At 30.5% G+C, this 144,179-nt stretch overlaps 5 protein-coding genes, 1 long non-coding RNA gene and 1 pseudogene across 7 annotated transcripts; 3 read left to right on the top strand and 4 right to left on the bottom strand.

Annotated features, from left to right (window-relative positions):
* Window positions 1-29,218: 29,218 nt before the first annotated feature.
* On the top strand, window positions 29,219-31,542 carry LOC136972170 (uncharacterized; the record flags this gene model as incomplete). The annotated part of the gene is made up of 4 exons (XM_067266728.1): window positions 29,219-29,258; window positions 30,749-30,916; window positions 31,113-31,281; window positions 31,376-31,542. Coding segments are annotated over exons 1-4 (516 nt in total), but the record flags the coding sequence as incomplete, so codon positions are not given.
* Window positions 31,543-35,379: 3,837 nt separating this feature from the next.
* On the bottom strand, window positions 35,380-37,324 carry LOC136972161 (kelch-like protein 10 pseudogene; annotated as a pseudogene).
* A 3,190-nt stretch (window positions 37,325-40,514) lies between these two features.
* LOC136972162 (alcohol dehydrogenase class-3 chain L-like) lies at window positions 40,515-58,357 on the bottom strand. The gene is made up of 12 exons (XM_067266721.1): window positions 58,271-58,357; window positions 57,912-57,940; window positions 44,673-44,774; window positions 43,670-43,811; window positions 43,490-43,577; window positions 43,254-43,380; window positions 42,708-42,924; window positions 42,501-42,631; window positions 42,298-42,427; window positions 42,095-42,233; window positions 41,940-42,015; window positions 40,515-40,817 (listed from the first exon to the last, which is right to left on the bottom strand). Exons 2-11 carry the CDS (start codon window positions 57,930-57,932, stop codon window positions 41,979-41,981), a joined length of 1,134 nt encoding a protein of 377 aa, XP_067122822.1. The 5' UTR covers window positions 57,933-57,940; window positions 58,271-58,357; the 3' UTR covers window positions 40,515-40,817; window positions 41,940-41,978.
* Window positions 55,283-55,768, top strand: LOC136972179 (uncharacterized). The gene is made up of 2 exons (XR_010880294.1): window positions 55,283-55,521; window positions 55,593-55,768. It is a non-coding gene; the product is annotated as an uncharacterized lncRNA (long non-coding RNA).
* A 3,084-nt stretch (window positions 58,358-61,441) lies between the features above and the next one.
* LOC136972178 (alcohol dehydrogenase class-3 chain L-like) lies at window positions 61,442-66,031 on the bottom strand. 2 transcript variants are annotated; one of them, XM_067266737.1, is made up of 12 exons: window positions 65,935-66,031; window positions 65,592-65,664; window positions 63,722-63,823; window positions 63,374-63,515; window positions 62,938-63,025; window positions 62,697-62,823; window positions 62,410-62,626; window positions 62,204-62,337; window positions 62,007-62,139; window positions 61,791-61,929; window positions 61,655-61,711; window positions 61,442-61,592 (listed from the first exon to the last, which is right to left on the bottom strand). In XM_067266737.1, the coding sequence occupies exons 2-11, from the start codon at window positions 65,610-65,612 to the stop codon at window positions 61,675-61,677; spliced, it is 1,140 nt and encodes a 379-aa protein (XP_067122838.1). In that variant the 5' UTR covers window positions 65,613-65,664; window positions 65,935-66,031; the 3' UTR covers window positions 61,442-61,592; window positions 61,655-61,674. The 2 variants fall into 2 exon arrangements, with proteins under 2 accessions (XP_067122838.1, XP_067122836.1); XM_067266735.1 differs by having other exon boundaries at window positions 61,442-61,711.
* Window positions 66,032-70,164: 4,133 nt separating this feature from the next.
* LOC136972177 (TNF receptor-associated factor 2-like) lies at window positions 70,165-95,906 on the bottom strand. Its single transcript, XM_067266734.1, has 7 exons — window positions 95,702-95,906; window positions 90,294-90,356; window positions 87,272-87,367; window positions 84,439-84,522; window positions 79,259-79,345; window positions 75,871-76,143; window positions 70,165-71,276 (listed from the first exon to the last, which is right to left on the bottom strand). The coding sequence occupies exons 1-7, from the start codon at window positions 95,840-95,842 to the stop codon at window positions 71,043-71,045; spliced, it is 978 nt and encodes a 325-aa protein (XP_067122835.1). The 5' UTR covers window positions 95,843-95,906; the 3' UTR covers window positions 70,165-71,042.
* Window positions 95,907-112,839: 16,933 nt separating this feature from the next.
* Window positions 112,840-113,289, top strand: LOC136972169 (basic helix-loop-helix transcription factor amos-like). The gene has a single exon (XM_067266727.1). It carries the CDS (start codon window positions 112,840-112,842, stop codon window positions 113,287-113,289), a length of 450 nt encoding a protein of 149 aa, XP_067122828.1.
* Window positions 113,290-144,179: the final 30,890 nt, after the last annotated feature.

Genomic DNA, 144,179 nt, shown 5'->3' with positions numbered 1-144,179 from the left:
TCCGGTAGATATATAAAAGTCCTTGTCTATACACCTGGCACACCTGTCAACAGAGTTTCACAGTCAGTGGAAGGCTAGTCCAAGCCTGATCATAATCAGGCTACTGCTGAAGTTTGTTGACAGAAAGACACACCTAGGTTGACTCACAGTCTCAAACTACTTCAGTTTATGTAATACTGTGTAGACAGTACTGCATTAAAAAAAATGGATAGGAATTGATATAATCCTATGTGGCAAACACTGCATAAAGAAATTGGACAGGAACTTGTCTTTAGCATTCTTGACTGCTTTAATTTCACAGATTGCTTCAGTCTCCTCAGAGTAATACAGTAGTGCTCAGCATTAATTGTATGGCTTTTTGAGAAGCTCAATGAGGAGTGATCCTAGAAACAACATGTGAAAGAAATGCTGCACCTTCAGTGGAGTAGTGTATCAGATAATTTGAAGATACCCATCCATGTGTATTTTGTTCATCAATAAGATGATGTAACATCCACTGAGCAAAAATTTTGTAATAGTGGTTACTGGAACTGCTTGATGACTATGTGAACAGATCCGTTACTGATATTCAGCTCTGTTGCAATCACTATACTTTAAATGACAACTGGTATTACCATAAATCCACCACAGGTGGCTGAGATGGTCTCAAATCACATGACATTCAAGACATCTCACTTATTGGTTCAATGAATGGTGAGGTCTATTCCTAACAAGGATGTTATCCAGCATGGAATGCTGTCAAATTAGCCCAGATATTCCATTTTTAATTGAAGGCTCCTTATAGCTGAATTTGACAAACACTTCAAATAATATCACAATGAATCATTCCATCAGTGAAGTTTGATGAAGACAAACATGATAGTCTAAAGATGTTTCTTGTAGTTTGATACTAGATCATTGATTACTTTATTCAAAATCATAATGCTGATGTATATCTAAATATTATCTATCTATCAGATCTTGTAAATACAAAATTCTTAGTAAAAATGTTCATGTCACGATGAATTATTTTGAGAATATTTGCATCCAAAAAATGTACTGGTCAGTCCAGAAAACTTAATCTCTCTAAGAATTTAAATTATTAAGTGTGTGAAGGTTATTTATTTTATTTATTTTAGTTACATTAGAAAAAGTCTGATTGAGACTAAAGATTTCCAGCTCTGCATAACAATAAAACCCATTAAGAAATCCTAAAAACAAGGCTAAAATAATCGGTTTTGAAAGACAAATGGTAAAAATTTTATAAAATACATATAAAAACTGAAATGTATTTGACATAATGTAGGCTAAAATTTGTAATTCTTGTTCCTATGTTTTCAATAAATAAAGATAATTTATGTAGATCAGCAAATATCACGAAATAAACATATAATTTTAATAATATAAATACATGTAGATAATGTTTTACGATAACATCTAGAGGAAAATAAAGCATATTTCTTTAAAATATTGTCACTAAAAGTTAACAAGCTTCTGTAAAAAATTACTTTTGGATATTCTATTGTGACAAACAAGATATTTTTCCTCCATCTTTTTTAAATAAACACGATTAATTAAACTTTTCAATTATAAATTATATTCATGGATACTTATATACACGCAATACTTATATCTTTAGAACAGTTAATTTCTGATTCATTTACTAATGAGATGATGATGAGAAATATTCATAATTAACTTTGATAACAATCATCTCAAGATAATTTAGATTATTTAATTAGTATTAAATTATAGGTTGACTCTAATTATGATAGTGAAAACTGTAAAATCACCAAGTACAGTTAAAAGAGAAAATATATTCTGTAGCTTGTTTGCTTATTAAATTTGAATACTAATTGAATCACCACTAGCATTAATGAGAAATCATCAGTCCTGTATTTAGGAATAAATCATTGAAGGGCTAGAGATAAGTTGTAATTGGTAATTTTCCCTTTTCCAGACAGCATTAGGTGCATTAAGTAAAAATACTGTATTTGGAAACTGCTGACTAAGCTGAGAAAGCTTTTGGCCATCTTATAGAACCTGTAGCTAAGGCTGTGGAAATCATAAAATTGTTAATCATAATAATTTAAAATTTATAATTCAATTTATCAACATAAAAAAAGATGTAACTTAAATTTACCTTGTCCATTGAGAAAAATAGTTCCACCAATCATAAGAATGTAATGTAGATTAAATTGTTTTGTTTTATTTTTTTCCCACGCAATACCATCTCGATGTCCAAGAACCCAGTAAATGCATAGACCTAATGCTCCACATAGTAAAACTTCGGCTACAAACATTAACACCACAAATCCGAGACGTACTATCCACGATACTTCCATATTATTTGAATCATGTTTTCTGTAAAATGGTTTTAAAAAGTTTGTTAAATAAATTAGATAAAACAATTGATTAAACTAATAGTTCTATTAAAAAAGAATATGATTATAATTGAATAAGAATAATGATCAAGGAGGCAAACTGGTTACTTGCCCTCCCTAGACTCAAGTAAAAACTTTCACAAATTGTAATCTTTAAAGTGATTGATATATGCAACCTTACACCCTCAATCATGACTGTATTCTATAAGCTACTTGTGGAGAAAACCCCCAAAAAATTAAATTATTTATCTCCAAGCTTTGCCCATCCTGGAAAATTGTCTGATGCCCTTAATTATAACATATTTATTGAATTAATAGTTCAAAATATACTGTATATTAGCACAAGAACCTGAATTTAATACAAGATTTCAAATATTTTCCATTCAAACAGGATTTTTAAAAAGAATATTTAAAGAACATTAATAAATTTAAACATATGCAAACTTAATAATAATTTTCAAAAATACAACAACAATGAAAACATTTTATTTACTCCTGTAAAACAGGAAAACATTAGTAACGTAGGTGAATTTTATGAGTAGGAATCATCATTCAAAATATTTTTCTCATCGTTCTAGAATTTATGGGCTGAGTTTTACGTAAAGCACATTTTTCAGTGATTAGTTCATAACATTCTTCTGCATTAAAAATGAATATGTAAATTTTTTTTTCTTATATACCGTCACTTATTTCAACGATCATCATTGGAAGCAGTGGCGAATCTTGACAAGGGAGACATTCTTACGGTAGGATACTCAGATAATTTTCTTATTAAAAACGTATTTTTAAAATACTGTGGTTACAACTAAACGATTTGCAGATATTTTGTTATTTCATTTGCATTCAACAAGGTCGACGTTGGAATTTAGGACGTCAGAGATGGTAAGTAGTTTCCAAGGTCAACAAGCTTAATCCTTTCTTGTTTTTGTTTTTCTCCTTAGTTGATGTATTACCAATAATGAAGAATGAAAATAAATAAATAAATATATATATATATATGATCTCACACAATAGGAATATTACACACTTATCTACATTATACGCATTTACTTCTGTGATTTAGTCATTAAGATTGCTTAAATATCATGCTAACTGCAAAATTCAACCTATCATGGGCCTCAAGTTCTCGTGAATTGATCCAGTCAAAAAATATTATTAGAAATTCTTGTTATTAAGTCAAATAAGCTACTTGTATTAATTACAAGCTTCAAACTTCACTCTTCTTATAAAAAGTAATATAATCTATGTATTTAATATTTGTCTGTGTACAGAAATATTTTCTATTATAAGAATGGATGTATTTTAAGAAGTTAATTAAAAATACAAACTAAATTCAAATTATTTTTTTAAAAAGTCACTACACATAGAGCCTATTATACAGTCTTTTCTATGATAAAACATGCAAATTTGCTTCCATCCGGCTATAGTTTCCCACGTTACGCCCTTTTTTCCCATCTTTTGACAGAAATTATTGAAGTTTAAAACTTAAATACAGGCATTGTCAACGTTTTGAGTTCTTTTGAAGTAAAGAAAATGCATTTTTTTTTTACCAATTATATTTATTAAACAAATAAAAAATTGTTTATAAAGAAAGCAAATTTGCGACCTTTAAGCTTATTTCATAATCATGAACTTTGTCTAGTCTTATACGAATTAGATAAAAATTTATTATTTAAATTTTAAGTCTTGTCTTAATTTAGAAGAATTTGTTATAATTATAATATACAAGAAAGAAGGGTTAATGTTACCCTAGGTATACAAAATGGCGGCTCGTCTCTGACTCCAGCACGTTTTCTAAACCTAACCTATTCTAATAAATTTATCATAATTATTAGAATAGGTTAGGTTTAGAAAACGTGCGTCCCCACTGTTTCCTCGCTTCCGTATGCTGGAGTCAGAGACGAGCCGCCATTTTGTATACCTAGGGTAACATTAACCGAAAGGGGTATAGTTATTTTATAAAAGTTTCAATTAATTTAATGTATGTATAATGTAAATATAACTATTTGTTTCATCAGTAAAACTTTGAACAGCAAAATACATTAATTTTTTTATTTATAAATTAAAACAAAATAAACATTTCTCCGAATTAAATGATCATTACAAGTTTTAAAACACGAATATTTTGATAGAGTAATTCTAATCCAACGTTTCGACAGATAATTTTATCTGATTATGTTTCATAAATATTTATGCTTATCACGTTGAAAACAAATGTAAAATTAACGAATAAAATATACTGTATTTTCGTTTTATATCAATCGGTATTGTATAATAGTGAATTAATATCGTCTTTCAAGGTTATAAATAATCTTATTAGTCAACCCTATCCATTTACAATGGCTCTTTATTTGAAGGATTTAAAAAGAATCTCGACAATAGGAAAAGAAATATTAATTTTAAAAATTTGATTACGTTTCCTATTCATTACTTATTTAATTATACATTAAGTAAATTGTTTCACTTGCGGATAATTTTTTAATTTCATGCTTTAGAGGACTAACTAGTATTTTCTCTCGATTATTAAATTAATTAATCTAAATTGACGAAAACTTAAACCAGAATAAATTTTACGATTGTTTAATTTTAACGACCCAAACTAGGACATCGCGATACAATTGAAGCGGAGCCCGCCGATGCTGTCTTAATTTTTAACCATGCCAAGTAGCTTCAATGAACTGCCAAATTATTGGGATATAAGCTTGGAACCGCTATTAAAGCAGCCCGGGTAGACAAATCAAGAATACTACACAACAACAGAAGAAGTACTGCAACGCATCTCGAAAACGAACTACAGGTGAAAAAACACCTAACATCCGTCTTCTCTTAAATGCATTAAAGACGATTCCACCCACATCAATTGAATGGGAAAGGGCATTCTCGGTAGCAGGACTTTTCACTACTAAAATAAGAACCAGATTGAGTGATCAGAGTATTGACCATCTCTGCTTTTTAAAATGACCACGAAGATTTTTACATGTTTGGACTTGTTTACTGAATGTATTTTCTATGTATAGATGTTATGTTAATGCTTGTGTGTGTGTCATGATTTTGTTTACCCTGTTTGAAGATTAATAACTCTTGTGCTTTCAAAAATTTCTGAAATTTTGCAGAAGATTTTGTGTATTAGAAAGATTCATGCTATTAAATTTTGGTGGTTGAAGGTCGATGGGGTGGGGAGATAAAGGATGCTGGAGTGTCGTATCTCGCGTAAGATAGGACTTAATAATGATTTTACTCGTTATTAGCATTTAAAGTTTTTTTATAAAACCCATCCCTACCCTCAAAATTAAGCTTTTTGCCGTTTTATAATAATTAAAAATGTAAACAATTTTTTAAGAATGATTTATCGTAACAGATAGCGTCACTAGAATTTTAAACGTCGGGAAAGTTAAGCGATTGGTTGTTGGATTTTTTTACATTTAAATGGACCGACATTACATTTCTGGATTCCTCGTCTCAATTAATGGTAAATGGCAAAGTTTTATCAAAATCGATCCATTAAATTTTGAGAACGAACTCGACTTTCGTACTTCGGGGTTATTTCTATGTATGAGGCATTGATGCTATTAAATTTTGATAATTAAAGAAGGGTAAGAATGTGAAGGGATTAAATTTCCCTGTTAAAAATAATATATTTAACAAAATTACTCCTTTCAAGCTTTCGTCGTTATTTAAATTTTATATCGTAGTAGCCTATTACTGAAAATGATCGGACTTACTTCCTGGTCCCCATAATCTCCCGTTCGAGTGCCTGGAAAGTCGAGCAAACCTTTGTCAGTTTTTTCTTTTAGTGACTGGGACTAAATTGTTTTTTGTCAAGACTTTTATCTTAGCCGAAACAAATTATTCTCAGAATTAAAAGTAATTACTGAAGATTCCAGTCAACCATGCTTCCAAAAATACTACTGTAGGATGATCGCGGTGTAGACAAAAGATTAGAAATACAGAGGGGTATAGTAGTATTGTCAGAAGCTGAAGAAACAAGGACTTCTATTGTTTCCTTCTTTTATAATGAACAAACATAAGGAGTGGTTTCTTTGTTATGAAAAAATATTTGACACGATTCAACGGATTAAAATAGAAAACTTTGAGGTTAAGATAATATTTATTATACCACAAAATAATTCCGGTACAATGAAAAAAGTCATAATGAATTTTTTATAATTTTTAATCGAGAAAGTCAACACACTTTTCTTTTGTATAATAACATATAATCAATCATAATTGAAAGTGGTACAGACTAACCTTGCTTTAATAATTACGTAATATATTAAACGCTCCATTTTTTATGAACGGAAATTACAATGGCCCTCTTTATATATTTTTTTATTGTCCATTAACTTTTGATTCGTTGCTGATCCATATAAAAAATAATAGTATAACAAGTTTAATTGCATTCATATTCATATAAACAAAACATTTAAAGTAGTCAACAGCATAACATTCTCTTTTTACACTAAAATTTTTAATTATTTCTTCAAAAAAATCAGTTTCAGAAAGTGATCCAGACACACAAGCTTCAGTCTCAATAATACCACATCACAACGAAATTTACGGTAAATATCAAATTTTTGGATGCATCCAGTGGAAAAAAAAAAAATATATATATATATATATATATGCTCTCCATCTCAAATTATTAGTGGCTTGTCCCTGTACATCATACTTTCCTTTTATAAGTAAAGGTACTGTGTAAATAGTAGATAAGTGAATAGTGTATTATTGGGCTGTAATTTTTTCAAATTGCAGCCCAATAATATACTATTTACTTATTTGAATCGTTTCATAATATTACAGAAATCATTTAATAAATTTTATTACCAAAATATTATGATATGAAGGTCAAAGCAGTCAGTAACTGATTTGTAAATAAATTTATGCACCATAAGATAAAATATTTATACATTGAATTTATTATAGTATTAAGTCTTTTCAATGCATGTTACTATTTATAAAATCTTACATTAAATTACAATAATAATTAACCTAATCAAAGACATTTATATCTAACTGTAAAGTGCGGTAATATAAACGTTTAAAACATAAACAAAATTCTTAATTCTGTTAACTTACAATCAACATATTCGTGCTTTACAACAGTTTAAGCCAGGATAAACTTGTAATGAGGATGTGAATTTACTTTAATTCACGAGACAAATTGTTTTTATATTTAAAAATTTTAGAAAAATCTAACCGATGGTATGGCGTAGTGATTAATATGAAATACGTAGACATTAACTAATATTATATATATATATATAAAGGTAAATATTATAGCTGAAAATTATTACATTAAATTTAATAATAAAATAAATTTTCCAAGGTTGATTATATTGCTCCATTTAATCTAGTTGCAGATATCAAAACAACTACAGAAGTAAAATCAGGTTTTGTAAACGTCCTTTCGAAATTGTAATTTATAAAAATTTAAACAATAAATTATATTTTTTAAATGATGCTAATTTACATGTATTTTATACTTTTGCATATATTAATTTTGAAACATGTTACATAAAACATTTTCAAATTTAGACTGATGCAATACAATTAAGGATATGTATGTATTTTTAAAAACACACTGTACTTTAACTCCAATTCATTATAAGAGCTAAACAAAATTGTTTAGGATCTTGAAAAGATTCACGATAAGGATAAACTTTAACACAGCAATAAATTTTTATGCAGTTTTAAAGTTAACACAACTATAAAATTGAAGTTTTATTTGTCCTCGACATTGACTTTTAACAGTTGGTTAAATTCTAAGCAAAGTAAATTCATTAGTATAATGTAAATATTCGGCTTTTAAAATTTTTATTGTACAGTATAATACACGACAAAAGAAAAAGGAATTTCGGATTTTAGTAGTTCACATTGCGTTATATTTTCTTTCTATTATAAAAATTGAGATATTTAGGTATTGAATATTGCTTAAGACATTTTTAAGATAAATTTGGAAAATAGGTTTATTTCAACTAATTTAAAAAAAATGCCGCAAGAAATTTTTATACTGATTTTTAACCTATATATACTGAAATTACCAGATAATGTATTTCTTAAAAATATTGTTAAAATTTGGTTTTGGGGTTAATTGTTACAATTCACAAACTATCGTAAACATAATTTACAGTACTTGGAATTTTTTGCGCTTTATTTCTTTTATGTACTTTGTGCTATATTTTACAGGAAATAGCTTTATGATAATCCAAATTAACGTTTTAATATTTATCTTAGTATATTATTTATGTTTTCGGAGAATTAGTCACTGTTTCGTATTAATATTGTTACTTATCATGATAAGAAAGTGTAACTTTTGTGTGATTAAGCTATACGTTTGAACCCAAAGTTGCACTCTCTGCTCTTTTATCCTGTGATAGCATTTAAATACATTTATTATTTGTTAATATATGTAATTAAAATAAATATTTAAAGAAAAACAATATATGTACAATTATTTGTAATTCTATCCTTATTTGAATTGTCTGTTAACAATAGATAAGCAAATAGTATTATAATAAAGTGTTATTACGTATATAATTGTATTTCTATATGAAAAAAATATTAAAGGTTCTAACTACAGTTATTATAATTCTTTTTTTTAATGTAGATTATTCGTTTGTACCCAGAATCTGAGCTTGATTTGTTTTTTCCTTAAAATATCTGAACTCGATCGTTGTCGAATGTCATCGGGTAAGTCATTTAATCAGAAGTGACCCATTTCTTTTTTTTATTCTATTTTATATTTTAAGTGATTTGGCCTGCTGTGGTTTATCTTTCCAATATATAATAATTTTAGGTTATACTCACGATCTATGTTTAGAATCTCAGCTAAATTGGCGAGTAAAAACCATCATTAACATAACATATCGAACTAATCATATAAGGAAAGAGACTGACATTCAGAAGCAAACCAGATGGATGGTAAATCTTAGAAAATAGTAAATATATCATGCTTCATAATAATTGATGCAACAAAGTGGTATTCTTTTCTTTATTTACTCTCATTTTTGCAATGCATCAGAATTAAAAATAATATTTACTGTGTTCTTAGTTTAGACAGAAAAATTTTAATACTTTTATTAAACTTAATTATATTTTTAAAAAATATATAAGTCTTTAGGTTATAAATATGCCAAAAGTAGGTTTTAAATCGCTTTCATTAATTTATTAAAACAATTTTTAATAGTAAATTTATTGTAGTCAAGTTATAAATCAAAATAGATAACAAAGTGTAAAAAAAAATAATAATAATTAAATTATAAAATTACCCATTTATGAAATTATTAAATTTTATATAATCTAGTTAAAAACTTGATTTTCCAATTAAAAAAAATTCAATATTTAACCACAACTAGAGCAAAACATATTCAAATCTAGTTAATCCAGATTTCTGAAGCATGTATATTTCCCTAAATTTTCCATATTATTGAACATTATTCTTTTCCCTATAATCTTAGCATTATTATTAACTTATAAAATATTCAAACAACAACGTTGTTTATATTCGAAACTTCAACAACAATCACGCTTAAGAAAAAAAAAATGGTTCAATGAGAACAACAACCGCAAAAAGGTTAAAAAAAACTTAACGAGTAAGGCACGAAGACGATTTTAATTTAAAATAATATAGGATATAGGCTACTTCTGCTGTTATTTTATGTTTTAATTTTATACGGTCCATCTATTTTTAATTTTTTTTAAACACGTAACTAATAATAGAGTTAAGAGAAATAAATCGATGTAAGAAAAATATTGATTTTTTAAATAAATCTGTTTTAATTAAGTCCTGTTAAAAACATGATTTAACATTCAGAGTTAATTAGTATAGATGATATTCTACGTTTATAGTGTGTCAAAACAAACAAGGAAACAGGTCTGCAGGTCTTTCAAGGTCTTTTTTAATGAACAGGAAGATGTCGTGTATATAATATACATATAAGAACACTAGGATGTCACCTTGAAAATATGACTTTTGATTCTATCACATGACAGAAATGGTATTTGTAAAATGTAAATGGCCTGTAATATAAAATTTTCTTGTTTTAAAAACCCATAGTTAACATCATATTTGTTCTGCTAATGTGACTTTTATGAATTTTGGATATAAAAAAAATACACCTTCAAATTACTAGCAAGTAGTTTGTTTTTTAACTCAAAATTATATCTTTGTTTATAAAATATTTTATAACCATGACACTTACTTGTACATATAGTTTTAAAGGTTTATTATTCTTAGGTCTAAAAATATCTCAAGTAGGTTTATTTTAATGTTCTGTTTTAAATTTTACTATATGGTTACATTAACCATCATATTTTATGGGTCAACAAGTACACATTTTACAGTTTTCATGTTCGTTTTGTCCACCTTGTCCACCATATCAACATATTTTTCGTGTCTATTGCTATGATTTGTATTAATAATCGATTAAACTCTCATTAAACAATAAAAAGATATTATACAGGAAACATTAAAAAAAACATAACTATTTAACAATGTAAAATTATTAATCAATGTATCGAACTAAAACAAACCGTTTCTCAACATTAACCATGCTGAAAGCTTATCCCACATAACGAGCAAAGCAAATGAGATTTTGGAATTTGTATCGTGTTTCACGTGGGAAGATTTTTACAGTTGGATTATTTTAATTAATACAAAAAAAAATGACAAAAATTCATAATGCATACGCGTACTTTAATAATACTCATTCTCGCAATAACACTTTTAATATTGAACTTCAATAGCTTAATCTAAATGACGTGTCGGTTTGGATTGAAAACACGATACCATAGAAATAAACGTATTAATCTTCAGTGTAACACAGCAAGGAATACACTTATATTTTAATATTGTTTATATCTACTTTCAACAGAACAAAACAGCACAAATAATGTCTTCACTAAAATAAATCTTGCACTACTGAAAGAATAAAACAAATGTTAATCTTTAAAGTGAAGTTTGTCATCTAAGGAGATTAAATTACATTTAATGACCCCACTGTTTGGGTTCTTGTTTTAGACACTTTTTTTTTTCATTTATTTTTATTTAGCTAACAGCTCCCAGAAGTATTATAATACACGCTTTCAGAGATTTAAAACAATATTAAAAATATTGGTGAGTCATGTGTTAGTCCTTGGTTTGTTGTAATTCAAGGTTAGATAGTTTATTTAATTGTTTTTTTCTTTTCTTTTTCTTTTGTACGTTCGTTAATTTTAATTTTTAGATAGATGATTGATAAGTTGAAATTATAAGTGGATGAGTTAAATAGCGCTTTCTTGGGAGCATTAAGATCCATTATTTAGATCATTGACGCATAAGCAACCAAGCAGATTCGATGATAACTTCAATAATCATCCAGGCTTCTTATTTTTTTAGTGTTTAAAAATAGTTTTTCGTATTTATTTATTTATTTATATAGTTTTTTTAAATTATAAAATTAACATCTGTAGCTAGTATTAAAAGATTACTAAATTTTATATTAGAAAGACCTCCTGTAAAATCATAAATATAATAAACAATATTAATAAAAGTAACATTTTTCTATAGGAAGACATGCATTGTTTTAAAGAAAATAATATAAAAATGGGTTGGTATGGTTATAATGTTGGGATAATGCTGACATCACAATCTATTTGAAAAAGTAGATTAATAGAGAGATTATAAATACAGTATATCTCATAACAAAATATAGTTTATATATTATTTTTACTTAGTTCCAAAGTACAGTGTCAAATGTAATAAACTAATATACGATTCTGTATATATTATTTAAGTCAATATAAAAATATATATAATAAATTTCATTAAATGTCTGCTGGAACACGATAAAATTCGTACAAGGTACTGTATATATAATAAGTGAAATAAATTAAAATTGAAGAGAAAATTGTCAGAAGATTTCAATGTTATTTGACTCATTCTATATTATTGTTTAGGCTAAATCTAAAATTACATAAAAACTTTTTGAGTGTAAAGTTTGATTAATCTTACAACACAACGAAACTAAATAAGGGGCTTACATCATTACATTTTATAGTTTTTCACTTGAAATTAAAGAAAAAAAAACAAAAAATAGACAAATTTAAAATTCAAATTTTAATTACGAGAAGCAATTTGCATTTTAAATAAATGATAAATAAAATACCAGCACGTTACTGGAAATTAAAATGTAATGTAAAAGAAACACGATTCCTATCGACCTATGTTATCAAAATAAATAAGAATAAAACACGAATTATATTCACCAGATAGCACTGCATCATTTCAAATCAGGAAATCAAGTTGTGTTAGGAAAGAGAATTATGAAATCAAGAATAATGTCGATATTATCGAGAAAATTGCTGAAAAATCGGCTTAAATTATAGTTTAAAAATGTTCTATATGTTCCGGTAGAACGCCATTTTAGTTGAATGACCAAGGCGGGAATTCGGATACATTCAGATATACTACAACACCGAAAGATATATTTATATTTTTGCAAACGTGTTATATTTTCTTCAACTAATCGACAATAATTTCTCATGCACCCATCATTGAGGACCGATCGTCTACTTCCGCTGCAGTAATGGGGGATGAGATCATTAAATCGTGGGACGAACATACACTACTCTAATGGACACCCACGCCAAAGATCTGGTTTCCTGTGAATCAGAACTGTCGTGTGAAACTACTATGTTTACGTAGAAGATAAAAACAAATTACACTAGAAAATAAATTTTACCACTCTGAAATTAAGTATTCAACTCACCTAAACATTCTTCTACGCGGCATTTTTCAATACATTCTACACTATATAGGATACGAAAATAATATTTATATAAATACCATCTAATGACTAATCTCCTATAGTTAAGGAAAACTTGAAACAGTTTAGTCAGGAAATGGTTCCTCTTTAAAATTTCCTTGAAATTATTTTAACGGATGCATAAAATAGTTCCTTTATACAGTATATATAGGTCTATAGATGGATGATTTCACCCGTTACTAAAAATATAGAATGTTTTAGTGGATAAAGTATATTATAGAGTAATTAATAATAATAATAATAATAATAAAGATCATTATACAAATATGTTATCGTGTATGAAGAGAAAAATATCCTTGATACTTGTCATTATCAAGCTTTGTGTTGTGGAAAGAAATTGATAAGAGTGATTTTCTATGCTTCCAGATAAAAACAGAGCAATAGACACTTGTAATTTTCCAGTCTTATTTACTATTTTTTACACTATATACTTTAGAAAGTATACAATTTTTTATCATAAAAAGTCAAAATATCAATGTTATTTAAATTCTATATATTCGACGAGATAAATATGTATTTAAACATATTATATACTATTTTTTTTCTAAAATAATGATAATAAACAAAGATTAAAAGCCATTAAATTACACTAAAAAAATGATTTCGGTTATCTTTCATATATGTTAATTTTCTTTGCAACAAAGCTGTTATTACAGGTTTGTAAATGACGTTAAGAGGAAATTGTTGTTAGTGCTGTTCCCTACTTGGTACTTACTAGATGACAAGGACTGCTTTTAATCTTTCTCTACGACCCGCCTTTAATTCCGTCCTTGGCCGCTAGGTGGAGTTGCTATTTTCGAACACAATCCTTGTGTTTCATAAACAGTCATTCCTTTCAATAGTTAATGGAATTTCTGCTTTTTTTATATATATATAATTGTGCATAAAATAGAGTGGGCGATTTAAAACAAAAAAAAAAAAACTAATTCATCTTCTTTGCCTTGAAATAATGAATGATAATATTACAATCTCGTATATTTAATTTCTTGCAAGACGTTAACATTAATAATAAAAATATTACGGAATGCTATTATTAAATTAAGTTAAAATTTCGTAATAAGAAAAACATTACAGTGAACAATGCTGTAATATATGATTAGATTAAATGAAGTAAAATAATTTATAGATTTTTACAACTACTTATATACAAACATACACACGTATTCATACGAGAATTTTCAAAATATTCCTAATTTTTCTATTTTCATTTACACGAAAACCCGGAAGATATTAGATCAACGTATCAACTGCTACTGGCATGTTCAACGTCAACCTCTTTACGTCTATATTTAATGATGGTTAGAATTGTTTGTTGTTTCAAGTGATTCTTGAAGAAAAACATACGTTGGCAAAATATATATATATATTTTTTAATAGAAAAAAATAAATAAATAAATGTTTTTATGACGAGTAGTTTGACTAGTTACTACATCGACCCGTTCATACATTATAAAACTCGGGTCGCCTGTTTAGAACGAGGTCACGTCTTTACGACAAAGAAGAAGATTTTAGCATTCTTAAATCATCATTTTACACAAATTACACAATTGAAAGTATTATGAAATAATAACTTTTTTTTTTTTTCCTTTAAGATTCAGTAAAACAGCACGGGTTTAAAATAAATGTAGAATTTAATCTTGAAATCTCTATTTTGGCACATTTCGAAATCTCTAAATAGGCTAAGTATCTTTGTCAAATAGAAGCACGACTTTTACCATTGAAGAGATTCCTAGAAATTGAATTCATGATGATGATTCATATAATTATAAATTATTGTTATTAATTGGAAAATAAATGACGTTGTGCGGGTAAAATATGTCAAGGAACAGACAACCTTTTTTGTTTTTTTTATTCTAAAGTCAACTAGAAGACAAAAATTAACTGGTTAAATTCCGGAAGTTCAAAGTTGTTCACCTTGCGCATGAGTAGAAGGTCGATGATGGAGACGAATTTTCGGATATCACATGACAGCCGTTAATATTTTTATCATCAGAGGAGTTAGAGTTTAAAAATTCTCGGTTTAGTTAAACCGTATCTGATGAAGATAAAAAATCATTTCGGTTAAATAAAGAGAAATAATTACGTAGTCCTGGAAAGGTCATACCTAAAAAACTGACTAGATTGGTTATATTGAAACACATCCAAAAAAGAATATATTAAAAATAAATCCGGTATGAATAAAGTTACGAATGAATAGCGTAGATAAATGTAAAGGTAAAAAATATATATATATTGTTTAAAATTTGCGTAGAATTTCGTTTTATTATCGAAGTAAACCTGCAACAATAAGTAATAAACGAATTAACTAAATAAAACCCAAGAGAAGAATGCCAAACTGGTACTTCGCTGTCGCGTCTACAGAACACACAGGTTATCATTAAGGGCGTGTAGAATAAGCTATCTTTACCTTAACTCTCCCTTTTTAACTTAAACATTCACCCTTTAAAAAGCTTATAATACATCTACATTTCAATCTATTGGGTTAATCAAGCGAATCAAAATGTAAAAATTAAAATATTCTTAAAAATTATCTGCCATTGTTCTAAGAAAAAGAAGAGGAAAAAATAAACCACCATCACTTACTTCGAAGCCATGACGCTGGAATTCACCGTCAATTCTCCCGAATAACGCTTTTTCACGAGGGTCGACGTGATTTTTACTTAAGAAGTAACAACAAATCCACTTTAAAAAACACGCCCAATAAACTCCAAACGCAAACTTCCAATAGTTTGACGCGCGCAAATGTAACTTGTCAAGTGGAGTGTATAAACAACACTCTACTGACTGACGTCACGTGAGGCAGTTATGCTTCTCATTGGTTGACCGCACAAAATTATTATGAACAAGAGCAACAAGATTGTAAAAGCGGGGAAACGAGTAAGATAAAACTGGATCCACAACTTTATTCTCTTAGTAAATCCTCTATAATGACGTTTAAGATGATCTTAAGGATGAAAAAACCAAGATTAAACAGAGCTTATATATTTACGCATCGTAACTACTTCGTGAAATAAATACTCGGTTTTATTTTAAAATATTGTTTATTATTCTATTGTTAATTTTAAAATTATATAATTTTTAGTAGATACGTTAAATGCCCCTACAAGTAGGCTATCCGTAAGGACAGTAGTTCCATCCGCTGTAATCAGATCAACGCATTTGTCCTTTCTACGTTCCAAATACATCGGTACCAGGTTCGGAGTGTTAAATAACATATCACAAGTGCTACAACCTCTAGTTTTGATCAAATTAAGGAGAAATACAAATGAACTGCATGTGCACATCTGATATTCTAACACCTTTCCTACTTTAAATACTTGCATTTTACTTTTTTAAGTGTCTTCCTCGTGTACAGTTTAAACCTGTATTATTCAAATTCCTCTTTAAAATTTATGATCATTTGTTTCAATTCTTTATTATTTAATATTAACTAAAATTTTAATTATATTTTTGAATCGATTCGTTTTAAAATTTAAGCAAGTTGATTACTCTAAATTCCATTTATATTGTAATTATTTAATACAAAATATTCCTCCAAATTTTACCTCTTATTTTTTATTTGAGGTTGTATTTATTTAAATAATTTCGTCGCTTATATTGAACTTTTTGAAGCTTACAAAACTTTAATTTGTATTTAATATAAGCATTTTTATAAGGATATAATTATAAAATTTAATATACAAACTCTATATTATAATTGTTTTATAAGAAATTATCAATATAATAATTTAGTAAATATACAAGAGAAATAGGATAAGACAATTTTCCAAATATATATATATATATAATGCTGAAGTTTCATTAACATGTCAGTTAGGCACGAGCATATTCTCCTATTTAAAATAGGCACGAGCATATTCTCCCATTTAAGCCTGTAGCCAGGTGAGAAAAAAAACTAAGTCCTCTATTATCTAAAGAACAATTCTAAGTAACAGACCAGAACGTTTTCCTGTTCCGGAGGTTAGTGGTACAAACATATAAATTGGAATTTGATAACAAGAAAGTGTGGGTCATGGAATAAATATTAGTGAGTTTTATTATTAAAATTGATATTTTTTGTAAACATTTTTTAAAAATAGAATAAATAATAATAATTGAAATTAAACACTATTCAAAATTTAAATAATAATAAAAAATACACTATAATAAAAATAGCAAAAAGTAATTATTTTCAGTATAATTATAACTACAGTATTAATAAATAAATAAAAAAAGACACGGTTGAATTTAATAACTTATTTATGCCTTGTTGCATAATGTTTTGCCTTGCTGTTGCATTTGTTTATATAATTATCTTATAAGCAATATTACTGGAAAATGTGTAAAAGTTCTGTTGAGTCATTCATTTAGTTTAAAATTCTACACCATGTAATTACAGAATTATAAAGTATTAATTAACTTTTTTAACCTTTTCATTATTATTAAGATATTAACACGATTGTTTCTATAAAGAATAGGTATTTAAAAAATGTAATTTTTTCATATGTAAAGTTTTTAAAATTCATTTTATGTAGATCTAATCAATGTATTTTAGAGTCGTAAAAATATTCACTTAGTAACTCTATAAGTATAGATGAAATAGCGCGTGAAGGAAAGAAAATATAGGCCTATATATAATAAAAAAAACTATACATATATATATTAAAGAGCCATATTATTTTTCTCTAAGGTGGACCCTATCGTATTATTGATTAATACGGTGTTCTATTATTAAAATCTTTAAAGATAATGAGACACGAATAATAAAATACTGCAAATAATAACAAATAAAACGAAACAAACTGAGGCTAAATGATGTTTAAATAGATTATATACATAGAAAGTATTTTATTTCAACCCCATTCTTAAGCTCTGAAATGATCTGTGTTTTCTATTTTCAGGAAACTGCTTAATATCATTGCCTTAAAGAACAAAAAAATCTATATATTCGATGTGTAAAAACTTAGAGAAAGATAAAGCCAAGAGGCAAATTCCTGTAACCAATCCTGTCCAAACCGGTTTTGCTTGATCAAGTGAACAACTCCATTATAATCAGATCATTTTTAAAGATGTTTCCACCAAATATTATCTTTTTAAGACTATGACTAGTACGATTTAAATAATGTTTAAATGAAAACGTAATACGAAACGTTTAATATTATACATTTTTAATTGAATCCATTTACTGTAATATTATACGTGATAAGATTTTAATCACATTTTTGCTACACTTTCGAAAAGTAGCTTTTGAATTCCTGCTTTTATTAATTTCAATAATGAAAATGTTTATCATTAATTATAATTTATTCTATTTTTATTTAGAAAATTATCGCTACAAGGAATTGAAATTGAAAAATTTTGTGAGATAAGATTATATAAATTATTAAAAAACACGAAAATTTGATATCCTCGGGAAAGAAACTTCCTTATTCCATTATAGAGATGAGTGTTTTTCCTGAAATGACTCATAAGCAACAATTAAAGGAAGAGAGTATATAAACACATAAATATCTTTGATATAACACAACTATTCTTTTGATGTAAACCCTACGAAGTTCATGAAATGAATACTGTCAATGTAATGTACTGTACAAATTGAGAATAAATTATTATCGCGTAAATTAACACTGTGAATATGAATATCGTGTTGACTGAAAAGATATAATAGTAAACTGTGTACTACAGAAAGAAAAGAATTTTTTAATTCATTTTACAAGGCCATTAATATTAAGAAACCTCTTTATGTTGTAGTTCCTTCCTGACGAAGAGAAGGAACTGTACTTAATATTTTAAATCGTGTCTTGCTGATTCTTAATTATGTAAACGGAATTTCTAAAGAATTATATTTCCTGAAAATAATGCGATTATTTTATCACATTTACTGTATAATTATAGACTGTATTCAGCGGCGTAACTAGGTTTCGCAGAATCATGAAATGCGGGATCCCTGGAAGTCTGAGGGCACCATTCTACTTCGGATGCTTTTAAAAATTTAGCCTATATATTATCAAATTAAGGCTATTTTTTATGTGCTTTATTGGATCTGAATATCCTTATACCTCTTAATTTAACACTTTGATGCTCTCTACATTAGTAATGTATAAAATAACAAATTATTAATATATCTTCATTTATTTAAAAAAAAAACAAGGAAAATTTCAATTTAGATTGGCTTCTCTACAAAATATTTATTGTATTTATTTGTAGTATTTTTTTATTTTTACATTCAAATACACCAGGTGTTTTTATTTTATATTTCTACATTCCAAAGTGACTTTAGTATGCTGTTTAGTCTGAAGCATAATATATGTATGAGTTTGTTTAGTCTTCTGCACAACTGTTTAATTTGTGTAAAGTTTTTTTTTTTATAATTTTTCCCCTTCTTTTAAGAGATAAAGAATGTTCTAATTCTAAACTCAAATGCTATTTGTTTCCGATTTAATGTAATTATTTTCCGTCGATTTCAAAGTCCTTCGCGCGTTAAAAACACTTTAAAATATCCCGGCTGTTATATGTAACAGAGGGAAAGTATGACAATCAGTCAAAAAATGACCTCCCCCCTTAGAATTTTACATTTTTGAACTTAGGACACCTTGAAACGTCTAGAAATACAAAAGCGTTCGGGTGTGTTTGGATGTTAGTGTATATGTGTGCGGGGGGAGCACGATTTTGTTTACCCTCTTTGAAGTTTAATAACTCTTGTGCATTTTGTCGAAAATTTCTCAAATTTTGCGGGGAGGTTTGTATATTACGGGGATTGATGCTGTTAAATTTTGGTAATTAAAGGTCGAGGGGGTGAAGAGAGACGGGGGTGTGTGTATCTCCAGTAGAGTCGGATTTAAGGACGATTTTACTCGTTATTAGCATTTACAATTTTTATAACACCCATCCATACTTTCAAAATTAAGCTTTTTGTCAATTTATAATAGTTAAAAATATTAAAAATTTTTTTAAAGTAAAATATCATAACAGATGGCGCCACCAAATGTTTCCGGGAACGTTAAGCAACTCACTGCTGGATTTTTTAATTTTTAAATTATTCTTTAAAATTATATCCTATAATATTCTAAAGTTTATGATTAGGCTAATGCTTCTTTATTATTATGTATACAATATTATCCCAGATATGTATATATAAAATATTTTTGTTTCGTTTATTGTGTAAACATTTTTAAACTTTTGAAATATTACATTATATTTAGTCATGCAAATTAATCATAATTCGCTTACGTTAATATATTGTTGAATATTATTATGTTGTAATGTAAATTAGGAAAATTTGCGGTTTTAAATCATAATACAGTATATGCAATAAAAATGAATAACTTTTCCGGCAAAAAACATCTAAAATTGCGCCATCTGTTATGATATTTTATTTTAAAAAACCTTTTTATATTATTAATATTATAAAATGGCAGAAAGCTTAATTTTGAGAATAGAAATGAGTTTCAGAAAAATTTTTAAGTGCTACGCCCCACTCGAGATATCATGTATGACCCCCTTCAATCTCCCCAATTGCTCGACCTTTAAGCACCAAAATTTAGTAGCATCAATGCTCCTAATACACAAACCTCCCTACAAAATTTCGGGAATTTTCGACTAAAAGCACAGGAGTTATTAAGCTTCAAATAGGATGAACAAAATCGTGTTATACATCCGTACATAGAGGAAAAATTTCCAAATGTTTTGCCTTTCTTGACGTTTCGAGGTCCCCTGAGTCTAAAAAATGCAAAAAAGAAATTTGGGGGTCATGTTTTGACTAGGGATTGCAATTGCTGGATCCAGCACTTGGTCTGATAATTTTCGTATTGTATACCGACGTAATCCCACTGTTTTCAAACTTTTAAGAAACGATAAAAAGAAAGAGGATCGGAATTCAACAACGGGTGCCTTTCAATATTCAATATTCGGTGCCTTTACACAACCAACGTTTCAATTCCAAGCTTGTTTATGTGGGTGCAACGATGCGCAGTTTAAAACAAAGGCTCAAGAGCACAAATATACAATCAGTAAGAACCTTGACAACACTGCGCTGGCATCATACGCAAGACAGAAGGATGTTAACGTCCAATGGGATCAAGCGGCAATTTTAAAAACGACGACGAATAGGCAAACGGTCAAACATCTTGAGAGATTGGAAATCCGCAAGGCGCACATGACAACTGGTTGTATAAACCATAGAGATGCGGACTCATTGTCTACCATGTGGAGATCCTTCTACATTAATTAATGTTATTAACGGGCAATGCCGGTTTCGTTGGATCTTATATACAGGGTGTTTTTTTTTAAACTGACGGTACTCAGAGACATCTGTACAGAAATCTAACAGCCGGACTGTCGCCAAATTTGGGAGAGTAACTAAGGACGACATGGGAAAGAGGTTCCGCGAAGAAAAAGTAGTACCCAAATTTGCCGGTAGGGGTGGATTTGGCGCTGTTGTAGCAAAACAGCTAAGAATCTGCATAAAATCCAGCTGCAATTAACAAACACACGAATGAATAATCAGACAGAGGTTTCAGTGTAATAACGAAAGTTTAATTAATCAGCAAATAACCTTCTGCCTTCTTCGACGTGATCACCGTCCTGCTGGACAACTCATTGCATCCCGAACACCGTGTTCTCTATGGCCGAACGTAACATGTCCGCAGGAATGTTCATCGCAGTTCGAGAAATGTTGTCCTTCAAAGTCATCGAGTTTGGGACACTACCAAGATAGACCTTGGACTTTAACTAACCCCATAGGAAAAAGTAACACGGGGTTAGATCCGGGGAGCGAGGCGGCCATGCAAGTAGAAAAAAGCGACCGATGACCCTTTCTTCGGTGAAGTGCTGGTAGCTTTTTCGCTACAACAGCGCTAAATCCTCCTCTACCGGCGAATTTAGGTACTACTTTTTTTCTTCGCGGAATCTCTTTTCCATGTCATCCTTAGTCCCTCTCCCAAATTTGGCGACAAGTCCGGCTGTTAGATTGCTCTACAGATGTTTCTGAGTACCGTCAGTTTAAAAAAAAACACCCTGTATATATTTTTTCCTCTATTTATTTTGTTTATATATCTATATTTTGTCCGTTTGGGCGTTTTCCGTTAATTTTTATATTTATTCCGAACACATTTTATGTTCTATATTTAATGTTCTATTCTTTTTGTAACCGAGGAAGATCGTTAAAAACGATTGAAAACGTTATTATTTTATTAAATTTTGCTGGATTGATAAAGATGTAGTTTATTTAACTTATTCTACTTCCAGTACATAGTTTTATATACCTATAAATAACTACAGACTAATATGTAGAGCCTATATATGAAAACTGGTAAGACTGATAGCCACTTAGCCACTGATTATCCGTCCTTACATTATTATAATATATTAATATAAATTAATTGGTAGAATTACCTTTGTTATTATTTAACTTAACACTTTATTGCACCAAAAATACATCCGCGCCGGATCCAGCTGGAATGATTTCAATCCAGCAAAAATCCAGCTGGATTCAAAACACTGCTGGATTGCAATCCCTAGTTTTGACCGATCGCCATACGTGGAATATTTATTTTTCATCATATATTAGTTTAAATAGAACATACACTTATAAAATGATTGTCGATGCATATTAATATTATATACTGTATATATACAGGATTATATAAAGGGGATTGAGAGGATATGTCTCACCGGGCCCCCAAAACGGAGTAAAATTTTAAAAAATAAACAGAATGAAAATATAATATATAAATATTTGTTTATGATTTTTGTCTATTGACAAAAGAATTCTCTTGCTTTCCTTATATCGGGCCTCGAAAGGATTTGTGTATATACTACATTTATGTGCGTAGACAATTGATAAAGTATAATGTTTAATTCTTTTTAAGATCATGGAACACGCAATTTCCAACTAAACTGTTTAAAAAATATTTCTATCGAAACAAAATTAAACTAATAATAATAATAATAATAATAATAATAAACTAAGAGCAAATCCTAGCGATTTTTTGACTGTAGAGAACGTCGGTTAGTTTTTATGACGAACGACTTCCTCTTTCTTTTCCTTTCTCCCCCAATATTTTCTTAACTTCGTGCCGAACATTCCTCAGGGTGAATCGCACAAATCATGGACAGTGTGGGAGTTCTGAATCCTTCTTCATTTAGACTTTAGACACTACTCGCAACCAGAGAAAGTCTCTTAATTATATTATTGCCTTTCAGTAATACTGTAATATAATTTTAGATGTGCAAGTTAGCTTATACATAAAAGATGATTTGAAAGTGTTAATTCCATTTCAGACGATTTATAACTAATTCAAAAAAAAAAAAAAAAGCTTTTTTACGTTGTATCCCTTAAAGCTAATTATAAATCTTTGTCTCCGACTATACAGCAACAAAATTTATTACTTAAACTTTTTATTTTCAACGAAATTTCCGACGCCATCTCCCCAGTTTCTTTAGTCCCAACCGTCATTTTCCTGTAAAAAATTTAAACGTATTGCTACCATCGTCTTTTATTACGGTACGGTTACGTTCCTAAGCAGTGGTATTCTTCACAGATGGTAGCAGTTCCAAAGAAGGAACCTCATAATTACCGGTCGGTGTCAAATTCTGCTACTATGTTAAAAATATTCGAAATTTTCGTCTTTATAAGTGTATATATATAATCATGTTATACCCAAATTACATCTGATTTTGCAATACGGTGTTCCGCATACTTTCGCTGCTACTAACGTATTATGTAACAATGAGAAATAATTAAACATTTTGAAAACAAATAATCCATTTGTATAATGTGTTTAGATATTTAAAAAGGTTTTCACGCTATTATTTCATCTTTAAACTCTTGTATAGGCCTACAGTACATTTCCAGCCACATCGAATAACGCGCCAGGATATTCGATGCCGAAATAAGGTAAGTTGGGGAAGAATAGCAACTTAATTTCATATTATAACTGTATAACGCCCATATAAATGTGTGTACAAAACAGTCAAGAAGGTATTTTTATAACCTTTAATTACAATACCAGATAATAGTTTTGACAAAAGAAAAAAAAAGCAAAAAGGGTCAAAATGCCATATTCTCGCAACAACGAGGTAATATGGCCACACAGAAAAATGTTGATGGCTAGTGCCATATTAGTTGATATTGTTTTTGAAAGGGTAACTAACAACTGACTATGCCTAATTGTGAGAGTACGTAATAACTAATGATTAATGGTAAGTAGTAAATAATTTTTATGAATTGTCTTCTGTACGATCTTCACAAAAAAAAAGATCAGATGGCTTGCATATCTCACGAATTTAATGCAGTCACTGTACACAAGGGCGGATCTACGTAGGGACTAATAAAACTTAAGCCCTGGACCGCCAAGTGTTAAGAAAGAATTAGAGAATACAGAGAGAGAGAAGAGAACGATGATTGTAGATGCTCAAAAAGTTACTGGCAAACATTACCAAAAAAAAAAAAAAATTGCAGGCAGAGAAGAAATTGGACCAACACAAAGAAATAACAAAGAAATAAAAGAACACTAAGAACACTACAAATGTGACTGAAGAAGAATGTCAATAAAGAATGTGGCATTCGAAATTGATTTCATCAAGTAGAAGCTAGTGAGACAAAAGTTTTTACTGATGATTTTTTAATTAAATATTTTAGTCAATTAATCATTTTATAATTTTTGTATAGTATCCTGATACACTGGAAGATTAGTAGGAATTTACAGATCGATGGACAAGGATTCTTTGTATGGATGAATAGGGTCCTAGGGATAGCTTTGTATATACAGAGCCAAGCTGTTTCTAGTATCCAGTTCACACAAAGTTTAAACTTGAAAGTAAAAAAAAGGGACGGTGGAACTTAATGAAAGGACAAGGTCCATTCATACGTGTCATGAATATCAACTCTGGCCAGGGCCCATCAGTGATCGTGTGGATAACTGGTAGTTGGGCGCTAGTTCTCACCTGACCAACTGGCCTGCCATGCGAAGTTTTCATGGTTTACAGGCCATTTTCCTATAGAAAATCTTTCCAAGGAACATTTCCTCCTTGGTAGATCGCCATGTATTGCGTTGCATTCTTCTATTAAATCCAATCCGATCCAATCTAATGCTAGCCAACTGCGCTCTTATTCAGTCAGTCGCTAATATCTGTGATGGTGGCAGGTGACTGCCATGATTTTATAATATGTTATTGCAAACATTTCAGAGAATATGTTGACAACATGCAGACAGGACACGTCACAACTTTGCTGTTGACTCCGTTAAGGCTGCTAAATTTGCCAATACCATGGTTCTTTGAAGAGACCCAAATTTGAAGGTCTCTTCAAAGAACCATGTAAAATGGACTATTAGAAGTGCAACATAAATGTCACTAATGGAATTCTAGTAAGAACATTCATACAGCTTGTATCTTCATAAGATCACGTCGATTTTTGAGGTTAAAAGACTGTTGGACCCCGAAATGCGTGGTTATAATCACGTCACGTTTTATCCACGTGTATTAATTGCACATCAATTGAATCAAATCAACAATACAAATTAAAAGTTAAAATCAATGAAATACGTAAGTTGTTACAATAGAGCATTTCAAGTAAATCAATGAAAAAAAATTTATTGGTGCTATTTGGGAAAATATTCATTAGAGATGATTTATTATTAAATATTTGTGTTTATATTTATCCGGTTAATTGGAGTTTACCATCTTGGCACCAAGGGTTACCCCTTGGTGCCAAGATGGCGGCGCTTCCGGTAACCTCCAATCCGGGTGTCGTGAGGTAATAGCGATAGAGGGAGCTATCATTTAATTTACTGACGTAATACGTAATGACGTTTAACAGAACTAAATAAAATTTAAAAATAATATTAAATATTAATTTTTCTTTAAATTTCGTTACTTTTTCAAATTCAATGTCTCTAACATTGGATCTCGTGTGCGACAGTTTATAATTGTATAATTTTAATACAAACACTAAATATTTAAAATATAACATTCGAAAATTATATAATTTACTGTCAGTTTTATTACTAACATTTTTTACAAACAGTATCGTAAAGATATATCGTAACTGTAATAATATATAACATAATCCATGTTAAACCGATAATGTTTCGATTGAGATTGGTAGAACGTGGAACGTTCGTCGCATCACAAAATTCGCATTCAAAAAAGGAAATATGCACTAAAAAAATCAGTTATTGCGCCATATGTCACATATTGGAAAATGCGATAAGAGTAGGAATAGCATTACATTTCACATTGATTTAATGCGGCCATAGAGATTTTTAAAAAGGATAACGTGTTATGTTCATACGTTCAACCGCTATATAGAAATATACTTCGAGAATCACTATTTTTACATAAATAAAACTATAATACGACAAAAAAAAGCTTCCCCAGAGAATTTTAAAGTAGTTATTTCGTGTTTCTGTTTGTAATTTATTACTTTTTATTCCACTTTATCGATGACATATTTCTGGAAGCGAAATAAACGTGTCATGGATTTATAAACAGAAGACCACGATGAACTTTCTCATATCTAGAGATTAACTCATATTTTCATTCCGTGCTTGGGTTCACATCTTTCCAAGTGAAAGAAATGAATCCATGTTTCATCTAGCGTAACCGTTATAAAAACAAAATCATTTTCTGACATCAGTGCGGTGTTTTTTCATTATTCTTTCAATTCCTTATTAAATATTGTTTTTCAACAACTACAATTTATATTTATAATTAAAAAGATTTTTTAATCACTATATATATATATTACTTTGGGGGCGTGATCTGCCTGCGGGGTGTTGGTGACTTTTCTGCTGAGCTGTTATGGCGACGTTAGGCATGGAAGTTTTACAGTATAATATGAAGTGTAGAACTGAAATGAGAAGTTTAAATGTTTCATTAACTCGAATACTAATTATTATTTTGCTAATAATTGCTGGTGTAGAGTTAAATCCCGGTCCTCTTCCTCGATCTCCTCCGTTACCAAGTCAAGAAGTTATGCAAAAAAGGGGACGAGGAAGACCACGTAAAGAGCAGACAACAGATATCGAAGAAAATATTCAGACAACCGAAATGTCAGAAAAGGAATACTTGATTGAGGAACATTCCAAGAACACTGCTGATATCTCGAGGTATGCTACGATCAAATACTTTTTTGAATCGGCAGAGGATCTTCTAGCACCAAGCACCGCAGAACCGGAATATTCACTAAAATCAGTCTACGAATTGATCCAAGACAAATTTGATCGTCTGAACCTCGAAATCCGTTCCATGAGAGCCGAAATCAACAATATGAACAAAGAAAATTTAAAGATCAAGGAAGAGATGAAAGAGATGTGCCAAAAAATACGTATTTCTGGCATATTGTCAAATATAAACACATTAAACTTATAGGAGAAGATATATATTGAAAAAAATGTCATAACAACTTCTCAGAAATTATACATTTTTATTAACGATGTTATTTAATCCTTAGATACAAGCATTGATAGATCTATTAACTATTTTGAAATACTTTCTGTAAAAAATAAAAATTTTGTTTACAAGGATATTTAAACTTAATGATGTAAGGAACTTGTATTCATTTACTGAACTTAAATCAAGGAAAAATTAAGGAAATTTTTCTTCAGGCAAAGTTATATTCATCAAAATTACTTTGCTGGCCTGAAAGTATATGTATATATAATATACAGTAGATGTACTGTATGTACGTAGAAGAAAGAAACATTTAATATTTTCACAACTAACAATACACACATATGCAAATATGATAATTTGTTTTGTATTACATATGAATATCTCATATATATATATAATTTTTCTTCAGTTAATTGCTTTTAATAAAAAACAGATAGGTTAAGTGTTTTTACACGAAACAGGAGATGTAGTAAATATATGTTTACACGTTTCAAATGCTTTAGTTGAATCAAATTTTCAGCTGTAAATTCGTAAGGCTGACAATAACAATATAATATATTATAGTTTAAGTAGAAAGTTCAATATATATTACGCATTTTATGAATGGCTGAATAAGTAAGAGTGACAGAATGGGGTACATAAGGCGAACCGGTTTTTACTTTCTTTCAGATGACATCTCCGACTGTGTCGACCTTAAACTGTATAAAAACTGGCCAGCGTGCGTGTCGTCGCCTCCGAAAAAGTATTTTTTTCCTCTCTCGCAATTCGTCTTTTTTACACGAACACATATGGAAACGTTAAAAGTAAATATTAATACTTCCAAACAAACAAAAAAGACAATGGTATTGGTATATTATAACTAACTACTGCAGATCTGCAGCGAGTGTCATTTTTATTCGTATTGAGGACGACGACATTCTTTTAATATGACATCGTTAGCGAGCTAGACCTATTTAATTTTTTTAAAGGTCTCAATTATCAATTACCCCCACTATTTATCCCTGATTGATTGCTCACTTATCATAATTTTGATATATTATATAAGATATAATTGGAACATTTTACGAAATGGATCGTAATGAATCGAGTCTAGTCTTAATTTTTAAATTTAAAATGAAAATAAAAATTTAATCAAATAAAAAAACACATTTTTTTAACACTACTTTTAGCACATTTTAATGATAGGTAATACAGATTATTATTCTCCGTGTCTTTTGTCATCAAATTACTAACTTAGATTTGATAACGCAAATACAGTACTATTGTTATATGTTTTCAGTAAAAGACTGTTCGATATCGTTATTGATAAATATAAACTTCGCCCTCTTTTTTGTAGATTTATATAATATATCATTGCAACAGTATTACATAATAAATCAAACTTTGAAGTTATTTTAAGAGCTAAAAATAATTCTTTAACTCTTTCCTATCACTTAAATTATCTTCGTGTTTACTAAAAGCCATTAAAAGTATTAAAATACATTTATTTTATTTGTAAGAAGAAAAAATATTGACAACTGAATCATAAAAGAAATTTATAATTTAGATCCAGTTTTAATTCAATTTTAACTTCTTGCTTAAATTAAACTAAAAGTAAAAAAATATATATAAAATGTATGACATCATGAGTAAATATAAATACCATTTGCGGTTTTGTTGATTAAAACGATGTCATAATTTAGATTAATATCGTTAATAACTGATGATGTTTAAGGTAAGTCTAATTTTTTTTTCCTTCTTTAAAATTGTAAATTAATCATGAGAACAGAGTGAATACCACACATTAAAAATATAATTTAAAAAAAAAAACAATTTCAATTGTAAAATTTTATTTAATAATTTTATACAGGCCTATTATATTAATATAATCAATACATACACATAGTAAAATTCTAGATTTTATGTTTTAGTAATGTAAATTTTTAAAAACAATACCCACAGTTTGTATTTATTTTATTACTTAACGCTCTAAGGTAAAAATAAACTAAGGTTAGAAGTTACAAGAAAGCAGTAGTGCATTATATTGCAGAGAACAGTTGTTAGGGTATGGTCGTATTGTTTCATTGAGGTAATAATAGAAACTCATCTCGGTATATATTTAGTATTTACCTAGAATAAACATTTTTAATACTTTACACTTCAAATCGACGGTATTTTTTTTTTATGTTTAAAACATTCACTTATAATCCTATATTTTTTTAAAAATTTAGTATACACCGCTTCCTAAATCCTTTAACCTAACTAATATCAAGTCATAAAACTTTTGTTCAAAGTATTACAAGTATAATTATAAAGTACATACAGTATGTATTAGTTTAATTAAATGCACATTATAATATTATATATAAATGTTCAACATTCGTTTAATGAATTCTTGTAATAATAAAGTGTTTACATTTTTTATCAATCAAGAAAATTTTGGGCTATTGCTTTATTGTTGTATTATTATTGTATTGTTAAAATTTAAAGCGTATTTCCTTAAATTTTTTCTTAAATAGCGTATTAAAATTTATAATAATATTTTATAAATCATCTAAATAAAAGTAAATATAATAATAATAAATAAAATGACTGTAAGGAGAAGTATATAAGTATTATATTGTGTTTTCATTTTTGCTAGTGTAATAAACTAAATATACTTATTATATTTTATACAATAGATATGTTATATATAAGAAATAAAACGTTATACAGTATCTAAATGTAGCAATATATGTGTAAAAAGTTGATATATTGTAACATATAATAACCACAGAATAGTTAAAATGAAAGTACATAAATTATTATTTATTATTTATATAGCTATTTACAAATAATTGTACACTTGTAAGATACAAATAATTATAAATTCATAGAAGGATCTAGAGGCACTTCCGAGGTATTAAGAAACCATTTAGGTAAATCTATATTTGTGTTTACTCATTATTTAAAAATGAATTTGAAAGTTAAATATAACTATATTAAATGAATAGGTATTTAGAATAAATCTTAAACTTATGTAGATTTTAATACATAGATAAATTCATTATATGGCATTATATTCATACAGTACTTCTATTTATTGTGTAAAATATCTTTAATTAAATCTTATTTCTGTACTGTACATAAGTATAGCTATATGTAAATGAACAAAACTTCTTTTGATATTTGTTTACCGTGTAAAACACGCATAAAATCAAGTATATTTTAGTATTTAATTTGCAGATGTCTAGAAAAATATCTTTGATTGAAGATTTTATTTTTCCGAAACTGGAAGACGAAAGTTTTGGTCATGCATTAGAATGGGAAAATAGAAATGAAGGAACATTCGTAATGTTTTGGCCTCATAAATCGAGAAGAAAATGGAAGGAAACAGATTTCGTTGTTTTCGCGGTAAGATCAGTATTTATTATTAATTAAAATGATTTTAAAAGTGTCGTTTACAAATAATTTAATAATTATTTTAATTAAAATAAATCTATAAAATAAATTAAAATATAAAGGTTTTTTCCCCCCAACTTTTAACTTTTATCGCCATCTGTAGTTCTAAAAAATAACTATTTCATTTTTAATTCCCTTTTTATTATAGGAATGGGATAGAAAGAAAGGTAATTATAAACCAAAAAAGCAAGGATATTGGACTAATGCTAAAGGAAGACTTCGTTCTGCATTTTGTAGACTATCAAACAAAATAGAATTTTTAGGCAAAGTTTCTAAGTCTATGCCATATAGACGATATCGTCTTAAAAATATCGACGGTAAGAGAGATCAGATAGCTATTGTTCCTATTGATGTTTAATTAATTACTGTACTGTAAATGTTAATATAGCATTAAAATCGTAATATTTTCAGATTTAATCAGTTTATCAGACAATAGATCACAATTACCGACAACAATGGTTTCAGGTTACGAAAGTTTTTTACCAACAGAAGAAAACTTCAATCTCTCGTGTATTAACAATCCCCCCGCTTTGAACGGGATGAGTAATGAATTCGGTAATTTAAATAACAACGAGAATAACACTCCCGATTATCACCAACATACAGAATACAATTTAGATCCTTTTACGTTAAATTTCGTAAGTGTGTAATTTTATTCAAATGTTAAATTAAATTCGGTCCACCTAATAAAGTAATGAAAACTAATTTTAACAGGTTACGGATCATATCTCTTCTGAAGGTATGTATCGCTTTCTTAGATTTTTCTCTTAAGAACACGGAACGATGCGGACTACAACTATTAGTAAAGTTCGTAATTAATTATTTTCTTTTGCATTTTAATAGACAAATGGTTGATGAAACTATACAAATGCATGAATTGGAAAATTATCAGTTTGCTTGCAAATGTAAGCAATATAATTATTACATAAGCTATTTTTATTTTAAATAGTGAACAATTTTATATTGCGCTATTTCAATGAATAGAGAATTCAGCATAGAAAACAAGTAGGCCTAATGTTTATTACTTTTCTTGTCTGCAGCATTACTTACTTCTATCAATTTATTATTTTTCATTATACAGTTAAAGAAACAAAGTAAAAGATGCTACAGTATTAGTTTTACTAAATTATTCAATAAGAAAATATAATTTTAATATATTATTATTTAAATAATTTAAGATGATTGAGGTAAAAACCTGGCCATTTAAGTGTTTGACGATCAATATGAAAACGGTTTAAACAGCGCTATTAGGCTGTCGGGACATGACAGAAAGTTCGTACAATGCATTAACTTCTACCAGCATATCATTATAAAATGTATGTTAAACTTAGATGATGGCCAGCTTTCCTACCCCAATCACTTTATATTTTTATATATGTAGGCTATATAAAATTTTAAAATAGAATTATTCTACAATTACGATAATAATATTAATATTTTATATTTTCTCAAGCTTTCAATTCTCAGTCATTGAACAACAGAGACGATTTAACATCGTATCACAACGAAAACCCCACGATGAACACATTATCTTCCATCATCCATCATGAAGTTTTGCAACCTTCTGCATCCTCCGAATATCTACGAGAAGAAACCGATGATTTCATATTACTTTACTGATGAAGATGCCAACAAATAGCATAATTTTCTTAATTGTGTATAAAACTTTCAATTGTACAAATTCATTTTTTCTCAGGTAAAACTCTGTATATATAATGTAAACAATTAAAATATCATATTTATGTAAAAATGTAAAATACTTTATTTAAATCAAATTGTTTTAAATATGGAAATTGTTACTGTAAAAAAAGTACATTGACATTTAAAAATTTGCATTAAAATTTTTTAAAATAAGAATATTTTCAGGATAATTAATTATTTTGATTGATATTTTTGATTAATTTATTTAAATTATAAAATCCACTCTATTCAAAATTTTGTTATCAGATTATTAAACGAAGACAATTTATTGTTTTGATTTTACTAACGAGTCCTTAAAGTGTGTTAAATTAATTGTTTAATGAATTATTTTTTGAATATTAACTATAAACGATTAGCAACAATTATAAAATTATCGTCGTCAACAAAGACATTTTACAGTATTATCAATATTTAATACATTACAGGGTGAGTCAAAAGTTGCTTGCATCCTTCTCATCGTAACGTAATCTAATCAGCACGTAACATAACTGTTGTCGTGGGGCTGTCCATAAATTATATCCACATTTTTCTTGAAATTTTTACACACACTCTCTCTCTCTCCTTGTCTCCGTTTGTTCAAGTTTCCGTAAACCCCTTCCCTCTTCAGACAAAACTTTCCTTCTCCAACAAGACTCAACCCCATTAAAACTTTTATCACTTTATAAATGATAGATACCACAAGTAGAAACGGAACATACAAGAAATTTAAAAATAAATATAATAAAATGCGTAAACTGTATGAAATGTAATGAAATAAAACAGACGTCTACTGAAGCTTAACTGTGTCCCCTTTCCATTGTCCTTTTTCCTTCCAGTCTGGAGGACATTTATGCACAGACCTACTGTATGAGTAAACTTTCAGATATAAAATTCACCAAGATAATATAGCATAATATGAATTAATTCACGATAAAGTAAATACAGAAAATGCTGGTAAATAGCACGTATCCGGTGAGAACCTCACAGGTTGCCAGATAAGTTTTATCGAAAAGTAAAGCAGATTCTTCTACATGTAGCTCAGATTATTCTTAAAGTGGCCAAAAAAGTAGTAAATCGCTCAAATCTAGTAGCGTAGAGCCCTATAAATATCACAAATCTGCTACTTGTAGTCCAATCTTGCAATTTCAAAACCCAGCTGTATTTTATGAGTTAAGACAATAAAGGGTAGTCCGTGGGTAGGAGGACACCTGAAAATGTGTTACTATAAAAGTAAAGCCATGTTGACCAGATTAGAGTTGTTCTTGGTCTATTGTTCTCTTATAGCGTGTAGGACCTTCGATCTAAACGAATTCCTTAACATGTAAATCTCTATAATCCCTGCCAGAACAAAAGTACAGTTAGGAACTAGTGGGATTTTGAACTATCCGAGTTCGCATTTTAAAATATATTTTTATTGTAATTAGGGAAAATATGGCCCGAAAAGCATCACAGTATAAAAATGAGTGAATGAAAGATCATGATTTTCTAAACAGGCGCTAATTTCATTACTGTATAATAAGTCTATCATTACGGGAGGATAATAATAGCCGTAAACGGCTGGACATGAAGCAAATAACTTACAAGAAACAGTTACTAAACATTGCAGTAAATCTTTTTGCATAGAAAATAATTAATGTGGCGTGTGGTTGCCTTCTAATCGCACACATGCTGCACAGCGATTGCTCATGCTGAGTAATGTTTATCAGTTCTACGTGAGCAAAGTCCATTCTTGAACAAGAGCTTCTTAAATTTCTGCTGTGTTCTTGGTGGTAGCTGATGAGATGCAATTCGTGTTCATGGAGCGATTTAGGTCTGAAGATCTTGCCATCCATTCATGCGACAAATGTATTTACTGTAAAGAAAGTCACTGATGAGTGCAGACTTATGTATGTGAATATTTTCATCCATCAGAATTAAATCTGCACCCATGACACTCCAAAAAAATCTTACAAGGGATTCCAAAACCTCATTTCTGCATCTTCTTGTAGCAATGGTGCCTCTTACATAAACGTGGAACTCAGTGTTGTTATTAAACATATTGCCGTTTTACACCAAGATACATACAATCATTCTCAAACTGGTCTCTTTTTACGTTGTTCCTATTTTTAATGGCGTTTAAATTCATTCCGCCGACTATTTTGATTATACTGTATTTAATTTATAGACATTATTTTTTAAAACAACCAAATCAAAAATGATGGTTTATGTTTATTAAGCTATAAGGCAATGCAACTCATGGGTGATCTGCCAAGCAAAGGTGTTTTCCACGAGAACTGTCTAAGCGAAATTGGCTCTTTTTGGATACAAGATATGTAAGAGAAAACCCGAAAAACGTCACGTGGCCAACTCGTGATCAGGCACGAATCCGTAAATAACTCCCTGTGTTCAGTTGTTTTATTCACTCGGCCATTGGTGGTCGAGTGAATCACCAGAATTGTACATTTATATATCCATGTAATAATAGTAATCATTAAGCAAATAAAAACCTTCTCATAACTCTTTGGATTAAAAATGTCCAAATTTTACAGACATTTTTAATCCAAAGAATATTCAAATTTCAAATTTGGGCGATACCTTCTTCTATGAATTAAAGTATTGACGTATCAATATTGAAATAAAAAGTCGTCAAACATGCGGTTTATACGTTTATTTAGTCTGATAAAGTAGATGAAAATTGCATATAAAACGAACATTTTAAATATTTTTCTTCCTAAACAGAAGGACTTAAACGTTATTTATGCGAGAATTTAGATAATTTTATTCATCTCCAAAACAAAACCTTACTGGAAGATATTTTGTCAATTTTTTCACTAGTCGTTTTTTTTATTTGTTCACTAATCTAGTTCTGTTTCCATTTCTCTCAATTCTAGAAGTCTTTGTCTTTTCTCTTCTAGCAGTTTTTCTCGATGTTTATGGATATAATCAGTGATATTAGGTATCTGATTTATTCTGCAAGCAGCTAATGCCGAACGAAAAATGTTCATGTCTGTTGCTTCGAACCACTGATTAGTTGCTTCGCTGTAACACTCGACTCGACATATGATACTCTCTCCGTTATATCCCCCGATGGCAAATATCATATCGTCGATAACTTCTACAGCAAAGTTACTTCGTGATGTTGCCATATCGGGTACTTCTGACCATGTATCGTTACGAGGATTGTACTTCTCGACAGTTTTTAATCTTTCCAAGCCATTGAATCCACCCAGAGTATAAACGCAATCGTTGAAAGCGATGCAAGATACACCACTTCTTCGGCTGCTCATATTTGAAATTAGAGTCCATTGATTAGCCAGCGGGTCGTAACGTTCGGCCGAATCAAGGCACTGTTGCCCTGTAAAACCACCGATAATATAAATGAAACCGCCTAAAGTTGTGGCATCGGCATCGCTTCGTTGCATGTGCATTGGTGCCATCATCGTCCACTGATTTGTTCTACGATCGTATCTCTCGGTGGTATTGTGACGATGCATCCCGTTATATCCACCCATAGCGTATACAAGATTGTCCAGTACAGCTACACTCACATAGCATCGTTTGCAATGCATCGGAGCAATCTCTTTCCATTGTTTTTTGATAGTATCTAAACAGCGGCATCCGCTGTAATGATTCGTTCCGTCAAATCCACCAATTATATAGATATTATGATCTATTACTGCACATCTGTGATAAGCTCTTGGACCAGCAGGATCAACTTCATTCATCTTCACCCATCTATCTGCTCTGCTATCGTATGTCTCGATGTAATCGGTTGGAGAACCGGAACTCCATCCTCCTATAGCAAAAATTATTTCGTGAGGTATTCGAGGCAGAGCCAAGTCAGGGGTTAGAATTTCTTCGGATCTCTGGCTCAAGGTTTCTAATTCGTTTAGAAATTTTAATGTTTCCATTATGAGAGGACGACAATCTTTGTTTTCTGTGACGTATGGATGTGTTCTCACAGTTCTCATGAAAAAATCAGAATCGAGAAGCCCTAGACGAATGCATTTCAATAAATCAGGCATATGTTTCTTCCTCTCTTGTGGATTTATGTCTATCCATCGCAATGCCGTATCCCAAACTAATTCTTCTTCTTTAACGTTTAATTCTTCACAATTCAAGACGTTTACCAGTTCATCGGTTGTCATTTCCATCAATTCTTCATTCTGACTTGAGACTTCAACGTAATTTTTCATTAAATACTGATGAGCCGATCTTTCTAAGGTGATATTTCTATAATATTTTCCTACATTTTTAATAGAAATGCAATTTTTAGCGTCTAAATGATGAATCATATAGGAACAACATTCATCCATTAATTCTGAAAACAAATACTCATCAGCGGCAACAAAAATTTTTCGAACATTTTCTGCATTCAGTTCGATTTTTCCACAATAAAGATAATCTATGATGTGTTGAAGGGTTTCTTTGTCGATGTCTTCTAATGGAACTTCTTCTCTTTTATTTCCGTCCGTTGTATTGATGAATAATATTTCAAAAAAGTAGGAATTAGCAGCCATGATGCATTTATGAACTGGAAACTTTTCTCCTTCTGTCTTAAGGATTACGTCACAAAATATGCCCGAATCTTTCATTTTTTTCATAATATTTAATGAATTTTGGCTAAACGATCTTCCTACTTTTGAAGACATTTTCCCTTCAACTTTTCTTAATTCTTCTGGTGTCAATTGTTTTGAATAAATAATAAGTTCATTATTGTTGTGATAATTGTAAATATGCAACAATTTCTTTTGCCAACTTGTTAATTCATTTTTGTTTAACGTTGAAAAATGTTTCCTTTTTATTTATAAACTTCAGGAAAATGTGGACTTTTTTGGACTTTATTGTTAAGGGAAAAGTATGATGTACAGGGGCAAGCCACTAATAATTTGAGATGGAGAGCATATATTTTAAATTAAATAAATTTTAAAATATGATTAAAAATTAAAGCCGGGCATTGTGACGATGTCACAATAAAATAACTGCTCGTTCATATTAGAAACCAGTTTTGTTCTATATGCAATGCAAAGAAATTCTTGATCTGTGCAAAAAGCTATATTTTCTACGAAAGATGTGAAAACCAATACTGTGAGTGATGACAGAAATGTTCTTCTGTAATAAACTGGTTTCTATTGAATTTGCAAATTAATTAAATTTACAAATCTACAACAAAATTCAAGTGTGGATTAAGTCTAAGCTGTACGAATTTATATATATATAAATGAGAATGTTTGTTTGTTCTCTATACACTCCTAGGCCGTTCGACTAATTGATACGAAGCTTTGCAGTTACGTTTACATTCTTTCAATTTAGATAATGGCGTACATTCCACACAAAATATCTATTGAATTTCTGTAAATTAATTAATTTCCATCAGCTGTACAGTACAATACATTTGATTTGCAGATTTACACGTAGCGCCATCTTTCCATCTATTGGCCAAACATTAATCAAAATAATAAACTAAATATAATTCTTACAAAGATATAATTTTTAAATATATATATATTACACTCACTTAATTATTGCGACAATAATATAGCGCGATTGGCGAAAATGCGCCACTACACCGACTGTAGTATATAGCACTTGCCATTCAGATTTTTTCATTTCTGAACGGGACTTTTTTAATTAATTCTAATAAGTGCTCTCCAGTAGACGAGTGCATAAAACCATCGAACTCTGGTAGTCAGTTTGTCGTGGGTTCGTGCATTGTTGTGGGTTAGGCACGAACAGTTTTTCGGGTTTTCTTCACGTTAGTAACAGCCAAATAGGATCCAGATTTACATAAAAGTTTTTCCGGAATCCTTTGGGCAGATCGCTCACCTACTAACCTAATAAACCAAACTAATTCCAACGATCGATTATTTATTGTGACATCGTATACTACTGCCGAGCTGCAATTTTTCGTCACAATGTTCTCAATTCTTTTAGTGGTGCCATACCCTCTACGTCATACTTTTCCTCTTAGCAATAGAGTCGTGTCGGTCATCTAACATCGTTGAGGGGGAAGTTCGAATTGAAGTAACGTGACTTCCGGTCCAAACCGGAAGTTTGTATATCTTGACCTCCTACCAAAGCTTTCCATATTTGGATCGATTTTCATCTAACTCCGTTCTCGAAATTAATGAAGGACAGACAGTCAGAGGGAGGACAGTAGAAATTTACAGGTCTACAATTTTTTTTCAAATTGCAGCCCAATGATTTTTCTGTAAACTCGATATTTACGAGAATATACATCTGTACTTTCCACGTAGTTTATACAATTTGTTGCAAAAATATAAACACTTTTTTATCACATCAAAGCTTTACTACTTTTGGTCGAATTACTTAAACCCCTTTCCGCAACACTCCCTTCTTCCTATGGGATTAGCGGTAGAGTGGCATTCGAATATGAAAATTTCATAATACGAGATTTCCGGCCAGCACAAAACATGTTTTAAGTGGTTTTCGAGGGTGCCGAGTTTAAATATTTGGTCCACTTTTCGCCAAATTTTGTTCACCCTGCTTGAAGCTTAATAACTCCTGTGTTTTTTGTCGAAAATTTCTGAAATTTTGCAGGTTGGATTGTTTATTAGGGGGTCGATGCTATTAAATTCTAGTGATTAAAGGTGGAGGGAGTGGGGAGAAAAAGGCTCTTTGCTGCATTTGACTTTGAGATTTCTGGTTTAAATATATAAAAGAATTTTATTATAAATGTACAGTAAAGGAATATTTTGTCACTGTCTTTTCTTTGGCTTTTGTTTCATTATTTTATCAAATTTCATTAAGGTATATTTTTGTTTAAACATATGCTATTTAAAATAATAATAATAACATTAGGAATTTCAATGCTAGCTTTATTATATTCTATTAAAAATATATTAACAAAATTAAAAGTGACTAGATATATCTACAGTATATTAATATACTAGTAGTAATGCAAGATGTAGAAAAATTATAAATTTAATCTAATTTATATTTGGATTTAGTAATGTGATTAACATTACAAAGGTTTAAAAGACAGTGGCAAGTATCATAAATTAAATAAGTTTATACACATATTTTCAGTTTATTACTGTAGTGAAGTTTTAATAACAAAGAGTAGTTTTAGATAAATCTTGATGTTCTAATCTCTCGTCTCCAGCTGTGTTTGTTTTCGCAGGTGTGTTTCCCTCTCACCCTTCTCTATTTTCTCGTATTACATTCCTGCGAAACGTACCGACTGAGGACTAATTAGCGTGTAGCCGTACTCAAAGACATTCCGTTTGGTTTGGTTTTGGTCAAATAAAAGACATTATTATATTCTTTACTTTTTAAGAACAAATAATGAATATAAAGACTTGATCATAGTGAATATAACTATTTTAAAAATAAATTGGACTGTAAAACAAATACTTGTGAGTAAATACTTATTTAAAAAACTATAAACCGTGGACTTAACACGCATCACATCCTTTTTTCTCTCCGGTTTCATCCATGAATCTTCCTAACCGCGATGTCTCATGTAAAAATTCTTGGAATTATCACGTTTACAGAAGGTTACAACCACTCTATATCAAATTTCTTAGCTCCTTCTCCCGGTTTAACAGCACTACATCCCTGCATTTTATTTTTTTTCTTGGCTTATCTAACGTTTCTTCATTTTGTTTTCTGCCACAGCTGCTGAGAGACCACATTTATTTGGCATAGTATCGATTTCCTTCATGTCAAATTCCATTTCTTCAATCTCGATATATATAATGTAAGCATTTAAAAGGTAAAAATAATTTTAGAGATTTATTAATTAAATAAAAATAATATATTAATAGTAAATTATGTAAATAATGTAAAGTGTGAATCTTGATTAAAACTGATATCTGAAAAACCAATATTAAAAATATTTTTCTGGAAAGTTATACAAAAACAAAAATACAATAATTATTGTTTTTATTCATTTTTAAACATTACAAAGTTGTAATTTCTTAATAAAATGATTATTACAAAATTTTACCGTTATAATTACCATTTTTTCATGGTAAAAAAAGAGAAACAAAACATTATTTTAACTTATTCCATATAATCTATTTGTTAATTCATGTTTTAAACATTTTAAAGATATTCTCTTATTCTTAGTAGACCTATTACATTACTTATATTTATTCTGAAATACTTATGAATAAAGGATACATCGTATAAAAGTATTATGAAATCTGTTCATATTTGACTTGTTATTCTGTTAAATTAAAAAAAAAAATGTTATAAATATAAAAGTATAGTTAGATTTTTTAATTTGATATACAGTAATTAAAAATACATTTTTTAAAATTTTTAAATCTTATTAATTATATGTCCAAAAAATTTAGCACAATCGTCTAATCTATAAATAGTTCAAATACAGTCTAAGATACAGAATCTGAAGAGACCGAGAAATCCGATACAGTCCCGTTGAGCAGTATTACGGTTTGGAGTGGCATTACGCTTAATGGTCATTGGGCTCCACGTTTCTGCAAAGGGTACAATTACTGCAAGAAATTATAAAGATGAGGTTTTGGAATCCCACGTAAGACTTTTCCGGGGTGCAGATTTCATTTTAATAGACTTTAATGTGTAAATACATAAGGATTCACTCGTCAATGATTCTCTTGACAGGGAAGATATTCATCACATGGAATAGACAGCAAGATCATCGGTCCTGAACCCCATAGAATAGCGATTCCCTACCAGGGTACGCAAAAAAATTAATAATGGTGGATGTACTATAAGAATATTCGGATTGTGACGTCGCCAAAGGCTCAGGCCTTTGGCGACGTCACAATCCGAATATTCTTATGTTGTAATTGTACAGCACTATATAGTTGACCAAGGCTCCACTGTTTGACGAACACGTAAAATAAAACTTAAGAAAATGGGCTGTCAAGGGGGCACGAAAATCGAAAAATGTTGAGAACCGCTGCCGTAGAACATGTGTGGGATGTCTAGGAAGACGAGTTGCATCTAGTCAACTTCCACCAAGAACCATGCAGAAACTAAAAATGCTCTTGTTTAAGAATAGATTTTGCTCTCACAGAACTGATAAACCTTGTAAACCAGCATGAGCAATCGCTGCGTAGCCTGTATGCGGGCAGAAGGCAATCACAGGCTGTATTAACCGTTTTGAATGCAAAAATATTTGCTACAATGTTTAGTACTTTTTGTTTTTTTAATTGAAAACCAAAAATTGTTGTTAAAAATGTTTTACTGACATTTTAAGATTCACGCTGTTCTGATCACTAGTTCTTGGGATACAGACCAAATTAATTAATTATTACGCTTACTTTTTGGACATGAATGTATATTTTCGTATGTTTATACGTACATTATCATAAACGTATATCCAGAATTGTAAATATCTTAGTTACTTCTCATGTTTCATAAGAACGATAGTTCTCAATCTGAAATTAAAATCAGCTATTTAAATTTTCATAATTCGAATAATAATTATAAATAGTAAAATTATATGAAATGACATACGATTCTCCAGTTTTCAACAAGTCAAATCCTTTATTAATGTCATCTAAAGAAATCACGTGCGTAATCAGATCATCTGTAGGAAGTTTTCCTTCCAAATACTCATCCACCATTTTTGGTATGTCAGTCAGACCTTTACTGCCTGAAGAAACATATATATAAATAAAAACTTTTAAAATTTTGAATGTAATATATGCATTATTTACCTCCACAATACGTGCCGACTACAGTTCTTCCCATCAGTAAATCCATTGTAGGAAGACTCACTTCTTCCGGAACTAAACCGATCACAATTAGCTTTCCAGTTCCCATTCGAGTAGCCATAAGGGCAGTTTTCTAAAATGTATGATAAAAATTTTAAAAAATATATTTCATTAGAGAAATTTTCAATCAATGAAAATTATCTCACCGCAACAGCTTTACTTCCAACAGCTACGAATGCATAATCAAGTCCTCCATTTGTCATCTCCATAAGCACAAGTTCGATTGGTTTATCAAAATCTTTTGGATTTATACATTTCGTGCATCCAATTTTTTTAGCTGAAATAATGTTTTTTTTAAAAAAAAAAATATTTTAATATTCTTCAAGAAAAAAATTATCCGAGAAAGTTATTACCTAGTTGAAATTTATCTGGATTAATATCTACTCCAATAATTTCTTTCGCTTCTTGATACAAGCATCCCATAATAACTGACATTCCAACTCCGCCAAGGCCCCATATTGCACACGTAGATCCTTTTTTAACTTTAGCACAATGTACAGCTGCTCCAAATCCAGTTGGTACACAACAACCAAATATAGGTATTTTATCTAAGGGTGCCTTAGAATTTATCTATAATTGAAATAAAAATAAATATTTAAACAAGTGCCTTTTTTTTTTTTTTTTTTTTAACTCTTTCCGCCCTGTGGCACCAAGAGGGCCTCTTTTAGTAGGCCCATTATGGGTTCGGCCAGGCCCACAATGGGGCGACCGGGTGGTGAGGGACGGGGCCCGACATATCCGAACGGACCACCCCCCGAAAAATTCCTGGGGATTATTCGACCCGTTCGGATTCGATCCCGGGTCCCCCAGAGCGGTAGGCTGCCACCTTTACCGCATCCGGCCATCCGGCCATCAAACAAGTGCCTAATTAAGTTTTAACTACTACGTCAAATACTAACCTTCGTCAAATTCCTTTCATGGAAAATACTGTATTCCGAAAAAGTACCAAGATTTACCACTTGAGATAAAAGAACACCTTTACATTTTATTGATTTTGGGTCATTTGATAAATTTCCTTTTTCATTTCTAAAAAAATTTTTTAATTACTGATAGATATGTTGTATATACAGTGTATATATATATATTTATTTATTTATTTATTTATTTAACGTAATTTTCATTAAATTAAGCATACACAATTTTGGCACAAAGATTTGTATCGGGATTTTTGCAAAGATCGCATTGTTGACATTGTGGTATGAACAGAGGGATAACATGATCTCCTATAATAAAATATTTATTATTTTTGTTCAATAATTTTTTATTTTAAATTTGAAAAATATTTAATCTAAGAATTATTATTTTTAATTGTCACCGGGTCGTATTGATTTCACTTCTGCTCCAACACTTTCTACTATTCCGGCTGCTTCATGACCCAAAAGAACAGGAAAGTATTCTTTGGGATTAAATCCATTAAGGATACTTTCATCTGAATGGCAAACACCAGTAGATATTATCTATAATGGATTAAAAAATAATAATGTATGGTTTATATATACTTCAAACAATATAATAAACTAGCAGATATGCCCGAGCAATGCCGGGCCTAAGTAATGATAGCGAAGATTAAGATTATTAAGTTATAGTCACAAAAGAAAGAGAGTAATTTCATCAACGAACTAAGTATTTCGAAAGAAAGGTCGAATTTGAAAATCGAATATGTTCTAACATATTACTCTTTTTCTTCTTTTTCCTCCAGAGCCCGTAAATCTTGCACATCGCTTTCTCTTGTTCTCCATTGTTACTTAACACTTTGGTACTTAAATTTGGTACCCTGTGTACCAAATTTCAACTTTCAACTCCTAACCGTTTGGGATCTTAACATTTCCATTGTTACGTAACACTTCTATTGTTGACCCTTCCATTGTTACTTAACACTTACATTGTTGATGGAAGTGTTAAGACAATCCTGCCCCTCTCCCCTGTGGGGAGGAATTTCGAAAAATCCCTTCTTAGCGTGCGTTCTTATGACGTACCCTAACTGTGTACCAAATTTCAACTTTCAACTCCTAACCGTTTGGGCGATCTTAATCATTTCCATTGTTACGTAACACTTCTATTGTTGACCCTTCCATTGTTACTTAACACTTACATTGTTGATGGAAGTGTTAAGACAATCTTGCCCCTCTCCCCTGTGGGGAGGAATTTCGAAAAATCCCTTCTTAGCGTGCGTTCTTATGACGTACCCTAACTGTGTACCAAATTTCAACTTTCAACCCCTAACCGTTTGGGCGCTGCGCTGATTATTATTATTATTATCAACTCGTCTCGATTATATATATAGATATCTAAATTAAAATTTATATATTAATGCTTACTTTCACACGAACTTCGTCTTTCTCTGGAACAGCAACTTCTATTGTCTCAATAGATAGAGGCTTATTCGCTGACCATGCTACAGCAGCCTTACATTTAATTGACTAAAACAATATGAAATTTATATTTGGTAACATTTTATAATAAATTATTATTTGAGATAATAAAAATTCACTGAATTAAAATCTATATACAAGGTGTCCCAAAAGTTTACATGCATACAAAGGTAAAATGTAACTTTATTCACAAAGCATTAAAATGTCAACGAAACATATGGTGATCTGCCAATGGGGTAACTTCTAGCAGGAATTCCTGTGTGGAAACTGGATTCTGTTTAGGTGTTAGACACATGAAGGAAATCCAGAACACTGCATGGTGGCCAGCCCATTGGTCAGACACAAACCAATGGCCAACTACCAGCGTTCAATGGTTTTATTTATTCGGCCACTGATGGGCTTGATTTGTGTCACTGTATGGAGACTTTTCTGACACCCTGTATATAAATGAGGATGTTTGTTTGTTTGTTTGCTTGTTTGCTATACACTCCAGACCGTTCGGCCAATTGCTACAAAACAAAGCAGACTTCTAAAATAGATAATGTCGTGCATTCCACCCCAAAATATCGATTGGATTTTCGTAAATCAATCAATTAATTTCTATCTACCGCTCATTTCACGCAGCGCCATCTATTGGCAACAAATTTAAGAAAATAATAAACTAAATATAATTCTTACAGAAAAGGAAATAATTTTAAAAATACATATATTATACAATATCATTACTGAGACATGTAGTATATAGCACTTGCCTGCGTGGAATCCAAAATGTTACCCTGTGGAAAGTATTTAATTTTCCATATCTAACAACTAGGGGTTTTCGTTTCTAAATGGTAGTCTAATTACATAATATAATATAAGGATACCGGCCAGAATAAAATATGTTTTAAGTAATTTTCTAGGGTGCCGAGTTTAAGTTCGATTGATGGCAGATCATCATTTGATATTCGGCTGTGAATGACACAGTTTCTTAGTGTTAACGTTATGAAAAAATATGTGTTAAAAAATTTAAGATATCACATTTTCAATTGATGTTTACGTGACCAATGAAATTGTGCCATTTCGTACCATCCCAGTATAGCAACAGACGTGACAATGGTAAGCTGAAATAACTAAACTCTTTATATGGTTTTGGTTTTAATGTTTGTTATAGTAGAGTTGTCCCTTGATAGTCCGACGTTTTGTAATCCGACATGCTCAGTAGTCCGACGCACTTCCCGTCAAGGTCACCGTAGTCCCGTCTTCAAAGTGTGAGCACAGTATGTACACAGTATGTACAGTACATATTTACATATGTACATAATAAATCTACCTACGTTGTAGCAATTAGTTATAATGTTTATAAATTATTGTACGTATGTATCAGTGGCGTGCCGTGACATTTGATGACAGGGAAGCTGCATTTCTGTAAGAAACCGACTTCCAGAGGCAATCAGTTAATTGCGCGTCAGTGATGGTCTAGGGCAGGAGTGGCCAACTTTTGTGCACATAAGATCTACTTTTTATCGTAAAAATGTGTCGCGATCGACTTGTTGTCATAGGCATAGTCTAAGTGGGGAGGGGGAAGTGTGAAATACATACTATGTTTATACACTGTTTCAGTAAGAAGTGCTTATGAGTTGAAAATATATCTCGACTCATCGAAGTGCACTCACTGCTTATGAGTCGAGTCATAACTGCGTGCATACAGTTGCGTTCGGTTACAAATATAATACATTAAGTCAAGACATCGCTAGCGATCGACCAAAATTGGCTTGGCGATCGATCGGTCGATCGCGATCGACATGTTGGCCACCCCTGGTCTAGGGCAGGGATGAGCAACCTGCGGTCCTCGGGTTGCATTCATATATTTTGCGGCCCGCGACGCATAAAATGTGAATAAATATGTCAATTTCCCAGCTTAAGACAGTTCTCGATGAACAAAACCAGCTGCCATGATGCAAGTATGATGAAATATACGATAAGCACGAAGATCTTTAACGAGTTAGCAATACTGAAATACGAGCGAGATTTGTGCGCAGATAATTTCTTACCACACTAAATTTAACAGAAAAATTCACCAGAAAACGATTATTGATGCTAATGTGTGAAATTCCATTTAATCCATGCAAGATGTGTGATTACCAGAGCCCCTTCGGCCGCCAATTTAAAGTATTTTAATCTTTAAAATTGGCGTTTCCACTTCCCGGGACGAGGACCCATGGGTTGGATTTGTGGGAAGCGAGTGTTCGGGTTGTTTCATTGCGTCGAATTACATACACAGAACGAGGTGCTTGACGTGTAAGTGCGTGAGTGCGAGAATTCGAGTAAAGGTTAAACGGTGTATATCTTCGTGTACAGTGATGTTATGTCCGTGTGTGTGTGTGTGTGTGTGTGATCGAAGAACATCTTCGGCATGTCTAAAAACAGAAAAACAGTAAATTACGTACGAGAATAAGATGTGTTGAAAATGAAACGAAAGAGTTCTTACCATCGGAGACTTCGGAAAATATTCACTTGTACGATAAATGGCCACTTCGTCCTCTTCGTGGTAAAGTTGGGGAGGGAGATACTTCTCCCTCCCAAATGTTCCTATAAAACACAAAGACAGTGAGAAAAAAAGAAGTTCATTCATTTATTATCTAAGGTCAACATTATTACCTGTATCAGCTAGTCTTTCTTCCCGAACGGTGTCATGAGGAGAGCGAAGGACCTGACCTAACCTAACCAGAAGCTCAATCCTCGTAACAGCTGTTTGGGAAGAAAGGTCGGTCAAATGTCGCGTCCGGTGAGTAAACGTGTCACGTCCGGGAAAAGGTGTCGAGTCCGGGAGAAAAGTGTCGAATCCGGTCAGAATGTCGCATCCGGGAGCAAAAGACGAGCTGGGGAAAATCGAAGAGGATCACCGCCTAGGCCAAGGGAAACGCAGCCACCCGCAGCAACAAAACCGCGGTCCCTCGACTTCGGCGGCGCTCTCCTCCGATTCTTCCCCGTTCCGACTTCCGAAAGACGATGGCGACGACGTCGCGAGCGTGGACGAAGAGGCAGGCATCGCGAAAATACAAGTAACAACGAAACCCAAAAAGAGGAGTCGGAGCTGCTGTCACTTCGTACGTCTTCCACAACAAGGCCTGTGGCTGGCTGATCCCTGACGACCTTGGCCAAGCGGAATGGACTCAGAACTCTCCCGCCTCCGGGAGAGTGCCACGCCACACGCACTGGGGGAAGGTCGTCACCACCCGCTGCCTCTCGCTCGACGGTCTCCAACGACGCCGAACATTCGGCAGAGAACAAGTCCACCATCGGATCCTCGAACGTCTCATCGGAGCCGTCCGAGGAACCCCCTCCCTCCGGCGCCACCGCATTCTTCCGTCGGAACCTCCGGCGAAACCACTCCATCTTCATTCTGAAAAAAAAAAAGAAAGTTTGCAATTAGTCGATTAAAGCAAAAGCTTAAATCAATGTCTAAATTCTTCCGAGAAAAGCAAAATGCTCACCGCAGCTGCCTTTTTAAATCTAAAAGATTCGAATCCGACCATCGAACGACGTGCCGAGATGTCTTCTGGGACCGATTAACGCAGAAAAAGTCCAAGATTATACTCACGACGAATCGGAATTCGGATAGTTCGCGTTAGATCCTACCGGAAATTGCTAGAACGTTCCAACTGTATTTGTAGTAGAGACGACCGACCCGGAACGAAGAAACTCTCTTACGTGTAATTTGTATTTGTACGACAGTAAATTAAAGACACGCCGCACGTAGCCACGAGGAAAAGGCACTCGAGCCCAAGTCGTAACAAGTGTTTCCTTCTAGAGCAATTTACCCTAACGTGTACGCCACATAAACGCGACGACGGCATTTAAAAGAGTTTCGTGCAAAGAAATTGCCAACGAGTCGACCAAAACACAAGACAAACGTACGAAGAAGCGAAACGTGCCCACAGCCCAACTCGACATTCGGGACACGAACGTTCAAGTGGCCCGAAGAATTGGCAGAGGGTTACGTAAGTGTGGAAGATCGACTGCACTCAGAAAAGACTACCTTGTGGAAAGACCCAAAAGCCTAAGGTAAAGAATTCTTTGTGTCCATCCTGTATAGATAAGTGTTAAGTGTATTAGTATTAGTGCAGACAATTTAATTCTGGCAAAATAAGCCATTGAAAAGCGTTGTAACTAATACATAAATTGCACGGAGAAGTCGGAGATCAAAGGGCGAAATTTTTGACCTGTCCAAGGAACATCCGATGCTTCAGAATACGGTCTCCGTCCATCAATGTTACCAGAGTATATTTTAGTTAAAATTCGTATTTAAAGTTAGCATTAAATAATTTTTAATTCAATTTCTATAAATAATCCTTATTCTTTGACCGTGTTAATAAAATATAAATGAATTAATTACGAAAAAAAACCAATGAGCAAATACTTAATCCGTTTTCGGCGCTTCGGTCGCTTTCCAATGTGGCGGCTTGTTTAAAAGTCCTAATTCACAAGCGACGGCAGATTTAAACGCAAATACGCCGGCCGATGCCGTCTCCGTAAGTTGGATTAAACGAAACGAAAATAAAATCTTACAGCTAGCTAAATTCTAATTAAAATCTTACTTTGTGTACTGTCGGCGTCCAAAAGTCTTCTTAAAACCACTTCGGGTAGCAAAAACACTGAGAAAAGGCAAAAAACACACCGAAAACAGGAGCAAAGAGCGCACAAGTCCGTCCGGCAAGCGAAAAACGTGCAAAGTGACGCAAAATCGTGTTGCAACAATACGCGTTTCCATAGAAACATAGAAACCGCAATTGTTGCCGTTTCTATGGAGATTAGAAAGCGCTTAACGAATTCGAATGCGATTGACGTAATGGATTCTTTTTCAATTTTAAGGCTAAATATCTGGAATTATTACGTTTCAATCCCCCGAGTGACGACCGGATTGGGATCGAGACACTCCCTACCGGGGCCGCCTTCCGTTTCCATTCTCCACAAGGGATTAGAAGCAAGATTTTCTATAATCGAACGTCATCTTTACCTCGCCACCCCCAAAACTAGAACAAATCATTCCTCTCGTTCGTCCAGTATTCTCCGATCGACTGACAGCGCTATTGTTACTAAATTTCCTAATATTTCGTTTGTCCAACGCCATTTTAAAAGCACATAGGGAAGAACATATAAAATTAACACGAAATAAACTTGAAAATCTTTTTAAAAATATCATAGATCTTCCAATAAACTAATTCGAGCTTAAATTAATCCTTAAATTCTTCCGAGAAAAGCAAAATGCTCACCGCAGCTGCTTTTTAAATCTAAAAGATTCGAATCCGAAGCGCAAACGGACGACCATCGAACGATGTCTTCTGGGACCGATTCTCCAAGTAATATTAAATAAATTCTTACGTCTAGGGTCAATATGGACTAAGACTTACCTCAAAAATCTTTCAGTCTTCTCCGCAAAAGTCCGCAAACCGCAAAAAAACCAACGCAATCCAAGAGCACAAGAAAAGCACGTCCGACCACAACCAGAAACACAATCGAACTGCGAATCGTCATGCGTGACGTTTTTCGAACAAACGTTAAAAGACGCGTCAACAATGTTCGAATTACGTAAAAATTCGAATTTAAAAAATCAATTTTATTTTTTTTAATTAATTTATATATTTTTTTTCTTTTTAAATTTTGCTTCAATCATTTTCTTGTGTTCGGAATTTGATAAATAAATTATTTTCTGCATTTACATAGTGCAGAATGTCCAACGTGGAGATCTTTTTCAATTCTACGTCTGGAGGCTCGACCGTCTCCGAAAATCGCCCGAAATTCGTTTGAATAAACATCTTTTTTGTTCATTTTCGGCCATGGCGTGAAATAAATCAAATTCTTAGGATTTCGCCCAATATTATTTCGCTTTTCGGAAAGATTCCTCGGTCGCCGGCGGGGTTGCGGGTTTCGCGTATTAATGCAACATCAAACTGGATAAAGTTAATACAGTGGTGCCTCGTATAACGTTCGCCTCGAGCAACGGACTGGCTGCGAACAACGGACTTTCCGGCATAATTGGTGACTGCTCCATGGGTGCGTTCTTTAATGCGTCTCCGCTACTACGGGAGTGCGCTGCTGTTTGTAGGCATTTAGAAACGACGGTGAAAGAAAGAAAGATGGTGGCGCTCGCAATATCGATAGTATCGTGATAGAGGAATCTATAATTCTAAAATATGAGCTTTAAAAGGCAAAAGAAGGGTCCCAATTGTAAAATTTAACCATAAAATGGATTATTTGTTGAAAGAGCATTCAAAATAGCCTCGAAAAAAAATTCATAAAGACACTTACATCACCGCGCTTTCACAATTTCTAAATTCTCATTCTCATTTCTAATTCATAAAGACACTTACATCACTCGCGCTTTCACAATTTCTAAATTCTCATTCATAAAACCACGTAATGGACCCGGAAACGAAACTATCTGAGCCATGGAGGACGCCATGTTGCTTTCCACCGTAAACTACTGCTACGAGCGACCGTTTTTGCCGTTCGACGGCGCGCACTCCCACCGGAATTTAGGAACGCGTTCCGCAGGAATTTTTAAACGGATGTCGCTCGCGCAGAGTTACGCGGAGGAATAAAAGAACACACTCCATGTTCATTTTTTATGATACAGTACGGTTATTTTATGCTGCGGAACGAATTAGATGTTTTAACATGTATTTCTATGGGAAAATGCGTTTCGTATAACGGACGTTTCACTTAACGGACGTGCACCTGGAACGGATTAAGTACGTTATATGAAGCACCACTGTATTAAAAATACCGAAAAACCTTTATAATACGGCCAAACGAAAATGAAGTCCTGCACAGAGGATTTTTTTTTAAAAGCCAGAAATTCGAGGAGAAAGAATGGTGGCTTGTCCCTGGCTCAATTTGTTTATTCTCTTGTGGCTGTCGGCCATAATAATATACTTATATTTGTTAATTTTAGTTAGTCTTAGTCTTTCCTTTGTTTCTTTGTCTTCTCCTTTCCTAAACTTTCAAAGACCGTTATCGCCTTGGGGTGGAATGAGCGGTTCTAAGAATCGGAACACGGAACAATAGAAGGTGCAGCCGGGTGGATAGCGCCCGAATATAGATCACTTTTGGACGAGACACGAGGGAGATCAGACGTGTGAGGAGCTCGAAAAGAAGTTGGTCGAGATAGAAGAAGTTCGAGGCCGTCCATACAGGGACCGAGTAAGAGAACGTAAGTCTCAAATAACGATATAGAGGAGAGAATCCGAAAGACGGAAGTCGATAACAGAACCGAGACCATCCCCAAAGTGCGTATCGTCCTGAAAATAGAAAAATCCCGGGTGAAGACACTTTTTTCAATTCTCATTTCTTCCCACTTTCCTATCCCCTCATTTTTCTTTTAGTATTAAGTTAGATTTAAGTTAGGTTAGTTACGCGTTTTTCCCCAAAATTTTATTGTCGCGCGATCGGGGAACGGTCACTTCGTGCCTTGTTTGGTACCAGGAGTTTTGTGAAAGCCTCGCCGAATCTAAGGGTTTTATGTAACCAGTTGGGATTCCTGATAAAACTTATTTGTACAAAGTGAAATAAAGGGACTTTGAACGTCTGTATATTTGTTGTAAAGTCTTTCTGTACTTTCGTTCGCGGACCGTACGGTACCACTTGTATGTACTGTACACCACACTCTGTGTCGGATCGTCGCGCATGACGATTCGCAGTTCGATTGTGTTTCTGGTTGTGGTCGGACGTGCTTTTCTTGTGCTCTTGGATTGCGTTGGTTTTTTTGCGGTTTGCGGACTTTTGCGGAGAAGACTGAAGATTTTTGAGGTAAGTCTTAGTCCATATTGACCTTAGACGTAAGAATTTATTTAATATTACTTGGAGAATCGGTCCCAGAAGACATCGTTCGATGGTCGTCCGTTTGCGCTTCGGATTCGAATCTTTTAGATTTAAAAAGCAGCTGCGGTGAGCATTTTGCTTTTCTCGGAAGAATTTAAGGATTAATTTAAGCTCGAATTAGTTTATTGGAAGATTTATGATATTTTTAAAAAGATTTTCAAGTTTATTTCGTGTTAATTTTATATGTTCTTCCCTATGTGCTTTTAAAATGGCGTTGGACAAACGAAATATTAGGAAATTTAGTAACAATAGCGCTGTCAGTCGATCGGAGAATACTGGACGAACGAGAGGAATGATTTGTTCTAGTTTTGGGGGTGGCGAGGTAAAGATGACGTTCGATTATAGAAAATCTTGCTTCTAATCCCTTGTGGAGAATGGAAACGGAAGGCGGCCCCGGTAGGGAGTGTCTCGATCCCAATCCGGTCGTCACTCGGGGGATTGAAACGTAATAATTCCAGATATTTAGCCTTAAAATTGAAAAAGAATCCATTACGTCAATCGCATTCGAATTCGTTAAGCGCTTTCTAATCTCCATAGAAACGGCAACAATTGCGGTTTCTATGTTTCTATGGAAACGCGTATTGTTGCAACACGATTTTGCGTCACTTTGCACGTTTTTCGCTTGCCGGACGGACGTGTGCGCTCTTTGCTCCTGTTTTCGGTGTGTTTTTTGCCTTTTCTCAGTGTTTTTTGCTACCCGAAGTGGTTTTAAGAAGACTTTTGGACGCCGACAGTACACAAAGTAAGATTTTAATTAGAATTTAGCTAGCTGTAAGATTTTATTTTCGTTTCGTTTAATCCAACTTACGGAGACGGCATCGGCCGGCGTATTTGCGTTTAAATCTGCCGTCGCTTGTGAATTAGGACTTTTAAACAAGCCGCCACATTGGAAAGCGACCGAAGCGCCGAAAACGGATTAAGTATTTGCTCATTGGTTTTTTTTCGTAATTAATTCATTTATATTTTATTAACACGGTCAAAGAATAAGGATTATTTATAGAAATTGAATTAAAAATTATTTAATGCTAACTTTAAATACGAATTTTAACTAAAATATACTCTGGTAACATTGATGGACGGAGACCGTATTCTGAAGCATGGGATGTTCCTTGGACAGGTCAAAAATTTCGCCCTTTGATCTCCGACTTCTCCGTGCAATTTATGTATTAGTTACAACGCTTTTCAATGGCTTATTTTGCCAGAATTAAATTGTCTGCACTAATACTAATACACTTAACACTTATCTATACAGGATGGACACAAAGAATTCTTTACCTTAGGCTGTTTGGGTCTTTCCACAAGGTAGTCTTTTCTGAGTGCAGTCGATCTTCCACACTTACGTAACCCTCTGCCAATTCTTCGGGCCACTTGAACGTTCGTGTCCCGAATGTCGAGTTGGGCTGTGGGCACGTTTCGCTTCTTCGTACGTTTGTCTTGTGTTTTGGTCGACTCGTTGGCAATTTCTTTGCACGAAACTCTTTTAAATGCCGTCGTCGCGTTTATGTGGCGTACACGTTAGGGTAAATTGCTCTAGAAGGAAACACTTGTTACGACTTGGGCTCGAGTGCCTTTTCCTCGTGGCTACGTGCGGCGTGTCTTTAATTTACTGTCGTACAAATACAAATTACACGTAAGAGAGTTTCTTCGTTCCGGGTCGGTCGTCTCTACTACAAATACAGTTGGAACGTTCTAGCAATTTCCGGTAGGATCTAACGCGAACTATCCGAATTCCGATTCGTCGTGAGTATAATCTTGGACTTTTTCTGCGTTAATCGGTCCCAGAAGACATCTCGGCACGTCGTTCGATGGTCGGATTCGAATCTTTTAGATTTAAAAAGGCAGCTGCGGTGAGCATTTTGCTTTTCTCGGAAGAATTTAGACATTAATTTAAGCTTTTGTTTTAATCGACTAATTGCAAACTTCTTTTTTTTTCAGAATGAAGATGTTGGAGTGGTTTCGCCGGAGGTTCCGACGGAAGAATGCGGTGGCGCCGGAGGGAGGGGGTTCCTCGGACGGCTCCGATGAGACGTTCGAGGATCCGGTGGTGGACTTGGTCTCTGCCGAATGTTCGGTGTCGTTGGAGACCGTCGAGCGAGAGGCAGCGGGTGGTGACGACCTTCCCCCAGTGCGTGTGGCGTGGCACTCTCCCGGAGGCGGGAGAGTTCTGAGTCCATTCCACTTGGCCAAGGTCGTCAGGGATCAGCCAGCCACAGGCCTTGTTGTGGAAGACGTACGAAGTGACAGCAGCTCCGACTCCTCTTTTTGGGTTTCGTTGTTACTTGTATTTTCGCGATGCCTGCCTCTTCGTCCACGCTCGCGACGTCGTCGCCATCGTCTTTCGGAAGTCGGAACGGGGAAGAATCGGAGGAGAGCGCCGCCGAAGTCGAGGGACCGCGGTTTTGTTGCTGCGGGTGGCTGCGTTTCCCTTGGCCTAGGCGGTGATCCTCTTCGATTTTCCCCAGCTCGTCCTTTGCACCCGGATGCGACATTCTGACCGGATTCGACACTTTTCTCCCGGACTCGACACCTTTTCCCGGACGTGACCCACGGATTTGTCTCCCGAACGTGACACTCGATAGACGACAACGGATTTGACTCCCGATTGTGACCACCCGGACGTGACACGTTTACTCACCGGACGTGACATTTGACCGACCTTTCTTCCCAAACAGCTGTTACGAGGATTGAGCTTCCGGTTAGGTTAGGTCAGGTCCTTCGCTCTCCTCATGACACTGTTCGGGAAGAAAGACTAGCTGATACAGGTAATAATGTTGACCTTAGATAATAAATGAATGAACTTCTTCTTTTCTCACTGTCTTTGTGTTTTGTAGGAACATTTGGGAGGGAGATACTTCTCCCTCCCCAACTTTACCACGAAGAGGACGAAGTGGCCATTTATCGTACAAGTGAATATTTTCCGAAGTCTCCGATGGTAAGAACTCTTTCGTTTCATTTTCAACACATCTTATTCTCGTACGTAATTTACTGTTTTTCTGTTTTTAGACATGCCGAAGATGTTCTTCGATCACACGACACACACACACACACGGACATAACATCACTGTACACGAAGATATACACCGTTTAACCTTTACTCGAATTCTCGCACTCACGCACTTACACGTCAAGCGCCTCGTTCTGTGTATGTAATTCGACACAATGAAACAACCCGAACACTCGCTTCCCACAAATCCAACCCCTGGGTCCTCGTCCCGGGAAGTGGAAACGCCAATTTTAAAGATTAAAGTACTTTAAATTGGCGGCCGAAGGGGCTCTGGTAATCACACTTCTTGCATGGATTAAATGGAATTTCACACATTAGCATAAATAATCGTTTTGTGATGAATTTTTCTGTTAAATTTAGTGTGGTAAGAAATTATCTGCGCACAAATCTCGCTCGTATTTCAGTATTGCTAACTCGTTAAAGATCTTCGTGCTTATCGTATATTTCATCATACAAGCATCATGGCAGCTGGTTTTGTTCATCGAGAACTGTCTTAAGCTGGAAAATTGATATATTTATTCACATTTTATGCGTCGCGGGCCGCAAAATATATGAATGCGGCCCGAGGACCGCAGGTTGCTCATCCCTGCCCTAGACCATCACTGACGCGCAATTAACTGATTGCCTCTAGAAGTCGGCTTTTTACAGCAACGCAGCTTCCCTGCCATCAAATGTCACGGCACGCCACTGAATCTTATCATTTATTTCACATGTAGTATAGAAATTTGTAATAAGATACATAATGCAATTATAATAAAATATCAATTTTAATTAATTGAAACTACGTTAAAATATGAAAATTTATATTTTAGAAAATTCGGTGGAAGCGGCGCTTCCACCGCTTCCAATGATGGCACGCCACTGGTATGTATTATTTATGCTTATACATACTGTATGTACATTTATTGGCTTCCATATTTCTTTTAATAAACATGTTTTAGTTAACCGAAATGGGTTTCATTTCCATATTCACTTATGCAGCATTTTACTCATAACATGTAGGAAATTTATAGGCTACTGCTAGCTAAACAATGCCAAATATGTCATCACTTTCGGTAATCCGACACCCCTTTGGTCCCATACCTGTCGGATTATCAAGGGACTACTGTATATGATTTATGTAACTACAAAGGTTATCTTGCGTAAGGGTTTATCACACCGAATGACCAATCTAACACATTTTAAAAATTCTTTCTCTACTGTAAGATACACAATTTAAAGATTTTTAAAATAAATTCGCTCAGGAATTGATTATTAATAAATTCTATTAAAAATTTTATTAAAAATATTAGCGTAATTCAGCATTTATGTAATTGTTTTTCTGAAATATCGATGAGTGTAGTAATCAGTATCATAAATTACGATGCAATTTCTAAAATACAGTTTGAAATATGGAATATGACAGCCGTTATGACCAACAAAAAAAATATGACACTTAAATATATCATTTCATAAATCATAATATAAAATCTATACTAGTCATAAAAGCGAGTATTGTATATCTTTTGTATAAAATATAGAAAGCAAAATTTATTTCAAATACATTTAATTTATATGAAAAAACCGTAACGATCAGTCTGTTTGTATGTTAATTGTGTCTCAGAAATGCCTGATCATATTTTAACCAAAATTCATATTTTAAATCTGTCGATTCAGGAGGAGGTTTATACACATTATATAAATTAAACTGTAACGGATTTTCCACTGTTTCTTAGTCTCTCTGTTGATGGCGACATATTAATCAACAGCTTTCCGTCAAGCGATTATCTATAACAGGGCTTCCTAGAGTCCAACAAATATCTCAATCCGCTACTTGTCGCCTAAAACCCAGCCGTATTTTATAAAATAAGAGAAAAAAGAGTAGACCGCGAATAATGTGACACCCGAAAATGTGTTACTGTAAAAGCAAAGCCATATTGGTCTATTGTTCTCTTATAACATTGAGGCATTTCGATATAAATAAACCACTACAAAAGTACAATTAGGAACTAACGGGATTTCGAACTATCCGAGTTACAATTAACGAGGATTTCTTGTGTATCGCTTATTTATTTTATTAAAAAAAATTATTATTTAAAAAAACAAGCTTTAAAGTCATTGTGTATATACGAAATTGTTAACAAAAACTTAATAAGAATGTAATCAAGAACTCATCTTGTTAAATAAATTAAAATTAAAGATGGTGAGGTTTTATGCAATATTTACCAATAGCGTATATCAAAAGGTCACTCAACTTTGTTATCTAGTACAAAGTTCACATTTGAAAAATGTGTGCGCTAAATTCTACTGTTATATAGTTTATAAGATTTTTGCTTTACCTTTCCTTGAGTGGGGAACATCGTTTCGACTATAATAAAAATACATATTGATCATATATCTAAATTACAACTTCATACAAAATTATATATTTATCTTAAACACAAAAAAACATTTAAAAAAATTAATTATATAAATAAATATCTGAATCAGTTTTGTCACAGTTTGTAGAGTTAAATGTAATCTGTCATAAATACAGTTTTAGATTAATTAGTTTTATTTCAAAGATAAAGTCGTGCAACTATTCTATAAACACAGTTTGTAGTATGGTTGCATAATTAATAATAAGCATATAATTAGACCCGTATGTCCATGCATTTATAGTTATTACTTAAAGTTAACAAAGCAGTTAAACACTTACTGGTTTCCTTGGATAATTGCTAAAAATGTAAAAGTACTAACGGATAACAAATGCTAGTTTGTTACACTAATGTTGCGCTACTTGTTTCCTGTTAATATAATAGCGATTATCTATTTTTCCTGTTAATATAACAGGAAACAAGTTACTCAACATTACAGTATTTAAAATGTTACGTAATTGAATGTAACACTTTAACATATTAAAAATATATATATAAAATATAAAACATAAATAATACATTAAATTTTTATATAACTATAAAAGTTTTTATTTTATATATATTTAAATTTAATCATTTAATAGCCAAATTCTAGCCCGATCATTCAGGCGATCGTTGGGTGTTTCTATATATCTAGGGAAAATTTGCAAAACTAGGGAATTTTAAAGAGTAAAGGGGAAAATAAATGGTTTAAAACATCCAAGTCTAGGCAATTTTATATTAAAAAAACTATTTGACTGAACAAAAAAGTAAAACTGGGAATTTGTAAATTGCAACAGTACTAAAACCGAGTCGGGTCGGTTAGATTATGTTTTATTTCTCTGAAATCATATAATGTCATACATTGAGTGTCGTTGATGTACTGATCGAATTCGATATATTGTGTACTTTATATTAATGAAGCCTGTGGAAGGCTGTACGGTATCTGACTTGTGAGAGTACTGTTTCACTATGTCAAGCTCTCTGTACGCATTTTTCCCATTTCCATCATCTAATTCATCATAATAGCGAGGTTGAGGCCGAAATTTTTAAACCCGAACACGTGTTACGTCGGACGTTCAGCGCCGCCTTTCAAGTCTGTTAGTTAATTGTCAATTTGTTCGTGTTTTAAAGTAAAGGAGAACCATTGTACTTTGCTTGTAAATATTGTTTCATACGCTCATAAAATACAGAATAAAATAATTAGTTATTCATGATGCTAATTTATTATTGGTCATACACACGAGATTAGTCAGAATTATTGGGGAATAGTCGAAAGTTGTTATACATATTTTTAAACACAGACTTTCTCTATGGGATTTAGCTGAGGTGAATATGGATGCTTCAACTATATTTGTTCTTCTCTAAGATAATTAGTCACTAGTTTTTTTTTTTTTTCATTAATGATGAAGTTCAATGTTTAAATTACAATTCTTTGACATTTGTGACTTTAGAAATATAAATGATTCTCGGTTTCTTTTGTCGTTTAGTGTCTTTCCTTTTTTTAAAGGAAATTGATAATTTAGAGATATACCGTATGTAACTAAACGTTTACTCAAAGTTGATAATAATAAGCTAGAAGCTTCGAAGTGGTACCCACAAGATTTTTACCACAAGTTATTCTGGTTAACATTTCGAATAAAAACCATTTGTTTCGATGCAATTTTATCCTCATAAGCACGAAATTAAACGATAAAAATATCTCCCGTGAACTTTGACCTATAGACCTGGAAGTTACATTGATTCCACTACACAATCTACCAAATAATCGGTTGAACACAAATATGATGTTGACACTAAAAAACACAAAAGTGTCCTGACAATGTATGCCTCTGATAATGATGTGCATGCCCACTTTGACAAAGCCACCATTATCAAATGATTTAAACAATACCACCATATGAAGACAAACCCTCGAGATATTTAAATCTGAAAAATAAGTTATTACATTAATTTCAAGTATGAAAAACAGTTATTGTATGACTGGCAATCTGTATATGAACAACAGGGACAGAATATCTGAACATTAAGAATATTTTATAGTTGTAAAGACCTTATTACATGTATTCTGGCCAGAAATAAATATACGCACTATGTTCTTACTTCATCTTTATTAAACCTTATATAGCTGAGAAATTCGCCAAAAGCGAAAATTTTCGGCTCCACTTATAACGGTAAAATCCCCGAAGTACAGACTCAACATTGCCATTGTTATTATAAAATAATTTCACGAGAAAGAGCAAGATGATTGCTATCATAGCTGATAGAAATAACATTCAGTCGTGGCCACTTTCATATTTAGAATTTGGAGGAAACAAGTGCGCATATACAAAGGAAACCGCTTTTTTCGTTACTTTCAGCGCCAAAAGTGCTATAACAATGAGTTTTGGTATTGATTTTTTTATTTTACAGAATGTTTTCTGTAAAAAGTGTCCTGAAACGTCACCATACCACACATTTGGTTGCATTTGGAGTGCTAAAGATCTCGCTACACAGCGTTAAATAGGAGTAATATAATTACAATTACTCGGTATATTACGTGAGATAATTTATTTGCATGATGGCATGCTCACTCTTGCTCTGCATCTTCATTTACAATGATTAAAAACGAAAATCATCAAAACGATATTTCTTTATAATTGTTTTTTTTATTTTTCTCGGCTGTTAAGTACACATAACAAGAGAAAGTATTGGAATTGTGTCAACTTTGACCTTCCGAGGTTTTTGCAAATTTCCGCGTTTTTAGACCTTCTCAACCCAAAAAAGTAAAAGAAAAACAAAAAAGGTATATAAGGAGCATACTATTAAATTTTGACGGTTAAAGGTCAAAATTTAATAGTGGGGATCACGTGTAGTATCTCGAGAGAAATCGATGTTAATAAAAATTTTAATCGTTATTAACATTCACATTTTTTTTTTTTTTTATAAAACACCCCTCTACTCTCAAATTAAGTGTTTTGCCATTTTTATGATAATTATTAATATAAAAAAAATTTATGATAAAATCTCATAACAGATGGCACCACACGTATTTATTATTAGTATGATTAATAAAAAAGTTATTATTTTAAAATAAAATCTCTTAATAGCCGGGAAAGTTACGCAACTCGTTGCTGGTGTTATTCTTTCAATAATTGTTTCACGTTTGAATAAAGAAACTTCAGTAAAAATATTTTTGGCTGTATAATCGGATTTAGGGTTTAAAACGAATCTTTTTAAAGTTTTAATCTAAATAGAAAATGTATCATAATTTCTTAATTGAACAAAAAACAAAATAAGTTATAAATTTGGTTAATATTATGAATCATTAGTAAATTTGTGTTTGAATAGAATATATTTACAGAATAATAAAAATTTTTTTTTCAACGGCGTTGATTGTTATATATATAATTAAAAAGATTTTTACAATAAAAATGTCTTTTTGAGATAAACTACTCAATCTAAAAGGATTAAAGCACTACAACACGATAAAATTTTCTTTATTACCGGTATTTTATTAACATTGATAAACAATTTCAGTACATTTTTATAAAATATCTTCTTGATTTTTTAATATTTAAAACAAATCTATAGGCTCATATGTATAGAATCTTGTTAATTCCTTGAATCTTGATAATAAAACGTGTATTTCACAATATAAACTTTACTAATAAACTATAAAAGCTAAGCGTGTGAATGATAAACAGCTTTTTTAGATGAACTGAAATCAACTCTGGTGTTTCAAGATAACTACAGTTTTCAGACTGAAATAAATGTGATTTATAAATACACGTATATAAAATATGTTGAAGAAAATATTCGATGATTTTCCTATCTACTTACGATTTTCCCGTTCTCATAAGTTCAAAACCGGTATTGATGTCATCCAAATTAATGACATTAGTTATTAGGTCATCCGAAGGAAGTTTACCATTCATATAATCATCTACCATTTTGGGAACATCAGTTAAACCTCTCGTATCTACAATGAAAATGAATTGAATAATCAAAAACTAATTTCAATGGGTCTTTTTTGTACGCTTAGTTTTAGTGACTTACTGCCAAAATTTGTTCCCATAACAGTTCTTCCCATTAGTAAACCGAGTGCATCGACACAAACTTCTCCTCCGTGAATTAAACCAATTACGATTACTTTGCCAATTCCCATGCGAGTCGATAATAAGGCAGATTTCTTTAAATAGTCAAAGTTATTAAGCAATATAAACAAACATAAAATTTTTAAATTAAATACTAACCACAGCATCTTTAATTCCAACAGCAATGAAAGCGTAATCAACGCCTTTTCCTCCAGTCATTTCAGTAAGAACTTTTTCGATGGGTTTATCGTGATCCTTTGGATTTATGCAATTTGTGCATCCTAATTTTTTAGCTATAAATATAAAAAGTATTATTTTATATCTTTTTAGCGCTGAAATACAAGAATACGTAGTTAATATTTTACCTAATTTGAATTTATCCACGTTTATATCCACTCCAATTATCTGTTTTGCTCCTTGATAATGACATCCCATAACAACGGACATTCCGACTCCACCCAGACCCCAAATAGCGCAGATGGATCCTTTTCGGACTTTAGCACAATATACTGCTGCTCCATATCCGGTAGGAATGCAACAGCCCAATAATGCCATTTTATCCAATGGAGCTTTCGGATTAATCTGTAAAAATGTAATAAAATTTTTGAGAAAATTATCATTACAAAATTGTTTTGTTAATAGTTCATCGAACCTTTGTCAGCTGCATTTCTTCGACTACTGTAAATTCAGAAAAAGTGCCGAGATTCATCAATTGTGACAACAATTTTCCTTTGCACGAAAGAGATTTGGGATCATTCTCCATTCTTCCTGACTCATTTCTGAGATTAAAAAGATACACGAAAAAAAGGTGTGTTTTAATAATTAATACATTTAATTATAACCAATAAAAATTGAAATAAAGATTCAATTTTATAATAAATTATGTCACTTACACAACTTTTTCGCAAAGATTTGTATCTGGATTTTTACAGAGATCACATTGTTGGCATTGTGGCAAAAATAAAGGAATCACGTGATCCCCTGTAATAATTTATTTCATTTATATAATTATAAAAATATTTTTAATTACGGTATTTATTACATTCAATTTTCGTTTCTTTTGAAAATCTTCGCCTCGGATAATCGAGGTTCTACTGTATTTGTTATTTTGAATAGGCTATATCGAAGGCATTATTAAAAAGAAGATTTACGAATTAAGTTTCAGAAAATTAAAATTTTATCCCGAATATTTTGGGTCTCGTCTCTCACCATCCGCCTACCCGCATTATGGGCCTGGCCGAACCCGTGGAAAAGGGTTCTCTTAGAGCGGAAACAGCCGAAAATAAAGAAAAAAAAACATAAAAATGTAATTTAAAAGATTTACATTACCTGGCTTAAAATATTTTACATTTTTTCCAACACTCTCCACTATTCCGGCAGCTTCGTGACCTAAAACGAGTGGAAATCTTTGATTGGGATCGAATCCTTGAAGAAAACTTGCATCTGTATTGCATACTCCTGTTGAAATAACCTGTTGAGAAATCGTATTTAAAATATGTTTATAGCCTAATACATAGTTGCTAATACTATTATATGTATACTAATACCTATTTATTATGTATAGATGTATATAATAACATAAAAGTCTAGTTTTTGATTATAGTACTACAATTTTACGTTTAAAACCATTCGTTATTAGCTAATAGTAGAATAATAATAAATTTATTATTAACTTACTTTTATGCGAACTTCCGTATTTTCTGGAGGAGCAACTTCCACTATTTCAATAGAAAGTGGTTCTCCTTTAGACCATGCAACTGCAGCTTTACATTTGATAGGCTAAATATAAGAAAAAAAATATTTAATATTATTTCTTGCAATCGAAATTAATAATTAATTATTTAATTACAGCCATTCCTCGCTTAACGACCTAGTTACCTTGCTACAATTAGGTCGTTAAGAGAACTGGTCGATAAACAGGAGCTAAAATTGATGTACTGTACCAAACACATTAAAATATTAATCTATGAATGATCTTTAATCATCGAATCTTTCAAATGGTGCCGGGAAAGTTGCGTAACTTTCCCGGCTTTTATGAGATTTTATTTTAAAAATAACATTTGTATTATTAATGAAAATAAATAAGACTGTATGTGGCGCCATTTGTTATGAGATTTTGTTATAAAAATCTTTTGCTAATTTATAATAATTTAAAAAATATAAAGATTTAATTTTGAGGGCAGGGATGGGTTTTATAAAACACTGCAAGTGCTAACAAGTAAAAATCTTTATTAAGTCCGACTCTGGTGAGATATGACACGTGACCACCCTCTATCTCTCCATTCCCTTGAGCTTTCACAACCAAAATTTAGTAGCATTAATGCTCCTTACATACAAGCTACCGTGCCAAATTTCGTTACTTTATCTTCACCCTGTCTTGAGATATTAAGCGAAATAGACGCCAACACACGTATATACACACACACACACACACACGTGGAATTTTTTTGCCTTTTTTTTTTTACTTTTTGGGTTCATGTGGTCTGAAAACATGATTTGCAAAACACTCGAAGAGTCAAATTTGACACGATTCCCATACTTTTCCTTCTTATGTATACATAACAGCAGGGATTTACTGTCCCGGTTGTTACGTTTACATAAAAAGAGAAAGTAAATCCCGGTAAAAGCCAAAATGGTCCCGCTTTACTTCGGGCCTCATACCAAGTTTTCGACATCTCTGCAACGAAACCGTGCAGATTTTTTTCTAAATAACAATTCCAGTTATATTTATACACAAATATAATTATTAATTTCAAAAAAAATGTCTAAGATAACTTCAGAGTATCATTATCAAATTTGTAACTAAAACTTTTAATATTTTAACAGATTATGACCCATTTATAATCAAATAAATGTTAACTTCATAACTCTCGTTTTATATACAATTATAAACATTAACTGGGACAATTTATACATATTTATATCGAAATTTGAAAGCTTCAAGAATGCAAAAAAATTAAAAGTATACACGTAAATTAAAATGGATGTATGTTATATTACTTTTATTCACTTCAAAATGGTATGTTGAATAATACTTACTAATACTTTATAAAATGTATTTTATTCGGAAACTGTAAATAATAGATTCATCTTTTAAAAACATTCTGGACACCTGCCATAAAACGGAATTTCCTGGTATAAATTTATCCTTGAAAAAATTTTTCATTTTCTATACAGTATCTTACTAAATGTATTTTATAACTAATCACAATTAATTTATTAAAAAATGTTAATGACTTTAACACATTTACGAAGGTTTGTATGAAGGAAGATAAACAATTCTAATGCTATCAAAATTCAAATATAAATAATTGTTTTAATATCTATTCACCCAGCGAAATTACTTACAATTGACGTGACTAATGACAATTAAACCCAACTATTAGATAAGATGAAGCCTCAATAAGTTTAATAATATCAAAACATTTATATAACTTTATTTTTAATAGCAAAATATTTCCTGGTAAAAAAAAATATACAAAAAAATATTATACAATAATTTCCCTTCAATTTTAAATTTAAATATAATAATAAGAAAACACATTACCTTGCCTTGAGTCGAAAACATGTTGAATGACGAACAAAAATATTTAAAAAGACAGGTTTAACTCGCATTAAATCTAATTTAAAAAGAATAAATTCAAATAAATAGGCCCTATATATATATATATTTAATTATTTATTAAATATTTTATGAAGCATTGTCTAAATAGAGTTAAAGTATAAGGAAAATTTAACATAACATCACGCGATTGTATATATATAAACGGGGGAAAAAAAGGCGTTTTGTTTAATAATACAGTTTAATAAAGAAAGAAAAGATTCTAGTAAAATTTTAAAGCAATTTACTAATTCTAAATTAATATACTAAAAATGAAAATCATACTTACAAAAATGCGACGAGTTGTTTAGATCGTTAGTCGAACGATTGTGTTTTGCATTTTATAAAACCTTGAAAAAAAGCCTTGAGTACGATGAATACAGTACGGTATTATGCGGTATAACTAGAAGTTGTCACTATTATATAAGAATAATTCACGTAGCGAGTGTTTAATTAAAAGTTCAAACGTTCTTCTATTTTTATTTTATTGAAAGTTATTATCGAAAATACTTATTTAATTTAATAGTTAACGATAATTATATCTGATGTTTAATAGATTATGTTGCTAGTTTTATTGCTAGTTTATTGTCGTTTGGAAATTTTTAAAAATGTTTTATTACGTGTGCTTTTTTCATCTATGATATAACAACAGACAGAAATGAAATTTGATCCATCTACTACAGTAGACCCCCCTATAACACGGTCGATACGTTCCGTGTTATATGAACCCGTGTTATGGGAGGTCTACTGTATTGATACTTCTTAATAAGTAGATTATGGCTAACTATTTTTATTTTGAATAAGACTCCATCCTTTACACTTTAAAATATTTTCTAAACTTAACATATGTATAATTAATTTCGTGAATTTTTAACATGCAAAATAGTAATACTATTATTATATTATATTAAGTATAACCTCTATTTTATATTATATTATGTAATAAATTTTGTAGACAATGATTTAAACTTTCAACGCTCTCTTCATTGTACTGTATGTAAATAGACTTATATAATCATGAATAAACATATATACATAATTAATTAAACATTCCTATATCTATTTATGTTTAACAATGTTATTAAATACTATTCAAAATATTTCTCTTCTCGAGAATTTATATAATCGTGTCTGAATTGACTACTGTATTTTATTTATTTTTCTTTAACGTCAACTATATCAGCGAACATCACTGGCAATGCCGTGTACTTTGTGGAAAGAGCAAAAAGTGGTAAAAGCAACTCTTTTTACACAATTCGGTTAATGTTATCTATGGTTCCAAAATGGCGGCTCGTCTCTGATTCCAGCAAATAGAAGAAAGGAAACAGTGGAGACGCACGTTCTAACTTAACCTAACCTATTCTAATAATTTTGTTGGTAATAATTATGGTAATTATTACCAACAAAATTATTAGAATAGGTTAGGTTAGAACGTGTGTCCCCACTGTTTCCTTTCTTCTATTTGCTGGAATCAGAGGCGAGCCGCCATTTTGGAACCATAGGTAACATTAACCTACAATTCTTTTCAAAATAATAGCATAATTAAATTACTTAAAATTAGTACAAAAATTTCAATTTTTTACGATACTGGATTAAAAATCATTAAATCAAACACACGGTTTCGTAAAACTTTTATGACATTAAAAATAAAATTTTACCTTTATTGCAAAATTTGCAAGCACTTCACTTTCATCCAACTAACTTTTAGCTTGGAATGTATATATTGTGAGATATAAAATATATACAATTAAAGCGTTGTTGCTACAACAGTCGCTTTTTAAACATAACAATAAACAAATAATTATAAAACAGCTTGTTGTTGCTGAAGCAACCTTCAAGAGATTAATATATTACAGAATAACCTTTAGCTAGGAATAGACTAGAATTTAGAATATATACAAATGTTTAAACCAGGAGTTACCAACGTAGTCATTAGTTACCCTTAGAGGATCAATTGATTCTTTTAATATATGGAGATCAATAAATAACTAGGAACCTTTTTTTTGGAGTTCGGTGGAGAAATTTATATATTAATTTTTGGTTTATGTTTGTTAACTTTTGTATTTCGCTTACTATATTATATTTATTTATATCGAATTATTTTTAATAAGAACTTTATAACTGAGTAGACTGTATTTATTTGCTTTTATTTTAACGTATTGTCTGTATTTATTAAAAAATGATTACAAGTAATATGACGAAAAGAATTAATAATTTATTTTTATTATGTCTGAACAAGGAGATCGACAATCAAAAACGGTTTTTTAAAAAAAGGAGAAAAACGATTTGAATCATCGTTACTATGTCAACAATCGTTTTTTAACATAACAATTAATAAACATATTTTAACGTTTTTGCTATTCATGAGATTAATCAAAAATAATAATTAGTATTTATTATAACATCGTCACAATGTTCTCAATTTTTTGGTGTCTTGCCCTTGTACGTCATACTTTTTCTGTTAGCAATAGAGTGTTGCCATTCATCTAACTCCGTTCAGGGAAAATTTTTGAATTGAAATAACGTGACTTCCGGTTTGTTTGCATCGGAAGTTCGTATATACAGTAGACCCCCTTATAACACGGTAGATACGTTGTGTGTTGTACAAGTCACTTAAATACATGAGCCAATCACAGCCCGGCACTTGTGCAGTTTAAAAGCTACGGCTGTTTGAAAGGTTTTCTTCCGTAAAATTAATCGATTCTAGACTAATTTGACTCAACATTTCCAAATCACGTATAACTTTTTAGAAATAATCCATATAAACTATGATATAAACAAAAAATTGTAGGATTACTTACCGAGTGTGCACCGTTCGACGATGCCATTGCTTAAGCTTGTTTTCGTCGCGGAGCGGCTCGTCGAACGGCGGGCGCGTGTTTCCCGATAAGTTATTTTTCTGCGAAAAATTCGCTGAACTTTGGAAACATCATTAATATAAATATAATTTTTATGGCCGTTGAATAATAAATGTTTTTAGTAGGTCTGCTGCTCGTTTAAACTCAACGGTTTGTACAATGTCCGCTATTGGTTCAGATTCGACCAATCCTGTCGCGACACGAGTCGGCGATGACGTTTTACCGTGTTATACGAGTCTTTTAGCGCGTTATACGAATCTGTGTTATATGAACCCGTGTTATAGGGGGGTCTACTGTAGTTAATTTGAGCCTCGTGTCCTAAGCTTTCCATCTGGTCTCTAACTAACTCCGATCCCGAGATTAAGGAAGAACAGACAACAGAGGGAATTAATAAGTCTACAATTGTTTTTCAAATTGCAGCTCAAATACTGAGTGTTTTAAAGTTAAATTATAACAAAGCTAGAAAAGACTGCTTTTGGAAATGTCATTAGGCAGTTGATTTCCACCCCCAGAACATAAACCCAAAAGCAGCTTAAAAATTACAAAAAAGACAATGGAAAAACACGAACAAAGCAATAACACGATACATATACAGTATATATAGCAAAAAAATATAAATAAAACGACATACAGATAATATACATTCATTAAAAAATCATATTAAAAAACATATATTCGACAGTATGCTAAACGAACTCACTCCATTCACAAGAATCGGGTTTTGGGGTTAAAGTCAATGACGTTATCTACCGAAATAACGTTCAAGGAAGTCTTAGAAACTTTGATAAAATTTCAAAACAACTATATTGATTACAAATAAAAAGTTTATATTTAAGCTTTGTTACAATTTCCTTATTACAAAAGTTTCAAAAAAATAATTTATTTTTATTACAGTGGAGCATTATGTCACATTATATAATAACTAATGCAAATTTTATGCAATGGCAAGACAATAAAAATGTATATTTTGTACATAAAATTACTTAAATTAAGATCACAGCTATATCAATAAGAGGAATGTTATAATATAAACAGCCAGCCAGCCAGAGAGCCGAGGCAATTAAGGCACCCTGAAGGACCAGGTAACGAATTCGCGTGAGTTGAAAACACCCAAGAGTTTTTCAGGGTGGTCTTTACACCTTATGAGATACAAGCAGGCCAGAAGATAGATGAGAATTTGGCCAAAAATTATTGTGCTTTTAAGTTCGGTCAATCGCCACCAGGTTTGCTTTTAAATTATTATTTCTCGGTGGAAGATGATAAGCAGGAATGGTTTTTTTCTTTTTTACATAAACTGTATATTGCAATGTGCCTTTTTGCAAATCTAGATAGATAAAAAAGGTAATATCTCATTTTATTACTTTCCTGTAAGTAATATACTCATTTTATTACTTCCATTTTCTCTTAAGTTATTAACTTAAGAGAAAATGGACTGTAACCAATCTATTTTCTTTTCATTCATTCCACATCATGTTTATCATTATTAAGGGACATGATATTAAATGAGGAACAAAAGCCATGCTCTGAGGAATTTTATAAATTTAAAAAAAAAAAAAAAAGCTCTGAAAACCATTGAAGGTTATGCCCTTCGACGGTTCTCAGAGCCTTTATTTTTGAATTTATAAAATTGAAACCTATCTATTGATAATTCTTCGAAAATGCAGAAGCATTATCACCATAGTTGATGCTAGTTTTAAAAATGAGCATTTAGAAGTGATCTTAGTGGCAACAAATTGAACTACTGTGCGTCCTAATTCGTTGTATAATTTCTGGACCTGTCTATATCTCGTAGGTTACGGGTGGTCTGTCCCAGAAGGTGGGGTCCATCCCCTCACCACCCAGCTGCCCCATTGTATGCCTGACTGAACCCACAAAGTGTTTGGAAAATAAAGCTCTCTGTTTAGTGCCCATAGGGCAAAGAAGTATTGTACAATAATAATTATTACACTTTTTAACTACATTGTAATTATATAGAAAAAAGCATATTTACATTACTAGAAAATGCGCTTACTCGTATTGTTCAATTTATATTACAATTTTTAGATACAGATTTCATCCTCGTTAGGTCGAAATTCAGGGAAGAAAATATTCGCCACTTCAAATTACCGAAGTCGCCCAAAAGTAGTGACCTAGAGTCCTACAAATATCTCAATCTACTACTTGCTGCCCAATCTCGCAATCCCAAAACCCAGCTGTATTTTATGAAATAAGAGAAAAAAAAGAGTAGACCGTGGGTAATGTGATGCCCGAAAATCTGTTACTGTAAAAGCAGATTAAAGTTGTTCTTGGTCTATTGTTCTCTTACAACGTGGAGGCATTTCGATCTAAATGAACCAGTAAATGTACACGTATCACAGTTCGGATAAAATTTTCATTTCGAATTTTGAATTACCCGTATTTCAAACTAACTGAATTCCTTAACATGTAAATCTTTATATCCCCGGCCAGGACAAAAGTACAGTTACAAACTAATGGGATTTGGAACTATCCGAATTCGAATTAACGAGGATTTCGTGGATTACAAAAATAATGTATAAACTTATAGATTATTATACAAATTTAGTATTCCTTTGAGAAAAAAATATTTCATATCATATAGCATAACAAATAATGTTAAAGTATCATTAACTAAGTAAGATTTCGTTAAATCTGACTGATGAATAAACTCTGGAAATGAGATAACTTCTTTATTTCCTGGTTGCTGAATGCAGCAAGAAAAAGTTTTAAGATAATTTTGATTTTTTCCAGATGCATCTAATATACCAATCATACCCTGTAAGAATACAAAATTTTATAATAATTATTTTATGAATAATTTACCGAAGATTTATTAAATCATCAAAAATATATATCTTAGTTTATTAATAATAAATATATTATTAATTTATTTATTTATATACCATAGGAGATATAGCACATTCATTTTTATTTATTTTTTATTTTTTTATTTAAGCATTCTGGTACAAAGACCCTGATGCGGGGATAGAACAAAACAAAGTATACATAATCTTATAAAATAACAAAACATATTTCACAGATATATTCATCAATTGTAATAACATTAATAATTTAAAATGATAATTGCAAAATTTATAAACTAAATCCAAATCAGAAAATAAAACTTAAAGAACTACTTGGGAGAACTATCCGAAAGAAATTAACAACCAACAGAACTAAAACTTACCTAAAAAAAGAAAAAAACAGCAATTCAAACCAATTATTCAAAAGAAAATCGGATAGTCTCCCAAGCAGTCCAAGCAGCCACAGATTAAATAGTAGGCAGACCACGCCCCAAAACGTAATTTACATAAATAAGCACAGCTTTCGCTTTAAGCCTAAAAAAACAATGAAAAAGAAATCGAAAATCAAATATACAATAAACATTATGAAATAATCAATTTAACCCTCTTTATGAAAATAAATACCTTAAAGAATAAATCAAAATCAGAAATAACTTTTTTAAACTGATTAAATGAAAAATTGGGAACCCCAAAAGTCTCCTCACGTAATTTTGACAAAAGAGAACAAACAGCAATAATATGAAATGCATCCAATGGTAAGTCCGCCACACCACATATGCAAATGTCCCTTCTGTAATTACATAAAAAACTTAATGAATTACATCTTATTTGCATTAATACGGCCATAACATTAGAAGAAAAATTACTATTATAAATAGAACAATCAAAAAAAGGTTTATTCAAACTCTTATACCATTCACAATAAGAACTTAATAATATGCCATGATTCAACTTCAAAATATAATTATCAAAATTATTTAACTTTAGTAAATAAACACTATTAAAATCTTGTAACAGATTATCAAAATCGATTCCGTTCCTTGAACAACTAGCCCACCAATACTTCGACAAAGGCAACTGAACATGTTTCACAACATAACGCAAACAAATCTTACTAAGGCGTTCTTCATTTAAACTCAACGTTCTAAAAATCCAATTAACAGATTTGTTCAGGATCAAACAAGACAAAGGAATCAATGAACATTCCATAGACACTAGATAACTAGGAGTACACCTTGGAAGCCCGTACATTCTCTTAACAAAAGTAGTTAATACCGTATCCAAACTCTCCGCCTGAAACCCCCACACCTCCGAAGCATAAAGGAGAGATGAGCCCACCACGGCATTAAATAACCTTAACCGATCCTTCAAATTACACAACTTAGCAGACTGACACATATGAATAACTTTGTCCATTTTTATCTCAGCATTAACTTGACAAGACCTCACATGAGTATTAAAATAACCATTACTTTTAAAAATTACACCTAAATACTTATATTGAGATACAACCGAAATTGGAACACCTCGAAACCACCATTTGTCAGCCTTAGAAGCCTTACCACCATTTCGAAAGACCACAATTTTTGATTTAGCAAGATTCAATTGTAAACTATTATCGCTTAAATAATTATCCAGAAGGTCAATCGACCTCTGTAATGACCTCGGAGAATCCGCCACAATTACCACATCATCCGCATACGCTAATACTTTAACAGACACACCACCGACAACTATACCATCTCCGCCGGAATCATCAATACAATTTAATAAATCATTTAAAAATAAACTAAAAAGAATAGGGCTTAAGATACAACCCTGTTTAATACCCTTATCAGAAAAGAAAGGTGAGAACAAAAATTCCTCCATTTAATCCTAACATTCGAACCACTATATCACTCTGCCAATAAAGATACAAACTTAAAGCTTAATCCAAACTTTAATAATTTCCTCCATAATAAATCCCTATCAACAGAATCAAATGCTGATGCTAAATCTATAAAAAAAAGCATAAACCTTACGCCGTTTCCTACTTAGTGTCTTAGAGATAACAGTATACAGAATAAAAATATTATCAACAGTAGAGTAACCTGCACGGAAACCAGCCTGACTCTCTGACAGAATATCTCTCATATTCAACCAACTTATTAACCTGTAATACAAAACTCTACAAAAAATCTTAGAAACGCAGCACAACAACGAAATACCTCTGTAATTAGTAAGCACCGACCTTGAGCCACCCTTAGGCACCGGAACCAATAAAGAACTCTTCCATTCATCTGGAATAACACCAGTTCTCAGAACCTTATTAAAATTATCTAATAAACAGAGAAAAGCACTATCAATTTTCCAAAATTCAGTAGGAATACCATCTATTCCAGGAGCACCACCAACAGTCGACTTACTTAAAACGACTCTAAGTTCCTCCTCCGAGATGTAAGAATCCAATATTTCGTTTGACCAAGTCACACAATCATTAAAAACCACTAAATCAACATCATATGGACTTTCAGAGCCATAAAGGGAGAAAAAATAACTAAACCAATCAAATAAACTAATATTAACCTTAGCATAATTTCCCCTTGCTTTACATAAATTCCAAAATAATCTATTATTTTTATAAAAATTTTTAACATTTTGTAACCTTTTACAAAATTCTTTCTTCTTTGCTAAACATAATTTTTTTACCAAACTTCGGTATAACACAACATTCATTTTTATTTAAATAATTTTGATTAAGAAAACACTTTGGTAAAATTTGGTTCATTTTGAATATTTAGTTAAAGCTAAGTATATTTATATATATGTATAAGTAATATTTAGTTAGTTCTAAAGCTATCTTATTCAGGAGTAACAGTCGTAGAACAGCAGTTCTCAATTGGTGTAGAACAATTTTTAATACATCTACAATCAGGTGTCATATTTAAAAAACAACAAAGATAATTATTAAATAATACTTCCATAAAAATAATAATTAATGCTTTTGAAAAGTTATCTTAAAATAATCTTAATTTGTCAGTTATAAACATCATAAATGTCCTACTTTTATCTGATAGCAATAAGCGGCAGACTGATCACAATAATAGACAAAATTTTACACAGGAATTAAATAATTGGTTTTGAAAAACTGGTTTTGATTACATTAAGTGGCTGATAACATAAACCAGTGATTACAATAAGTGACGACTACTGTATATCCTAAAACTTTAATTTTTTTGACTGATTAACTACTGATGTAAGGCATAAGCACATTAAGATTTTGACAGACAATAATTTTAGGAAAGACTGACTTGTAATGTGATCAATCAGACTGAAGGAAAAGAAATACTTTCACTCATACTAGTAAACAGGACAATCACAAGAGGAGTAAAGATAGGGATTTTCCCCCACCTCCACTCCCCTCGCAATCCAGAGAAGACTTGAAAACTCAAATGGTTCCTACCTTATAAAATTAATGTTAATTTTACTAACAGAAAATAAAATTTTTAAGACTCTTTTTAATAAAACATTCTATGTACAGTAGACCCCCCTATAACAGGGAACATATCTACCGTGTGTAGATATGTTCCGTGTTATACGAATCCATGTTGTACGAGTCACTTAAATACACGAGCCAATCACAGCCCGGCACGTGTGCAGTTTAAGGGCTACGGCTGTTTGAAAGGTTTTCTTCCGTAAAATTAATCGATTCTAGACTAATTTGACTCAACATTTCCAAATCACGTATAACTTTTTAGAAATAATCCATATAAACTATGATATAAACAAAAAATTGTAGGATTACTTACCGAGTGTGCACCGTTCGACGATGCCATTGCTTAAGATTGTTTTCGCCGCGGAGCGGCTCGTCAAACGGCGGGCGCGTGTTTCCCGATAAGTTATTTTTCTATGAAAAATTCACTAAACTTTGGAATCATCATTAATATAAATATAATTTTTATGACCGTTAAATAATAAATGGTTTTTTAGTAGGTCTGCTGCTCGTTTAAACTCAACGGTTTGTACAATATCCACTATTGGTCCAGATTCGACCAATCCTGTCGCGACACGAGTCGGCGATGATGTTTTACAGTGTTATACGAGTCTCTTTTAGCGTGTTATACGAACACTATCACAATTTTTTTGCAGTGTTATACAAATCCGTGTTATAGGGGGGGTCTACTGTATTTTCAGAAAGCACTGACAAAAGTAGCCCGCTAAGGAGGAAAAGGAACCCACTCTACCCTAGGCCTTATACAAGCTCTCAGCAGCCCTGCTACTAAAGTATGGAATAAGATTGGAATAAAATTCAAATTTCCTATAGTAGACTGACATCTTACTTCATGGCTATCTAACTAAATAATATTTTACTAAAAAATAATTTTGATTATTAATATATTTTACAAAAAATTAATGTATGTTAATTATCTGATTTTTATGTTCTAAGTAAATGTCAAAATAAAAAATTAAACGGACTGAATCAAATATCTGAAATTAACAGAGTATTTTAAAGCTATAATTCAATTAAAATACTATATAATTTGGCATTAATTATAGCAATGGATCCACAACATACTTTAAACTTACCATTAAATTGCAGGGCCAATATAACTTCTTGTCATTAGGGCCAGTAACCAGGTAAAGTTGAATGAAAAGATGAGTGCCCCAACTAAATTTTACATCACCATTAAGATTTGCTTCTAATGAAAACATATATCCATTTTCACCAAGAGAAAATTCTTTACTAAAAACTGTGTAGTGACCTCCTATCCTTGTAGCTTTTATCTTGCTGTATTTATTAATAGGCCAATAAAGAATGCCAATGTTTTCTTTAAGTAAATTGTTGTTAGGACTATTAGCCTTAAAATAAAAATATTTGGAAATTTAAGTTATAAATGAGGAAAAACTTTCAAATTATATAATTAATAAATATAACATAAATAAAATAAATAAATAATAATTTTATTCTTTATTAATTATATACTTGTTAGGCCACCAAATAACCACCTGATTACATCAGGCTAATTTTCTGCAATTATATTTAATTAATTTATTTAAGTAATTAATTAAATATAATCATGGAAAATTAGCTTGATGTAATCCTGTGGTTGTTTGGCTTTACAAATTTATCAGGTTTTGTAATGTTTGTTTATGTATTTTACTTGTTACTTTTATTTTTTAAAAATTGCAACTATAAATGTGACAAATTATATTAGAATTATCTGATGTAGACAATAAAATCTGTGTAAACCAGAAGCGCCCAGTACAAAACATTTTCTCAGTTTGGCAGGTTTCCATTTTGAACAGTATTTTTTAACATAGAAAAATTGCTCCATTTTAAAGAATTATTTCTGTTTAGATAGGTTTCCCTATTATTCAAATTCCATTTTGTACATATTTTACTGTAATATTAATATAATATTCATAATATGATTTCTTATAAGTGCATTTATTATGGATGTGTAAGTATGTTCACACATACATACATGAATGTACTGTACTAGCTGAATGTAATGACTTACTAATGATTTCACTAATGAGAGTAAAAGTCATTAAAAAAGTTAGTTTGGAAGAACTTTATTTATGGATCTGTTCATTCTAAAACTAAAAAAGATTAAACCACATAAAAAATTGGAAAAAGGTGAATTCCAACAGTGTCTCTTTATCAACCCAAACTGTTCATAACTAATTACATGATCCATCCTTGAGAGTTAGGTGATCTTGGCAAGGACCAAAGCTCACCCAACAGCATCATGCAGACCAGTATAGACAGGCAGTATGTCAACAATTATAGACCTTATAACAATGGCACAATTTGCTGTTCTTCAATGAAGTGAGAATTTGCCTGGCACCTGATGACAATAGAAGACACATGAAGCAGTACCCTGGTTGTATTGCATATTGTTAACAGTGCTTTTATCATGTTCAGTTTGGTAGTGATTCAATCTTGTTATGGAATGATAGTGCTCTTTGTTAACATAGCCACTTTCTAAACAAATAACTACATTAGTTGTTTAGAAAGTCCAAATCAATTGAATGAAATGGCCTGCACTCTCCCCAGACATGAAACTCATTCAGCATGCTTGGGAAAGTCTCAAATGAGCCATAAGATGTCATAAACCATAAGCAGACAAACACCAAGACCTCCTACAGATTACTGTTACTGAATAGGACAATATGAACCAGAATGATCTCAATGGACTGACTGATCTGCCTGGAGAGTTGCAGCATTGAAAACTCCAGGGGTGGCAAGACAGGGTATTGAGACTACCATAAACTACCATCCATAAACAATGTAGACATTAGTTTAAAATTTAAACTATATTTAAACAAGTGGAACAAACATTTAAAGTTTAAATGCCATTGTTCCTAGACAATGCTTTTACTTATTACATACTTTTGGTTTTTGTGACAATAAAGTATGTATTTTCATTACATGAGAGTCTTATTTTATAATAGAATGTCATGTTCAAAATACCTCTTCACTCATTTCCAGAATTGGAGTTATACAAAACTTTTAAATGAGTATTATGGATCTTTAGTCATAGTATTACACATAATAAAATTAATATACAATCATTATTATTGTTATAGTTCAGACTTTTATGTATTCCACTGTTTTGAATCTATTATTTATGCTTGTAATATCTATCAATATAATTTATCAATTCTAATATCAATTTATTGATAAATATTTTTCCATAGTTTTTTTATTTTGCAGTATGAAATTTACTGTACTGATCAAAAATGTTTCAAAATACAATTTTATGATAATTTGAAGAAGAAAGTAAAACCATAAAAATTACTGTCTAATATACAGTTTTTTTACAAATGCATTTACATAATAATAGTTAATTTAAAAAACTGATGTAAAAACATAAAATGCAGGTTTAAAGAAATTATAATTAATAAGATGCTAAACTTAGCAGATATGCAGATTTAATACTCTGCTTACTATACAGATGTATTGCCATTTATGCTAACTACAACTTCCATTTGTTCTTTGCTTCCATACTAATTTATGAGATATAATCATACAGGTCACTCGTTATTTTTCACTACTTTAATCCAGATTATATTAGCCAAATTCATTTAAGGTTCCATCATTTGATTAATTTGAAGAAATATTAAAATTTTGTATTGAAATAAGTAATTATATATAAAAATACTGTAATCATTAATTTATAATGTAAAATCTGAATTGACATCTAAGCTATTGGATAGTGACATGATGCAACTATTATAATGGTAGAGTTGTCTATACGACTGCCCAGACATCAATCTGTATGATTTCAATCTCTAGACATTCTTGACAAAGATGTGGACCTCTAAGACATTGTAAATAACAAATATCATGTTGATCATGCAACCAATTAATGATAGATTCCCAGATTTTGTGATTTATCCTCTATATAGTTTGTACTCATTATGTCAACAAATCATCTGTCATATAAAAAAAAACAAATATGCACCATCCTGTACTTCTTACAATTGATAAAGGTAAATATTTCATTTCAAGACTGAAAAATCAAAATCAATAAAAAAAAATCCTCTCTCAATCATTCTGGGTTTTAATTTTTCAACTTATTCTTATTTAAACTGTATATTAATTTTTGATTATTTTAAAATTTTTTTATTGCCGACCCTTTCTCTGTTCTCCCATTTTAACGATAATATATTCTCACCAAATAAACCTTATAAACATTTACTGCTAAATAAAAACAATTGTTGAATCAAATAGCAATCCAGACAATATCTGAAATAATAAAATCTTTATAAATCTATTAAATTCAAAAATTACTTAACAAGTTTATTGTAATATTGTTGAACTGTTTCCTAGAAACATTGTTAGATTATTATTATTTATTGGAAGAAAAATATATCAAATAAAGAGATATTAATAATGAATGAATTAACATTAATTTAATATATAAGTAATTAAGCTAAAATGAATAATAAAGTTTAATTAATATACCATTGCATTAATTTCCTTCTGATAATTTGTTATTTCTTGGAAATGACTGTTTCTTTTCTCATATTCATTAAAAGCTGATTCCACTTCCTGTAATATTAAAGGAAAAAAAATCAATATGATTATAATTTTATTAATAATAATAACAACTCTCCCGTGGTCACCACCTGGTCGTGGTGGGAGAGCCCAGTAATTTTACTGATCCATAGGGCAATGCAGGCTGGAAGCACAAGCTCCTGGTAGGGACAACCATGCCAGTAAGGTCTATGGAGAGAAATGAAGCTAAGAGTGACCACACCCACAATCTGAGGAGATATTTATCAAGGTAGTAACCAGATCTAAGTATGAGACCAGCTCAAATGTTGCCCGGGTTAACGAGATCTGCGTTCGTGAATTAGGCAGAGGCTCACGTTCAAAAAATATGCCACAGTCTCCTTTGGTTACTGGTGGCAAAAGCAGCACCAGCCCAAGCATGGCTACTGCAATGCCCTCAACAGATGTGAGAAACCCACCTAGCCTTGGTGTTTCTGTGGCAATGCATCCACAGACCACAAAGGCTGGAAAACCATGCTAACGAATGAAATGGACAATAGAAATGAACAAGTTTATCATCTGTATTTACTACACCATCACAAAACTTGAAACAAACATGACATAATACAGACAACCACACCATAGATTCATACAACTATATCCTCACCTCACTGTCACCAAACAGAGTTGTTGATCAAAAAAGAACAATTATACGCAACAACCTTATCCCACAAACAACACTTAAACTTATCAAACATCAAATACATCAAAAGACAGAAATGTTTAACATTAATGAAGATCATGTAACCTGTCAGGATAATCCAGCAACAAGCATTGATAATAACACACATACAACAACTACCACTAATGATACTACAGACACTTCCTCATCCATCACTGATAACATAGATATAGATTTAGTTAATACACTCTCACTTATATTTCAGGAAACACTCACTAAATATACAGGTACAGATCCCACACAAAGACCACGAATACCAAAAATCAACACGTCAAAGGTAGTAGGAAAAATGTATGTACTTCAATTGAATAGAAATACATACATCACTCTACAGAAAGCCATTATATTGAATACATGTCACATTGTTAGGAAATTCCAGAATACAGACACTGACATCGACACACTTATTTTATTTTAGTTTTGTTTTGGTTGCTATGCCTTGATTCTGGTCCAGCATAGTACACAGCCACCGGTGTTAACCTAGTATATCTCACTAAACCCAATATAACAATAATAAGAAGAAGAATATAATGTATATTTTCTGAAATTAAATTTAAAATTATCCTTAAAAAATTTTAAAAAATGACTGATTTAATAAACCTTAAATAAATTTATACTTTTGAAATATAATAGCATATATCAACAGAATATTACAGAAAAAGCTGAAATCATACTATATATTAAGGAAAGTTTTGAAATTATAAAAAGTCAAATTAATATCAACAAAAATTTAGGCATAAAGATAAAAAAAATTGGTTAAAATACTGTAAAGTTATATAAGTAAGTTAATTATATTCAATTAGAAATTTTAAACATAATTCTATATCCAAAAATTGTAAACATTAAAAATCATATACTAACATGTAAATCAGAGGATCGGTAAAAAGAAAATTTAATCTTGAAAGCTTAGTAAAGATTAAAACACAAATATAAAAAGAATATCTTATTGTATTAAAAAATGAAGAAAAAAATTTTATAATTTTTAAGTTTAATTTTTAATTTTTATAGAAATGAGATTAAGGAAAAAACCCAGTAGAAACCAGTAGTGATGGCAAATGTTCAGTACTGTTTAATATACTAAGTTGTGATAATTTTAATGGTGAATATATGCATGTTTTAAAAGTGTGTATAATAGTTTGTACCACTACACTAAATGTCTGTAAGATAAAGACAAATTTGTAATATAATTGATATATGTTCAAATTCTATTCTGCAGCTGACAGATCAGGGCATACGCCAAAATGCATATCAGCATCTAAGATATTGCAGAATAATGTGTGATGTAAAAAAAAGCATAGTGTCTACCTGTGCACTTAGTTATGTAGTAAACTTAAAGACTAACAAATAGTATATATATATATATATATTTTTTTTAATAAATGGCCAAGGCAGTTTAGGTATCAGCCTAATGTTCTGGAGACTCAATCATATTGCACAAAAGATAGATAATGTTACCAGATTGCAATCAATCTATTCTATATATATAAAATACTTAGTTCAAAATTGTAACAACACTTTTTCCATTTAAAAAAAACTTAAGTGCTGGTAATTGAGGAATTATCAATTTTTGAACAAATTGAATAAAGTGAGGGGGGGTTGGCCCAATGGGAAAGCAAGGAGGTTTGACCAAGAGAAGAACAAAGAGATTGGAGGTGAGTTGGACTACCTGTCCACCCTGTGAGAGGTAGAGGAAACTAAAGAGGCTCTAAAGGGAGCATAGTAAGTGGGAATTGACCCTGCAACTGGAGTGAGGTGACAAAATATCTGTTATGAATAGTCTATATTAAGAACAAGTGAGCCAAATCAATGGGGTGAGCAAGCAAAGCAAACCACAACCATGAAATTGGAATGTTTTTTTTGTGGGATGTTAAAAAAATCATAATGTTTGACCAATTTGAAAAAAAAATTGTTTTTTGTTTTGGAATCTGAAGGATGTTTTACGTTCAATATTGATGGAAAAAAATCTGGAAAAAAGTTTTGTATGTTTTGAATAAAAACTATTTTCCAAATAATTTGAGTGTAGAGGTGTATTTCAAAATGGATCTGAACTAATTTACATTACAGATTTCTCATTCAGAATAAGACAGATAAGAAAATACACATATTGTTGAAATTTCAAGTTTATTCTAGATGAAATGTATAGAAACCCAAAATTATTGTTGTTTTTTAGCCTGTCAAACCAAGTTTTAGTACTTCCATAATTTATATCAATGTAAACGATAATATCCAGTTTTAAAAATATCTTTAGCATTAGAACTAATTTCATCAAAGCACTTCTAAATACAGATAACTCTTGATAAATGTGGTTAATTGGTTCTGTAAGTATACCACATGTATTGAAACCATGCAAACTCATATCAAAGTTAACAATCAATGGAAAATAAATTAATTTGTAAATTAGATCATTAGTCCTCTGCAATTGTAATTTTTACATTTTAAATTTCAAAAAAAAAGGATATTTATCAAAAATTCTTTAATTAATTAAAAAAGGAAAACAAAAAGAGTACTTTTTTTTTAACATATAGTAGAGCATCGTTTATCCAAATCAATTGGGGACTGGGGTTGTTCTGATAACTGATTTTTCGAATAACCGATTATGTACAAAAAATATATTAACCTATCCGATGTTGAAATTTTTCTCCGTCGCGTGTCGCTTCATGTTGGAGCAAATTTCGATATTATTTCTGTGTTCTGTCCAATCACAGTAGAGGATTTTTCTTACGTAAACAGGAAAGTTAGGGGTAAAATCTGGGGAAACAAAGCCTCCGATGGCGTCGAACTTGGCAGATGACAGGGCTGATAACAACTGTTAGGTTTCTGTTTTAACGGAAAGGGGGAACAGTTTCCTCCTTTTCACAAAAATCAATTCTTCCATTTAATAAATTCTTCAATTTCTCAGATATTAACAATCTTCAGATAGTACAAATAATTCTACATACAACAACATAAAACAAAGGGATGTTTCTTAAAGTAAACACTTGGTAAAATTAGAGTTAACATGGTGAGGGGGGTAGATTGAAGGGTGAGTAAGTTCAGTTATCATCAACAAGGAAGTTTTAGACGGAAACATCTTTCTTTCACAAAATGTTAAAACTAACAGAAAAATAATATATTATTTCTTTAAGTAAAAATTACATTATTAAATGAATCTTTTTATATATAATTACAATTTAATAAATCCTATTCTCACAAAACTATCAGATTATTATTTTGTCATAGTTACTAATTCAATTACTTTTAATATATTTATTATCATAAATCAAACAGAATCAATAATAATCATGTACTCCAAACCAATTAGTGTGTAAATAAAGAAAACCAAACAAAAATGAACATTTTTGAACTTCCGAGTTCTTCATCAAATTTCGTAATGATTCCCCAATGGTTCTTCATAACAGCTTTTGGAATAAAATTCAAACAAGAGTTCAAATATAAGTTCAAAAAATTATTAAAACAACATCGTGCATGCACAGAGTCACCCTACCGGGACTGAAATGGCTAAACCATGTTGTCAATCAACTTTTGCCAGGCCATTGACAAAACCAATTCCTCTTTATAATTTATGCATGTAGATGTAAAATTGGATTTAAAAGTGTGCACAGCCTCCAACCATCTGAGATGTTCCATGGGGGACCCGGCCCAGTTAAAGTCTGCTACGATGTCCAGATCTACTGCATAAGTAGAGGGCCATGACATATATTGGCCAGATGGTCTTGCAATTCTATCCGCACAGAGCGCTTAGTTGACCCTACGTATATCAGGTCTCAATTGTATCTGTTGTCCCTAACAGGGGCACTATATGTGCTGGGAAATCTGTTCAGGTTGAGAGGGTCCTTCCCATTACATAGCATGTCAAAAATAGTCAGACACCTCCTGTAAGCGAGACATACCCGGTGTTTCCTGGCAACTTCGGTGCATAAGGATCTTAAGTAAGGGTTAAAGGTGATAGTGAAAGGAATGTTATCAGTGAATGCACTCAGGTGTGTCCTGAGTGCATTCACTGATAACATTCTATCAGGCCGTGCATAATGTTGCAATAACCACGAGTGGCAGCTACATGCTCTATAAATGCTAATTTGGCATCAAGAGCCTGGGGATTAGAAGAATGTGTAAAGGCTCTTCTGATTAAAGCCTTGTACACCGCGATCTTGTAAGAAAATGGATCACATGACACAACTGGTATGGACAAAGACATGGACCCCGGTTTATAATCAATTAGAATCAATAATAACAGTGTTTCAAAACTACAGTTTGAAAATAATATTTGAAATTGTTTAATTAAAGTTCGCTAGTTCTTTAATGGTGATGATTATAAAAACACATTCTCTATCAATGTGCTCATTGAATGATTAACAGAATTATATTACATATAAATTAACTCAAATTATTGTAAATAATACAAACTTACTTTTAATTTATTTTGCAATTTTTCACGTTCTTCTTCTAACATATTTATCTTATGTTTTAGTTTCAGCAATTCATCATCATTTGTCTATAAAGAATTGAGTTTATTTTAAAATTAAATTTTACATTTAATTTTAATTGTGAAAGTTTATAATTCTTTAAAATCTATTACAGATATTCATAATAATACTAATTGAGCTGTTGCAAATGAAAGGTTTAAGTCCATTTATTTTTAAATAGAGATGTTTAAAGACTTGCATTTGTATTGATTCAAAAATATTGGTAACTGATAATTATCTCCTGTAAATTTTTGTCCGATGGAGAATTATTGTTTAATAAAATTGAAGACAAAAACTGCCCAAAAGGGATCACCATTTTTTTCTCTGTGTTCCAAGACTATACACTTTTGTCGGTGACTGACCTTTCTTTGTAGGATGCTTGTCACTGGAAGTTACAAAAAGTCTTTTTAAAAAACACAAAACGCATCCAATTAAAATTAATAATTTCTTAAAAAGGAACTGGTGACATACAATTGTCTTGCTTGCATCCATCTATACCTTCTTTGGGGGACAACTTGTATGTCACCAGTTCCTTTTTAAGAAATTATTAATTTTAATTGGATGCGTTTTGTGTTTTTTAAAAAGACTTTTTGTAACTTCCAGTGACAAGCATCCTACAAAGAAAGGTCAGTCACCGACAAAAGTGTATAGTCTTGGAACACAGAGAAAAAAATGGTGATCCCTTTTGGGCAGTTTTTGTCTTCAATTTTATTAAATGATAATTATCTACTTACAAAATCATGGCAAGTTTGAAGATCTTGACTGAAAATTATTTAAAAATAAAAAAAAATCATGTAGAATTGTAATGTTAACATTAACTTAATTTTAAAAAAAAAAATAGGACTTAAACCATTCATTTGCAATGGTTTAATTATATATTACAGCATATAACAGATATAATTGTAATATATTTTAAAACATCAAGAACAGAACTTCAAATATAATATATCTAAAACTAATAATTTTAAGCCATTCATTTAAAAATTACCTTTACATAAAAAATTTGCATAAAATATTAGCAATTTATGAATGGAAGATAAAGTATTTACTATCTCAAATAGTCTTTTTAATACTACATTATTCCAAACTCAAAAATATATTGAAATTAGGTACTATATTCTCAACATTATCTCTGACGAAAGAAAGAGAACTTCACTAGTTAAGCATTGAATAGTTTAAAATTCAATAATGCTTTACAAAACAAATTCATATATCTATATATAAAACAGGTATATATCCAGAAATTTCTGAGTGTGGGTCACCCACATCACTGATGGCTTACGTAGATTTAGCTTAGATAGATCAAAACTACAATAGCCCAAGATCACTAGCAATACATAACTGTGCAAAAAGCTACCATATCAATATGGAACCTCCCTGCTTGTTGCAGCAAACCAATGATTCACATGAAAATGTTCAATAAGAAAAGAAAAAAAATCATTAAATTTTTATTCTTCTTTACTCATAGCTATTCATGTAGCCAAGTATTTGAGTAATGTACTTGCTTTCAGCACCTCTTTAGCAATGCATTAAGCAAGAGTGGTGTGGTAAAGTTTGATTTTTGACAAAAACCAAATTAACATTCTTTGACACTTTCGGGTACAGTATGGAGACAACTACATGAGTTGTACACAAGTGTACCAGTATAATTCTATGGTTCCAAACTGTACCTGCATGTGCCAAAAAATGTTGATTGGTTTTTGTCAGAAATCAGACTACACTAAACCACTCTTGCTTCGTGCACTGCTGGAGAGATGCCACCATTTCATTAAGAAACTTAAATATTGATTTCTTATCTAACATTTGGCTAATTATAAGAATAAACTTGTATTTAAATGATAAAATATAATAATGTCACAAATCTCCAAAAATATGATTGAATATAGCTGCACCATGTAATTACTTTTAAATATAAATATTATAATGATTTGGATAAACGATTTTGATTATATAGGTGTTCTGCTCAAAAGTACCGGATTTTAATTTCCATTAAAAATGAATGGTTTTAATGATATATAAAAGCAACAAGTGGTGCAGATGTTGAACCATGAGCATTATTGACAAGTCACAGCTTTGCCACAGGAGAAAATGCAGATCATGGTCTGGTATATCCGATAGCATGGCTGTCAAGTTCTCCCCTTTGATTTCTTTCTGTGGGAGTTACATGAAAGATATGGCTTGTACAACTTTGGTCTGAGACCTTAGGATCTTCAGGAGTGCATCATTGCAGCCATTACCACTGTGAGACAAAGCAGACATGTTGCAGCATACATAACAAAAAATTGCCTACCACCTTGATGTTGTCACCAAATGCTGGAGCATAGAGATTTGGTGAGTTTTCTCTGATAAAATCTTTGGTGAACTTATCTTTAACTGTTAATTTTTTATAGCCAAATTAAATTGGATAGATTTTTGTTTTCTTTAAGAACTTGACAACAGATATACTAACATTTATTCTAATGTTTACCTTTGACTTCAAACTTTGATATCTTTATAATTAGTAAATGGCTGAGATGGTAAATATATTCTATGTTTTAAAAAAGTAATTGTAAAAATACTGCAGAATACTAATGACATTTTACAATCTTTGGTAAGTTTAAAATTTTAAATATTAAAACTTTTTACTGAAAAACAAATTCAGATGATGAAAAGTAATTATTTATTTTATATCCTTCTCATTAAAATTTATTTTTCATATTTCACAATTTTTATTTAGATTATAAATATAGATTTCTATATATATTATATATACATATAGATCTTTAATATTAAACTTACCTTTGATTTTTTTTGCCATGCCATACATTGCCCTTGCAATTCTTTAATTTCTTCTTTTAATATATTTTTTCCCTCATCCTTGTCATCAGACTTTTCCTAAATAAAAAGTAAAAACTTTGTCTTTTAATGTATTTTCCTAATCTCAATTTGTATTTCATAAACAAAAAATTATTTAAATTAAATTAATTGAATTATTATTTAACATAACTAAACTAAAAATAAAAGTAACTTCATATTTTTGGTCGTATATTTATTTATAAAAGAAACAAAAAATTCTAAATAAATTCAAAACTCTCTATAAAAACAAAAATACAAAAATAACAGGAAAAAGGCTGTATGTATCGTATTGTATCTGTGTTTTGGTGTCTATTTCATTTAAATATCTAAAGATAGGATAATAATCAAGAAATGAAATTTGGCATGGTAGCTTGTGTATAAGGACATTGATGCTACTAAATTTTGGTGGTTAATGATCAATGGTATGGGAAGATAGAGGGTGTCATGCATATCTCAAATGGGCCTCAAACTTGATGAAAGATTTTACTTGTTATTAGCATTTACAACTTTTTTTTTTTTTATAAAACTCATCTCTACCCTCAAAATTAAGCTTTTTGCCATTTTATAATAATGTAAAAAGTTTACATAAAATATCATAAAAGATGGCACCAACACAATTTTAACTTTGTGATAATGTATCTTAGTGTTTCTTACCAAGAAAGTTACGCAACTTGTTGCTGAATTTTTATTGTACAAATACTGAAAAATATGTATTAAATTTAGGTAGGTAAGATAGGTAAGCTAGGACAAGGAAGAGAAAAATTGTACTACCAGTTTTCATTAAAGTAAGCCTGATAAATGGCACAAAACAAATTGAAAATTTCAATATCATGGAGTGCAGTAGTGCTGTATAGTAGAGCTTAGAGCTCTACTATACAGCACTCTAACATTAAAGTGTCAAATTTGACCATTAATATCTCAAATACCAATTAACTGATTTGGATAAAATTTAAAATATTTAGTGTCTGCAATGAGGACTACAGAAGTCTTAAATTTTGAATAAATTCATTGGATCATTCTGGACTTACACACTCCCAAATTTAGCATTTTTTCCTCTAGATTTACAAAGAGAGATTTTCACGACGCCAAGCTATTGAAAAATCTAGGAGTCTGCATATTCTTAATAGCTCTTTCGAGAGCTAACCACTTCTTTTGTAGTCCTTTTAAAAGGTTTTATTTAAAAATATTGAGAATTTATAAAATTATAGCTCATTTTTTAAATATTAACATTTCATTGGTCGATCATCTACCACATGACATGACATTTTGCTATTACTCTTAACCTATTAATACAAACCAAATAATTTAAAAATAAGGTATTTATAAAATAATGTCCCATTTTATGTTTTTGGTTCTTATGCACCTATACATAACAAGGGAAAGTATTGAAATTGTGTCAAATTTGACTTTCGGATTTTTGCAAATACCACATTTTGAGACCTTTTGTCTACCGCTGTATATAGATGATGAAATGTTTGTCTCTCTTTGTTCTTAGCTTTTTATTATATTTATTTTCTGAGACACTGAAGAAACTTTAACACATAAACCTGGGGCACCCCATCCCCTTCCATAATTTTACCCTCTCTTGTTAACTCCTAAAGCTTTTGCCTGATCTACACCAGATTTTTCATGCTTATTTTCTGGAACACTGAGAAAAATCTGCAGGCCATCACATGACTGTCACATGGATTATCATGAAAACTACTCTCTTATGAAGTTATTGATAACTGAAAAATACTTGAAATACCCTTTAAAAAACTGATGAAACCAAGTTGAAAAAGTAGAGCTCAGAAGAAATATCTAAATAAAGGAAACTTTTGAAAAGTTGTGGCATAAGAATAATGGAAGCAGATTTGACAGTAAGACTTAACATGTGAATAAAGTGCACATTACACAGACTACAACTACAGGAAGTTTTGGAGGAAGCAGTCAAGATATTAAATCAGAAAAAGAAGCAGTGTCACAGAAAAAGGCTTTAAGCTTTACTTTGTGCCTTAAAGTTGTTGCACTATATTAATTTAGTTGAACGTTAGAACATGTTTGATCAGTATCAGTGAAAGAAGCTCGAGGCACAACGTAAAGCTTGTATCCTTTTTCCGTGATAATAAATTGGAAAAATAAGTATCATCACAATGACTGCTTCCTCCAAACTTCCTGTAGTTGTAGTCTGTGTAATGTGTACTTTATTCTCTATTCACATGTTGAGTCTTCCTGTCAAATCTGCTTCCACTATTCTCATGCCACAACTTTCAAAATTTTCCTGCATTTAGATGTTTCTGCTGAGCTCTACTTTTTCAACCTGGTTTCACCAGTTTTTTATGGGATTTTAAAATTCCATTAAAAAAGTGGGCAAATTGAGACAACACACATGCTTGTTTGAATATAAAAATTGAATAACAAAGTTTACACTTAAGAATTGTGAAATTTTGTACAGAGAATTTTCCAAACCATGTTTGAGTGAAACCATGTTGTATGAGGGATACCTATACATTTTTGTTCAATTTCAACAATAAGTTTTACTGAAATTATAGCATGTTTGATAGTATTCTTTACGTGAATGAAATTTGATTCTTTATGGACAAAACTATTTTCACAAATTAAGTGATTATAAAATAAAATGTACAATTATTCAAAAAAATTATTTGTTAATATAGCAAAATCAAAATGATGGAAGCATGTAGAGAAATTTGTTATTGTACATTTTCTGTTAGGATACAAATGACTGTCTGTCATTTGTATCCTAACAGTTTACACAAGAAAAAGTTTCAGCCTTTTTATTATCATTTGAATTCATTGGATAAATTCAAAAACATTTAAATGCGATATGTGAATGTACTGTACATAACATACATATTCACAAAAAGATAACTAACTATTTGCATTTACAAAATTTACATATTCAATCATTAATTATTGGTATTATAAAATATTAATATTTGTTATTAATATAAAAAAATATATCAACCTCATTTAAAAATCTCTTCTCCCAAGCAATTCTCCTCAGCAATGGATGTATTTCCTTGTTAGTCTATATAAAAATTAAAAAGTATGATTAATATTAATTGGTTTTGCATTTAAAAAAGTATTGCAACAAAACAAATTTGAAACAAACTATTCTAATAACAAAACATTCTTAATAAAATGTGTTTTATAAACAAATTTTTAGTATATATGTTATGGACAAGTAATCGGGCATTATTCACAATGCCCGATTAATCACTTTGTCCATAACATATATACCATGTGCCCTTTTTAGGCACCAAAAAAGGGCACGCAGTGTGATAAATATTGATTAATTTATCAAATTGACCAGTCATTATGAATACTGCTATCACCTAGTTGGGCAAAATGGTGATAATAAGTTGAGGAGTGATCATCTAACATACGCTAGCCAGTCGGCACTCCGAGTTGCCGATTGTATCGCATTGAGTGCGTATCGTGTTTAGTACCGAATTTTAAATTGTGCGACATTTTAATTTGATTAAAAAAACTCCACTTATTTCATTTAGAAATATTTATTTTTCGTGAATTATTTCAAAGTATTTTAAAAAGAACATGTAATCTTTTAAAACTAAGTACTATTAACTATATTAATTAAATGGTTAAATTTTACCTATGTGCACCATCATGGCGATGGTTGCAACTGTTTGTGCTCCCGACAGATTCCTCTTGGAGGGGAGCCGACAGGCTGCCAATTGTTTAACGTCACTAGGTATTAATACATACTAGTTATTGATACGTGTGTTCAAAAACTACTGTGAATAAATAACTATTGACATTAAAGAATCAGTGGCCTGCCAGCAGCTCCCCTCCAGGAGGAATCCGTCAAGAGCACAAACAGTTGTGACTGCGCCAAATTCGGTACTAAACGCAATACGCACGTGCAACTCAGATGCGAGTGCTCATTGGCTAGCATATTTTGGATGACCACTCTTCAACGTATTATCATCACTTTGCCCAACTAGATGATAGCAGTATTCATAATGATCAGTCAATTTGATAATGAAATTTATTACAATGCCCAATTTTGTTGGTCATTATTCATAATGCCTGTATTAATCACTTTGTCAGTAAATTCACATATACAAACAGTAAAAATAATTATTTGTCATTTTATATATATATATATTTTTGTAAAAAATGAAATATCACATGTAAGTGTAGTATGTATACAGATTCTTTTTATTTTAGAAATCATTCTTATATTTATAAAAATAATATAAAAGATTAAAATTATTAAAAAATTAAAATTACCGGTAAAAACAGAATGAAGATAAAAATTGTTTAAACAGATAAAGTTTATCATGTTTAATTATAACATTTTTAAAATACATATTCGTAGCTAGTTGCCAAATATATATTTTAATTTTTATACACTAATGCAATAGTTCATTTGAAATTATTTGTGTAAATTTCCATATGTAAAAATATTTATGAATTCAAATCAATGTTGTTAAGTTTTCTAATTAGAAACATACATCAACAAAACCCGATAATATAAGCAAATACACCCACAACAACCATTAACACCTTCATTTACGGCTGTTGTGGGTGTATTTGTTTTCTAACTAGAGAACAAAGCCTTTCTTTACCATTCAAAAAAATTATATTCAAAATGCAAATTAATACATTCTTGCTTTTAATATACTGTTTTTAATACAATATAATGTTATACTATAAAAAATTTTTTTAATTATTCTGTTTACACACAATAATTTAAAAAAATCCTATCAAGTATTTTTTTTTTACTAATTCGATTTTAGGTGAATGATCATTATTGATAATGTGATGAATGACTATATATATAGATGAATAAATTATCTGATCAAGATGAGTTAATAATAATAATAATAATAATAATAATAATAATAATCAGCACAGAGCCCAAACGGTTGAGAGTTGAAAGTTGAAATTTGGTACACAGTTAGGGTACATCACAAGAACGCACACTAAGAAGGGGTTTTCGAAATTCCTCCCCACGGGGGAGAGGGACAGGATTAAGTCTTAACACTTCCATCAACAATGGAAGTGTTAAGTAACAATGGAGAACAAGAGAAAGCAACATGCAAGATTTACGGGCGCTGGAGGAAAAAGAAAAAAGAAAAAGAGTAATATGTTGGAACATATTCAATTTTCAAATTTAAACAGATTAGTTCGGTTTTTCTCGACTTTTCTTCTTTAGAACATTCGATGAAAATTGAACGATATAATCAGAACACGTCGTGAAAATTGAATGATATTAGAATATTCGATTTTCAAATTCGACCTTTCTTTAGAAATATTTAGTTTGCTGATGAAATTACTCTTTTTCTTCTGTGACTATAACGTAATAATCTTAATCTTCGCTATCGTTACTTTTGCCCGAGCAACGCCGGGCCTATCTGCTAGTCTACATATAAGTGTTACTGGTCAGCTATTATAGTTCTTTTTATTTTAGAGATTATATTTTTATCCATAATATTATTATTATAAAAATGTAGGAAAATAATCAGCTAACTACTAAAAACTTATAAATATTTTTTAATATGTTGTTATATACACAGCACACAATATACATTTAAATTCAAACAGCTATTTTTAGCAACTCCACTTTTACTCCAATACTAACAAGCAATCAAACTGTACTTTCTTATATTGTATGAACATTACACAAAGGGTCAATTTACACACAACAGTGACGTGCCGGCACAGTGACTGGTGCATAAACATCGATAAATATCACACGTAGCCAATCAGGGTTTCATCTACAACACGCAATCTGTATTCTGTCAATCATACAAGCGTCGTACGTGAAATTCTGATTGGTTAAATGTGATATTTGTCGATGCTTACTGCACTGTGCCGGCACGTCACTGTTATGTGTAAATCAACCCTAAAACAGGGGTCACCAGACTTTTTTCACAGCAAGCAATAACTGAGAGAATAACAAGCACAGGCACATAACCATTTTGTTCAATACAGTACACTGAATACACAAAAAATAAAGACAACCAACATATTTATTTACCAATACACAAACACAATAACTGCAGCAAGCTCATAATCACTTTTCTTAGAAACTTCATTGAAGGTACTTTGCATAAAAAGCTCTCTGATATCCAGTCTTAACAAGTCACTGAATTTTTTTCACTGATTTTCCTAAAAATTATATTACTGTCAGATTCAAAAATTAGATTGGACAAATTTTGGCATTTTTACTTAAACTTATTTTAATTTTCTCTACATAGTAAGTTTATCTACAGTCTATGATATTTCCATATAAATAATTATATCTTAGCTCATTCGTGGCAAAGCATGGCAGTGGGCCAGATGAGCCGACCTCGCGAGCCAGATCCAGTCCACGAGTCATAGTTTGGTGATCCCTGCACTAAAGCAACGCCACTGAAAACTTAAAACATTCTAAACATTCTAGCATAAAAATGCATTAAGTGATTCATAATTACATGTTGCTAATATTCAGATTAATATGCAAATAACTATTCTCCACTTCTAATACACCGGAATGATATACTCAACGTTTTCACCAACCTATTAACCAGAGTAATACTTTTCGATATTTGCTAACGCTTTCGATGTACCTCCTGGGCTCTTCCTCAGGCATTCGATAAGGTTTTTCGAATGCCTGAGGAAGAGCCCAGAAGGGGCATCGAAAGTCCGATCATCCTATCACTAAGCAGATCGAATCAGGCTTAGTGATTTAGATAAGCCTGAAATGCATACGAAACAATAAAAGTAGTGCCTAACCTGGAAGCTATGTGGATAGTCTACTGAAATTTATTTTTAATTCGGATTAAAGAGACATACTGTACAGTTACAGAAAAATTAACTAAGTCAGGCATATGCCTAATGACAACAAACTTTATAACAACTAAATATACAATCCTTAACAACAAACTAAAATGCCTAAATGTAGAAGTTTCACAATTAGAAGTCTTTATATTAAAGGCCATTGACTGAAACAAGAGACATGAGAAGAATATTTCAAAAAGAATCATAAATGTTTACAAAAAACATCAAAATGTTTGAGGAAGGTCTTATATATCTCGCTATATAAATGCTGTTTAGGTTAAAAACAGCATTTATATAGTGACGATTATATTAAGTGAGGAACATATAAGAAAAATAAAACACAGCAGTACCTGCTTAATATAATCTCTTTGGGACTTCCATTCTGATAACAATAGCTGAATAACAATAAACAGAGTAAATAAGTAGCACTATAATTAGTGGAAATTCTAGTTTCATCAACTCTGACATTAATAACACATTTTAAAGCTATTAAGAAATGGTTTGAAGGTTAATTATTAATTGTAATATACCCAGCATTTAACTGAAGTAATAAATGCCAGCAATTTATACCACTATACTGGAAGAAAATCATGGTTAAAATGACATTTAAGATTTAAGGAACTGATTGAATTATGATTACAATAAGCAAAGTATTACAAAATTGCTTTAGGACAACAATTCTGATAACATTAGCCAAGTGATATCATTATCTATGATTACTATGATAGCTTCTATTGTATGAAAAATATGAAAACTATAGTAACTATGCAATAGTTTCCATACATCAGATAAAAGTAAAACTAATTTTTATTTTTTCTCATTTGTAATTTTGAATTCTATTTTTCTCCAAAATTTCATGTAATGTGGAAATTGCATCAATAACACTTCTTCCCTTTCTGAAACCTTGCTCTTTCTCTAGAAACTTTTTAAGTGTATTATTGAGCTTCAATGCAGCTAATAGTAATGTTATTCAGTTTATTTACTAGTCATTATGGCAAATTTTACGGCACAGCTCCGAACGACACAGACGGTAACTTATCGGGGTTGTAGACCGTTCATATTTTGCCCAAAAAAGTGTTTCGCAAACAATCAAAAATAAACTACGGCAGTCTCTCTTACGCATTACTATTGCAGCCTAAAGTTTTTAATCCTTCGGGACCGTATAGTTAAGCTTTTGCCGGAACTAGAATTACCACACGACAGGCAATGGGAGAACACGTTCTCCATTTTCTCTTTAAAAAATGACTGTAATTTTACACGTAATAAGCTTATCTGGAATTTACATAATAATCAATGTGTATAACAGTTAAAATGTCAAAATGTAAACTTATTTTAAAAAGTTTAATCAACCTTTTAAATGTTATTGGTATATTTAAACACTAAGATTAACCAAATAAATAAATATGGTATAATTATATATAAATTTAATTAACTTATTTATTCTGTAATACTATGTTGACAATATGATAAGAATGTAGAATCTCGAATACAAAAGAATCAAGAAGCTATGGAAAAAAACAATGGTAAAAGTACAGTACATAATTCCCATATTATGGGTTAAATTAATCATTTTCATTACCTTACCTTAATCAGTGGCAATTTTCTACTGAACATATTAACAACAGTTTTAAGCGTAATTGTCACATTTTCACTTCTACTAACCCTAACAGCATTTACGGGATTATCATTTTTATAATTAACACACATTTCCCTATTAAGTGGCATCGTTTCTACCCTTCACAGCCATGACACGTTTGGCTTTCCCAAATCTGTACCGTACATTACGATAATCACGTGGACTTTCCTGTTTGTATTTTCCGTAGCCAATCACAAACTAGAATATAAATCTTACGTCATTGCTTTCGTTATGCACAATTTTTTTTTATTTTTATTTTTTTTTTATTTATTTATTTACATTTATTATTAATTTAGAATTTTCTAATTAAAAAAAGAAAAACTTTTAAACTTATAATAAATCTGTATATTTTAGTGAAAATATATTAAATACGTACGCATTTTGGTTTCATAGATAAGATAATAAGAAAAAAAATGATACGAAGCGAGATTACTGAATTTTATTACACGCAATTGATTATGAAAATAAAATTTTTATTAGCTTTTTAAAATAGTAAATAAGAGGAAAATAACATTTTATAAAAGATTGTGGAGAAGTTCCTCAAGTCCTTTATGGAAATCGAAATCGGGTCCTTTTTTTTTTAACTCTTTCCGCCCTGTGGGTACTAAGAGGGCCTCTTTTAGTAGGCCCATTATGGGTTCGGCCAGGCCCACAATGGGGCGACCGGGTGGTGAAAGACGGGGCCCGACATATCCGAACGGACCACCCCCGAAAAATTCCTGGGGATTATTCGACCCGTTCGGATTCGATCCCGGGTCCCCCAGAGCGGTAGGCTGCCACCTTTACCGCTCGGCCATCCGGCCGTCGAAATCGGGTCCTCATGCAGGATCGGCGTGTAGAAGAGGAGGACCCGATTTCGATTGGCCTGGGTTGTAAATTATACAAGAATTACTGAATACGTTTTATTTTATTTCTTATTTTTTATAAATTTTGTTCTCGAATTCTATTTCAGACAGCGTTATTATCATTCTGTGTTATAAGATTACTCTGAATTCATTCTCGCGGAGGTTTAGTGTGACGTTGCACGCATTAAACATGCGGCTGCGACGACTCGTTGCTTATCTTTTTTTTTTTTTGCATAATACCTGATAAAAATACAAAAATTAAGTAAGTGCAAATTCTATTATTATTTTTTTGTTGTTGTCGTTATTTTTTTTTTTGGTTTGTGTTAAAAAAAATTATTAAAAGCAATGTTTATCTTTGTTATAGCACAGTTTGGTCACCTGTTTTTGTTTATTTAATTATTATAAATTGTATATTATATTGTAAATCTAATTATCTGAATTTTGTATGTAATTTAATTTTGATGTATTTTTATTATTTCGTTCCCTGTACAAAAGTTGAAAACCCTGTACTAATTTAATCATAATTTCTTAAAGATATAGAACCAAAATACGGAGGTTTTGTCTATTATACAGGGGAAGGGGTCATCCAAATGTGATGTCACAAATCCTTTTTTTTACTACTTTACCCCCTTCTTGTCTCATTTTGTCACCAATTTTTAACTCCTAGACTAAACTTAATCGACAAAAAAAATGTTACTATATTCCTTTTATTTTACGTACCGTATTTCAACGGTTTCTGTGACAACTAGTTTTAAAAAAATCTTTGTTCGACGTTCGAATTTTGAGAGAAATCAGAAAAAAATCAATCAAAACGTTACTAAATCGAACCCGTTAACATATTTTAATAATAAGTACAAAAATACGAGCGAGAATGTTTCCTAAGAGAATATTTTTCTTTATTTTTGCTTCAGTCTTGTTATATTTATCAGTTGATAATTCTGATAACAGAGAAGAACCAAATGGTACATACAAAGGTATTTATTTTAAATTATTCTGTAAACGTGTTAAGTAGAAGTATTTCTAAATAAGTTAAAACGTGGTTTCAGGAATTAAACAGATGCATAAAATGGCTATGGGAGGAGGTGGGAGAGATTTATCCGGAGAAGATCACGAAACAGAAGAATGTGAAGAAGAAAACATATTTTTGAGGATTTTCGAACAGATCAAACTCATTTTAAAATGTATTTTGATGGGGTTTTGGCAACTAATTTTTCCAATCTTTGTTTTTATCGGAAACTTGTTGAAAAGTATTGTTTGTCTGGTGGCCAATTTTATCGATTTCATTTTTAAGTTAATATGTAATACATTGAATTGTATAGTGAATTTCATCAAGTGGACTCTTCGTGGTCTTTATTATCTAGTTACATATCCTTTCAAGAAGCTGAAGTGCTGGATTTGCGGATGCCCCTTTTCTTCGGACCAACAAGAATTACAAATTCCAGAACCATCTGAGGACTACCTCACTTATCTGAAAGACAATGTCATGACAATCCGAATTTATTGCCAGACAGAAAAAGAAAAAGAATGCAAAAAGAAAGTAAAATCTCCGTGTGAGTGCAATCCCAAAGAAGCAATCACGATGCTCAATAGATTTTTTCAAAAAATATCAAAATATGTTGACGATACTATAAAGAGAGTAGCTCTCTTTTTGGGTGTGAGAAATGTCTATTAAAAGGCACGCTAAATTGAAAAATCTATAAAAACATTAACAGAAAAACTCAAACATAAAATTGATATCCTCAAGATTGAAAAATTTTAAATTAAAATTAAGTCTTAATTTATTTTTGTTTAATGATTATTTCTTAACATATATTTTATATTAAAATAAAAATAAAATTATCAATTTACAGAGAGAATGATTTGCTAATTGTGACTCACTTTTTCGCTTAATTTCTTTCACAAAGCACCCGTCGATGAACTGTCTTTGTCTGTTCGACGTGTTCTCCATCTCGTTGGCTTACAGTATGACGTCACCGTTTCCACGATTCGAAGACTTTCTTGCAAGTTTCGACCGATACTGATGACCACTCCTGCTGAATTACTTTTCAAAGACCGTCTAATGTTGTGGCCTTACGAAGAAAGACGTTGCTTCGGGAAGCAAAATCCAAAGAAATCCGTGGGACTGATATCAGCTGCTTTGGCGGATATGTCTTCTGCAGGAATGTCATTCGGTCCACCATCAGCTTTCAACTAGCTATAAGTGGAAAGATAAGTGGTTGTATATCTAGCTGTGTGACTAGATGCTTTGTCAGGATGAAGAATCGCATTGGCTTTTTCTCCAGGATACAGCTTTAGGATCTCGCGTTCCAAATATGGTTTCAAAATGTTCTCCATATATTAATTAGCGTTAACCTTCACAGTTTTTGGCTCTTTGATAAGAGGAAGTGTTCCCCGGCCCGTCATTCCTCCACAAATCATAAATCCTTCGGGCCATCTTTCGTGACATTTGACAAGCCATTCTTCTGGCACTTCCTGTCCAGGCTGCACGTACAGAATTTTTCGAGTTCCATTGCAGTAATCAAGGTATATATATATGCTTCATCTAGGGTAGCCATGTAATCATTTTTTTCTCCAGCCAGATGTTTCTCGTAGAGCTTTTTTGCATTAGTCTTTCGATTCTGTTTGTCCGCAGATATGAGGGGATGTCCAAATGCTTTTATCTTGGTAGCTGCTTACAGATCTTCGTGTGTAATGGTGTTAACTGTGAACTGAGATATACCTAGACGTTTTGCTATGGTCCTCTGGCTAGGTGGATTTTCTTTTCTTATTATTTCCTTAACTTTCCTTATCTTATCCTTACTCCAAGATTTGCCATCCCTTAGAAATATTGGGTGTAACTTACCAGAAGCACTCACTTGTCGATTTTTCGTTTCGTCACCAAGAATTCTGATAACTGTAGACTGGAAAACTTTAATTCTATTCTTCTTGAGAGCTTTTACGATAGCGCAGGATGAAAGACTTTCTTCGGAAAACAGCTTGATGCACACATCAACTTCGCTTGCAATTACTTCCTCTATTTTTAGAACAATCGAAATCAAACGTTCTTATAATGCGAAGAAAAGCAACATATTCGACAAGTATAATGAAAGATATCCAATTGTGAATTTGAGTCTTAATTAGCAAATTACCCTCTGTAATAGAGAACTGTGGAAAATATCAACTTTTTCTTCTTTTCGTGCTCTGTCCTTTTCGGATGTTGGCTGTCAACATGGTCATCGTATTCTTATTGCTGGCTTTTCTGAAGATTTCTTCCGAAGACTTTTCACACCAGTCACTTTTCATTTCAGGTTTCTCAGCTATGAAATTCAACGTCGTTCTGGTTCTCTTTTTCCAGAGATTTCTCCTTGTATAACGAGTTGTAGTTTTTGGTACTCGACACCATTTCTCATCACGTGGCCGAAATGTTCCAATTTTCTGTTTAATGGTATTGAGCAGTTCTTGTTGTTTTTCCACTCGTCGCAATATTTATACATTGGTCACATGTTCTATCCAATGTGTAATGTTATTAAATGAAATATTAAAAATTCAGAAAAGGAGTTACGTAACTTTCCCGACAAAAAAATACAGTAGTTAAAATTGTGTGAGGCGCCATTTGTTATTAGATTTTAATTTTAAAAACTTTTTATATTATTAATTATTATAAAATGGTGAAAGTAAAGGCTTAATTTTGAGAGTAGAGATAACTTTATGAATTTTAAGATACCCAACGGGTCACGGATGATCTATTATAGTTACATGTATAAATGTATGTAAATACACTACAATAACAAAGATTTTAAAAATTACAAAATTTAAAAAATAAACTGTAAAAATTGTCTAAAATAAATACTATAGGTTCATTTAAAATTAATCTTCCCGGTCAGAATAAACACAAAAAAATATTAATATTTTTCTTATATAATTAAAAAATACTGGTATTTGTACTGTTTCGTAGAAACATTGCCCACGTCCTGTTCTGGAACCCCTTAATTCATGAGTCCTTAACCATAGTTATATGTAAATCGAGCCCTGTGAAGGGTATTTTATTTCATTAAGACAATACAACAGTACTTATTTTTTAAATTATATCTTATCTTACTGATAAATTAATACGTATTAAAACATTATTCATAGCATTGAAATTTAAAAAATACAATAAAAACTGGCAAGGGCTCTTGCTCGATTTCTCTGGCACTCGAACAGCAGGTTAAGGGACCATCAGGACTTTGATAATTTTCAATTATACTAGGATATAAAATTTAAATACTGTAATAACAAAAGCCTTAAAGGAGTAATTTTGTTGACTTATGATAAAAAAAATTTCTATTTAAAAAATATTTTAGTTTTTTGTTTTTATTTTACACTCTTTCCGCCCCGTGAAAGCTAAGAGGACCTCTTTAAGCAAGCCCATTATGGATTCTGCTAGGCCCACAATGGGGCTGCCGAGTGGTGAGGGACAGGGGTCGACATATCCCAAAAAATTCCTGGGTATTTGTTGGGTTTAAATGTCGATATTTGCAAAAATTTGTCCGATTGCGATTACGTATTATAACAACCGGAAAAGTAAAAACATCTTTGATTAGAGATAAGCTTATGATTGTAAAAATGATTTTCATGTAATGTGACGCAATACCGCACATACACAGGATATGCAAACATCTGCAAGTCAACAATTAACATCTGCACCTTCTCAATACGATTTTTATGTTTGCTGAACAATGTGTCCGATTTTTAGGACACCTGAAGGATCCTCAACCCTATCTTAAGCAGAAGAATAAATTATAAAATGGAGATAGAAGCCTAAAAGCTCGAATGTAGCCTAAAATTCGTCAGGCCTATTAATATATTTCCTATATTATTACTTTATAAATGTCATACGTAGTTTAGTTCTAATTTCTGTTAACAGATGGAGGTATATTTTATTTCACAGTCTTCGAAATTTAATTTTTTCATAATTTCAATAATTATATATACTTTTTATGTAAATACATATTAAAATATCTTTAAAATTAATCAATCAAAAAATAATTTTATTTAATTAAAAACAAAATAAAGAAATATAATTTTTTAACTTTGCGAAAATTTTTAGAATTATATACAGTAGTTATATCTTTCAATACCAGATGGCAGCAACGTCGGTCAACTATGAAAATTCTAAATTTATATACATTGCGGTGTTTTAAAATTGAATTTTTTAAAATGACGTTATTTAATTATTGCTACTTAATTTAAAATTTTAAACGAGAAAATTTTAATTATTATTAATTAATTGTAGATTTTGCTTTAGAAATACAATAATTTGTAAAACATTCAAAAATATATTCTAACAATGATAGTATTTAATTAATATAAGTACAATCGTACTTCCAACCTGTAAATGGCGGCCATTTTTTCGAGAACATCGAACAAAAATACATACAAAACAACCTCCGAATAACGGCCACTCCCTATTCTGATATTATCCTCGGTGTCCGTTGTTCACAGGTTTGACTGTATTTTATTGTATATACTTTTTGTACTGAATTATTAAAAAAAACAAACCACAAGATAGATGAGTTTCTTTAATTAAACTTAATAAAATATAGAAAGCAAATTAATATAAGTGATTATTGTAAAGTTCAATTATATTTTTCTTTAATAAACTCATGAAGTAGATCAACGCAGGATAATGATAAGTGATAATTGCGTGGTAAGTCTAATAGTGTCAATAAATGTGAACAGTTTATTTCAGTCTGTTTGTCGGGTTTTTTTTATCTCAATAATTAATTTTGCCAGTCTGAGAAGTAGGAGGAGCCATGTTACAAATCATGTGAGAAAATATCATGGATCGACATATTTCGATGCATTCACTATTACTTTTCCGTCTTATGATTGAATGTCTTATGGGAAATTTAACAGTAGCATTAATTAGAGAATCGCTTTATCTTATCTTACGTCTTCATTGATAATTATCGATAAAGATATCAAAGGAAAATTTATTCTAAACTTGAATTTTCTCTACACAAACTTAATTTGATTTGTTGCTTAAATAGGATATAAATCGAATTAAACTTTAACAAATAATTAAATTATTAAAATAATGTTGCATTTAAATAGAATTTATAGGAATCTTGTTAAAGTTTAAATGGAAATATTTTACAAAATAATTTTAAAGAATTAAATAGAATAATGTTTAATTTTATAAGATTTACAGTAAAACTTGCACTAAATATTATTATTTATTTAATATATATATATATATAGCCTATATAATTAATTTTATATACATTAAGGCATTACAGAATGAAAAATTTAATTGTATATAATTTCAATAACTTGTTTCGTACGTGAAATGTTATATTATAGTTTCATGTATAATTTTGAAATACATAAGTTATAAATGATATAAACGTGTAATAATATTTTATCTAAAATGTATAAACTATTGAGAGGATCTCAGACTAATTGCCCTACTGACTTTCACTCAATGGCAGACTTATATTTTTGGTACTCCGAAGCTCTGTTATGAGGCCCCTTCACAACCAACAGTAGGGCAAAACGACCTCCAACCAAATCCAAAAGGCCTTGCTGTCCTTGAAAGGACCTCAAGGCCCAAATGACGGAGAACGGAGTGGTGAGTAGTCCTTGAAAATGGGTCGTGCAATGATGGTCTGGGTAATCTTCTTCAATGGAGTACAACTGTGGCAGATTAACATAGATTATTTTTTTCAAATTCAAACCCTACATCTCGGATTTTAATTAAAATTGCTCACTGGGTTATCTGACATGTCAAATTTACTGGTATGAATAAAAATTTTCTAGGCTATACCTTATGGTTTTCGAATTTAAGGTATTTTAAGACGATATGAAATGGGTGTTACAGCATATTCTAAGGTCAATATTAAGTACTTTACCCTATTGATTCATGATTCTACCACTAAAATAGTCTTATTTTAAAAAATTCCATCGATTATGTTGAAAAGTTCATTCATTTGCTTTAGGGCTCCTCCGGAATTAAGACCCTGAAGTTTAAGCTCTAATAGTTACATAGAGATCCGCCGCCACCTCCGCACTTTATATGGGTTTGTATATTAATTGGAATATTAAATGAAATAATTATCAGCTTAATAGTATAACTATATTAATTATATTATAAATACATATACACAATTTATTTTTGCATATTTATATAATCAAGCCTGTCTATAAAGGAACAACTCTTTCGTAGTAAGCAGGTTTCCGCTATATACAGGTTACCATAGGTATCCCTTGATTAATGCGATTAATAAATCTCTCGGTGTTACCGCGTATATCAAAATCGCGTTAATCAAATACATTGGTACCTCGGTACTCGATCGAACAATCATCACAAGCCAGAACAAATATTTTTATTTTAACCTTAATTTTTATCATCATAAGTGAAAAAAAAAAAAAAACAAATGGAACACAATCATCAGCATACTTGGATGAAGTGTTTCAACGATACGTGTCTGTGACACGTTTTCGCTACATACAGGTTCCGTTATAGACAGGTTTGACTGTGTAATAGATTTACATATAGATATAAATGATACGAAGTCTTCGTTTGGTAAAAATCAAACTATTTCCGTATGAAATTTTGAATAATATGCTAAAGATAATCAGACACTTGTAAGAAACAATACGGATAAGTTATATATAAATTAATTTTAAAACTTATTTTAAATAAAAATGAAATTAAAATACATTTATTACAGCTTGTAGGAGAAGCTTTGCATATCTCTGAAATACTTATGTTTAGCCTATATATTACGAACTTCATATTGGTCTAACATAAGACAATGACTGTAAGACGTGTACTAATTCTTCTAAATAAAATAATTACGTGATTTTTTATATATTTTACTTTTTAATTAACACTTTTAATATTTTATTCAAAGAACATTACTAAAATTATTTACGTTGTATAGCTACAATAAATGTAAGATCGCGTGATCTTGGATACAATTCTATTGAAGTTAGCAAAACTAATCAACACTTGATTGCGGGTGAAAGCAGATTTCGTCAACTTTTCCAATTAATTCGGATCTCACAGACGACGACACAAGATAGATGAGATATTCTGTTAAAAGTCATTAGTCAAAAGATTGCGTGACCAATGATCAGTGAGCAACTGACATATGTCTGAGCTTCATCCTCCCATATCATTATTTACATGGGAAAAGTACATAATTACATCGAGTTTTGGATATATTTCGCGTGTTATAACACTTAAATACTTATTTTATATTATTTTAATTATTATATAGTTATAATTTTGCAGTAGCATCAATTAAGATACGTAGTAGAGTCTTTGATATGATAGATCCAACGTGTTCAACGGAAACTATATTGAACAAATACCGAAAATTATTGTTTTATTGGAAGTAACTATAATTGGCCTTCGATATAAACAGCATTGTTTTCATAACAATAATACCTGACATATGGCAATCGATAGATAAAAAAAAAAGCAAATAGCTATCATGAATGTCACCTCGACGGAAATCGTGTCCTGTTAGGTTAAAGGTCATCACAGTTTGTAAATCTGCAACACGCTGATCTGTCAATTCGTTGTTAACGGTACTCACTTCTCAATAAGAGCGATTCTTTGAGTCTCACGCCATTTTAAGAATAATGATAAATGTGTTGTTCTCACCTCATTTTCTACTTCTACGTCAACCCCTTCTAAAGATCAAACTTGTAATTTTATAATAATTAAACCTGCAAGGATACCAAAAAAATAACTAAAATTTAGTTTTTTTTATATATGATATTAAAGGCAAGAGTTAATAATTATAAATGATTCATATAAATTTTCCCAATGCTTCACATATAAATTAATTCATTCCAGTTAAATTTTGAGGACAGAGAATTCAGTGTTGCGTGGTTTCAATTATAGAAATTCGACTTAGACCGAACGTGACGTCAGGGCCTTTAGGCTGTCACGTGCCGAACAAAAAAAGAATTTCGATTTTTGTCTCGCAAACTAATTAATTATTTGTAAATTTTTTCTTCCCCTCTCGTTTGTAATTTATATTTGATTAGCTTTAAAAAATTCATAAAATGCATGGAACAAAGAATAGTAAATCGGATCAAAAATAATGTTTTTTTTTAAAAAAAATGTTTTAAAAAAATGTTAAAGATGTTTAAAAAATGTTTTTAAAATGTTTAAAATGTTAAAAATGTTTTAAAATGTTTAAAAATGTTAAAAAATGTTTTTAAAATGTTTAAAATGTTAAAAAAATGTTTTAAAAAATGTTAAAGATGTTAAAAAATGTTTTAAAAAATGTTTAAAATGTTAAAAAAATGTTTTAAAAAATGTTTAAAATGTATTTTAAAAAATATAGCAAATTCATCGAAAATGTTTAAATAAATTAAGCAAAATTTTAAATTATGCGGTGTTAAAAATTAAGAGTTTTATAAAACTTTCTTAAATATATGTCAAGGATAATTATGAGGAACTTTGGTTTTAATCTTAAGGAATAGTTCAATCTAAGATTCAGGACAGATATTCTAGGTCAGAATATTAATGTTAATTGCAAAGATTTGTTTATTTCTTGCAATTAGGTGGAAAATTTTATAAACCTTATTTAATACTAGATTGCATTAATGATTCATCAAAAGCATTAGTTATCAGTTGCATGAAAGCAAGTCAATGAATAAGAGTAAGAATAATCCAAACATAGTCAAACCTTTGAACAACGGACACAGACTAGAACATAAAAATGGCCGCTGTTTAGAGGTGGCCGTTAGTGGAGGGTTGACTTGTAATAACTTTATATATGTAATTTATTTTTATGTTTTGATCTGTTTTCTAGTGAAGTGGGGGAAGAAATTAAGAAGATTTAAGGGGGGAAATGACTTAATTGTTTAAATATTCAATAATTTATAGATTAATTTTAAAATAAAATAACATAGAAACTCTATGAATTAATTAATAAACAATTGAAAAAAAAAAAGGTACAAGATATCAGGAAGAGGAAAAAAAATTATTAGATGTAGATTTAGCCTATGTTTATATATTTATACAATATAAAAACGAAAAACTTTTGTACTATTTAGAAAATAAATTAATAGATTAACTTTTTCTATGAATTGAAAATAAAAAGTTTCATGTAAAATAGAAATTTATCCACAAGATTACTTTTAAAACTCAAAATAGGATACATCTCATATAGAATGTTTTATGTATTCTGCTTAGACTAAACAATTATTTTCCCCTGATTTAGTTATTTATTCAGTTCAAAAAAATATCTATTTATTTTATTCTTTTTTTTTATCTTACAAAAATCTGGTACGTCCGTGAAGGGGGATGTTGAATAGAGGATGTGTAAGAGCTTGTACAAATATAAATTGTATTCTTTAGCAAACATTGTCTTACACATTCATTTAATGACTTTTCTGCTTAAAATAAATAAAGTAATATATATATATTTTTGCTCTTTATTATTCATTTTAGTTAATTGTACATCTTTTAAAAGGATTTTTTTATATAAATCTGTTAAAATTTTTATTTATTTTTGGCAAGTTGTATTTTTATAATAGATAATTATGATGATTTTTTTCAAACTTTGCATGCAATATAATGAAACTTTAACAAATTTTTAATGGTATTTACGATACATTTCGATGTGAATTTGATAATTTAAATGTTATAAAATAAAATAAAAAATTATTTTAATTTTTTTTTTACATTTATATGATTAATAGTTTGCTCATTTTTCATATTCTAATTTGGACTTATCAGTATGCTTAGAGCATAATTTATTTGATTCAAAATGCTCTGAAGGTATGTATGATTAAAGTTCTTTTTTTTTATATTCTATGTGACTTGTCAAAGGTAAAATTTTTTTTTCAATCCTATCATTCATTTAGCTGACCACTTTTTTATTTTCAAAAGTTAATTTATGGGTTTCAATTTAAATAAGTGATTATAAATTTCATTCGTATCAAATTTATATTAGACTTTTTAATCCTTCACTTCTTAAAAGCAATGGTTATCGAATATGTCATTATTAAAGCATAAATTAGGTCTGGTGTAAGGTCATTTGCCTCCAATTGTTGTTCCTCGTCTAAACGGGTAACAGGAAGAGTTTGGATGAGGCCTTCCAACCTGGCGATAATTGTCCATTTTTAATTACTGGGTAGGCTAATATATAATATTATTAAAAATCTTTTAATTATCAATCGACAATTAAAGAATTTTCTAATTAACTTTAGAATGGATTTTTCTTTTTTCGGACATGCTGAATTAATGAAATATATTCATCTCGCTAGAAACAATTAATAATTTTCTACTTGATATCAGTAATTACTTCAGAGTTTTTGAAATGTTTTCTTTATTATGTTCAAGAAATAAATAATAAAAAAAGAAAGACTTCATAAATAAGAATTTTCAAATTGATACAAGACTTATAAAATGGCCAAAAGAAAAAAAGAAATTTGAAAATATTTCGGTGTACAAATATTAAAGAATTGTTGATTTTTTCCTATTTTGATTTAGTTCTATCCTGTTGCCTCATAGTCCTCGTATGCCCTTGGCCCTATTTGAGGCGTTGCACCTGAATCTTTGCACCTGCATCACTGTTATCCGCAATAATATTAACTAATAAGGTTTTAAATCCCTTTCGAAAACATCTGCACTTATTAAATGCCTGAATATAATTGTCATCGTTCATTTAAAACAAAGTATTGTTTATCTTTTCTCTCCGGCTTTAACTTACAATGTAAGGATGTATTAAGAATTATCGTTTTAAAATGATTTCAATCATCATATACCTTTCATTGAAAATTTCATATATATAAGAACTCTAAATTGCATTTGTTTGTGCATATTTTGAAATTTTATATTTATCAAGTTATCTTTTGCTCTCATTTTTCGTATCTACAAGTTTAAATCTTTCTGTTTGTTCTCATTTTTTCACTCCATCTTCTTCTATATCAGTTAACATTTATTTTTCTTTTTTATCTCACTTCGATCACATGCATTCATTTAATTTTTTTATCCGATTTTTTCTAACTATTTTTTATCTATATTTTTTTCTAACATTTTCCTCCTTGACGTCTGCATCTTCCTCTTGTGTTAACGTATAGACCTACTCGTTATTTGATCTGTATATTCGCTGTACATTTTTTAAAACTCATTAAAATGTTAAATGTTCTTCTTAATAAAATTCTTCATCCTAATTAATCGAGAAATATTTTTATTCTTTACTGAAATGAATAAAAACTTTCCTTGATTAAGCTATTTTAAAAACTAACAAAGAGCTCGACACTGTAATTAATATCGTTGCCCGAATACATTTATTGAATTTAGATATGTTAAAACTCGTTTTTACGCGTATATAACTAATTCATACAAAGTTATGCCCTCTTCGTGTTCTTCACAAGAGCGAAGTAGCCTACTTGAAAATCGGATACATTCCTCGTAAAATCTAATTGAATGAATGAATAATGCATCATCGATATGAACAGACATCTGCTCATAGAGGATCCTCATCTAAAGTTTTCTTCAAAATTTCACACCATGAAGAGAGTCGATACAAAGCCCGGTGCTCGGAGAGTGTGTACAACACTATATCCTCTATATGTGCCACACCTGCGGAGTACTTGTAACCCTCTTGTGGTATCAATGTACCAGAATGGAGATGCTACGGTAAGGGGACAATATGTCTAAAAATCAGGGAACATCGTCCACGTGTAGCTGACTCATATTCATCTCCACCGAATTTTCGGTAACTGAAAGCTCAATATATACATAGTTACTGATTCCCTGATAAGTTTTTGAAAGAACCAAGTGATTAAGACGAATCCAATCTACAATGTCAACACATTTGTAATGGAAACGGTTATAATAGAGTTTGTCCCTAGTGAATTAATAGCTTTTAGACTACTTCACAATCGTATCTTAATGTATTGATTTTAATTTTTTTTTATTGGAAATATTGAACATTAACTTATTGTATTTAGATTTTATAATAAAACTTTAAAAACTTTCCTCTGTTTTTTTAGTATCTTTCGATTATAAATTATTATTTTAAGTTGTTAAAATAGATAAAGTTTAAATTTATAAAACAGCAAAAAGCTTATGATGCTATAAAAATAACAATCTGAGTGTTGAAATTAAATTTATTACAGACTTGCATAATATCATTTAGAATCTGTCATTTAAAAGTTGTATTTTGAAGTTAAAAACCATAAAAATTTCTTTATTAGAACAACTTACATTAATTCTTTCATTGATTTATAAACCTATAGTGCCAAAATTTCAATTAAATATAAAAAATTTTAAAAATAAATTACGTATTTAGTTACAGACGTATTAAAGCAAACCGCTTCGTGTAAGTGACAGTATTAAAAGCGATGTTATCACACGTAAAATATTAATATTTTTTTAAATCCTTTCTTTCGGCAATAGTTTTATAAAGATGGCATCTTTAATGAGAAACTTACGTAAGAGACCTGATTTAAAACGATTGATAGAATTACAGAAAAAAAAGGTGGTAACACTTTTTCCTTCTAAATGTCGCGTGCCGGGCAGACTGCACATTTTTTATTTTAGTTTATCTTTCTTCAAAGTAGGTCTTGAAATCAACGAAAAAATTACACAGAGAATCAATCGTAACGTTAAAATGTCTGAAGAGTTGTAGTAGTATAGAATGTTATGTGATTCGCATTCTTCGTCCGCATACCGAAATATTGTCTCAGTCTACTTGTAAGAAAAGAATGAGTTTTTGTTCTGTTACAATGTGAAACGAAATTTAAAATGTCACTGAAAGAAAACTCGTAGATAATTATTTTCTACCCTGTCTTTGAAGATAGTTCTGATCCATCTTACCGGAGCCTTGCTGTCAACTGTTAGGCTAGTCGTTCTCTTTTTCTGTCTTTACCGCCTTTCTGATTTGACAACCTCTTTCAAAATTTTCCCTTTGGCATTTTCTACGATAAATAAGTCAGGCAGCACTATATTTATCCAGAAAATTATAATATAGTAGTGGGAATTTTCTTCGTTCTCTAATTCAAAATATTATTAGGTCTATAACTTCCTATTTGTTAGATAATGCGCAAAATACTAACATTTGCGGTCATTTTTCATCGTTATTTTAACTCTAGAATATCAAGGAAAGAAAAAAAAAACAGCTTGAATTTTGCGATAAACTAAATTATGCTAATTATATTTTCTAAATAAAAATCTTCGTGATATTAGTGGACTTTACTTAAACATTCGAGGAAGTAATTACCATAAGAGATACTTTACATCTGTCCCTTGGAGGCTGTTCCTTTCTGTGCTATACTTGAAATATTAGCGTAGAGAGAAAATTGGAGTGATTCTGTTGTCAACAAACGGAAATCTGGAAGCTAAACCCTCAAGCTACGCGGCTACTGAAAACTGTTTACAAATCAACTGTAACAAAATTCTTTACTTAATTATACCTTTGGTTGGTGCTTCTGTTTTCTTGTTGCACAAATTGTGTTCATCTTGAGGCAACACGAAGAAATGAGAGAAGTCTTCGAATATCTTTAAATGTAGAAAATCCCTCCTCAGAGGAAATTGAGATTATGATTGATTATCCTGATAGATCCTTTCAAGAGAAAGTCGATAATCCTCAATTTCTTCTAATTGATGATAATACAAATTGGGATTAAGTTAAACGACTATAAAATGATGATAATGGTCATTTTAGTGAAAAATTTCTAATATTTTGTAGAATGCTTCAATGCGATTATCCTATTGCAACAGTAACTACGTCTCTCAGAATATCTCTAGATAATTCTATCCACAATTGAATCTCGCTTCTCAATATGAGCATTTTAAGGGTACTTTTGATGTTAATAAGATAAAATTCCATGTATATATGTAATCTAAATATGCGGTTTAATCTTCTTAAATATAATCAAATTTCTAGCCGTGTAGAAATTGACTTGAAATAATTATTATCTATTGCATATTTAAAAACAATGTTAGCATGCACGATGGTAGGAAGTTTTACAACAAATAGGGTGTGGTATCTCAAAAATACGAGTCAATATTTGACGCGTGCCGGCAACACTCCATTCGTGATATAGGCTGTAATTAAGAACATGACTTTAGGCCCTTCCTCTCCAGCCAGGAAGTTCTAAATGACCTCTTTGGATACCCAAACATGTTTAAGTAATAAAAGATTTAATATTCCAATCCGATATCTGAGAGGAACCATCGTTAATTGCCGTAAGGTTAATTGCTTATAATTATAATCAGATAATTGTAATTAAAAGGTAAGATGTTTAATCTACAAGAAAGGGGAATAATTAGTTGGTTTTCGTATCGCTTTCCTGCATTATCTCTATACAAAAATGTGAATTTTACTTTATAAAACGATCCTTATAATAATGCATCAAATTTTTTTCCCCCGTTCGTATCCGTATGTATTTAGACAAAAACTTCAATTATGATTGTCTAACCTTATTCGTGAACTAGATTTAGTTAAGTCTTTTCTATTTGTTTGTATAACTATGTGTCATCCGTCTCTTCTGTCAGCACATCGTCCCTGTTATCGCACTTCTCCCATACTAGGCCTATAGCTACAAGAAAAATGCATATCGAATGTTTCACTTTTTATGAATGCAAGTGTCTACACTTGTCGAGACTTTCGTATATATAGAATATCGAAATTTCTGTCATATTTAAACTTTAATTTCTAGACTTTGTAACACAGAGACTCTAAGTATGATTTAGAGCAAGTGTAGATTATCAATGATACTTTATAAAATGCATATGTGCAATATGTTTAAATGAACATAAAACAAAATAAATTAAATTCATTATTTTATTTTATCCATAATTAAATTCTGAATTAGATAACTTATCTTGTTCTTATGTCCATAATCGCCATGTAACTTCATTGTCTGCCTTCGTACAATCGTCATGTTTTATTTTATGTCATAAATAATCTAAAATGTTTATGGGTTAAATACGATTTTAAGTGAATTCAGACTCCTTTCACGAATGTATAATTTTGATCGAATTCAAATTTCGTCTCTAAAAAAAGTAAAAAAATGGGTGACGTCAAATTACGTCACACCAATGCCTGCAGGTATAGCGGTAGGGAACAGATAATAACAGTCTCTCGTCGGTCTGGTGGACAGCATGTCCCTGAGGGTAACAGGGTAGTATAAATAGACAAAGTCCGCCTCATTGATGTTTATATGTGCTCGGGGAGAGTTGTAGACTAGCAGGATACGACTGGCACACATCCAGCACTACCTGACCTACATCTACAGTTATGGAAAGCGGCAGGTCCAGGCAGTTAGCCGCTTCTCCAGATCCGTATTTCTCCTATACACCTGTATCCAGCCCAGAGACACCCTGTTCCAATTACGATTGTGTGGATTGTGGCCCAAAGACTTTAACCATGCTGAAACCGTTTCGATATACGAACGAAGATTCTTCTACTAGTTCCGTTCAATATACTAAAAAAGACGAAGAAAATTGTGATTTTACGGAGAAATCGAATAAAAGGACATGTTCTGCTGTATCGTCGATTATAGTGAAGAAACGTAGACTGGCAGCTAATGCTAGAGAGAGAAGAAGAATGCACAGTTTAAACGTGGCTTTCGATCGACTTAGGGAAGTTGTCCCCTCATTAACCAACGATAGGAAACTTTCTAAATACGAGACTTTACAGATGGCTCAAAGTTACATTACGGCATTAACAGACATTTTGATCAAATGACTTTTTTTTAATGTGGATAACTAAAAGTGCCATTTGTGAGGAAGCTGTAGATTTTTTTCTTTTTTTGGGTATGTTCATTTTTTTTTCCTATTCAGTGCAGTATTATAGTACTTTTTATAACTGTAAAATGACTAAGTCACAAAATTTTCACACATCTATTGTACATATATATATATATATTATATAATTATTATTATTATTATTATATAAAGAGACTCAGAGTGTGATATTCTTCAAACCGGCAGCGGCCTTGCTCATCTTTCTCCGGTCGTTATGATATATGCTCATATCAGATATAAAAACGCACTGTTTTTTTTTGTTTTTTTTTTAAATATTATTTCAATAATTGATATAAAAATTTGTGAAAATAAAGATATTTTCCTACTTTAAACTGTTTTTGTGTGTTATTTTATTTTTTTTAAAAAAAGACTATTTTAATATAATTAATTTCAAACACGTACTGTACATATTGAAATGACTAAACATTATTCTCTGGTCTATATTTCAAGTTTAATTATTAATTTTTAACATAAATCGCAAAGAAAGTTTATAATCTTCACGAGACTTATAGAATATAAAATTTAACGACTGATTAACAATGGTGCATGTAGTATAAAAAGAGTATAGAATATATAGGGCCTATACGTGTATATATTATACCCTTGCATTTGTAAAACCTGTTATGTAAAATAATAATCGATATTAAGTTTGTAGCTGTCTCATACATCACTATTACGTCTAGTAAGTTTTTCGAAGTCTTATAAATAATTACAGGGAATAAATACCGACTCAATAAAGCTTGTTAAAGTTTCTAAGTATAATAGAATGCACGCTCTGTTTGAGTTTATACAGAAGTGGGTCTATTATAAATGCATCTTTTGTTATTTTTATTACAAATTAACGATATAAAATGCCCAATGAAAGTAATATATACGGCTTTTTTGCTACTTTTAACGAAAAATCGAATGGAATTAATAATTAAGCTATCAAATTTAATACAAAAGTTACACTTTCAAAGCTAAATTTGAATTATAAGTGGATTTTTCATATTGGCTATTAAAAAAAATCACAAAAATTATATATTATTTCATTAAATTTGATGTCTTTTATTTATGTAAATGTATTTATTATTCTAAACAATAAATCTCGAGTGTTTAATCTACAGAACTGATAATTTTCAACATATAAATTATTGATATAAATTATAATCTTTCGAGATAATTTAAAGCATTAATCTCTTCGAAACATTAAATATATTACGTGTAAATTAACATGCACGCTTGTCATGCACGTGAGCATGTTTCCTTTTCTAAAGAGACATCCGTTCCTCCTCCCCGTTTGCTACAATTTCTCTCCTCGGGATACATACATTCCCCCCAAGCTTTTTCTCGACCTACTTTGACGGTTTCTTACCAGAAATTGACTGTAAGTAGCTATTAATTAATAAAACTTATCCAAAATAATTACTCTCACCTTCTGTTCTCGGAAGAAAGTTGCGATATCAAAAAAATTATTTTGCCCTTATATTGTAATTTCAGTAATAATAACTAAAATAATGATAATTTTGTTAGAAAAAGAAAAGTATCGTGTCCTTAAAAGAAAAACCCCTTTATTACGTTGTAATTTTAAATTTTATTTTATTGTTTTCATATTCAAATAAGACTCGAAAAATTTAATATTTAATTATCCCAAAGACTATAATGTGTTTTGAAAACAAATCGGATTTTTTAATTTGTTTTGTTATACAACGTGAGATTTTAATTTCGAAACAGGCGATTTGCATATTTAACAAAGACCCATGGGTCAAAAGGAAATTTGGAAAAAGAGAAAGAAGTGGGGAAATGTTTTGTTTTTTTTAAATGGCCGATCATTGTATAAAAAAAATGAACAAACAATACAAATTACAAGCCAATTTACATCCAAATTAAATTACCTAAGCTAATCGTTTGCTTCGGGGGAAGACGTTTCTCTTTCCACCCCTGATCATCCTTTTTCCCCATTTTCCCCTTCTTCCGTCTCCCAAAAACCACCTTAGGCCGAAAAAGTTAGCGGGATATAAGTCGACCACGTGCCAGCCATGACGGTCCAATGCTCACATCTCACAGCTGTTCTAATGCGGGGGCGCTACGCTCGCTAACATTGCGCGTGCGTAAGTAAAGTGAAGATGAAATCGATGACGCACGCGCGCCACAAGAATTAATTATAATTACCCTACCGAGAATTACAATTAATTGATGCCAATTTCGCATCTTCTATAGTTAAATTGATTCAATTATTTACAACCGATCGGTTTTTCGATTTAAATGTGATTAATCTTTTACTTTAATTCACATTTTTTTTAATAAAAAGTAATAAATATCATAAACACTACTCTATAATTATAAATATACGATTTATATCGATTATATTTAATGTATATATATACTGTATTTACTTTATTACGGCCTACTTCGTTTATTTATAAACATAGCGATTATTATTACATAGTATATCCCTTTAAAAAAATTAAATTATAATAGAATATGTTTAAATATAATTAATTATTATTCTTATTATTTCTCAATTGATTTATTAATATTAAGTAATTACATATTACATATAAAAGACATAAATTCGTGTTTCTTTGAAGTCGAGTTTTTAATGCAATTTAATACCTGTGTTTAAAACAATGCTTCAAAATACAAGTGTTAAATAATTAATTTTAAATTTATTAAAATTGTGTATTAAATAAGTGGGAAAAAATGACACAAATCGAGTTAACTCCTAACATAATTTAGAGAAATGGACGAAATTAACATTTTGACTCGACGAAAGTTTTTACATCGAATGCACCTATGGCTCATTAACAGACATCTAGTGTTGTCTAGCTCTGTCAGTCATGCGCAGGAAGAAGCAGGTGGAGTCAGAATCATTTTGTCTATCTACTGCAGATATTCGGGGCAGATGAGTCAAACAGCATCAGCCAACCCGTTAACTTCGATACAATAAAAAGGTGTTGCAGGTGTTCTAGTGTCTAGTACAAGGTTAGCGATCTGGAAATTAATCCAATGGACAATTTGTGCCCGTAAACAGATACTTTTTTTCAATATAAAGATCCATTCGTGTTTATAGAATTCATTACCTGAATTAAGATATATTAAAATTCAATCATTTTTTAATAAAATATATAAAGTAGGTTTATTTATTTTTTAAAAATATACCGGTTCTATTCCTAGCTGGGAATTTATATAAAGAAAATTCTAGTGCAATTGTAATTTTTCACAAATCTGAATTGTTTAGAAAAGCGTGTAAAGCCTGTAAACTAACAAAACAAAGAAATAAAAAATGTCACTTGAACATATTATCAACGTCGTCACCCAAGCTTGGTTTTCGTGCTACTGTTCGATACAATAGCACAAAACTGTTAAGAGATATTAGATTACTCTTATTCTACCTTACGTCAATCTTTTTGTAATGTAATAGTCATGATTAGTAGACAAATATCCGTATTCTAACTGAAGAAAGGAATGTTTTTCACATACCTTCCTTCAATTCGGTTACTCACAACTCTAAGTAATGCTTGCCTGATAAATTTGGGACATCCATAAAATTGTTTAAGTAAATTTTTTATCAAAGAGAAATACTAGTTATCAGTTAGTTACGGTATCATTTTAAATAGAATTATTATTAAAAGCATTAATATAAATAATATATTAACACAAAGCTTCACCCTTAAAATTAAAACGTTATTCTTATGACAGTTTTAATATAAATTTAAACAAAACATAATAATTTATATAAGGTTTTTTAAATATATTTTCTAGTCTACATCTTATTTATAGAAGACATATATAACTTATATAGGCTAAACAAGGTTTAAAAACCATCTATCTTACTTTGTAAAAAAAAAAAAAAGTATGTATTGTATGACTTATAAGCATCTCCTATTAACATTGTTATCTTTCATTAACCAGCATAGAAGAGGAAATAATTGCACATTGTTATCATTATTTCAATTACAGCAAACTTGTAAGTTAACTTTTCAATGCAACTAAAATAAATTTTTGTACTAAAATAAAAGAATAAAGAGCATCTTTCAAATTTGATATTATTATCGTAAATTATTTCTATAGTTAGAAGAGAATTGAATAAAAGATTAGTATAGTGAAGAAAGGATGAAATCAGATATTACTCTTTATACAGATACATATCTAGGAGGCAAAGACAAGTTGAGCCACGTGGCCCACTATAGTTGCCCCAGGATTGGCTTCGGGCCTAACAGGAAAAGTGGTGTGGGAGAACTCACAAAGAACCGGATGGGAAGTTAAGACGGCGCCGGTCTTCTATAGAGAAACACAGCTATTAGGCATAAAGAATACTTGTGGTGGCGATGACAGAATTGGAGAGAGTGAGAGAGGAAAAAAATGACCATATCCCCATTATTGCAAATTCAGAGTACTTTGTTAAAAAAAGAAAAGAAAAGAAATAGCTCTTTAGAATTGAACGACATTCTGAACAACGCTATTCCTTCAAGTCCCTAAAGAGTCACTGAAATTCCTGAAACGTTTTAAGAAAAAAAATATATATATACATTGTAATTATTCTACTTCGCTCGATATTACACATTGTTATTTTAATTATTTTCTGTTAAATTATACAATCTATTTACATTATTATAGCATTATTTCGATTTCAAGAAATTTTTCCCAATGTACTCGGATAAACTAGACATTATTGAATCGATAAGAATGAAAATATCTTTGTATTTTATAAATAAAAGCATATCTTCTGTTATTAATCTTATAACTTATACTAATACACGTACAGTACACGCAAATAATAAAAATATTTTCAAATTAGAACGAATTTTAATGAGAAATTTATATAATGAGACTTACACTATGGAGATATAAATTTTCAAAATGGATTTTTTTAAAACTCAATCAATCAAAATGCTAAAAATATCCTTTAACAAAGTCTAAATTTTCGTAGTTTGAATGACACGTAATTAATTTATATTAAGACGTTAAGTTTTGAATATATGTTTAATCAAATCCCGTTTAATTCTTGCTTTTAGTCAATTAATTATATCCTGTTAATCAGTTTAAGGGTTTATTAAGATAGACTTAAATAGACGTTTACATAAATCATTTTTTGTATTGTTAAAAAATTGAATCCTTTAATTCTTTTTATACATTCTGAAATGGTTACTTACATTATATATTAATCATTTCGAAACACTGTTTCTATTCTAAAAGAAACTATTCAATGCTAAGTTTAATATGAACATTAATAATAGTGCTATTTACATTGAAAGACAATATTCTATGCAATTAGCTGTTTTAAGTCTTGACTTAGGCGGTCTTTGTAATTCCTTACTACCTGGAAGATTAATTTAAATTTTGCATAGCTAACCTGTAGGCTAAAGTACGCTTCTATTAACTGAAAAATGAACAAGAAATACTACGAGGCCTCTGTTTTTTTATGTAACAAAGATATTTTTCTCTAAATAGAAACAAACATAGTTTTTATACTGTAAAAAACCCGGAAGAATTTTTTCATTCGAATGATTTTTTTCTCAACCCGTGTAGTTAAACATTCCACAGATGAAAATTTACACAGACCTCTCTCTACAGAAGGTATTCACTCGAAAGACAACTTGTTCAAGCCTCTCTTGTTACATTGTATTGAATTTGTATAGAAGGGGCATATGTCGTCATTGTCTAATTTTGTACACTTCATCTATTGTGGACAACAGCAGAAGCATGGGTGGGAAAATTTGGGAACTGTTGACAAAATCGGGCATTTGTTCATGCGGTTCCGGTTTAAATCAAGTGATTTTTTATCGCTTATGCTAATAATTCCAAATAAATGACATAACGTTTCATAAATTATAAAAGAATAATATACAATAATCTTAACACAAAATCCGATTTCAATAACAATGCAATTATAAACTATACTGGAATCGATCATGTCTAAACTCAATATTTTATTGAGTTTCATACATTTAATGTACTCTATAACATAATACGGCTCATTATTATATTATTAGACAGAAATATTATTATACACGCAAGACAGAACGTATTGAAGTAAGCTTCCAGTTTACATTATCTTTTATTTTAATAGATTATTAAAAAGTCATCATACCGATAGATGAATAAGACGAATCAAGGTAAGAATATTTAATTTGATATCTGCATTCCACCTATCAACGTCATGAAATGCGTGAACATGAGCAAAGTACCGTTATGTCGTGCGGAACTGATGGCGTGCGAGCGTGAAAAGTCATACGAAGTCGCACGGCCAAACAGAACTGCCTTTTGCGTGCCTTCAAATACTTTCCCATCATTGGATTGCAGTCAACAGCTGCTACATGAAATACAAAAATATAGATATAAAAATACACAAACTTTCGAGATGATTATAGACTACGAAAAAGGTTATCGATTTATGGCGATTTTGTTGATATAACCGTATGTTTAAATTAAATATTACGTTACGATCTCCAGATATTTTTATCTATTTATCTTTTAGAGCCTAATCAGTTAAAAAAATTGATAACTCTACTATTTTATTTTATGCTTTTGTATATTTATAAGTTACGTGGAAACTATGATTAATGCCTTACCTTAACATTCAGTTAATTACATTATATTTTAACATACTGAAATCATTTCGCCAGATGGTTATATCAAACAAATAAAAATCAATGATCTGTATTTAATGGCATAAACTATATTTTACATACCGTTAATTAATATACATAATATCATCAGTTGACAACTGCTAATAATGATACTCTGCACATCATTATATTGATAGCGTGTGATGTTTCAGTAAACACGATAAACAATATTTTGGCAGAATATATTCGATACACTAATAATCGTCTCTAGTTTTTATTTAGTTTAAAATAAAACTTTAGATCATATATATTAAGAAAAATGTTGGACTTATACAGCTTGAGTAAAATTAAAACATGGATTACAGATACTAAATCCATAAATAAACAATCATTCAAAAGAATCTAATGCTTTAATTTGCTTATAATTACGAAAGAGAACTTGCTACAATGGAAATTCATATTGTGTAGAGCTTTATAGTGTTGTTTCGGTTTGCTCGTGAACTCTTTTCACTATTAAACACACATTTTGGAAACGTAGTCTCAACTTCCATATTTTTTTGTCTATAGGTCGAACTTTTCAAATTTTCTGCATCGTTGACTATTTTCACATCCTTCCGGGAAAAGAAAGACCATCATTACAGTCTTGGAAAAGAGAATTGTCTGTTTTTTTTTTTTTTTTTTTTTTTTTTATTATTTTCTTCCCCTCAGCAAGAGTTGACAGGGATCAAGTTTCAACTTCAGAGCGAAGGTCCTCTTCAGACAACCGATTTGTCATTAAATCATCGTGAGATATAAAAGAAAGGGAAAACTTTTTCGGTGAATGCTATCTTTTTAAAAATCACTTAACCGTCGCGATAAAACCTCTTTAAAAGTATTTTAAAAAAGACAAATATTTTAAGGGCGCGACTGAATTTTTTACAGTATGACTTATAGTTAAAACAAATTCGAGTTTAATAATAGTATCAGGTTATTATGACCTTTATTATTAATCTTATTAATAGGATCTAGTTATGTAAGCCATAAGCTAGATACACGTCGAAGTAGGTCATTCCTTCCAAGGTCCCAAATTTTTAACGTAAGGCCCTATTTATCTGGTGTTGTGCTTGTTATTGACGAATTAGAAAAGACCAGTTGACCACCCACCGGTGAGGTGGTACTAATGAAAAACCTACAAATCGCTCACCTGTTCCACAAGACCTTGCATGCCCTATAATCTAGTAGTCTGTATTTCCGATGCATTTTTTTTCTTTTCTATCTTTTCTTTATGTGGGTGGGTCAATTGTTGAGGGACTTCATGTACCTTTTTTAGTGGTCGACCCCTCAGGCTTCTAGACCGGCTAAATTGTTTGTTAATGGCTGGTTAAATAGCATGCGGGAAAAGTATAGTTGATAAGAAGTGTTTACATTATGACACCTTATTCCTATAAGGTTCCCATTTTGCTCTAGAGATAATTTTAGAAATGACCTTTCCTTGGCTTTCAAACCATTATAAACAGGCATCCTCTACGTTGTAAATAATGAAAAAGTAATAGTTTTTAATGTTTTAAATGCTTTTAAAGAACGAAATATACTTATTCCTTGTATTTATATACATATATTTAGTTATTTTTACATATTATTTACCTGTTTTTTAAACAATTCTTATTAAAATTATAAAATTTTATATAAATCACTATAAAAGCGAATAAATTATAATTATATCAATCACTATATGATTATATAAGTAGTTTAACCAATCATCTGATATAACCACGCCTTCAGTCGATGATTGGTTACAGTTTGAAACTTTTTATTATCTATTTTCTATTCAAACTAAAAAAATTGCGACAAACAAGGTCAACCCATTTTACAAGTAAGCGCAGTTCATGGAGTTTTAAACAAGTTAAAATTTAATAATTATTCGAGAATTTATGTACGATTTTTTTTAAAATAAAAGCTTATTTTTAATCTAAAAATAACGAATAAAAACTGCGATTTTGAGAAGTCATTATAAATGAAATTGGCTTACTATAACTGTAAATATTAATTAATTATTATTAAAAATATGGCTATTTAAACAAGAAACTGCTACATTATTCATATATTTTAAGTATTAATGAATATTTAATAATGCTGGTATAGACTAGATGAAACTACTTAAAATAAGATAGAACAGCGTGTTAAAATTCAATTGTAAAATTAGTTTTAAAACTGCGAATTACGTAAAATCTAAAATTTATTTTTTCACCATGATTCACTGTGTTAAAAAAAAAAAATTGTTTTAATACTTCAAAGAAGCAAAAAATGAATAAAATTCTAAGAAATGTGAATAATTTTCTTCTGTTTTTATACGTAAAGGTCTCATTGTTGCATTATAAAAATAGAAAGTGACGATTTTATGCAGGTTCTGGGTGAATATGCAATAGATGAACAAAGAAATGAATAGAACCAACCATATTTGGAATGTTACCAAAAAAAAAAAAAAACGAAAAAATTTTTTTGATAACTGAAAAGAAGAAATAATTGGCTCGGTCCCAATGACGTCATAATAATTATCTGCCAATTGAGAACCGGTCTTACTCGTTTTTAACTCCGTGGGATGAGATTCTCCTTTGTTTAAGAACATCCCATTTGAGGATTTCTCGTATTGATTAGACCTATTATACATCATTCAATATTACTCTAAATGACTATCGAAAGATCTAAAATAGATCATATCTGTGAATTTGCTGAACAATAATAGGTTTACTACTTCACTTAAATAAGATGGGAATGCATTTTTTCTTTTTCTTTTCTTTTCTTTTTAATATCTCATCGTCTTAATGTAATATCATTATTAACTAGCGATTCTTACTTAATGATACATCTGTATTTTATTGGTTATTATTTATAAGATATAAAAAAAAAAACGAATTTTCTTATCATGACCAAGATGCTTAAACCTTGAAAATTCTGAATCCCTTTCCTCCGGCTTTAAAATCAATAACAAGTTGCAGTTTATCAACTTCATCCCATTATTCTACCTTTATAACCATACCTGTTTGAAGTACAGTTTACTCAGGAAGTGCAATTTGGTTACGTCCGCTACATACAAAGGATGTGAACTTTTTAAAGGTTCTTCAGACCCGAAGGTTCTTTTAATTCCCCTCCCCTCATTGAAACAGTTTCCGCTTTGAACAGTCTAATAATTTTTTTAATGCAAATTTACAATGCAACTTGCTAAATTTTTGTAATACCTGTTTTTAACAGCAAGAAAATGAATAATTTAATTTTGAAAGAATTTTTAAAAGATTTAAAACACATTTAAATTATTATTAATACGTCTACTAATTTCACAATTAACAATTTGAATTATTAATTACAATAGTTATAATTGAATTTATCAGGTATTACTTCTTCGAAAATCTTCATTTAAATCAAGTTATATTTAACCATAGAATTATAAAGTAAAATTTACTAGTAAAAGCTTAAAATCTACTAGAACTCGATTAAACTGGAAAATATTTAATTAAATGTAACCTTATAGATCTATGCGAAAAACTTCCCAAGTATTCTTAAAAAAATAAATTCTAGAACCAAATACGGTTACCTTACTGTGTAACGAGCCGTAACATCAATGTTACAGTAGGATTTGTTCAAATCCGGCTTTTCAGTTGAGGTAATTGATGCAGTAGACAATCAGAGAATCTGCTTCTAGGGCACTGTCCTTACAATGGTCAACTTAATGATTATTTTCACTAGTAAATTAAAGGGAGCTATAGTCTTTGAAGATTTAGTTTTTCAGTAGTGTTCACACAAATGATAAAAAAGTAGACAGCCTAAAAACATACGTCCTTGTAAGACCTTGCTTATCCGATTACAGAAATTTTTAAGTCTTTTATAGCACTACAGGAGTCGTCGAACTATGGAGGTGTGCCTTGTTAACCCTTTCAAGCCCGCTGTGAAGTTTATAGGAGGGAAATAAATAGAAAGTGATTTTCTTTTGTAGACAATGATGCTTTCAACAATAACAATTTATGTGCTCCCAGACAAGTTGGGGTTTTTGTGTATCTTGTGAATAACCTCTCCATTCAAGTTTTCACTGAGACATTCCGAAATAGTCTCTATTTGAATTTATAAATATTAGAATTATATCTTTAAAATTAAATCATCGTTAAAAATAATTATAATTATTGATTCGATATTTTATTTTAATTGTTAAAATAAATTAATAAAGTGTGCTTTTTGTTGAATGATTTATTCTATAAAGTGCTACAATTTCATATGATTTTAAAAACTGCTAATTTAAAAAATTCTCTTCGTCTTACAAAAAAAAATATTGGAGTTAATCATTGACCTTGACTCGCAAAGTCGTTATTTCAAGTAGATTGATGTGTAGCAAACTACAAACTCTGTCTTTAAAATGAAAGCAGATGAGAGCATACAGTCACCGCTTTCACCAATAATTTGTAAACTACCAGGGAAGAAATGTCTCTTAAATTTGAAGGTGTCCTAAAGGGGAGCAAAGGTGTCATTGTTGACGCCATTAACTTCAGTTGTTGGGTACATATCTCCCATTTTGTGTGTCGTTAACTCTGTGGGAATTGTGAAACGGAAGCTGTCAGTAGACAGTGATTAGTATATGTGGATCCTTCTCTATAATTACCCACCCTCAATGTCTTTGTAAGTTTACAATCAAATTTATAGACTTTGTGATTTTTACTACAGGTAGGATCATTTTAGAACACAACATTTTATGCCGTATGGTAGATTACAAGCTATGTATACAGTACACTTACCTAATTTTTTATAAAATTATTCGCATAATTTATAGATATGTTTCTGAGATTATAGAAATAAATTTTTGCCTTTTAACGTTATAAATGAACTATTTTATAAAATTTAATCTTAGATATTGTATAGAATTCTTTTATTCTTTTCATTGTTTGACAACTCCTATCTTAGCATTATCAACTAGAGAATTACGGAGTAGAATAACATCTTCAGAAAGAAAATCTGTATCAAAGATTTTACCCTGAAGCGTTAAGCATCATCAAAAGTGAAATTACTGTCCTTTGTTACAATTTCAATTCATAATGTTGTTGTCAGAACATCACGAGCCAACGTTCCATCTCTGACTTTTTACACCGAAGACAAACTACATGCTTAACACAAACTGATCACCTTGTTTAATTCATTATTATAATTCAGACAAAGTAGCTATTACTGACAGTATTCTATGCCAAATTAATTACAGTTTATCAATTTAAAATGTCATTATTGTAACTTTAATGTTTTTAACTGTTTAAGTATTACTCTCATCTACACTGATGTAGTTTGGAGTAAATTTAAAAGTAAATACAGTAAATTTCGTTTATAAATGTCTTCATGAAACCAACAGCTTGTAGAAAACAAATCAACTGTTTTAAAAGGTCGAAAGTCGCAACACAGTAGCATCACACACACGTTCCGATGTAGTCTAGGGTCCCTCAGCTAATGGTGCATGTCGCCCCTTATTTCAGCTGACTGTTAATTCGCCTCTGGGATTCTGAAAAGTCCCGTGTGAGTAGGGGAAGAAAGATATCATTCATCTTTCTTAAAGAGTCCCGCTGACAAGCAGACTTAGTAATAAATTACGTTTTTTTCTTAGTTTTCTCAAGAGTATTTTCTACTGAAGTTGGTTTGTTTTCCGAAAGTTAAGATACTTATCCCCTGTAATCAACTGTACTTTCAATGTCATTCGAATGGGAGATAGAGAGGGAAAAAAACAATAGTTGGGGACAGACGCCCACTCATAGACAAAGATTGTCATCCACACTTAGTTCAACACAGTTCATTACGGGGTGTGGTTCGAGTTTTTCAGCTTTCATTAAGGAAGGTGTGGAAAATTACTGCTCTTGTTTAGCTTAAGCGATTCTTTTGTTCGCCTTAAACAAACAAATTCTCTATTTTTTCCTTCTTTTCTTTCAGTTTTTGCTATTAGTTTTGATTTTATCGTTAAAACATTTTTAAATTTAACCTTACTGATTTTAAATATTGTTAAAATAAAAGAATACATTTTTAAATTTCTAAATTCAGAATAGTTTTAATTAATTTATTTTTTAATATTGAAAATGTTGAATTTCATGTTTCCATTTTTTTTTATTTTATGATCTTTTATATTATATTTTTCAAATATTTTTTCTCTTCCATCAATACTGAATTTCTACGTTTGCTTAAATGTTAATTATAAATAAATATAAACGTAAAGTTTGTATTAAAGACTAATTTTTATTTTAAATTATGTTATACATAAACTACTGTAAAGTCTATATGTGTAGGCCCATATAATTTATATATATGTAATTAGGTATTATATATAGGCTAAACACATATATTAAAAAAGATCTATGTGAATTTGCAGTGATGTTATTTATTCCAACAATGCATTAAACAATGCAGTGTGATCAAAATATAAAACTCTTCACCACATCTTCAATTCTTGTGAAGTACTGTACAGTACAGTACATAAAACAGTTTCTTCTCACATTCTCCTTTATCAAGTCTCATTCGTGGACAATTTTCGTAATGATTTCTCTTAATAACAAGATCGTTGCATAAGAAGAATGTCTGTAAAGCTAAATTTAAGGGTTTCAAATAACATCTGACCCATAATTAAGTAATAGTTTGGACTATTTATTTATAGGTGCTAAAAATATGTAATTGTATATCATTGAAGCAAGATAATCAAGTCTTGTAGCCTATTCTTATTGAAAGATTAACGACCTGTTAGGGTTGGCCTGGGGTAAAAGAACAGACTTTAATTACTGAGCATGCGCATTTAACTGCTTCCTTACTGAGAAGTTAAGATTGCTTTAAGTGTAATTGAGACATCATCTGTCACTTTTAAAATTTCTGTTGTCCGAAAAATAACTTAAATCATCTGTCATCTGAGGAATTTAAGACTGTAAACAATTTAAAAAAACTCAGATAAGATAAAAAAAAGTAAGCAAAAACTCCAAGGCGATCTTTTAGAAAACTTCAAAAAACTGTTGATGTGTAAAAGATATGTTATGATGAATTATTGGGCATAGCGGTAAACAGCAGCTATAAAAATAAAATTATGTTCGTTTTTTTTATGGGTTTATTAATATGGCTTCGTTACCACAATTGAAAAATGTTTCGTTTTCTGTAAATATGCCCGAGGAATATATATGATTTACGTAGAAATCTTCAGACCGTGAAAGACAAGTCATTTGAATTGCAACAAGTCAATGAATACTTTTTCTAATACACTGTATAACTACATACATGTGTATCTTTTTTATAAGCATGATTACTTAGACGAAGAATGGATCTACTTCCGTTCTTCCAACACCTGCACCAATTGATAAAATGAATCCGGAATTACTTTTTCTTACCACGAATCTTTAGATTAATCGAGACCTGCATTGTAGTTTTTCTTTTGAAACTATTCCGTCTATCCAATTTCGACTTTCACGCTTTATTATCTCGTACAATCTTTTTTTTTTAATATGAAAAGTTTATTTTTCTTTTTCAAAATGCAATCTTTTATCTGTTAATAAAATTATAATAAATATAAACCCTGCAAAATAGCTTCGTCCTTTTGGATATCCACTACCAAGGCATTTTTTCCGCTATCATCCTCTCACTGATCATCCATGGACACCTGGATGTAGTCGTCTGTAACTGTCTACTGTAGCCAGGTGCAAGAAACCCATCAATAACTATGCTAGTGACGTCACATATATCTACTGGGCACTTTTGGTTTTGTCTCCTTATAAACTACGAAAAGGTAATTTTAGACGTCAGAAAGATAAGTCGTAAGTTTGGAATTTCATTAACACATCATTAAGTTTGTATGTTTTGAAAACGAGAAACTAAGCCCATAGGCAATCAATTAACCGTGTAAATCTTCGAGATTTATACGTTTGTGTCTTGTACAGTATATTCAATAAAGTATTATTCAAAATTAAGTAGTTATGTTTAGTTAAATACGTGTAAACATTTAATGCATGTAAGGATTCTGTAAAGTAATTAAATGAACAAAAATATAAATATTTAAATATATTTAACACTAAAAGTAAGGTAAGTATTTTGATGTTACATGATTGTAATTATAGAATATATTCTGTAATTATAATCATAAGATGTAGCCGTTTCGCGATACAAAGTGACACGTGTATTTTCAAAATTTCCTACTTCATAACATATTTTTTCTCTTTAATAATTTACACAACACTAGATGATAAATTAATAAAATTAAATTATCAATTAATTATAGTTTTATAAAAATGCTTTCAAAAGAATTTCAAATTGAATTATCTGTACTGATGTAACTCTTGTCGAAAAGAACAAAACTGTAGTGAAAACAATTATAAATTGAAGATTATTATGAGACTGAAATGTAAAATATGATTTATCGATTCTTTAATGATAGCATAGATATGTATTTTAGATTATATGATTGGATATTATCTTTCAAAGGTAAGTTTGTCTACTGTAATTTTCATGGCGGCCGAAACTTGTCTTCTCTGACATAAGTAATCAAGTAACAAGCTGCAGTATGTAATTCACTTTTTAAATATGTGACGTCAATAACCTAAAGACTGCTTGTTTGATGGTAATTACCATGACACCCAATTAATTTGCATTGGCGCAAAGAAATCATAAATTCCCAACAGCTACTTGCTTAGTTGACTGACTAGCATCTGTTGGATGTGGTCACTCAACCATCATCGGTGGCACACGACCCAGCACGTGCTAGAGGCTAACCCCATACTTGGGGTCACGTTAAATCGTAAGCCATCAATGTAGACAATAATTTAGGCTGTTATCTTTTAGAAAGTCATGCAGAAATTTAAAAAATTACTATTACTATGATGTTTAAAGGACGAATTTACGTAATACAACATATTGTTTGAATGCCTGTGTATATTTCTACTTTATAAACTTTTTTAATATTACAATTTAGTACTTTTAAAATTAAGCTTACTTATAATTTGTTATCTAGTCTATTTTAATTAATAACATTATATATATATTATTAATAATATAAAATGTATAGGTGTGTTTAATACTATGTATATCAAAAAAATAATTAAAAATTTAATAATATTTAATATTCATAATTACACTTAACCGATAATTTAGTTAGTTATTATATTACACTATATTTTATTTTCTTATATTATTTTGATTATCAAGTAAATAATATATGAATTTTAAAATTAATTAATAATTAATAAAGATGTTTTATTATATAATATTATGATAATACTTATTATTATTGTAAGACTAGATTTTATATAGGCTACAATATTTTCTATCAGAATTAACAGAGCTTCTTAGTCTTCCCATCCAGAATCTTATGTTACTACATGTAAGAAGATATGGCATAGAAGCCTCTTCATTTACGCAACATTTATCGGTTTTGTCATTTCCCCAGATTTTTTGAAACATAAAGCATTCTCGTTAAGAAAAACTAAACGGTTTTTAAAGAAACATATAAAACATGATAAGACTTTTCTTATCTCCTAATCGTATTCATATCGTATTTCAGCTAATGAAGGCTTCTCTGAATTAAATATACTTTATTCCAACCATTTAACTTCGTTGTAATCTGACTTGTATCGGAGTGGTAATTGTGAAAACAGTGTATTTAATTAGAGGACAATAATTGCAGTGACTTGTAAAAGTTTCTTATCTCCTACCATCGGTGTATGAACTTAACGATAGGGAGGTAAAGTCATGACATTCTATTATGTGCTTCCGTATATATGTACATAGATATAAATCTATATGGATAAAAGTATAGATAAAAGGAGAAACAACTGGAGGAGGAGCCATGGAAAAGAAAATTGATCAGTAGTATTGCATTCCGTTCGAACATTCGCTCTGGGCTAATTTTAACTGCATTGACTTTACAATTACTTTTGACATTGGTAAACGGCTAAGCTGGTCAAATAGAAGAACCTAATCAGAAAAATGTAACAACGAATTAAAAAAAGACTTTCAATTAGCCTATATAAATTCTTTTTAACTTCAAAAAATTCCAGGATGTAATATAATCTTACAGTTCGGAACTGAAAAGAGTTTACAGTTTTTTAAATTAAATCTTATCAATTATATAAAATTATATGAGTCGTTTTTAGAATGTTAAATAACTCATCAATTTTTTGGAAAATCAATATAGGCCTATACCTATTACAAAGTAAATCTTATAACGAATACAATCATTGGTTAAAATGTTTGTATAATTAAATACAGATATAATTTATTTGAATGCAAACTTTAGTTAATGTCTCAGATATTTACCGATTTTATACTGTAGCTAAAGAATATATTCGATAAATAAGCGATCTCTATAAATTTTTGGCCCTCAAAATACGAATATCTGCCTTCAGCGTAACCATGTGTGGTCGGTAAATTCCCTTTGCCAGTCACCTTTAGATTGTAGACATATAAAAAAACCATATTCACATATATATATATATATATATATACATTGTGTATATAAACAAAATAAAAATAAATTGTAAACTCTTTTCAGTAAAGAACTGTAAGATTATATTGTGAATCAGTTTCAATAAGGCACAACGACTATAAAAAGGAAACCGTAACAAATGCATCCTTTGAAATTCGAAAGTAAAAAACAAAACAGAATAAGATTTTGACAGCACATTTCGTATAAATTCACTTGCATGTACAATTCTAATAATAAATCATGCAACCCTGTCCTTGGCACGTGCGAATTAGATATGTATTGTGTGACAGAACGTGCTCTTGTCTCATCCTTTAATAATAACAATAAAAAAATAAAAAAGACAACACAATCTTCGAATAATTGCACCTTTAACAATAAACGAATGCTACTTTATAATTTATTAATACTCATTAAAGTATAATTTGATTGGGTAATGTCTTGTTACGCCTTCGCTAAACCCCACCTCTTCAATTTCTTATAATTTAAATTAACAGATGGATTATTGAAATCAGAGAATTATATAATACTTTCAGATCTGAATAATATTAAAGTTAACGTAATTAAGTGCATTAATGTCATATAATTAATTTCTATACATTATTATTTTTAAAAAAATATCATAAATATAATAGAAAATTTATTAAAATACACACTTAAATTGTCTATATTCAACAGAACTTTATCTATCTTACGTATACATAAAAATAACTTTATATTATATTTATATATATTATATACTGTAAATTTAATAAAATAATATGAAACTTTATAAAATAATTGAATAATATTAAACACTTACAAATATTTAAAACAGTATTGACATTTTATATAGGCCTATATAATCTTTATCTTGTGTATGTGTGTTGAGTGTGTTATGTGTGTGTGTAGGAGTTAAAATATCAGATATTTTGTAAGCTAGTTAAAGGAATATTACTGTAGAAGAAAGTATTGTGTAACATTAATACAAATAACAAAGATTTATTATTATATGGGGCTATAATAAAACAAAACTAGCATCAAGAAAACGCAATAAAAATTCAAATTACACGTAATGGCTTTAGAAGAAAAGAAGGATAACAATTTAATAAGGAATTGTAAAATTTGTCTGTTTAAATTTATTTGTTTTTTTTGTAAAGTTACTCTTTATTGTAATTTTATTCGATTTATAAGATTTATAGAAGCAAGCTGTTAAGATATTTTATGTATTAGTGAAGAAAATTGGTAAAGAGCGATCAGAACTTCTCAAGTCGTAAAGGTCAGAAATACCACGTGACAATACACTGACGTCTGATTGGCAGATGGGAGGGGCGAGTGTCATTTAAATTAGTCGCGCACGCGCTTAGACGTGGCACGCGCAATGTTGGAGGTTACATATTATTTCCCGCCTTTTTATTGTTAATGTTTTTCTCTTCTTCAAATCAGTTTAATACTTGAACGTAATTTAGCTTTAATAATAAATCAGATATAATTAGCCTACCGCAACTAAATTAATTGTTTTTATATTTAATTAACAATTACCAAAGTTCATTTAGCCTTAATATTGAATAAGCCTTCTACCCCAACAATGATGTTTATTGTTTTCTATTATATTTATCATTTTTTATTTTATTTTTTTAATTAGATTATATTTATTGGCTATTTTTATTTATCCGTTTATATCAAGAATAAATCTACAATAGGCATGTATTATTTCTGTCTATTGATTTAAACCGAGTTAATTGTACAGGAAAACACAAACATTGTTCTATAATTATATTAATAACGGTACAATACTTGTATAAGAAAATATGTAGAATGGAATGCTTTGTAGTTTTATTACGGCTAATTTTTTTAGAGTTTCTCATTGGGTCTGTAAGTTGTTTGTTTCCACCCTTTTGCTTTCTAATCATGGTTGGTTAACCGATTTTCTCCTTTTTCTATTCTTTTCCCGTTTTACTTCGCTCTATTTCTCTTATTTTTTCCTTTTATCTTACATTCTTTCACTAAAAGTTTACATTGGCTTCTTCACATCGACTTTATTCTACTTTAAATTCGTTGTTACAAGCCTATATTTTTTGAAAATAGCTCGGAAACTCTCTATAGAATATAAATTATAACCTTGGATCGGACTAAAATCAAAAAGTACTTTTTTGGCTTGAAAGGGTTGTATAGAATAAGATTGGCCCTGGGAATAGAACAAAGTCAAAACTTTCATTAGATTATTTTTTTATGAAGAAGAAGGCAAAGATTATTGAAATCTTTTCATCATAGGTGGTATTTCAAAATATCTGGCATGTTCGACCATCTGTCAAAACTGAGTCTTCTGGCTGGTTTAGCAATTTTAAAATGTGAGAATTGTACATATACAAGGTATAATTTTCATGTCCAAGATTGACAAATGATAACGAATATAAGATATTGACAGAACAATGTAAAACCCACTCCTTAATCCATCAAGTATAAATTTCTCCTTTGTTTTTTGCTTCTTAAGTTAGACCTACATCGTGGAATGATCGAAATTGAATTCTTGCGGATAAGTGCGCTTAAATTAGAAAATGGATAAATTCGGGTATAGATTTCTACTCGTTTATCAATATAACTTAAGTTCCGATATACTTCATCCACAAAATTCGGAATATTTTACATTATTTTATTACATAATGATGCGAATAACTAATTAAAAATGTAGTACAAGGTAAATTAAATTTCGAAGTTGGAAATTTTACTGTATTTATATCGTATCTCTGTGCAGATTTTCGAAGAATTGACCGCTAACGACCGTGTTTCTAAAAAAGATTTATGGTTGTTGAAATTTTTTTTTTTTTAACTAGAAGGAAATACGCTTATTAAATTTTACCACCCACATTATTTAAATTTTTATAATCACGTTATTAAAAGTTAAGAAATCTGATGCCCTGATGAGGTGAAGGTTCCTGTCAGAGTTCTTCTTTGACGAGGATGGCACACGTCTTTTTTGTCATAATTTGGTATCATTAAAATGAAGTTCTCTCAGCTTCTTATAATTGGACGATCTTAGCCATGGCTGGTTGAAGGTCCAACTACCCCGTGACCTAAGACCTTGACCTTAAAGCACTGCGCGCTACTGGCACGTGACCGTCCCTACAAACCCTTTCATCAATGAGCGCGTGGAGACGAACACTAATTATCCGATGGTGCGTAATGGAGGCTTGTTTCTTTTTTCCTCCTTGTCTTCGGGCAGATATCAGTCTAGATTTAAGGTGTTCGCATGACCTTGTCTGCACATACTTGTCTCAGTAATGAAAAGTAATTGGGTCGACCCTAATAGATCACAATAGATGTTGCATCAATCTTATGAAAAAATTAGGCCAAGCCTGCTTTTAATTCGCAGAAATCTTGACATTTAAACGCGTGATTTGGTAAGAAATTTCGATTTCTTTAACACCGAAAACGTAGGCCTACTACATCAGCATTTTTAATTGATAGGTCCAACAACTTACCATCATAAATTAAGAGGAAAAACTCTTAAGCTTTATTTTAGTATTAGCACATGTTTTGTTCCGAACCTTTCTCATTTCTTTTCACAAAACTATTTGCTAAAATACAGAAAACTTTATTAAAATAGTAGTGTGTATCGACGATTCAGTTTCGTTTTGTTTATTCCTAAATTAATCTATGTTAACCGATGCATAGTTAGTCCTATACGTAAATTCACCACTAATTTATTACTGCTTAATTAAATTTTAATCATGGATAATACATGAACATAAATCTATCAACCTGACAATCCTCCCGAACAAAAATCGCATTAAAAATAATGGAACTACAAACAACATTCAACTAAATAAAGAACAGTGTCTATCTAATATATTCTAACTTGGTATAAATATAGCATTAATCTCAAATATTTCTTTAAACTTTAAATATAAGAAATTTTATTAACTTTTATATGATTTATCTATGAGAATTACTTTTAGATGATGCTCGAGTAAGCACGCGATTTGCAATTCTATTTTCTATAATAAATAATCAGCTTTAGTTCAGAAATGACTTTTTAACAATTTTACGATAGAATGCATATCTAATTTCTTTATTTTATCATTTTTTTTAGAATAATCAGCAGCTGTTTCTTCTCTTTCTAAACGTTTTCTTATATATTTTTGACAAATAATACGCCTACAAAACCATCTTTTCGTGCAATTTTATCCCAATATAAATCACTAAATGAGCTATAAAATTGATAATTGATATGTAATCTAATAGCAGATAAAAATAAAATATGTTTAGAAAATAGTATTGTTTTTCATTCTGTAAACTGTAAATTTACATCTATTTTTTAAATCACAAATTAAAATAAACGAAGATTGACTAGCTATATTAATAACTGATAAATAGAGTAGAAAATTGATATAAATTATTAATAATTTTTTAAATTCTGTACGAAAGAAAACGACTCATCAATCTGAAATATTTTTGTAGTGTACAGAACAATCTGACACTTATTTTAAGCGTCATTTCTTTCGACGTTAACGTTAACCGCGCTATAATATTAATGACAATCAATCATCCGTTCAATTTTAGAAATAAAAAATTTACAGACGATTTAAAATATTAGTTTAACTCAATATATTTAAAAAAATCCCAGTCGTATTAGAAGCCAAAAGACCAATGAAAAACGAGCGGGTCAGCCAAACCTAGTTAGACTATGGCGATCCGTTGTTAAGCTAGAAGATTTATCGTGTGAACTGCTCTTAGATTTCATCCTCACTTTAAAGCTTTCATTGACAAGCGGAAATAACTGACATTACTAATCTATCACCTCCCAAGACATCAGTAGAAGGATGAGTTATTCCCCACCTCTCATTTTCCTGAGAGGATATTAAGGTTAAGGGTTAAACCTTTAATCAGATTATTCATATAGGATTATACATTAAAACTAAACAGCTCTTTCCATCATAAGTTAAGCGATATAAAATGCAATATATACGCTGTATAGGTGTGCACGTCGGTGAGAAGGATGTAAAAAAGGTTCCGCTCCCTTCCCAACGGAACTAACAAGTTTTGCTACCGTTTTGAAGTTCATTAAGGTTGTGCCTTATCTAATCTTTTTATCTTTACTTCTGCTGTTTTTTCTTCATCTGATAAGAATGAAAACTTAGTTTATATCGATAGGTCACGTGATACTCCGTCTGGGTAAAATCGATTAATCAATTTTCTAAATTGATTTTAATTATTAACTTTAACTGTCAAACGGTAGACAATTCCTGAAACAAAAAGCTCCCAGGATATTTTAAATATAATTTTCCCCCCTCGAATCATAAATTATTTTTAATTTTTAATTGTTTAAAGGCATTATAGGATTTTATATAGCTGTACAGTAAATTTTTTCTTCTCCAATTAATTTAAATTTATATATAATTTAAACAGCAAAAAAGACACTACTTGACTAATATTTATGATAGTATATCACTTAGTAACGATTTAATAATTAAAATTTTTAATTGAATAGCATCGTATAGATTAAAATATATGGATAACTACTTAATGTTTAATATCTGTGTTGTATTAATAATACAATTTAAAATCTTTAAATATTAAATAAATAAATATTTGCAACAATTTTTTTATATTTAGAATTGCGATAATTCGAAGAAACATCATTGTAACTCCAAAATTACCAGTAATAAAAATACATATATGAAGTAATACGACACTATTGCAAACATGGCCGTTCACTAAAAATATTGGATCTTTATATAAAGAATTTGTTACTAGGAAGAAAAAAAAAACTTTGTATAATCCACTAAATAAGCTGGATAATTTGTGATTTTAGCCCAGGCAGCCCCAATTTTAGTTACATATTACATCTGTATAAAAAAGACCGTTAGAATATAAATACAGTTATTCTTCTACTTGATAGAATATAAAATTTGCGTAAGATTAATAATATTAGAAATAATTTAGCTTGCATTGTTTGTAATAAATAAATACGTAGGCTCAATTATTTATAATTATTACTACAAAAATTGACTGTAATAACTCATATAATGTTTTGAAACACTGAAGCAAAGTGTTAGTATGAAAGAAACAACAATAAATTAATTAATGTATATAAATTTATAAAATTAATTATCTGTTTTCAACCTAGTTTTTGCAGGAAGGTTGCAAAATCGAACCTATTTTTGATAATGCCACCAGTCGAAATTTACTCAGGCATCGTTCACGTTTATAAAATCTTATATCATATTAATAAGGCTACAGCAGATTGTTTTGTGTACGAAGATAAAAGCTAAATATTCAGTATAAATTTATATTCTCATACAACTTTTCATATTCTTGTAATGTGTATAAATTACCGCTTTCAAAGAGTGTTAGATTTGAATTAGGTTTGCTATAGGCATTTTTATAACGTAGAAAGACAGGGAAATCACTAATTTAAATTCATATTTTTATTATTTTAAAGCTATCTATCAACATTTCAAACAATTGAAACACAGAAGAATGTTAGAAGAGAGAGAGAAAAAAAAAGAAAAGAATCTTTTTCGCTCCCTTATAAAGGCAGCTAACGTTGAAAATAAAAATTTAAATTGAATCAAATCTTTAAAACGTGCTGTCGAGAATTTCAAACAAGATTGTCGAACAAAAGATGCGAATAAAAAATAAAACAATAAAAGAAACTCATCATTTGAAAGCGTTAACTCATTGTCAGCTACCGTGGTTGTACATCATTCATTTTTGAAATATCTAACAATCCAATATAGTCCAATTGGCATCGACAATAGTGCCCTCTGATGGATAATACTCTTATGACCTTGAATTGACCTTGAAAGTATTCAAAAGCTGGATTGTCGAAAGTTTAGTTGGAAACCGCTGATTGTTTTCTTTCGACAATTTTTTAACAGTGAGAGAGGAGAGAGACAGAGAGAGAAATAAAGAAAAAAAATCTGAAGGTTGTGTTTTTTTTCTATTATAAAATTTTAAAATATCTTTTGACTTTGTCTCCGTTTAATGTTCTCGCTAAAATTAGATTTGCATTTTTATCACGTTTTATTTATATCCGTTGCATGTTAGATCGTACTCTTTAACACGGCGCTTAATAAACTATCCGATTTTATCACGCTTTATCTATGTATAAAATTAATTTGTATGTGTAATTTTTGTTTTATTTTTATCTAATAATGTTTAGAATCTATATATCAATTGTTTAGATTATTTCTTCTACAATAAAGTTGCATAATATTATCCGGTCTGTACTTTTATATTATGCAAAATTGACATTTATCTTATCAAATTTGCATACTTAAAAGTATGAAATTTTGAATGTGCATTTAACACATGATTAAAAAAAAATATTAAGTTCTTGTTTAACAAAAATTAATATAAAGCAATCAGTGATATTAAAATGCTCAAAACGTATTTAAAAGTATTACAAATATACAGTACAAGTATATCATGTATTTATAATGTAACACATTGTATTATATTTTATTTAAATTCATTATTTATTGTATGTCATGTATATATACGTGACAGATTGTCACGTACGTCTGTATGTTTATAAATGTATACATATGAAATGCATTTATATCTACGTAATTATTAAAATAAAACTAACTGTTTGAATTATATACAATATAAAGAGTAATAAGACATTAGTATCGATTATAAATATTTATTAAATTAATTAAAATTAAAGAAAACTTTACATACGTGCATCCTTTATATACTGTATTTATGTATATTATATGTATATCCCAATTAAAATGAATAATATATACATACATACAATGATATATAATGTTGATCTGCTATAGAAAAAGTCGTGAAACTTTAATTGCTTGTATAAATATTTTTTTATTTCTTTTATTAATTTAATTAGATACAAAATAAATTTTTGACTTTCTAGTAGCTGCTACTGTATGAAGTGCTTTCATTCAAAGTAGTCACTTCTTAAAAGAAAGAATATTTTTGAAGATTTTTCAAGGACGTCATATCAAGAACTGATTAGTGAGCGAGTTAGTATTATGACAGGCTGTACTTTGTGTCAGTAAACTTGTTAAAACGTCACATTTTATTCCTGTCATTTAATCGGTTACTTGTCTGCTTGATTTGTGATGTTGATAGATTTGCTATAACCGAAAACATGATTTTTAAATGGATTTATCATCATTTATCACCCTTAAAAATTTTTTTAAATGGTGTAAAAATGTGTATTATTTCAAAAAATATTCTTCTTTCTCTTAAATAAATTCCATATACAAAAGACTAGCCTAATTTTATTATCATTTTCCCTGAAATAATTCAATTTTTTTTTTTTTTAATGTTTATGGAGTAATAAAAATTAAACTGAATTTTAAATATATTACAATAATTTATTTTTATAACTAATAAATTAAAAAGAAAGTATATATATAAAATCATATATCATCGTAATGATCATTATGTAGATATAAACAAAACTTTATGTTACAACATTTATAAACTAGTATCCAAGTTCACAAACACTGTTATAAATCACAGATAATATTAAAGAAAATTTAATGAATAAATATAAAATAAATCATGGAAAAAGTGAACATATAGAATATAATTTATATGATGTGTGTAGAATATACTCGAGATTGAAAATATTATTTTAATTTTTATATAGTTTATAGTAGCTATATAGTATAGTAATGATAGTATATATAGTATAGTATAAATAATATAATAAATAAAAAATAAATAATATAATAATATAGTTTATAATTAAAATATAGTTTCATTTTAATCTTAAAATATACAATTTGTGTGAATAAAAATGATCTTTTAGATTTGATTTCACCAAATAATAATTATGTAATTTTCTAGTTATTATTTTTGATTTTATAGCTTTAAAAACTATAAAAATTAAATTTAAAATATTAATGTATTAGAAAAACATTATTTTTTAATTCATATTCTTATTTTATATATATATATATAATTTTAAAATTATTATTTTAATAGAGCGAAATATAAATTACGACTATTAAACTTGAAGTATTTATAATTTAATTTTAAAAATGGTAATCGTTATAAAGTATTATTCATTGAAACTCCTTCCCGAAGCCTCCTTAAAGCCTTTACCGCCATCTGTTATCTAAATTTTACACTAAAGAAATTTAGATAATACCTCATAAATCTCGGTAATAATCTATGAGTCTTGAAAACTTTTATCAGAAATACCGAATATAATCAACATTACACGAGTTTTTTCCAAAATTTTAATGGATTTTTTTTATTTTTAAGTTTTTAATAACAATAAATTATTCTGACAAGAGATTAAAGTCGCTGTAATAACAAATAAATTCTTAAAGTTCTTATAAATAACGATTTAAAATTTTAAACTGCATTACTAAAGTTAATCTTTACGTGTTAGCAGCAGCGTAAAGATTAAATTGCATTTTACTTAAAATTCTGCGCATTGTAACTTCTTGTTCTAGATTCTTAAGAATAGTCATGTAAAGAATACATAAGCGTTATTTTATACTCTACAAGCGAGATTTTTTGATGCTATCAAATTTTTATTTTATTTTGTTTTTATTTTTTCTAGGGCATTTTACGGTAAAAAAAAACAACATCTAATGTATATTCATTGCATTTTTTTTCGAATTTTAATATTGGCATTTAAGCATTTTCAAATATTCGAACGGGAAAAAGACTTTAAATAATATTTATTGATTCGAAAATTCTTGTTTTATGTTAGAAAGTCTTCCCTCAATTTACTTTATCTAACCCTTATTGTTATTAGGCCTATATTAAATATTTTAAATTATTATTATTATTTATTCCAAAATGTGTCTTCATTCTTAAGATTCTTCCTCCCTTTTTTTTTCGCTATTAACTTTTCTCGTTTTCTTGTTTTTGAGGAAACTGAAGATTCTTCAACTCGATCCGCCTTTCTTAGTTTTCTAGCAACCTTTAACCTTATCTAGGTGGTCTCTGGTAGGAAATCGGTAAAGTCACGACCTATTCCTAGTAGGACTTTTGGCAAACTTACTAATTATCGCTGATGTGGGCCCGAAACACGCCAGAGGTGAAGAACATCTGTTGTGTGTGCACGTTGACTGTGACAAATCGTGCTTAACTTCGCAAATTTTGCAGCAACAACAGAAAATTAACGTTAAAATAAATATCCTCAACAGAATTATATAACCTTACATAAATCTTACATTTCAATAATGTCTCAATTTGAAAAAAATAAAGTCTTATTTTCCGCAGACGTATGGTAATTCCGAGAACGTGGCGACTGTCAAACGTAAAAGAAGAAAAAATAAACATCTGTTTTAGATTTTAAATGCAAGGTAGTAGTGATTGCAGGTGAAAAACCACACCTAAACCACACCTGTTTATTTTTAAACAATATTTCTGTGAATCTCTAATGTAGAAATGCAAGTTTCACTCAACCAACCGCCATTCTCTTATGCAAATCGAGATACCTATAAGGGCATCAAAAAATACCTGTACAATAATTAAAATATTTTTCTTTAATAATTTAAAAGGTTTTATATTCTTATATGTGTTTATTATATATATATATATAAAATACATTCGTATATAGTAATGCGAAAAAACTGGTAACCTATGGCCTCCAGATCTGCCTGAGGAGAAATAGATCTTTCACAAATCTACTAATTTCTACACCTTATGTGTAATTACCCGCATAAGTAGAGACTACTAGGTCAAAGAGTGAATCCATGTTTATCTTCCATCACGCTTTTGGAAAATTCAATATTAAATACGAGTTGCATGAAACTTACCTTCAAGTTTTCCTTGAATATATATTCTTTCGTTTGCTTTAAAATAAAATCAAAGACAAATTAAGGATATGAATAAGGATTTTAAATTAAATATAAATGCCTTATTTAGTTAATTTTCTTCCCTTTAACGTGACTAACGATACAGAATTTGGGTTAATGTCTTTGAGAAACGGTATAAATACATATAAAAAATGTATGCCTCATTGAACTATGGGTGATCACAAGATAAGATCCTAGCAGAACATCCAACACTCATACTGTATCTTAGCCTACATAAGATCCTGTTATTAGCTATAAAACAGGCGGGGGTGTATGACGCGTGTGAGGGTGTGCCCAAAAATCTATTTTTTTTTTTTAAGATCCATCTTGACCCATGATTCTTGAGTAATGAATAACACAAAAGTTATATATTTTTTTCGTAATTACAGTTGTCTAGTTGAAGTATATTAATGTATAAATAATTATTCGAGGAATTTTAAATGTCTACTAATGATACGTTTTAGAGTTGGACTGCAATATGAAAGTTCAGTTAATTTCCAATATTTAGTGCAAGTTTGAATAGTTTCTTCGATCCTTCATCGAATTTTTAAAAGAAAATATGTAAAACTTAATAATAATTATCATTAATGTATAATTAAAGTAATTTAATTGATCGGTTAATTATAATGCAGAATGAATTTAAACGTTGTGAGAATAATTTACATATTATACCGTAGTTAATGTTCGTTGTGAATGTGTTCTCTTTCCTTAAATGTTTATCCAAATTTTCAAATAATTAGATTTTAACTAAAATATTTTATGAGTTAACGAGAATTAAATCTTTAAAATAAACGTATAATCAAAGCACTTTACATACAAAATGCGAGATTTATAAATAAGCAGGAGCCGTCGAGAGTTTCTATGGGGACCGAATCTAGATGCAAAAGGGGTCTGGAGGCAGAGCGGGTCTCTTTTGCCTCTTAGCTTCTTTTTCCCTTTTTTTTGGATCGAATGAAATACGCAGAATGTTTTTTTTTATTCATAAAAAGCAATCTTACAGATTTAATTTCTGTTAGTAAAAAGTAATTTTATAAGGGTAAGAACCATTACGGGCCCGAGGAAAAATCCCCAACTCCTCTTCTCCACAGCCCTATAAATAAATATATATAATAATTATTATTATTCTTTTATCAAACCCTTCGAATAATATAAACTTCTGTAAACAGATGAATGAAATACATTATATTTTATGTTTTTATTAAAATAAAATTTTACTTATGTACTAATTAGAAGCTTCATTAATCTTTTATATTGTGTCCTTTTCAATTATGATGTTTACAAGTAGGATTTATACTTAATTATCGCTTTAAAGAGACAGTCATTATTCTGTTATTTAACAATACAAACCAAATAGAATAAATTTCATTGTAATTCCATTGATTTTCCTGCTGCATCATTAATAGAGTGCAAATTTGTGTTATTTTCAAGAACGTCCCAGATAAATGATTAAACATAGACCATGATAAAATGATAAGATTTAGCACCTTTAGTAAGTCGGTTTATAATTTAAATTTTATTTATTCATTAAAAATATTTAAGAAACCGACAGATAAACATCGAAGTAATTGGATATTATCTTAACCAAATATTATAAAGATACCTTTTTATATATTATTGGGCATGTAATTACAGATTCGTATTGGACGCTTTAAAACTAATGATGTGTTAAGATGGAGATATTACTATGACGTAGTATCCAGACACTAGCTATTGACAACCAATCATTTGTTAGCTTAGACAATACCTAATCTATTATCGTGGCGTCCAATCAGCTTTTAGATAATTCATCAACATACAATAGTTACCGGTAACGCGGTTATTCATTTGATCAATTAAATAATACTTAAGGCGTTATACAAAAAAATAAATTAAAATTATATTCGTAATAAATTATTTAAAATTATTTATTACGTAAGCAAATTCTTCGTGAAATTAATTACTCGATTAAATATAAGATTTATAGACTTTGACCGATTTTGTGGTATATTTTGTTAAGGGGTGGGCCGATTTTAGTGAAGCGATCGTGTAATTACTATCACGATGATGGAATAGTTTATGAGGTCACGCTTGATTTAAGTGAATAAATTTTTGCTCTTTTTTTTGATAAAATAGGGGGTTGTAATTTTCAACTTTCTGCTTCACTGATATTTTCAAAATTTTTAAGTCACGTCTTGGGTGGGGAAGTGATGATTAGGCAATAAATGACTGCATCCGCTCACCGATCGCAATTGTTTTGAACTCGTATGGTGCACTAAAAACCACGTGTGTGTGTGTGTGTGTGTGTGTGTACTAAGAAAGGTCGCTTAAATTGGCGCCATCTGTTAGTAGAGGTTATAATTATTGACTTACATTTCTAGTACACAGGGTTGGTCTAATGTTTTTTTAACACCCTTTCTCCTCATTGATCACCGAAAGAGGCTTGACTGAGTATTATCAGTCAAGTTTTACCTGTTATGAATAACATCTAGTGAGTATTCAAACTAGATATTTCTCGTGGAAATAATCCTGTCAACACAAACATAAATATTTACGTCTCTAGATGCATTGCTGCTTTCACTATTGTGTCATACATAATAGAAACTTGTTATACAAGTAACTCACTTTTGTATTTTCTATCTCAGACTACTGAAAGATCTAAGTTTACACAGTGAATTCTATCATTTTGTTTATCTTTGACTTAATCTGAATATTATATTTTGTAAATACTTTCTGGTAATTATATATACAGAAGGAAGTTTTTTTATGTATTTAAAATGTTATAGATTATTACTAATTTTAATTTATTAAATGTCTAAATTGCTACTGTTCTGCAGCAGCTAAGAAAAAGTATATCCATTCACTTCCTGTATATTGGTTGCAGCTGCTGTATTACGCCGAATTTTTATTCAAGAAAGCAATTTTTACTTAAAAAACTAAAAAATGATGATGGATGATAATTTTTAAGGTCAAATGGTAAATATTTCCTTAGAAATAGTTCACTTCCCCTAAATTGTTCCTTCTAGCGAAGGGACTCATTGTAATGACCACCAATGGAATTGATACAAGACGTTGATGGCTT

This window comes from Centruroides vittatus, unplaced genomic scaffold, assembly GCF_030686945.1.
Source record: "Centruroides vittatus isolate TY-2023 unplaced genomic scaffold, ASM3068694v2 contig_2818, whole genome shotgun sequence".
Lineage (NCBI taxonomy): Eukaryota > Metazoa > Arthropoda > Arachnida > Scorpiones > Buthidae > Centruroides > Centruroides vittatus.
The sequence above is the reverse complement of the archived record's forward strand: the minus strand, read 5'-3'. Positions and strand labels throughout refer to the sequence as shown.

Bases quoted from the DNA above. Each gene is read 5' to 3' on its own strand.
- LOC136972162 (XM_067266721.1), bottom strand. From the start codon at position 57,932: ATGTTCCCCACTCAAGGAAAG. The intron at 43,381-43,489 runs GTATGCTTAATT...AAATTTTTTTAG, and splicing joins AATCTTTGTGCCAAAATTGT to AAATGAAAAAGGAAATTTAT. The intron at 42,428-42,500 runs GTGAGATAATTT...CATACATTTTAG, and splicing joins TTGGAAGTAAAGCTGTTGCG to AAAACTGCCCTTATGGCTAC.
- LOC136972178 (XM_067266735.1), bottom strand. From the start codon at position 65,612: ATGTTTTCGACTCAAGGCAAG. The intron at 63,516-63,721 runs GTAAGTTAATAA...ATTTCTCAACAG, and splicing joins ATACGGAAGTTCGCATAAAA to GTTATTTCAACAGGAGTATG. The intron at 62,824-62,937 runs GTAAGTGACATA...TTTTAATCTCAG, and splicing joins AATCTTTGCGAAAAAGTTGT to AAATGAGTCAGGAAGAATGG.
- LOC136972177 (XM_067266734.1), bottom strand. From the start codon at position 95,842: ATGCCACTTAATAGGGAAATGTGTGTTAATTATAAAAATGATAATCCC. The intron at 90,357-95,701 runs GTAAGGTAATGA...ATTTTTATATAG, and splicing joins GAAAATTGCCACTGATTAAG to ACTAACAAGGAAATACATCC. The intron at 87,368-90,293 runs GTTGATATATTT...CTTTTTATTTAG, and splicing joins AGAAGAGATTTTTAAATGAG to GAAAAGTCTGATGACAAGGA.
- LOC136972169 (XM_067266727.1), top strand. From the start codon at position 112,840: ATGGAAAGCGGCAGGTCCAGGCAGTTAGCCGCTTCTCCAGATCCGTAT.